Genomic DNA, 137398 nt, shown 5'->3' with positions numbered 1-137398 from the left:
GAGGGAACGGTAAACACACACACCTCCTCACGACTGGAAGAGATGAAGAAAATCACTGTCTCCTTCTGAAAGGCTGCCCTCCCTCCCTCCCTCCCTCCCTCCCTCCCTCCCTCCCTCCCTCCCTCCCTCCCTCCCTCCCTCCCTCCCTCCCTCCCTCCCTCCCTCCCTCCCTCCCTCCCTCCCTCCCTCCCTCCCTCCCTCCCTCCCTCCCTCCCTCCCTCCCTCCCTCCCTCCCTCCCTCCCTCCCTCCCTCCCTCCCTCCCTCCCTCCCTCCCTCTAGAAGAGCCATGTTCCCTACAGGGACAGTAAGATGACCAGGATCCTGCAGGACTCTCTGGGGGGGAACTGCAGGACCACCATGTTCATCTGCTGCTCCCCCTCCTCCTACAACGACGCTGAGACCAAGTCCACGCTGCTGTTCGGACAACGGTAACAGACACAGACACACACGCAGACACACACACACACACAGACACACACACACACACACACACATTCACCTTCTATCTCCCCCCCTCCCCCCTCCCCCCCTCCCCCTCCTCTCCCCTCCACCTCCTCCCCCCTCCTCCTCCCCCTTCTCCTCCCCCTCCTCCTCCTCCCCCTCCTCCTCCCCCCTCCACCTCCCCCCCCCCCTCCTCCTCCCCCTCCTCCTCCCCCTCCTCCTCCTCCTCCCCCCTCCTCCTCCTCCTCCTCCTCCTCCCCCCCCTCCTCCTCCCCCCCCTCCTCCTCCTCCTCCTCCCCCCCCTCCTCCTCCTCTCCCTCTCTCCCCCAGGGCTAAGACCATCAGGAACAGCGCCTCGGTGAACCTGGAGCTGACGGCTGAGCAGTGGAAGGGGAAGTATGAGAAGGAGAAGGAGAGGAACGCAGCTCTGAGAGAGAAGCTGCTCTCCCTGGAGACCAAGCTGACACGCTGCCCACACCGCTCAGGTACACACACACACACACACACACTCACACACAGACACACACACACCCTAACACGCACACATCCTGGTTCATCAGACTAGCAGCCCTGTGGTATCCTCTCCACTCTGGAGACATTACTCACTCTGACAGCCCCCAAGGGACACACACACAAGTAACACCCACACACGTTCCCAGGATCAGGGTCAATATGGATTTTAAAAATGTAACCAGGGAATAAAAATGACATGAACACATAAACAAACTCATGAATCCTTGGAAGTCCATGAAAATATTGATTAATGAAGATGAAGATCATTACCATTCCCTGCATTAAGTAATAAATATTTTTCCGGTCTCCCCCTCCTCATCTTCTCTCCTCCTCTTCCTCTTCCTCTTCCCCCCTCCCTCCTCCTCCTCTTCCTCTTCCTCCTCTCCCCCCCTCCTCCTCTCCCTCTCTCTCTCCCTCTTCCCTGCTCCTTCTCTCCCCCCTCCTCCTCTCCCTCTCTCTCTCCCTCTTCCCTGCTCCTCCTCTCCCCCCTCCTCCTCTCCCTCTCTCTCTCCCTCTTCCCTGCTCCTCCTCCTCTTCCCCCCCCTCCTCCTCCTCTTCCCCCCCCCCTCCTCTTCCTACTCCTCCTCCTCTTCCCCCCCCCTCCTCCTCCTCTTCCTCTTCCTTCTCCTCTTCCTCTTCCCCCTCCTCCTCTCCCCCCTTCTCCTCCTCCTCTTCCCCCCTCCTCCTCTCCCTCCCTCTCTCCCTCTTCCCTGCTCCTCCTCCTCTTCCCCCCCCTCCTCCTCCTCTTCCTCTTCCTTCTCCTCTTCCTCTTCACCCCCTCCTCCTCTCCCCCCCCCCCTTCTCCTCCTCCTCTTCCCCCTCCTCCTCCTCTCCCCCTCCTCCTCTCCCCCTCCTCCTCTCCCCCCCTCCTCCTCTCCCCCCCCTCCTCCTCCTCTCCCCCTCCTCCTCTCCCCCCTCCTCCTCTCCCCCTCCTCCTCTCCCCCCTCCTCCTCTCCCCCCCTCCTCCTCTCCCTCTCTCTCTCCCTCTCCCCCCTCCTCTCCCCCCTCCTCTCCCTCTCTCTCTCCCTCTTCCCCCCCTCCTCCTCTCCCCCCCCTCCTCTCCCCCCTCCTCCTCTCCCCCCTCCTCCTCTTCCCCCCTCCTCCTCCCCCCTCTTCCCCCATCAGAGGAGGAGTCTCCAGAGGAGCAGCAGAGTCCGGCAGCATCGCCCAATAAGGAGACGCCCCTTGACATCTCTAGCCCTGCCCCCACCCCCTGTATCCCCGCCCCCAGAATGCCCAGCCCCGCCCCCAGCCCTTTTAGCCCCGCCCCCAGCCCGTGTAGCCACGCCCCCAGTCCGTGTAGCCCCGCCCCCAGCCTGTGTAGCCCCTCCTCCATCGTGGTGCGTATCTCAGAGGAGGAGAGGCAGAAGTACGAGGAGGAGATACGCAGGCTGTACAAGCAGCTGGACGACAAGGTCTCACACACACACCCTGACACACACACACCCTGACACACACACACCCTGACACACACACACCCTGACACACACACACCCTGACAAACACACACGCACCATGACACACACACTCACACACCCTGACACACACAAATACATACACCACAAACAAGATGTATGGTTACATCACAGTTGTTCACAATTAATCAAGTTGGTTGGTTGGTTTACCCCTCCCCCTTTCTGTATCTGTGTCTGTCTGTGTGTGTGTGTGTATCTGTGTCTGTGTGTGTCTGTGTGTGTCTGTGTGTGTCTGTGTGTGTCTGTGTGTATCTGTGTGTGTCTGTGTGTGTCTGTGTGTATCTGTGTGTGTGTGTGTGTGTGTGTGTGTCTGTGTGTGTCTGTGTGTGTGTCTGTGTGTGTGTGTGTGTGTGTCTGTGTGTGTGTGTGTGTATCTGTGTCTGTGTGTATCTGTGTGTGTGTGTATCTGTGTCTGTGTCTGTGTGTGTCTGTGTGTGTGTGTATCTGTGTCTGTGTGTATCTGTATCTGTGTCTGTGTCTGTGTCTGTGTCTGTGTGTGTGTGTGTCTGTGTCTGTGTCTGTGTGTGTCTGTGTGTGTGTGTTAAGGATGATGAGATCAACCATCAGAGCCAGCTGGTTGAGAAACTGAAGGAGCAGATGTTGGACCAGGAAGAGGTCAGATCTCATCACTCTATACTGGACGCATACATACGTACATGACCAAATAACATAGATTAACTCTTCTATTTACCCTCTTCTTCCTCCCTCCCCCCTCCCTGCCTCCCCCCTCCCTGCCTCCCCCCTCCCCTCCCCTCCCCCCCTCCCCCCTCCCCTCCCCTCCCCCCCTCCCCCCTCCCCTCCCCGCCTCCTCCCCCTCCCCCAGGTGCTGGCGTCGTCCCAGGGTGCGGGGCTGAAGGTGCAGGTGGAGCTGGCTGGTCTGCAGCAGGAGAGTGAGTGTGCCCGGGCGGAGGTGAGGGAGGTGCTGCAGGCTCTGGAGGAGCTGGCTGTCAGTTACGACCAGAAGAGCCAGGAGGCGGAGCAGAAGAGTCAGCAGAACAAGCTGCTGGCCGAGGAACTGGCCAGGAAAATGGTGAGAGACATCCATTCTCTCTCTCTCTCTCTCTCTCTCTCTCTCTCTCTCTCTCTCTCTCTCTCTCTCTCTCTCTCTATTTCCCTCCCTCCCTCCCTTCCTCCCGCCCGCCCGCATTACTCATTGATCAGTAATGATGCTTTTTCCATCATCTCTCTCCCCTGATTACTGGGTCAGAAGTTAATCATCTCCGGTATCTATCAGTGCTTTGATCTGACCTCTTGAGTGGTTGAGTGGTCCCAGCAGTGAACGATCACACAGATGACCTCTGGATATTTACAAACCCCCCCAGGCTCACCTTGTTACTGTGGAGAAGGAGCTGTCTCGTATCCAGGAAGTGAGCGGACAGCAGAGGAAGCGCATCGCCGAGGTGCTGAACAGCCTGATGAAGGACCTGAGCGAGTTCAGCGGCATCGTGGGTAACAAGGACATCATGCTGGTGAGGAGGGGGAGAGGGGGCTGGGGGCGAGGAATGCAAGTGGACAGGGGCATTGTGGGTAACCTCTTTCTCCCCCCACCTCTCATATCTTTCTCTTCCCCCCCCCTCCCCCTCCCCCCTCTCTCTCCCTCTCTCCCCCTCTCCCACTCCTCCCCTCCCCCTCCCCCTTCTCTCTCCCTCTCCCTCCCCCTCCCCCCTCTCTCTCCCTCTCTCTCCCTCTCCCTCCCCCTCTCTCCCCCCCTCCCTCCCTCCTCCCCCCTCTCTCTCCCTCCCCCCTCTCCCTCCCCCCCTCTCCCACTCCTCGCCTCCCCCTTCTCTCTCCCTCTCTCCCCCTCTCCCTCCCCCTCTCTCTCCCTCTCTCTCCCTCTCCCTCCCCCTCTCTCCCCCCTCTCCCTCCCTCCTCCCCCTCTCTCTCCCTTTCCCCCCCTCTCCCACCCCCCTCCCCCTCTCCCTCCCCCCCTCCCCCTCCCCCCCCCTCCTCCCTCTCCCCCTCTCTCTCCCTTTCCCCCCTCTCCCTCCCTCCCTCCTCCCCCCTCTCTCTCCCTTTCCCCCCCTCTCCCTCCCTCCCCCCTCTCTCTCCCTTTCACCCCCTCCCCCTCTCTCTCCCCCTCTCTCCCCCCTCCCTCCCTCCTCCCCCCTCTCTCTCCCTTTCCCCCCTCCTCCCTCTCCCTCCCTCCCCCTCCCCCTCCCCCTCTCCCCCCTCTCCCTCCCCCCTCCCCCTCTCCCTCCCTCCCCCCTCCCCCTCTCCCTCCCCTCTCTCTCCCCCCTCTCTCCCTCTCCCCCTCCCCCTCTCCCTCCCCTCCCCAGCCCGTGGAGGTGTCTGGGGCGGTGGAGGAGGAGTTCAGCGGCGCTCGTCTCTACCTGTCCAGGGTGAAGTCAGAGGTGAAGTCGATGGTGCGGCGCTGCAGACAGCTGGAGAAGCTGCAGCAAGAGTGTCATCGCAAGATGGAGGAGACCGGGAGGGAGCTGTCCTCCTGCCAGCTGCTCATCTCACAGGTCAGACCAGTGTAGACCAGACCAGACCAGTGTAGACCACACCAGACCAGTGTAGACCAGTATAGACCACACCAGACCAGTGTAGACCACACCAGACCAGTGTAGACCACACCAGACCAGTATAGACCACACCAGACCAGTATAGACCAGTATAGACCACACCAGTGTAGACCACACCAGACCAGTATAGCCCGCACCAGACCAGTATAGACCACACCAGACCAGTATAGCCCGCACCAGACCAGTGTAGACCAGTATAGACCACACCAGACCAGTATAGACCACACCAGACCAGTGTAGACCACACCAGACCAGTATAGACCGCACCAGACCAGTGTAGACCAGTATAGACCACACCAGACCAGTATAGACCACACCAGACCAGTGTAGACCACTTCAGACCAGTATAGCCCGCACCAGACCAGTGTAGACCAGTATAGACCACACCAGACCAGTGTAGACCGCACCAGACCAGTATAGACCAGTATAGACCACACCAGACCAGTATAGACCACACCAGACCAGTATAGACCAGACCAGACCAGTGTAGACCAGTATAGACCACACCAGACCAGTATAGACCACACCAGACCAGTGTAGACCAGTATAGACCACACCAGACCAGTGTAGACCACACCAGACCAGTGTAGACCACACCAGACCAGTATAGCCCGCACCAGACCAGTGCAGACCAGTATAGACCACACCAGACCAGTGTAGACCACACCAGACCAGTGTAGACCACACCAGACCAGTATAGACCAGACCAATAGACCACACCACACCAGACCAGTATAGACCACACCAGACCAGTATAGACTACACCAGACCAGACCAGTATAGACCAGAACAGCACAGACCAGTATAGACCACACCAGACCAGTATAGACCAGACCAGACCAGTATAGACCACACCACACCAGACCAGTATAGACTACACCAGACCAGACCAGTATAGACCAGAACAGCACAGACTAGTATAGACCAGACCAGAACAGTATAGACCACACCACACCAGACCAGTATAGACTACACCAGACCAGACCAGTATAGACCAGAACAGCACAGACCAGTATAGACCACACCAGACCAGTATAGACCAGACCAGACCAGTATAGACCACACCACACCAGACCAGTATAGACTACACCAGACCAGACCAGTATAGACCAGAACAGCACAGACTAGTATAGACCAGACCAGAACAGCACAGACCAGTATAGACCAGACCTACCTAACAAGACGAGACACTGGTCACTAACACTGGACACTATGTGTGTGTATGTGTGTGTGTGTGTGTGTGCGTGTGTGTGCAGCATGAAGCAAAGATCCGCTCTCTGACAGAGTACATGCAGAACGTGGACCTGAAGAGGAGACAGCTGGAGGACAGCTACGATGCTGTGACTGAGGAGCTCCTCAGACTGCAGACCCAGGGTACACACACACACACATATACAGATATACACACACGCACATATACACACACACACGCACATATGCACACACACACACATATACACACACTATAGTGAGAAACATTCTAAGTCTTCAACCAATTTTTAAAGTTTGAAACAGCACTGGAACTCAACAAAGTTTGAAGCCAAGTGTTAATTAGAATTGAGTGACAGAGGTCGTCATGGTGACAGAGATTCCAACAAACGTGAGCAAGATCCCGAGATCAGACTGAACTTCTTCTCCAGACATCCCTCTTATAGAAAATAGCCTGCGAAAGTTAAAGTAGTGGTAGGTTTTGGAGGCAATTGTTTGCTGTGTGGGTAACCTAGTGCTTTAGGCATCGGCACCAAAGATTCAGTGAAACGCCTCCTTACCGGGACATAAGCTTTAAATATCAGCCCTCGAAAACCTCCATAACACACACATACACACACATGCATGCATGACATGTGCTCACTGTCTGGTTGGGTTCCAGGTGTTTCCGAGGCGACCAGCGGGAAACAGACAGACACTCTGGACTCTGCAGATGGCAAGGTAACCATGGTGATGATGGGGAACACATTCATAGTAATGAGATTTTACTGTATCACCAGTTACCATAATGGTTTACCTCTGTGTGTGTGGTGTGTTTTGTGTGTGTGTGTGTGTGGGGTGTGTGTGGTATGTGTGTGTGTGTGTTTAGGATCTTCACCACAAGCAGCTGGGTCGGCTACGAGACGAGATCAATGAGAAGCAGAAGATCATAGATGACTTGACTGAGTAAGTCTCTCCTCTCTCTACCTCTACCCCTCTGTCTCTCTATCATCTGTCTCTCTCTACCTCTACCCCTCTGTGTCTCTATCATCTGTCTCTCTCTACCCCTCTGTCTCTCTACCATCTGTCTCTCTCTACCCCTCTGTCTCTCTACCATCTGTCTCTCTCTACCCCTCTGTCTCTCTACCATCTGTCTCTCTCTACCCCTCTGTCTCTCTATCATCTGTCTCTCTCTACCCCTCTGTCTCTCTACCATCTGTCTCTCTCTACCCCTCTGTCTCTCTACCATCTGTCTCTCTCTACCCCTCTGTCTCTCTACCATCTGTCTCTCTCTACCCCTCTGTCTCTCTACCATCTGTCTCTCTCTACCCCTCTGTCTCTCTACCATCTGTCTCTCTCTACCCCTCTGTCTCTCTACCATCTGTCTCTCTCTACCCCTCTGTGTCTCTCTACCATCTGTCTCTCTCTACCCCTCTGTGTCTCTTTACCCTTCTGTGTCTCTCTCTACCTCCCTCTCTCTGTGTGTGTTAGAGCCTGTCTCCTGTGTGTGTTAGAGCCTGTCTCCTGTGTGTTAGAGCCTGTCTCCTGTGTGTTAGAGCCTGTCTCCTGTGTGTGTTAGAGCCTGTCTCCTGTGTGTGTTAGAGCCTGTCTCCTGTGTGTTAGAGCCTGTCTCCTGTGTGTTAGAGCCTGTCTCCTGTGTGTGTTAGAGCCTGTCTCCTGTGTGTGTTAGAGCCTGTCTCCTGTGTGTTAGAGCCTGTCTCCTGTGTGTTAGAGCCTGTCTCTTGTGTGTGTCGGAGCCTGTCTCCTGTGTGTGTCAGAGCCTATCTCCTGTGTGTGTTAGAGCCTGTCTCCTGTGTGTTAGAGCCTGTCTCCTGTGTGTTAGAGCCTGTCTCCTGTGTGTGTTAGAGCCTGTCTCCTGTGTGTGTTAGAGCCTGTCTCCTGTGTGTGTGTGAGAGCCTGTCTCCTGTGTGTGTCGGAGCCTGTCTCCTGTGTGTGTTAGAGCCTGTCTCCTGTGTGTTAGAGCCTGTCTCCTGTGTGTGTTAGAGCCTGTCTCCTGTGTGTGTTAGAGCCTGTCTCCTGTGTGTGTTAGAGCCTGTCTCCTGTGTGTTAGAGCCTGTCTCCTGTGTGTTAGAGCCTGTCTCCTGTGTGTTAGAGCCTGTCTCCTGTGTGTGTTAGAGCCTGTCTCCTGTGTGTTAGAGCCTGTCTCCTGTGTGTTAGAGCCTGTCTCCTGTGTGTGTCAGAGCCTGTCTCCTGTGTGTGTTAGAGCTGGTCTCCTGTGTGTGTGTGAGAGCCTGTCTCCTGTGTGTGTCGGAGCCTGTCTCCTGTGTGTGTTAGAGCCTGTCTCCTGTGTGTGTTAGAGCCTGTCTCCTGTGTGTGTGTTGGAGCCTGTCTCCTGTGTGTGTTAGAGCCTGTCTCCTGTGTGTTAGAGCCTGTCTCCTGTGTGTTAGAGCCTGTCTCCTGTGTGTGTCGGAGCCTGTCTCCTGTGTGTGTTAGAGCCTGTCTCCTGTGTGTGTGTTGGAGCCTGTCTCCTGTGTGTGTTAGAGCCTGTCTCCTGTGTGTGTTAGAGCCTGTCTCCTGTGTTGTTGCAGTCGTAACCAGAAGGTGGCGCTGCAGCTGGATCACCTGAGGACTGAGTGTGAGCGCTTGAGGACCCAGGACCACCTGAAGAGCCTTCAGCTAGAGGAGCTCACGTGCGTACCTGGCCTCTACTGGGTTCTACTGGAGTATACTAGGCTCTACTGGGTTCTACTGGAGTATACTGGGTTCTACTGGAGTATACTAGGCTCTACTGGGTTCTACTGGCCTCTACTGGGTTCTACTGGAGTATACTAGGCTCTACTGGAGTATACTAGGCTCTACTGGGTTCTACTGGCCTCTACTGGGTTCTACTGAAGGAAACTAGGCTCTACTGGGTTCTACTGGAGTATACTGGGTTCTACTGGAGTATACTAGGCTCTACTGGGTTCTACTGGAGTATACTAGGCTCTACTGGGTTCTACTGGCCTCTACTGGGTTCTACTGGAGTATCCTAGGCTCTACTGGGTTCTACTGGCCTCTACTGGGTTCTAATGGAGTATACTAGGCTCTACTGGGTTCTACTGGCCTCTCCTGAGTTCTACTGGCTTCTACTGGGTTCTACTGGCCTCCACTGAGTTCTAATGGAGTATCCTAGGCTCTACCGTCTGTTTCCTGGGTCCTACTGGGTTTAAGTGTCCTAGACTGGAGGTTAGCCCTTGGAGGTTGACCTAACTGTAGTACACACACTAACTCTCTCTCTCTCCCTCCCTCAGATTCCTCCATGAACGTCATGAGCAGTCAAAGCAGGATCTTAAAGGGCTGGAGGAGACTGTGGTGAGGGCTCCACCCTTCTCCATCTACCTCAGCTCCCCTCAGAGACACATCTGCTTGATAACCACTCTCTCCCTCCTCCTCCTCTCCCCCCTGTCACTCTTATAGGCCCGTGAACTCCAGACCCTTCATAACTTGAGAAAGCTTTTTGTTCAAGACCTCACGACTCGGGTCAAAAGAGTGAGTAGGAAATATCTGATACAATCTTACAGAACTAAACCCATTAGTATTAATATTAACTAAACACCAACAATGTACTCTATTCTGTCCTTAATATTCTCTGTCTCTACCTCCGTGTCTGTTTCCCTTTTTTATTCTTTCTGACCTCTCATTCTTTCTCCCCCCTCTCTCTCTCCCCCCCCTCTCTCTCTCCCCCCTCTCTCTCTCTTCTTCCCCCCCCCCTCTCTCCAGAGTTCAGAAGGGGGTGCTGATGACAATGGTGGCTACAGCACTCAGAAGCAGAAGATCTCCTTCCTGGAGAACAACCTGGACCAACTTACAAAGGTTCACAAACAGGTAAGAGGCTGTGTGTGTGTGTGAGTGAATGTGTGTGTGTGTGTGGGGGGGGTTGTGAGTGAGTGTGTGTGTGGAGGGGGGGGGGGTGCACAGCGGTCTGGCATCTGTGGTCTGCCAGCACCATCCATCATGTTTTCACTGCAGACTAAAGTAAAAAGTCCCTTTACAGAAACATACTTTAGGTATCTTTAGGTAGCTATTCCTGCTTCACACACACACACACACAGAGGCAGGAGAGTGTGTGTAGAGCTAACAGCTGCAGTGTGGACCACCATCTGCAGCCTCCCCACTTGCTGCAGTGCAGTGGTACACCACCACCAGCCCAGATACCTGCTTAGAACCAGCCTAGAACCAGCCCAGATACCTGCTTAGAACCAGCCTAGAACCAGCCCAGATACCTGCTTAGAACCAGCCCAGATACCTGCTTAGAACCAGCCTAGAACCAGCCTGGACCTGCTTAGAACCAGACTAAAAGCAGACTAGAGCCATCTCCCCCTAGTTGGTTTGTGACAACACTGGCCTCTCTCCCCCCTGCCTCCCTGTCTCCCCCTAGCTGGTACAGGATAATGCTGACCTCTCTCCCCCTTGCCTCCCTGTCTCCCCCCTGCCTCCTTGTCTCCCCCCTGCCTCCCTGTCTCCCCCTAGCTGGTGCGTGACAACGCTGACCTGCGATGTGAGCTGCCTAAGCTGGAGAAGCGTCTGCGCTCCACGGCGCAGCGTGTGCGAGCCCTGGAGGAGGCCCTGAAGGAGGCCAAGGAGACCTCCATGAAGGAGCGCAGGAGGTACCAGCAGGAGGTGGAGAGGATCAAGGAGGTGATGAGGGCCAGGAACCCCCTCCGCCGGCCGCACGCAGCGCTCATAGGTAACACACACACACACATTAAGACACACACACACACATTAAGACACACACACATTAGGACACACACACATTAGGACACACACACACATTAGGACACACACACATTAGGACACACACACACATTAGGACACACATTCACACAGACTATAACAATGTGTCAGCTGTAGTAGAGTTCCTTCTTTAACTGAAACAGTTTTACTGTCTATCTTCTGCTGACACTTTTTTACTTTCTCTCTCCTCCTCTCTTCTCCTCCTCTCTTCTCCTCCTCTTTTCTCCCCTCCCCTCCCCTCTCTTCTCCTCCTCTTTTCTCCCCTCCCCTCCTCTCTTCTCCTCCTCTCTTCTCCTCCTCTTTTCTCCCCTCCCCTCCCCTCTCTTCTCCCCTCCTCTCCTCTCCCCCTTCCCTCCTCTCCTCCCCTCCAATCCTCTCCTCCTCCCCTCACCTCCTCTCCTCCCCTCATCTCCTCCTCCCCTCCTCTCCTCTCCTCCCCCCCTCCAATCCTCTCCTCTTCCCCTCCTCCCCTCCTCTCCTTTCCCCCAGCTAAGCCAGTGCGTCCAGGCCACTATCCAGTCTGCTCTCCTTCCAACCACCTGTTTCTGCGCAACTCTGATCAACCAATCACATTCAGCCACACCCTGTTCCAGGGCCCCGCCCAACCCGCCGCCCAGCCCGCCGCCCCAGTAGATTCAACCAGTGCACCCAACCCCACCCCGGCTGACTCCACCCAGGGTGACGCCAACCCAGACAGTCACACTCAGAACATGCCCACTCAAAGTAATCTTACTGAATCTAACTCCACCCAGAGTGACACCAACCCAAACAGCCAGAATCAAAACAAGCACACCCAACCAAACCCCAGTATCCAAACCAGGTGAGTGTGAGAGAGGAGTCTACACATTTTTCAAATCAAGAGGTTCAGAGGTCATAGGTTCAGATCCTGCCATGTACTTCACAGTGGATCAAATGTAACTACTAACATTATTCTACAAAGTGTCCATGCTAGTGTCTGTAGTCCTGCTGTGCTGCAGTGTCTGTAGTAACGTGCTGTGTCCAGCAGGGGCACAGAGGGGGCTGTGGAGGAAACCATCAGCTCTGCTGAGAAACTGGACATGGACAACGGTGAGCTAGTCCTCTCCCCTTCCCTCCTTCTCTCATGTCTTCCTCCTCCTCTACTTCTCTCCTCCTCCTCTCCTGTCTTCCTCTCCTCTCCTTCTCTCCTCCTCCTCCTCCCTTCTCTCCTCTCCTTCTCTCCTCCTCCCTTCTCTCCTCTTCTACTCTACACTCTGACACCAATATTGCCGATCTAGAGGTTTAAAAATCACAGCTGTCTGAACCTGTCTGTCCTCTCACCCTACCTCACCTTCCTGTCACCCCCCTCACCCTCACCCTACCTCACCTCCCTCACCCTCCTGTCACTCACCTTCACCCCCCTCACTCTCCTCTCACTCCCTCTCTCTCTCTATCTCTCTCTCTCCACAGGGAACACCATAGACATCAATGACAACAGGTAAGCACTCCCACCCTCCCACCCCCCACCCCCCACCCGACCCCCCCACTCTCAGTCTACACCCACATACCAAACAGGAAGTGACAAGCCTGGACGGTGCAGTTGTAAAACAGCTTGTCCCCGTAGCGCTCTGATTGGTTGTCACTGTTCCATTTCTGTCAGAGGTGCACACTAACCACTTTCTCCTCTCTTTCTCTCGCTCTCTCTCTCTCTTCCCCCCTCTTCTTTTCCCCTTTTCCCTCTCCTCTCTTTCTCTCTCGCTCTCACCTCTTCATCTCTCTCCCCCCCGCTTTTCCTCTCCCCCTGTCTCTCCCTCACCCCCCACCTCTCCTCTCCCCCTGTCTCTCCCTCACCCCCCACCTCTCCTCTCCCCCTGTCTCTCCCTCACCCCCCACCTCTCCTCTCCCCGTCTCTCCCTCACCCCCCACCTCTCCTCTCCCCGTCTCTCCCTCACCCCCCCACCTCTCCTCTCCCTCTATCTCTCCCTCACCCCCCACCTCTCCTCTCCCCCTCTCTCGCTGCTGCTGACCCCACCAACGACAATGATGATGGCGGTTTCCTCCCAGCGTGTCTCTCAGCATGACCTCTGTGACCTCTGCGACCTCCAGACGTGACGCGCAGCTCTGCGACAGTCAGGACCCCGTCCAGCGTTACGTCCAATCAGAGGCCAGGGCCAGCTAATGGCCACCCTCTCCCGGTAGGGCTGGTCACCTTGATGACAGCAGCTGCTCTCTCCTCTGTGGCGAGCTGATCACTGATCCTAGACCAGTCGCTCTCAAAGTGTGGTCAGCAGACCACTGGTGGTCCGCCACTGCCCCCGTAGTGGTCCGCGAAGGACACAAGTAAATTATTGCGACATTTCTAACATACAACTCAGAACGAAGAAAACAGTCAGTAGTAGCCTATTAAAATGGGCTACACACGTTCCACATTCTGACATCGCAGCCTCTGCATGGGTTGTACCAGAGCCTCTCTGGTTGTACCATGTGAGGGAGTTCTCCCCTCCCTAATAGAGTTGGTTGGGTCCATAGCCCGTCTTTTCTAAAACGTTTTCTCAGATAGGCTACCGATTGCTGGGCCGGGCGGCCCAATCGTAACGATACGCGTCAGGGAAGATGGGAGCAGGGCTGGAGTGATGGCATCACTAGACAAGGTTTTACAAATTAAAAAAAGGCTGTTTATTACACATAAAATCTCACATAAATCTCCCAAAACTATTTTGCACACAAATAATGGCCAAACATTCTGTGTGGAAATCCCTATCTGCATCACATCAAACCCATATATCCTAGGTTTGGGCTAGAATATTTACCACGTCTGGCTCCGTGCTTGATTAACACTCGGATCGTTAAGCAGTCTCAAACCATGTATTTTTTTCTTAGTGGAAATTATAATTAGCAGAAGAGCCTACATTATCAGAAAATCATGTTCCGCTAACTAATGTACGGTGCCAGGTCTGGAGGCCTGCTGTTCCGGGGATATAGTCTACTATTTAGTTAGATGGTCGGCAAGTTTTTATTTATTGGCCAAGTGGTCCTTGGTCTGAAAAAGTTTGAGAAACATTGTCCGAGACTAACACAGATCACTGGTGCAGCAGCTCACTGCTGAGGAGGAGGAGGGTGCGCTTTGATGATGATGATGGTGATGATGATGGTGATGATCTCTCTCTCTCTCTCTCCCTACCCCTCTCTCTCTCTCTCTCTCTCTCTCTCTCTCTCTCTCTCTCTCTCTCTCTCTCTCTCTCTCTCTCTCTCTCTCTCTCTCTCTCTCTCTCTCTCTCTCTCTCTCTCTCCAGGTTCCAAAGCCTCGTTTGTAAATCTGCATGCAGCTGATCATTGTTGTCCCCCCTCCTATCACCCCCCTCCCTCCTATCTCCCCCCTCCCTCCTTTCTCCTCCACCCCCATCTCCCCCATCCCTCCCCCCCATACCTCCCTCCCCCCTGATTAAAGGAAGGAGGGAGAAGAGGGTGCAGTACTAGGTTTAACCACTAGGGATAGAGAGGGTGCAGTATTAGGATTAACCACTAGAGGAAGATATACTGCAGTAGTGTTTAACCACTAAAGGCAGATATGCTGCTGTACTGTGTTTAACCACCAGAGGCAGATATGCTGCAGTACTGTGTTTAACCACTAGAGGCAGATATGCTGCAGTACTGTGTTTAACCACTAGAGGCAGATATGCTGCAGTACTGTGTTTAACCACTAGAGGCAGAGATGATGCAGGACTGTGTTTAACCACTAGAGGCAGATATGCTGCAGTACTGTGTTTAACCACTAGAGGCAGATATGCTGCAGTACTGTGTTTAACCACTACAGGCAGATATGCTGCAGTACTGTGTTTAACCACTACAGGCAGATATGCTGCAGTACTGTGTTTAACCACTAGAGGCAGATATGCTGCAGTACTGTGTTTAACCACTACAGGCAGATATGCTGCAGTACTGTGTTTAACCACTAGAGGCAGATATGCTGCAGTACTGTGTTTAACCACTAGAGGCAGAGATGATGCAGGACTGTGTATTAGCAACTAGCACTAGAAGGGGAAGAGTTACCATTTTAATGGCTGAAAAATGTGCCATTTTATTCATTCCAGAGAGTTAAAAAATAAATAATCATAGTCCTTTCTTTCTGGAAAGATAAGGGCAGATTAGTAAAAAATAAAATAATACATTTAGTAATTGTGTAGCAACTATTTTTATACAGTTAGGTTTCATATAATGTATGCGTTTCATCATTTTGGGGTACTATTATTTATTTCATTTATGGCTGTTGATGTTGTTATTATGAATGTACTGATGCATCTGTTTTCAGTTGTAAACACTATGCTAATATGAACAAATACTGGTTTGTTGTTGATTCCATTGCCGAATGCTTATCTGCAGTATAAAACCGTGTAAGAGTAGAACAGTGAGGAGAGTCTGCATGAGTCCTAGTCATAGATGGTGTCTGTCACCTTCTCCTTTCACTAGACAAGATGAAGAATGGATTTATGCTTCAGGGACTTTGACACAGCTACACATGCATACGCACACACACAGACACGCACACACTGTCACTCTCCTTCTCAATTGATCTCCTGATCAACCAGTCAGGATGAGATGGTTTGAGGCTACATGTGTGTGTGTGTGTGTGTTTTAGATATGCTTGTGTGTGTGTGTGTGTGTGTGTAGCAGGCATTTGCTGAATTGATGACCCCTTTAGACAAACCACCCTTTACAGGGAAGTGAGACAGGGTCAGCGCAGAGACTGTTAGAGCAGACAGGTGGAGAGCAGAGAGACAGGTGGAGAGCAGAGAGACAGGTGGAGAGCAGAGAGACAGGTGGAGAGCAGAGAGACAGGTGGAGAGCAGAGAGACAGGTGGAGAGCAGAGAGACAGGTAAAGAGCAGAGAGACAGGTAGAGAGCAGAGAGACAGGTGGCCAGAACAGAGAGACAGGTAGAGAGCAGAGAGACAGGTAAAGAGCAGAGAGACAGGTAGAGAGCAGAGAGACAGGTAGAGAGCAGAGAGACAGGTGGTCAGAACAGAGAGACAGGTAGAGAGCAGAGAGACAGGTAAAGAGCAGAGAGACAGGTAAAGAGCAGAGAGACAGGTAGAGAGCAGAGAGACAGGTGGTCAGAACAGAGAGACAGGTAGAGAGCAGAGAGACAGGTAAAGAGCAGAGAGACAGGTAGAGAGCAGAGAGACTGGTGGTCAGAACAGAGAGACAGGTGGTCAAGAATGAAAAATTATGCACTTTTTAAACTTTTTTTCCAACCCCTTTTTAACTGTTGTTAAATGTGTAAACCTAGAAACCGTCTACTAAAGACTGACCGTAGATCAGCTTGCGTCTGTGTACGTTTTTATAAAGTTATTAACTTGGTTACAGCTCACGCTGCATATCAGAGTCTGTGTTTACAAAGACAGGGAGGATATCCCATCAGCTTCTTCCTTCGTAGAACAGGTTAACTTAACTTCATACTATTCTTCTAACTACTCAATACACTTCAATCTAACCTGGCTTGTTTCACTAGAGTAAATAACTCTCTAAGAGAGCTAGTCAGCTGCATTGCACTTTGGGTAATGGTATAATGTGACATGTTTTGAACTGATGATGTAATAAGTATGTCTGTCTGTCTCCAGTGTGAGTCTAGCTAGTCAGAAATCTGTCCGATAAAAGACCAGAAGAAGGACCAGACTGAAGACTACCCGGCTAGTGGAACGACATTTGTTGAGTTGTTAGTCCGTTTGTTCTGTGTGTTTGTTTACACTGTGTGACGTAATGCATGTGGTTCACGAGCCAGCAGACAGTCTGCCTCTGAGAACATTATCTACTGAAACACTATCTAATAAAACATCATCAAGTAAAGATGATTGTGACATCACTAGCGTTCCCCTTCTCTGACTCGTTTTTTACATTCTTACATTCTAATCAGTTAGCAGGATGGCAAAAGTACACACATCCTTCACTCAAGTAGAAGTATGGATACTCATGTTTAAAACGACTGAGTAAAGTGCTGACTACACATTTTCTCTGAATTTTAAGTAAATAAGTATGGGCTCTGACATATACTTAAGTAAAAAGTAGCCATTACTGCTGGACCTCACAACATATTAAAACGTCAACGCTTTTTCCCAAATATTTTTTCAACCTTTCAAAAAAAAATTGTGAAACCTTTTTTTTTTAAATATGTTTTCTAGTTGCCTTCTGCCTAGCTTACACTAGACCAGAGAGATACTGGAGAGAACAAAGAGAGACAAGAGAGATACTGGAGAGAACAGAGAGAGAGGAGCTAGCAGCTTCATAGGGCCGAGAGCCAAACAGGACAAAGATCAACCTCTGTTCTGAGGTAAGAGAAGGACAGAGTTCACTAGCACACTTCTACCTATGCACACGCGCACACACACACACACACACAGTACTTGACCTGGTGTCTCAGTCACACACTTCCATCCACCCCAGGACAACACAGGGGGAGGAAACAGCTGCTCTTAGTCGAAACAACTGTCTGTTGAACGCCTGTTTAACAACCAAACAGTTGCCTGTTTACATCTTTCTAAGAACCAAACAGCTGCTTGTTTGCTGAAAATTTGCCACCTGTTCGCTGCCTGCCTACAGAACTGGACAACTGTTTCCTGCCTGTTTCCTGAATATTTACCACCTGTTTTCTGCCTGTCTAAAGAACCAGACAACTGCCTGTTTCCTGCCTGTTGTCTGCGTTATTTACAGCCTGTCTGTCTGCTGAGGCAGGGTGAGGAAGACCAGGGCCCAGGGCACAGTGAGTACAACAGTCTGACCACAGAGACTGTCCCACACACAGACACCTCTCGGGGCTCTGGCTGTACAGCTGACCTGCACACCTGACTAGCTACACACTGCTGGAGGGGAAACATTTGGGTACATTACCTACCACTTAACTACATAGCAACACCCACAGTAACAGTATTGTAGGTACGTAGGAATTGCTATGTACTTACATGTAGTCATTTTAGCAAACGCTCTTATCCAGAGCGACCTACAGTAAGTACAGGGTAGTAAGTAGGGTGAAGTGTGTTGCCCAAGGACACAACGTCCTTTGGCACGGCTGGGAATTCGAACTGGCAACCTTCTGATTAATATCCCTTAGCCATCCATCTGACCCCCTACGGACCAGGGTAGGTGAATACATACCCCTATGTATTCAATCGTATTCAGCGTTAGATAGAAGCATAAGCTATAACAAAAGTGTAAGAAGGCACAAAGAGGGGGAGAGATAGAAAGAGAGAGAACAGGAGAAGGAGAGAGAACAGGAGAAGGAGCGAGAGAAAGGGGAAAGAGGGACAGAAGAAAAGAAAGAGTACAGGAGTGAGAGAACAGGAGAGAGATGGAGAGAAAGAGAACAGGAGAAAGAGAGAGAAGGAGAGAAAGTTACTTTTATTTTACTTTTAAAGATTTATTGGGCAGTTAGAACTGCCAGCCAACCAAGCAGTTTTACCACACCAGCCATTTCTTATCAAGACAAAACTATTTCACTTGCAAATTTCACAAAATGTTACTTTCCAATCAAACCAAACCCAAAACAAAAATAATAAAAGAAAGAAAGAAAGAAAGAGAAAGCTAGAAGAGCGAGAGAAGGAGAGAAAGAACCGGAGAAAGAGAGAGAGAACAGGAGAGAGAGAGAGAACAGGAGAAAGAGAGAGAGAACAGGAGAAAGAGAGAACAGGAGAAAGAGAGAACAGGAGAAAGAGAGAGAGAACAGGAGAGAGAGAGAGAACAGGAGAAAGAGAGAACAGGAGAAAGAGAGAACAGGAGAAAGAGAGAGAGAACAGGAGAAAGAGAGAGAGAACAGGAGAAAGAGAGAGAGAACAGGAGAAAGAGAGAGAGAACAGGAGAGAGAGAGAACAGGAGAAAGAGAGAGAGAACAGGAGAAAGAGAGAACAGGAGAAAGAGAGAGAGAACAGGAGAAAGAGAGAACAGGAGAAAGAGAGAGAGAACAGGAGAAAGAGAGAGAACAGGAGAAAGAGACACAGCAAAAGATTAAAAAAAGAAACAAACAGCATTCTGTGTACTTGGATTTGCAATCCTGTTTCTATGGAGTCAGCAGGTGAACAACCCCGGCCAGCTCTCTGTTCCTTCACACCCCTCTTGGACAAAACAACTTGTTTTCCACAACTTGGCTTCCCTCTCATCAGCTGCTGGTCATCACCTATAGATCAGAACATCTAGATCTCATCTCCAGTGCCCCCCCCCCAGACTGGGTCACTAGCGGTCATCCCCCTGGACCGCCTTCTCTATCCAAGTCCACTCTCTATCTGCTCTGCTCTTCACGCTCTACACATCCTACACATCCGTATCTGCTGCTTATCTGTCCTGTCCTGACTTCTGAAGGCGGTTGTATGGAAGATTAGGATGTGTTTACATTGTGTGGCATTACCTACAGTAACCTCAGGTCATTCACCCTAACCCTGTAATAACCTACAGTAACCCGAGGTCTTTCAGTCTAAACCTGTATGAACCTATAGTAACCTCCGGTGATTCACCCTAGCTGGGGGCTGACTAGTTACCCGTCTCCAGGGTAACTACTCACCTCGACACCAGGTGAACATGAGAGCTCATGTTTATTTGCTCTAGCCGACCCTTCTGACCATCCTCTCAGACAGATATCCGTCTGACCTGGATAGGGTCTGGCCAATCACAACCGTTAATCTGACATAGGGGGGGTTTGATACGATGACTGTACAGAAGAGCCCCTTTGAAATGAACAACCAAGAGGACGTGTCGTTGCTCTGATTAAGGTTATAAAGGCCAACAAGGTCATTAAGGTGAACCCTAACATCTACCCTAAGTAAATAACGTTATCCCTAACCCAAACCCTTAACCCTAAGGTTATATTACATTTACGCATTTAGCAGCCGCTTTTATTCAAAGCGACTTCCAAAACAGTTTTACAAAAGTGCATAGGTCACTGATCATAACAATGAGATAGCCCCAAACATTGTGGGTAGCCAAACACGGAGCATACATTGTGAAACCAAATAAGTCCCAAAGGGAAGAACAATAAGAGCATGTAGATAGACAGGTTACAATTAAAGAGCAAGAACCTCAAAAGTGCAAGAATGTACCTGTGGAAAAAGCAAGCAACAATACTATATTTACATTTAGCAGACGCTCTTGTCCAGAGAGACTTACAGTAAGTACAGGGACATTCTCCCCGAGGCAAGTAGGGTGAAGTGCCTTGCCCAAGGACACAATGTCATTTTGCACGGCCGGGAATCGAACCAACAACCTTCTGATTAATAGCCCAACTCCCTAACCGCTCAGCCATCTGACTTAGGGTTAATTAAACTTATACTCCCTCCTTCTTCCTCTCTCCTAGGCTGGTGTGCGTGTGACTGCGGTGCGGACCACACCAACAACCAATCAGTTTTCCTGGCGTCGCCATGGCCACAACGGGCACAGCCAATGGGCTACACCACAGACACAGCAGCCAGAGCCTGCCGTCCAATGAGATCAGCAGCCAAGGTGAGCCAATCAGGAGCCTGTCTGTTGAGTGTGTGAAGTGCATCAATGTTCAGGGGAGTAACCAGAGGTGTGTCTGTGTGTGTGTGTGTGTGTGTGTGTGTGTGTTTGTGTGTGTTTGTGTGTGTGTTTGACCTAAGCAGACGAGACCCCTGCAGATTGCCAAGAGCATCTGAGACAGTTGAGGAAGCATGTGGAGGTACATTACACACACACACACACACACACACACACACACCTCCACTACTGTAATGTCCCTGTCTGAGCACCATACCCCCCCCCCCCCATGCTAGAAGGTGAAGGCGGAGGTTCTGGAGCAGGTGCAGGGTCAGCTGGGTGACCTCCTGGATAAGGTCCTGACTCACTCCATCCAGACCTTCACCCAGAGGGAGCTGCCCAGCGCCTCGGACGGCAAGCCCACAAACAACCACAACAACTCCAGGTAAACAACAACAACAGCAGCTCATAACAGCTCCGCACACAAAGAATGTAACACAAGGATGAGATCAGGATCCCGGGGTTAAATATTCTGGATGGTAAATGACCCCCACAACCCTAAATGACCCCCACAACCCTAAATGACCCCCACAACCCTAAATGACCCCCACAACCCTAACCCTCTCACCTAAAGCGGCAGGCGCAGGCCGAAAGGCCTAGTTTATTTACTCACCGGAAACACGTTTCCTGGGGATCGGCTGGTTTTGCGTCGCAGTGATGTCCTTCATTTTTTGGTAGGGGTGGGCAATACTACAACATTTTTGTAAATACAGGGCCAGTATTGGCCGTCGAGAGGAGCCAGCTGAGGTGGCTCGGGCATCTGATTAGGATGCCTCCTGGACGCCTCCCTGGTGAGGTGTTCCGGGCACGTCCAACTGGGAAGAGGCCCCGGGGAAGACCCAGGACACGCTGGAGGGACTATGTCTCTCGGCTGGCCTGGGAACGCCTCGGGGTCCCCCAGGAAGCGCTGGTGGAAGTGGCCGGGGAGAGGGAAGTCTGGGCCTCCCTGCTTAGATCGCTGCCCCCGCGACCCGATCCCCGGACAAGCGGCAGATGATGGATGGATGGATGGCAGGGCCAGTATTGCCGATACCGATACTTTTTAACTTTGAAAAGCAGCTGATCTACTTTTATGTAGGGGAAAGCAATGCCTCATAATTTATGAAGTCAATGCATCATCAATATGCAAATTTGAATGAAAATAGAAAATTATTATGTAATTATTATAACACTCTTATTTTTTATGTTTAATGTTTGCACCATGCCCACCAAAGTAAATTCCTTGTTTGTGTACACTTACTTGGCGATTAATCACATTTATGATTCTTCTGATTTGCATTTTCATGATCATTGAATGCTTTAATCATGTTTTCCTTAAATGAGTTGAGAAGCTGAGCTTCTCTTTCTCTCTTCCATTATGCAGCCATCAGTTTGCTGCTGACTGAGTCATGTTGGCTACTGCACGTTCAAGCCGGCAACAACTCACAGTATAGCAGGGGAGGTGGGGGAGGGGCAGAGTGAGCTTGAGCGAAGTAAGAGAAGCGGTGTTTGCACAATCACTATGATGTAAAGAGTTGTGTGCTGAATGTAGAGAAGAGAAATTTAAACTTAAGTATCGATCTTTTCACGCGAGTATCGATCAATACTGTTACCAATGTTGGTATCGATACTTTCGATCGATTCGCCCGCCCCTATTTCTTGGTCAACGTCGGTGAAGATACAGAAAAGATCAGCGCGTCTTCTATAGAACGCAAAATACTAGGCCTAAATGTACGTAGTGGTAGCTAGCTGGTTATTAGCTATGTGTAGAAATTGTCACTACAGTTGTGAAACTAATTAAATACCACGAATGCCATACAGTTGACGTTAACGGTGACAGGCTAAATACTTCTGTAGTAGCAAGCTAGCTAGCTAGCTAGCTAGTTACGGGCGGCTGCTTCCGCTTGCCTTTTGCAGCTGTTAGGAAATGAGAGGTGGGGTCGGACCAGAGACAATAGACGATCTGGCCTTTTATCAAACCACGCCCGATTGAAACAACGACGTCCCCACAAGGCGTAAGTTCGAATATGCACGAATCACTTCCGCATATTGCATAAGCTAGGTCAACAACTTCCAGTAACTAGCAGTTAAATTTGCAAAATGCCGGGTTTTACAAGAAGTTTGGGGGATCTTCCCAAAATGACTATAAACTATATACATAGGATTCTATATTGCTACCCCTTCAAGCCAGGGGGAAAAAGGGTTCAAATTGTAAGTTTTGAGCTACATCAGCCAAAAGAGCTATATTAAGGGTCAACATAACCTGTTCTGGTTATTAAAAGTTAACGTTTCTGTACCCAAAGTTCGAGACCTGGCCAATTTTTTACAGCACTGTAGCTGTGTTGGTCTTCTGTCCTACAACATATATCACAAAAAACCTTGTTTGTGTTTTGGGTTGTTCTAAATGTGTGTGTTCTTGACAGATCCCACAAAATGGAGGATGGAAAGGTGTTTGTTGCGAGACAGTCAATTCTAGAGTAAGTGTTTGTATGAGTGGGTGTACATAATTTTTTTTTAGGAGGGGTGCCTCAAACTTTTTATTTAAACAATGTTTCCCTGTGTATGCGTGTGTGACTGTGTGTATGTTGTGTGTACATGTTTACGTGTGTGTGTGTGTATGTGTATCTATGTGTGTGTGTCTCCAGCGAGCTGTTTGAGATCAGCCACATCAGAACCATCTACCACGTGTTCATAGCGGCGATGTTCCTCTTCATCTTCAGCACGCTAGCGGTGGACTACATCGACCAGGGCAGGTGTGTGTGTGTGGTGTGTGTGTGTGTGAGTGTGTGTATGTGATTGTGTATCTGGGCCAGGGCCAGCCCAAGGCATAAACGAACTAAGAGGCTGCTTAGGGCCCCTGTGGCTACCAGAGGGCCCCCAATAGCAAATGAAATTACAGTTTAATGTATCATGTAAAAATACATTCTTTTTTTTTTTATCGGCAAAGATAAGCGACGCTGAGGAGTCCCCAGATCAATGGGGCCAGCCCTGATCTGGGCGATCCTCTAACTTTAGTTTGACAACTTAATCAAACAACCCCCATTGGTCCAAACTGTGCCCCTCTTCCACCCTCCTCCCTCACCCCGTCATCCTTCTCCCTCTTCCTCCCTCTCCCCTCTCCTCCCTCCCCCCCTCTCTCCCCCCGCCCCTCACTCTCCCCCCTCTCCTCTCCCCCCTCTCCCCTCTCTCCCCCCTCTCCCTCTCCCCTCTCCCTCCCCCCCTCTCCCCCCCCGCCCCTCACTCCCCCCGCCCCTCACTCTCCCCCCTCTCCCCCCCGCCCCTCACTCCCCCGCCCCTCACTCTCCCCCCTCTCCCTCCCCCCTCTCTCCCACCTCTCACCCTCCCCTCTCCCTCCCCCCTCTCCCCGCGCCCCCTCCCTCCCCCCCAGGTTGGTGCTGAGCTTCCACCTGCTTTGCTATGCCTTCGGGAAGCTCCCCACAGTGCTGTGGTCCTGGCTGCTGATGTTCAGCTACACCCTGGCTGTCCCCTACCAGGCCCTGGTGCTCTGGGGGTCAGCTTCCACGGCTGCCCCTCCAAGCTGGCCCTGTCCCTGGGCGCGGGCCTGACCCTGGCCGCCCTGCAGGGAGCCGTCCTGGGGGTCTTTCCCATCTACGTGGTCATACACTACCAGCTGCCCCCAGCCTCCAGGTTCATCGTCATACTGGAGCAGGTATGTGTGTGTGTGTGTGGTTGAGTTTAGCTAGCCCAGCTGAGCAGAGGTTGAGATAAGAACGGTCACACCAGCCCACAGATGTCCTCCCTGTCCATGAACAGAATTTACAATTGAACCTCTGACTGAACTGGTTATCTGGGAACCACATGTTTTGGCAGCTCCAAAGAGAGCATGATTCAGCATCACCATGCAGAGTCATGGTGACATGAACCCTGGGACGCCACAGTCAGATGCTCCACACACTGAGCTGATCACTGATTGGGACCCTCGACTCTTCCCTCTCTCAGATCCGATTCCTGATGAAGAGCTACTCCTTCATCAGGGAGAACGTTCCGCTGGTCCTGAGGAACCCGCCCAAAGAGGGTGAGGAACATCTGGCTGGCAGTCTCACTACAGCAGACCCTGTCTAGAGAGAAGGCACGATTCAAGGTGTTGGGGTTTTTAGAATTGAATCTTGTGTCACTACAGTCAGTTCCAACCTGGTACCAACCTGGCTAGCTGGCTGGTTGACTGAGTGAGCGTTGGGCTAGCTGGTTTGTCAGCTGGCTACTTGCTGGCTGGCTGACTGGCAGGTTAACTGGCTGGTTTACTGACTGGTTGTTGTCTTGGTTTTCAGGAGAAGTTATCCGGTTCCCCACGTTTTCCAGCTATCTCTACTTCTTGTTCTGCCCTACGCTGATCTACAGAGAATCCTACCCAAGGTAACCACAGAACCAGGAGAGCTAGTGTAACCCAGCTGAACTGGTTACACACACTCCTCAGTATGAACTCACTTCTTATTACTGCTCTCCCCCTCCTCCTCACCTTCCCGTCCCTCCTCACCTTCCCCTCCCTCCTAACCCCCCCCCCTCCTCCTCACCTTCCCCTCCCTCCTCACCTTCCCCTCCCTCCTAACCCCCCCTCCTAGGAACCCCTATATCAGGTGGAACTATGTTGGTGTGACCTTTGCCAAGGTAAGACTTGACCTGGAGGGTGTGTGGAGTATGTGTGGGTGGAGGGTGTGTGAGTGGAGGGTGGAGGGTCATAGTGTTTACCTGCTATGTAGGGTATGTGCGGTTGTTGCCCTGAGGACAGTATTGATTCCTACAAGGCACGTAGTAAACAATACAGTGTGTGTTTATCAGTGTGGACTCAGAACCACGTGGGGCTTGCTGTTTCACCTCCTCTCTCCAGTCCTCTCCCTCTCTCTTTTTCTCTTTCTTTCTTTCTTTCTTTCTTTCTCTCTTTCTCCCTCCCCTCTACCTCTCTTTCTCTCTCCAGTCCTCTCTCTCCAGTCCTCTCTCAACATCTTATCTTTCCTCTGAAACATGAAGCTCACACAGTAATAAGACTTGATGTCTAGAACAAACACAGTTCTAAAGTCTCTACCTTTACCTACCTTTACCACCCCACCCCCCCACACACACACCCTCTCTCCAGATCCTCGCCTGTCTGTTCTACGGGTACTTCATCCTGGTGCGTCTCTGCATCCCTGTGTTCAGGAATGAGAACAACCAGCCCTTCAGCACCAGAACCCTGGTGCTGATGGTGTTCAACGCTACTCTGCCTGGTCGGTACCACAGCACACCACCTCACATACACACACACTGAAAAACACATACACAACCGCCCCTTCAGCACCAGAACCCTGTGGCACTAACTGTCCCTCCCTCCCTCCCTCCCTCCCTCCCTCCCTCCCTCCCTCCCTCCCTCCCTCCCTCCCTCCCTCCCTCCCTCCCTCCCTCCCTCCCTCCCTCCCTCCCTCCCTCCCTCCCTCCCTCCCTCCCTCCCTCCCTCCCTCCCTCCCTCAGGTATGTTGATTCTGCTCCTGGCCTTCTATGCATTCCTGCACTGCTGGCTCAATGCCTTCGCTGAGATGCTGCGATTTGCTGACAGGATGTTCTACAAGGTACGATGCAACTTCCTGTTCCTGTCAAATACAGTGATGCTTTGATTAGAGACACCCGTTGCTGCCTGGTTAGGGGGGTGGTTCTGAGAGCGACAAGGCCGTCTTTCTGTCTTTGGTGTTTACAGAGACTAAGGTGGCCTGACTAATGTTTCCTCCCCTCTCACTTTCCCTCCTCTTCCCTTCCCTCCTCTCCTCCTCCTCTCCTCTTCCCTCCTCTCCTCCTCCTCTCCCCTTCCCTCCTCTCCTCCCCTCCTTTTTTCTGACTTTCTCCTCTTCCCTCTTCCTCTTTTCTCGTCTCGTCCTCTCCTCTCGTTTCCCCCTCCTCTACTCCTCCTCAGGACTGGTGGAACTCCACATCGTTCGCTAACTACTACCGTACGTGGAACGTGGTGGTGCACGACTGGCTCTACTACTACAGCTACAGAGACTTTCTCTGGGTGGGTATCCCTGATAACAACCCACAACTACCCCCCCAGCCTCACTAACTACCCACAACTACCCCCAGCCTCACTAACTACCCACAACTACCCCCCCAGCCTCACTAACTACCCACAACTACCCCCCCAGCCTCACTAACTACCCACAACTACCCCCCCAGCCTCACTAACTACCCACAACTACCCCTCCAGCCTCACTAACTACCCACAACTACCCCCCCAGCCTCACTAACTACCCACAACTACCCCCCCAGCCTCACTAACTACCCACAACTACCCCCCCAGCCTCACTAACTACCCACAACTACCCCCCCAGCCTCACTAACTACCCACAACTACCCCCCCAGCCTCACTAACTACCCACAACTACCCCCCCAGCCCTCATTTAACTACCCACAACTACTTCTCAGCCCCATTAACCACCCTCCTAGCCCGACAACTACTCCCCATCCCTGATACCTACCCCCAGCCTCAACTACCCCCCACTCCCACTCACACTCACCCCCAGCCCCACTGTGGCCCCTCCCAACAGGGCACCTATGACCTCTGACCCCTGTGCCCCTGGCAGCTGTCGACCAGGAAGTGCCGCACGGCGGCCATGTTGTCTGTGTTCCTGGTGTCGGCTGTGGTGCACGAGTACGCCTTCACCATGGGCTTTGGCTTCTTCTACCCTGTCATGTTTTGCCTGTTCGCTGTTTTCGGAGGTGAGAGGAATGAGGAGAGAGGGGGCTGGAGGGGGGAGGGTACTCGGGGAAGGGGGGGGGGAGTGAGGGGGGTGTTTAGGAATTTGTGAAGTTCTCATCAACAATGTTGTTTTAAAACCCGTTTTACGACTTTGCCCGTCCGTCTCCCTCCCCCGCAGTGCTGTTTCACTTCACCCTGACGGGACAAGCGTAAGAGCCCAGTGTGGAACATCATGATGTGGACCTGCCTCTTCATCGGTCAGGGCCTGCAGGTGTGCCTATACGGCCAGGAGTTCCACGCTCAGGTCCACTGTCCACGCACCGGGGTGAGGAGCTCCAGGGACCAGGCTGCGGGTCTCATCCCCTTCAGTGGATCCCTCTCATTATGCTTCTCTCTCTTCCTCTGAGACACACACACACACGCACATGCATTCTTGCCTGTGCGCAGAAACACTGACAAAGCACACGCACACACTCAAGCACACAAACATTCGATGGAGTCACGCATGCCTGTTCAGAGTCTTTAGAAGGGTGTAAAGACCCAGGATTAGGCCGTGACCCCCGCAGGCCCAGATGTGGGCTCCTGGGATTGGCAGCAGCAGATGGCCTGCGAGCATCTCTCTGCAGATGCCTCGCCTATCGGTGCTGTGGGCAACACACAGGCCTTGTGTGCGCTGCTGTGTCCAACACACACACACACACACACACAGACGCACACTGGTTGAGCACCTAAAAATAGAACACAACATAAAAAGATTATCACATGGGTTGAGGACTCACGAAAAACATGGTCTGTTCAGGAAATGGGATTATGGTGTGAGTGATGTGCTAAGGAGAGGAAGGGGGTGTGGAGCTCTAACACAACGTCATGTCATCTCTCCACACAGGGAGGATTCTGGGAGCTGGTCACACCTCGGTCATGGAACTGCAGCTTCTAGGACATCTGCCACAGAGGGAGGAAGAGAGTGTAGAAGAGAGGAAGAACGGAGAGGGAAGGGCTGTAGGGATGGAGGTGGATGGATGAAATCATGGAGAGATGGGGAGGAAGGATGAAAGGATGGATGGAAAGGATGGATGAAAACATGGAGAGATGGGGAGGAAGGATGAATGGATAGAGGTGGAGGGTAGCTATGGATTGAGACAGAGGAATGAAAAGATTAAAGGATGGGAGCAACACGTCTCAGTAGGGGTGGGCGTTTCCCCCGTGTAAACTTGAACGGTGCACTTGTCCGTCCATTTTACAGATCACGATTGGTCAAAAATCAATCGTTTTCCGGGTACAGCCAATTCGTTGGAGCTATTTTAGCTAACATCGTTGTTTCTTTAGCAAAGAAATGGAAAGGAAATGAAAAGGAGAAAAAGGTGGAGCTGAAAAAGCTATTGATAAAAAACACAACGGGCACTGCAAGCAAATGTTGCACAATGTAGTATAGAATAAATGTTTAGGCCGTCAAAAGACGGAGGAGGAGAGTTTGCAGCCCGAATACTGAGGCTGTACAAGAGGCGCCAGGTGCAAGCAGCTGTATTTTCGACATTTAGAAAATTCAAATATCAATCCAAACCATATTGTTTTAATTTTTGTAAAAACATTATACATTTGGTAGTACTGTATATATAAGCTATACATTTTAAATGAAGTAAAATAAATGGCCAAGAGAAAAAGGCACTCATCTAAATATGCACAACATGTTTTTTGACTTTAAATAATAAATGTGCTATGTGGCTCAAATGCAATTGTCCTGATTTTCTGTTCTGTGTAATAAAGCAGCCACAGGTGACGCAGGGCAAGAGATGGAGGCTGCTGTGGTGACAGGGTCCAGTGGAGAGACTGTCAGGTGCAGCACTGCAACTGTACACAATAGAGTTAGTCTGTTAACAGGGTTATTATATGGAAATGTGTTTGTTGAATTGATTGTCATTATTGAATATAGTTAACTGATTATTGTTCTTTTGCAACATCAAATAGCAGATGCAGAAACGGAGACAAGTATGGAAAAAGAAAGTGAGGGAGAAAGTGAAGGGGGGGGGGGCGGGGGGCGGTCTGTGTTTCAAAGTCACGGGCTGTTTTTCGATCTGAGTCCGACCCTGGACAGTTGTATGTGTAAATGTGTGCTTGTTAACATAATGTGTCAATAAAATTAACAAATTAAAGAAAGTGTTTCTAATATCACAGTTCAGTCGGCCCAACTCCTCAAAACCCCTCAAACATGAACAGCTGTCTCGATAAAATAAACCAACCAATCAGCTCTTAGAGTCAAACGTCTGTTTTATTTAGAGGGGAACAGACTCCATCACCTGCTGTCCTCCTTCAATGTTGCTTCTACTCAGGACTACCTGGCTCAGAAGTGCATTCATCCTGGAGGAAGGAGGTATGGCATAAACAATCCTACAACCAGCATTCATATTTACAGTTATCCTTAAGAGTGTACTGCTGTGTTGGGTGCAGTTCCCACACCTGTCCTGCAGGGTGTGTAGTGCGTTGATCCTGCTCCGGTTGACATCCATCTCCAGCATGCGAGGAAGGCTGCAGGTGTAGCTGGACCTGGGGGGCGCTTTCTGTCCAGCGGGTCCACCTGCCACAGGGTCGGGCTCCGACTTATACTCATGTTCCTATTGGGTCATGAAGGAAGTAGGGAGTCTAGTGTCGAGTGTTTGAACCTAGAAAATGTTTGAGTGTTCTGAGGTGTGATTTTATTTCATTTAGATCCCACTCCTTGGTTCTAGAACCGGCGCATCAGTTCTCGAATGCACACCTTGGTTCTCTGTATTAAGCTGTGTTCACAACAAACGTGAAGAGAATTATTCACGCAAATGATGCGTTCAGTGTGAACACAGCATTAGAGTGAACAAGCGGAGGATTCTCACCTGACACTGTATCTGGCCTCAAAGAATCCGACAGTCTGTGGGCGTGGCCTTTCAGGTAGGGTAAAGGAGCAGTCTGGGGGCGGGGCCGGGCTGCAGGTGTGTCCGGGCCGAAGCGACCAGCGCAGCTTCCTGGGGACCAGAGCCAGGATGGGGCGGGGCAGTGGCGAGCTCTCACAGGGGATGGGCGCGGCCAGGTGAAGGCCGTGCTCCTCCCTCACCTGCTCCAACAACAGTCACAGGTGTCAGACGGGACAACTCAGGCTCTCATGTCACACTGAAATAAAAACATAGTTTGTCTCCACCAACGTCCCATTTCCATTCTCTGCATTTTCCATCCTTGACGCTGTAGGGAGCCCAGGAATAACATGAGAGGGTTCTTTCTGATATGAAAGAGGTTTGTTCTCACCTGGCTGAGCACCTGGAGCAGGTGAGCCAACCAGGTGCTGCGGTCCAGGTCTACCAAGGCCCTGCCTGACAGAGCCCAGCCTGGCCCAGTTCGCCTCGCACACCTCCAGCCCACGCAGGTAAACATACAGTTCTCTGATCGCACCTCCGTCATTCAGGGCCCGCGCCTGCAGCAGTCTCGCATTCAGGGTGTTTCTGTACAGTATAATATAGTACATTACAATAGAGTGGAGTATAAGAGTAGAGTATAATAGAGTACAATAAAGTGGAGTATAATAGAGTAGATTAGAATTCAACAGAATAAAATAGTAGTGACAGACCCACCTGACAGACTGCAGGTTATAGTAGTGACAGACCCACCTGACAGACTGCAGGTTAGAGTAGTGACAGACCCACCTGACAGACTGCAGGTTATAGTAGTGACAGACCCACCTGACAGACTGCAGGTTATAGTAGTGACAGACCCACCTGACAGACTGCAGGTTAGAGTAGTGACAGACCCACCTTACAGACTGCAGGTTATAGTAGTGACAGACCCACCTGACAGACTGCAGGTCGTAGTGACAGACCCACCTGACAGACTGCAGGTTATAGTAGTGACAGACCCACCTGACAGACTGCAGGTTATAGTAGTGACAGACCCACCTGACAGACTGCAGGTTAGAGTAGTGACAGACCCACCTGACAGACTGCAGGTTAGAGTAGTGACAGACCCACCTGACAGACTGCAGGTTATAGTAGTGACAGACCGACCTGACAGACTGCAGGTTATAGTAGTGACAGACCCACCTGACAGACTGCAGGTTAGAGTAGTGACAGACCCACCTGACAGACTGCAGGTTAGAGTAGTGACAGACCCACCTGACAGACTGCAGGTTATAGTAGTGACAGACCCACCTGACAGACTGCAGGTTATAGTAGTGACAGACCCACCTGACAGACTGCAGGTTATAGTAGTGACAGACCCACCTGACAGACTGCAGGTTAGAGTAGTGACAGACCCACCTGACAGACTGCAGGTTATAGTAGTGACAGACCCACCTGACAGACTGCAGGTTATAGTAGTGACAGACCCACCTGACAGACTGCAGGTTAGAGTAGTGACAGACCCACCTGACAGACTGCAGGTTATAGTATTGACAGACCCACCTGACAGACTGCAGGTTATAGTAGTGACAGACCCACCTGACAGACTGCAGGTTATAGTAGTGACAGACCCACCTGACTGACTGCAGGTTAGAGTAGTGACAGACCAACCTGACAGACTGCAGGTTATAGTAGTGACAGACCCACCTGACAGACTGCAGGTTATAGTAGTGACAGACCCACCTGACAGACTGCAGGTTAGAGTAGTGACAGACCCACCTGACAGACTGCAGGTTATAGTAGTGACAGACCCACCTGACAGACTGCAGGTTATAGTAGTGACAGACCCACCTGACAGACTGCAGGTTAGAGTAGTGACAGATCCCACCTGACAGACTGCAGGTTATAGTATTGACAGACCCACCTGACAGACTGCAGGTTATAGTAGTGACAGACCCACCTGACAGACTGCAGGTTATAGTAGTAGTGACAGACCCACCTGACTGACTGCAGGTTAGAGTAGTGACAGACCAACCTGACAGACTGCAGGTTATAGTAGTGACAGACCCACCTGACAGACTGCAGGTTATAGTAGTGGCATACCTACCTGACAGACTGCAGGTTAGAGTAGTGACAGACCCACCTGACAGACTGCAGGTTATAGTATTGACAGACCCACCTGACAGACTGCAGGTTATAGTAGTGACAGACCCACCTGACAGACTGCAGGTTATAGTAGTGACAGACCCACCTGACTGACTGCAGGTTAGAGTAGTGACAGACCAACCTGACAGACTGCAGGTTATAGTAGTGACAGACCCACCTGACAGACTGCAGGTCGTAGTGACAGACCCACCTGACAGACTGCAGGTTAGAGTAGTGACAGACCCACCTGACAGACTGCAGGTTATAATAGTGACAGACCAACCTGACAGACTGCAGGTCGTAGTGACAGACCCACCTGACAGACTGCAGGTCGTAGTGACAGACCCACCTGCTGACTGCAGGTTAGAGTAGTGACAGACCCACCTGACAGACTGCAGGTTATAGTAGTGACAGACCCACCTGACAGACTGCAGGTCCCGATGCCTGATGAACCTGTGCAGGAGACACCCCAGCCTCCCCTCCACCGCGGTGAGGCTCTGCACTATGACATCCTCCACCAGGTCATGGACAGGAAGCGAGATGTTGCCCAGGACGACCGCCCGCTGAAGCAGCTCCAGGTTGGTCCTCTGGGCCTTAACGTCCATGACCAGCTTCCTGCCGTCGCTGCAGCTGTGTTGCGCCCTCCGCTCATTCCTTCCCCCACCGGGATGCCCCGCACGGCCTGCGCCCGCCCCCGCGCCCACCCCCACCTCAGCGCCTGACCTGGTCCCCATGGAGGGAGTCTCTTTCGGGTGCGTCTGCGAGGGTCGATTGGGACCTCCAGGTTCTTCTCTTCCCCCTTCTCCTCCGTACCCTCCGTGCCCTCGTCCGGGGGTGAGGGCAGGGCCTGGGGTGAGGGCGGGGACTGGGGTGAGGGCGGGGGACTGGGGACTGGGGTGAGGGCTGGGCCTGGAGTTTCGTATCTGTCGGTGTCTTGTGCGTCTTCGCTTGTGCCTTCGCTTGTGTCTTCGCTTGTGCCTTCGCGTGCGTCTTCGCTTGCGTCTTCTCGTGGGTCTTCGTGTGCGTCTTTGCAAGGTTCGTTGGTGGTTTGCCGGCGTCCTTGCTTGCATTCTTGCTTGCATTCTTGCTGGCATCCTCGCTGGCATTCTCGTTGGCGTCTCCAAGCGTGACTCCAGAGGCTTCAGGGAACCCGTCCAAAGGGTGTGAAGCTTCTGAACCGGGCGGGTCGTCCGCAAAGGGCTGGTCTGGAGACCTGCTGGGGATCATTCGTTTCTCCATCAGGCCTGGGGGCCTGCCGAGGATCCTTAGTTTCTCCATCAGGCTGTTGAAGGTATCCCTCAGGATCTTCCCCAGGAAGCTGTAATGGTTCCGGACGTCGTCAGTCTTTAAAGGCAGGATGGGTAATGTTGTTGAGACACACTTTTTTGTCATATTTTTTTTATTAACTTCACATCCTCATAGCAATCAGTCTACAGGTTTCATATTAAAATTGTATAACTGATTATCTGTGGGCATCGCAGGACTGTAATAAACACAACCAATCATTTTGTTTGGACCGAACTTAATGATTGGACGGCATTCGAACTGAATGCAATGATTGGACGGGATACTTGTCTGTCTACCTCCCTCCCAGCAGTAATCAGGCAGCACATTCATGTGTTTAGGGGGAGTGGCTCTGAAGGGAGGGGGTGGAATATTTTGGCTTGAATCCTTTCAAACAAAAATCGCTAGGTTTGCAAAACTCACCGTCCAGGCCTTTACCTTCCGCGCCTTCGCATCCAGCTGGGCTCCCTCATCTTCATCCTTGCCTCCCGAGAGAGACGTCGGGAGCTTCTCCAAGATCGTGAACACGGAAGTCTGAAAAGCCCTCAGGAGGTCAGAGCTCATCTTCTCTAACCTCTTCAAGATGTCTTTCGAGATGAGGAGGAAGTCTTCAACCTCCTCTTCCTCCTCCGAGGTCTCGGCTTCGGCTGGCTCCTCAGGTCCCAGGACCACAGCTGGTTCTAACTCTGGAATCACCGTCGTGGGAGAGTCCTTGTGCTCCCTTGCAGTGAACAGCTGCCCCTCCAGCTTGTTAATCTTTGCTGTTTTCTCCTGCAGCTGGGCCTTCATCCTGGACATTTCCTGGGCGGCAGTCCCTGGCCGCTAGAGCCTCGGCCTGGGCCTGGTGGGACCGGGCCTCCCTGGTGCGCTCCTGGAAGGCCTCGTTCAGGTCCTGCATACCTACCTGTCAGGGTGGAATCAGAATTCATATTTAAAGCAACTCAATATCATCATTTTTTATAATATCGCAAGAGGGGGGTATTCATGGTGTTTCAGACATTTCTATCAGTTCAGAGGTCACACCCCTTGACCCCTGACCCCTAACCCCTGACCCTTGCTACCTGGGCGTACTTGAAAGCCATGTTCATGGCTCTGTTGCTGCCCGGATTCTTGCCAATGTCGGCCAGCATAAAGGACAAGTCGCCGACGCACTTGGCGGCCAGGGAGGGGTCGGCCAGGAGTCTGGAGGGGGACGGGGGCTTCAGCTCCTGGATGCGCTTCATGGTGCGGCCGTCCAGTTTCTTCTCTCTCCACCAGTGCCAGACGCCACCCTTAAGCAGAGCTGCAACACAGCAGCACATTTCAGGCTGGATATCTGTCTGCTGTGTGTCTGCCTGTGTGTCTGCCTGTGTGTCTGCCTGTGTGTCTGTCTGCCTGTGTGTCTGTCTGCCTGTGTGTCTGTCTGCCCGTCTGTGTGTCTGCCTGTGTGTATGTCTGCCCGTCTGTGTCTGCCTGTGTGTCCGTCTGCCTGTGTGTCTGTCTGTCTGTCTGCCTGTATGTGTGTCTGCCTGTCTGTCTGCCTGTCTGTCTGTCTGTCTGTCTGTCTGTCTGCCTGTATGTGGGTCTGCCTGTGTGTGTGTCTGTCTGTGTGTTTGTCTGCCTGTATGTGTGTCTGCCTGTGTGTCTGTCTGCCTGTGTGTCTGCCTGTCTGTGTGTCTGCCTGTATGTGTGTCTGCCTGTCTGTCTGCCTGCCTGTGTGTCTGCCTGTGTGTCTGCCTGTCTGTGTGTCTGTCTGCCCGTCTGTGTGTCTGCCTGTCTGTCTGCCTGTCTGTGTGTCTGTCTGCCTGTGTGTCTGCCTGTGTGTCTGTCTGCCTGTGTGTCTGTCTGTCTGTCTGTCTGTGTGTCAGTAGTTACCATAACCACTAGTTACTCTAACCACTAGTTACTCTATCCACCAGTGCAACATCCAGTCTGTCACATCTGCAGAGATGCAGTGGACATAGTCCGGTCAAACCGCATGATTAAGAAGGAGAAAAGTCATCAGAAACCCTTAATATGGGATTTCCGCTGAGCAGGAAAGAAAATCTGTGAAAATCAGTAAATCCCTGATTCTCATCTGTCTCTCGCCTGTGTGTTAGCACCAGCCTCCTCCTTCCTGGTCTTAGAAGAGTTCAGATCGAACAGGCTCCCACAGAGCTTGCGTAAGCGCTGGATGCAGTCGTCCATGTCCGTCATGGAGGAAGCCAGCTTGTTCTCCACTTCCTCTATCCACTCTGGGGTGATTGCTGCTGCTTCACCCTGCTGCCTCGTGCCCTCCAGCATCAGCAGGGACTCCTCTGGGGGGGGGGGGGGGGTGAGGGAGGCAGGGGGGCAGGGAGGGAGGGAGGGAGGTTTGGAAATTATGACGAGTGATGGTCTTGTGACACGTGTGTCGGAATAATCTAATGTTATAGTAGAGTGACTAGGGTTCAATCCCTGCCAATACCCAAGCTCTGAATGCCACATCAGATTAAGGTAATGCAAAACATTTTGTGAGTCATCTTAGCAAACGCAAACATATGTCATCAGAGCATTTGAATATGGAAATAGACAGCAGATGGGATGTTGACTACTGACCAACTGCATGTTAGGGGAGGGGACGGGAGGACAGAAGAGGACAGGAGAGGACAGGAGAGTAGAAGAGAGAAGGAGGAGGACAATAGAGGAGAGGAGGAGGAGAGGAGGAGGAGAGGAGAAGAGAGGAGAGAGAAGGAGGAGAAGAGGAGAAGAGGAGGAGAAGAGGAGAGAAGAGGAGGAGGAAGGAGAGGAGGAGGAGAGATGGAGGAGAGGAGGAGGAAGGAGAGGAGAGGAGGAGAGGAGGAGAGGAGGGGGAGAGATGGACGAGAGGAGGAGGAAGGAGAGGAGAGGAGAAAAGGAGGAGAGGAGAAGAGGAGGAGGAAGGAGAGGAGGAGGAGAGATGGGAGGAGACCCACCAGTTTCAGAGAACCAGTCCAGCAGGAGTGTGAGCTGTTGCTCCCGCAGTGCGGCCCTCTGGAGGACGTCCCTGACGCCTCGGATCTGCTGCCCCCTCCAGAGCCTCTCGTCCAGGTCGCTCCTGGGGGCAGGGCTCCTCCTCCTCCTCCTCAGAGTCATCCTGGCACCCAGCACCCAGGGGGGCCCGGTACACAGACATCTTCCCTGTCGGGTGCACCCTGGAGGGTGGAGCTTCAGACAACCTGAGGGGTGGAGCTTCAGCACCCTGGAGGGTGGAGCTTCAGCACCCTAGGATACTGCAGGCTCTTCTTGGTTCGGGTTCCCTCCTAGCGGAGAAAGTTCTCCTCGAGGTATACGCAATACAGCTCCTTATAAACCATATAGATACACTAGCCTACTGCACCTTTTAAACTATAGGCTAAACATATACACTGTATAATACATGCTACCTAATATCTGTAGTTTGGGTGAGGACTTCATGATTTAATTTAAGGCCCCTCAGTTCTGCATCAAGTTACGAAATGCTATTCAGTAGTGCATAGTTATCAGTTTGGGTCTGCGCCTGAGATAATTATGACATACACTGTTGCTAACACAAGAAATCTACATCCATAATAGGTCAAACATGCCGCTTTCAGACACGAGTATGACGTATGTGTTCAACGCTGCTCTCTATGGGCGGAGCGCCTGTGACTTCAGACCGAACTATGGCAGATTGCCTGCTGTACTAGTCCTTTTAGCCTGGGATCAGTTTAGCATCTACAGCGACAAATGCAGCTAGTGGGACGAATGCTCAAATCTTGTGATTGTGCCGTCAAATTATACACATCAACACGTTAACATGAACATAACCTCACCTAGAGAAGGTCGGTTCAGGAAGGTTTCGTGACCTTGCTGAGTATATTGTGAACGCAAATGAGCGCGGGGCTGTTTTGCGCGCTTTGACGTCATAAAGCACTGGATATGACTCGTTTCCTGTTTAATCGTTTCCACCTTAAATCCGCACCCTAAAAAACATACAGGGATGATCTCACTTGAACCGCAAAGCTAACATGTTTACACTATTTTGAAAATAGTTTAGCAATTAGGTCTGGACTTTGATATTATCAGCTTTAGTTTAGATAAAAGACAAAGGACAGTGGTTTGATTTTGTATATTTGGTTTGTTCTGATTTGCCATGAAGTACACGGACCAGTTGGACATGGGTCTTTGTAAATCGGGAGCGGTTTATTGTTTTTGTTTTGAACGGCAGCAATGCCAAAGCACCATAACAACAGAACAAATACATGAACGAGACATAAATGTGTGTGCATGTCAAGGGTTGCATATTCCCTCCCCCCAGAAATTACAAAGACGCAATCATATCAAATCAGTAAACAATTCATATAAGAAACAGTACCAGAACACCTTTCAAACACCACAGAAGACAGACATCAGTTCTGCATTCTCAACAGTGCAACAAAATGGTAGTGGGACACCGGAAAAAAAAAAGCGACAACATGAAAAAACAAATTAAATAGCTGGGTTTGCCTCAATGCTCCACAGGAGAACAGGGAAGTATTAAATAAAAGCTCCAGGCAGGCTGGGTGTGGGGGAGGGGGGCTCAGTGCTGCAGTGAGCTGGCATTACCACAGGGATTACCCAGCCTGCACTGCTGCCAGACCCTGCCCCGGGGTCATGTGGAGCACGCTCAGAGAAAAACCAGCTGGCCCAGGAATGTAAGGAGCTGGAGGAGAGACCAGCTGGAGGAGAGACCAGGGGAGAGAGTATGGGAAGGGCTCAGATACATGAAGAGCAAAGTGCTACATGGAGGGGTGGGCAGGGGAGGAGGGGAGGGGTGTGGGGAGGGTCAGGGGAGATGAAGGGTGTGGGGAGGGTCAGGGGAGATGGGGAGGGGTGTGCAGGGGAGGAGGTGAGGGTGTGGGGAGGGTCAGGGGAGATGAAGGGTGTGGGGAGGGTCAGGGGAGATGGGGAGGGGTGTGCAGGGGAGGAGGGGAGGGGTGTGGGGAGGGGTGTGGGGAGGGTCAGGGGAGATGGGGAGGGGTGTGGGGAGGGTCAGGGGAGATGGGGAGGGGTGTGGGGAGGATACAGCTGGCTCCCTGAAACTCTTCTGCAGGAAAGAGAGATCCCTGTTCTCACACAACCTCTCAAGTGTACTTTGGAGGTGTGTGTGTGTGTGTGTGCGTGGCAGCAGAGGCAATTGTCAGTGCAGGAGGGCTGTTCGTAAACATGCGTTGCATTTAAATCATCAGAACATGACTTTGTGACACGGATCTGCGGCACCCATAACCAGCTAACACGCTCTGCAGGAAGCAGAACACCACCTGCCAGCTGGGAGGTGACTGGGAAACAAACATTCTTCACCTCCTTCTAGATCCTACTCATGTGGAGGACAACTTCACATCCATAACAGTGGATAATACAAACACCTGTCACATAGGTAGGAGAATATATATCCAAAATATACAGTATATACATGTACTGTAATTATATAGTTGGGGTTGGGGAGAGAGAACAGTTTGGTACCATGGTGTCTGAGAGTTGTGTTTGTGTGACCTGGACAGTTGTGGACAGGTGTGGACAGGGGTGGGTTCAGGTGTTGGTCCAGGTGTGGACAGGTGTTTCCAGGTGTTGGTCAAGGTGTGGACAGGTGGGTTCAGGTGTTGGTCCAGGTGTGGACAGGTGTTTCCAGGTGTTGGTCCAGGTGTGGACAGGTGTTTCCAGGTGTTGGTCAAGGTGTGGACAGGTGGGTTCAGGTGTTGGTCAAGGTGTGGACAGGGGGTGTTCAGGTGCAGCAGAACCAGAGCAGTTCCCCACAGGTCAGCTCATCCAGTATCTGACACCTCACAGCTTCCACCATGACTTCCTGTTTCACGCCACACCCTGGCGCCTGATTGGGGCCTGAGGCATGCTGGGAGACGGGACTTTCTCTTACTTCGGGGAGCGTTGCCTGGCCAACCGTTTCATGAAGCAGCACGTTACCGTGGCGATGATGAGTATGCCCACAAACAGGGCAGAGGACACGCCGACGACCAGGGGGATGAGGAGGAGGTCAGCCGCTGGAGAGGGGAGGGGGGACGGGGGAGGGGGGAGGGAGATGGAGAGAGAATTAAACGGTGTGATCTCCACATGAGCACAGCGATGTTGCTCCTGTACATATCTGACATTTCAGTAAGGCTGCAAGCTTAGAGCCAGAGAGACAGAAAGAGACAAACAAAAATGGAGAGACAGATAAAGAGACAGAGATTCAGAGAGAGAGAGAGAGAGAGAGACAGAGAGACATAGATCCAGAGAGAGAGAGAGAGAGAGACAGAGAGACATAGATCCAGAGAGAGAAAGATTGATCCAAAGAGATCCAGAGAGAGAGAGAGAGAGATCCAGAAGCAGTGCTCACCCCGGGCGTACAGGTACACCCTGACGCTGGAGGAGCGGGCCTTGGCCCCGGTGTTGTACTCACCCTCCGTGGGGGTCCTGCCCCCAAACCTCCGCCTGGCACCGGTACCGGCCCTGGTCCTCCGGCTCCGCCGCGTGGATCCTCAGCCGGTAGCATCCCGCCGCCATGCGCTCCACGCTCGCCTCGCTGCCGTTACCGTAGGAGTCGCGCCAGGCCGTCGTAGCTCAGCGCGGCGAGGAGCGTTCCCGCCTCCTCCTCGTCCCCGGCTGATGATGTCACGGGCTCCTGCAACGGCGCCCGCAGCCAGCTCACCTCCACCTGGGCGGGGCCGGTGGTTACCACGGAGACGTTGCACAGCAGCGTGACGGTGCTGCCTCGCTTCAGCAGCGGCCCCCGGGCTAGCTCCGCCCCCGCCGACACCAGCACCTCTGTGGAGCGCACGCACACAGACACACACCAGCAGAATAGATTTACTAGTCCCATCATCAACGTACCCCGACTGCTTCACTTCCTGAATGCACTATGCACACGTGTGTCGATAAAAGAGTCTGCTCAATGAACAACATGTCAGATGTGACAGGCTTGTGTTCGGGTCGAGGTCAGGGTCGTACCTTTGGTCTTGAGGTTGACGGTCACGCCCTCTGACCTCCGGGTGATGGCGGGGCGTCCCGCCTGGCCGCCGGCGAACACGCTAACGGAGCACACGTACACCCCCGAGTCGCCCGGCCGGGCGGAGAACAGGCGGGCAGCGCGTACCTCCCCTCGCCTTCCTGCTCCATGGAGCCCCCTCCCCCTCGGCCCTCCTCCCCCCAGCTCACCACCCCGTCGGGGCCGCTGCGGGCCACCTCCACCTCCCCTGGACCCCCCTGACCCCCGCTTCATCCACTGCACCAGGAGGGCTGAACGGCCCCCTGCTGGCAGCCCCCCCACCTCGCAGGTCAGGGTGAGGGGAGACCCGGTCTGGAGGGTCACCTCTCCTCTGGGGCTGGAGGTCACCTCCAGAGACTTGGCTGGAGAGGAGAGGATAGGGGAGGGGAGGGGACACAGAAAAAATGGTTTTTATTAGAGACTGCACACATTTTGTTTTAACTAGTCAGCTTTCAGCTCCAAAGCCCTAAATGTCATTTTCTTGTGAAGAAAGACAAAATCACACGGGTTGGTCTACTTCTCATGTTAGACAACACTTACGTTATTCGTTTATTATCACACACAGACACTCTTATATCCAGCAGAGACAGACCCAGAGTCACCAGACTGCTCTTCTGAGAAGTCTGCTCAGATAACACCCCACTCCAAGCAGAGCAGCAGGGACCACAATCACTCTTTATCTCCTCCATGAGAACAACAGCAAGCACCAACATCTGCCACAGCGCTGTACCTATGACAACATCTCTTGCAGCAACACTGTGCCTGGCTCTGGGAGCTGAGCCTGGTATCCACAGATCGTTCCTTGACTCTGAGATACAGACAGGAGTCTTGAGTCTTGAATCTTGCTTACATTTACATTTAGTCATTTAGCAAACGCTCTTATCCAGAGCGACTTACAGTAACTACAGGGACATTCCCCCGAGGCAAGTAGGATGAAGTGCCTTGCCCAAGGACACAACGTCATCAGCACAGCCTGGAATAGAACCGGCAACCTTCTGATTACTAGCCCGACTCCCTAACCGCTCAGCCATCTGACTGCTTGAGATGAAATAAACGTGTTCCCTAGTGACTCTGTAGAGACACCTTGCAACCGAGGAAAAGACACTGTCGCCATAACAACCTTGACTCGAGCAGGGACCAGAACCTGACTCTGTGAGGTTGACCCTGTGACCTGTGGCATGACCCCACGACCCCGGGGGTGGAGACTGACCTAGGGGCGGGACTGACCCAGGGGTGGGACTGACCTAGGGGCAGCACGGTGAGGTTCCCTATGTCCAGCGTCCTCTGTGCGATCTTCTCCCAGCGTCCCACAGGGTCCAGGATCCACTGCGCAGCCTCGCAGTAGAACGTCCCAGAATCCTCCGGGGCCACAGCCTTCATCTTCATCACGTAGGCGTGGCGGCCGGCCTCCACGCCCCTCTTCTCCAGCGAGATCTCTCCGGCCTCGTAGCGCTTGCTGTAGGACAAGGCTTCCCCCGGCCTCACCACTAGCTCCTTATCCACAGCCATCACCTCCCTCACGCCGGCCCCCGGCCCCCCCGCGGCCCCCGCCCCGCCCCGTACGCCAAACGTGACGGACACATGAGTGTGCTGATCCGATTGGACGCCGGCCGAGCAGGTGAGCTGTAGCTCCGCCCCCTCCGGGACGGGCTGGCCAGTCAGGGAGCGGGAGTAGCTGATCTGGAGAGTGTCTGGGATCACTGCAGGACACAGAGAGAGAGACAGGTCAGAGAGAGAGACAGGTCAGAGAGTAAGACAGGTCAGAGAGAGAGACAAGTCAGAGAGTAAGACAGGTCAGAGAGAGAGACATGGTCAGAGAGTAAGACAGGTCAGAGAGAGACATGGTCAGAGAGTAAGACAGGTCAGAGAGAGAGACAGGTCAGAGAGTAAGACAGGTCAGAGAGAGACAGGTCAGAGAGTAAGACAGGTCAGAGAGATAGACAAGTCTCACACTACGTTCTCATGTCATGTCAATGCAGTTCTTATGTACGAGCAGGGTTCACATTTTCAGAGGACGTTTCCAAACCCCTGACCAGCAGCCTATCAGTATGTGGTACACAACACTGTGCTGCAGCATGGCACCCTGGCCAGCCAAGTCTGTTAAGTGTCCCTGCAGTGAGAATCAGGCGGGAGAGATGAAAGCAGGACAGTTTAACACCCAGAGCCCTCAGCGTCCAGCTCTGAGCAGGATGAAGAGGATTTACTGGGTTTGCAGCATCACCACAGCAGGAATAAACTGCTTCTGCAGCATACAGGGTTAGACTGGCAGCATGGTTACATCTGAGGCCCCAACACTACACAGACAGCTACTGATACCAGTGAGGGAGAGAAAGAGAGAGAGAGAGAGAGAGAGAGAGAGAGGGGGAGAGAGAGGGGGAGGGAGAGAGAGAGAGAGAGAGAGAGAGAGATGAGAGAGAAAGAGATGGAGAAAGTGAGAGCTGGAGAGAAAGAGAGAGAGAGAGAGAGAGAGAGAGAGAGAGAGAGAGAGAGAGAGAGAGAGGGGAGGGAGAGAGAGAGAGAGAGAGAGAGAGAGAGAGAGAGAGATGAGAGAGAAAGAGATGGAGAAAGTGAGAGCTGGAGAGAAGAGAGAGAGAGAGAGAGAGAGAGAGAGAGAGAGAGAGAGAGAGAGAGAGAGAGAGAGAGAGAGAGAGAGAGAGAGAAAGAAAAAAAACACCCACAGTAGCAGGCTACTAATCAGCAGGGGCGTTTCTACACGGGGGCCTACAGGGGCCAGTGCCCCTGTAAAAATGTCCCTGGCCCCCCTTGTGCCCCTCCTGAGCTGAAAAAAAAAAAAAAAAAAGTTTTAATTTAACTTTATTTTAATTTTTTTTACACGTTTTTCTTCTTCTAGTACTCATCATGAACCGAGGAAGGGACATTGCAGCCTTTTTAATAAAAAAAGTTCATAAAAAAGTTTGAGAAACATATCAAGGTATTGAGAGAGTTGAGGAGCTGGAAGAGGGAGAGCCGGAGCATTTTGTATAATTTTAATGTAAAGCAAAATTAAAGTATTTAATGTTTAAATATCATTTGTTTCCGTTTTTAATGTGCCCCTCTGATTAAACACTGGCCCCCCTTGCCCCCCCCCCCCCAGTAAAATTAGTCTAGAACCGCCACTGCTAATCAGGAAGTCCTCTCTTACCTTTGACAGTGACGGAGGCGCTGTAGTTGCCCAGGTACTTGACGTCAGTGCTGGGGGTGTAACACTCGTACCTGCCCTGGTCCTCCGGCCTCAAGCGCTGAACCACCAGCCTGGCCCTGTTCCCCGCGTCCCTCTCCACCTTCACCTCCCCCGCCCGCACCCGGCCCTGGAAAGGGGCGTAGGGGAAGCCCTGGTCCCGGGTGGACACCACGCCCATCTGCCTCCCGGCCGCATCCTCGCGATACAGGAACCACTCAAAGTCCTGGGTCCTGGGTCCCTCGTAGCCCGAGACGGAGCAGGGAAGGGAGAGGGGAAACCCGGCCACGCGGTACAGGGGGCCGGGGGGCAGGGAGACCTCCCGACACCCTGCTGACTGGAGCACTGGGGGAGGGGGGAGAGGAAGGGGGGAGAGAGGGGAGGAGAGGAGGGGGGGAGAGAGGGGGGGAGAGGAGGGGGGAGAGGAGGGGGGGAGAGGGGGAGAGGAGGGGGGAGAGAGGGGGGGAGAGGAGGGGGGAGAGGAGGGGGAGAGAATGAGAGTGATGGTTTGAGGGGGGGGAGAGACAGAGGTCTATCATGTTCTGAACATATAGGTCGATACTGAGCCTGCTCTACACAGGATCCATATCCTGCTGCATCATGGATCTGTACCCTGCTGCCTGGCGCGCACACACACAGTGTGTTCTGAGCCAAGTGTTTAAGTGTGTGTCTGTGTGTGTGTGTGTGTCATGTAAAAGCTGACCACTTCCTCATAGTAATACATGGTTTAGTTATTTGAAGGCCAGAGAGACAATAGGTATTTCAACATTGATACACATATTTAGCCTCCAGCTGTGGAAAGTGATACTTCTCTTTCCAAGATTAGGACTGGTATCGCGGCACAGAAGCACAAAAACTTCGCTAACGTCAAGTTCCTTAAAATAAGGATGCTGGTCGGTATGGACAAGACACCGGTTACACAATCGACGCCCCGCCCGTGTGTGAGGTCGAGTCTTACAACACATCTTCATCGGTTCCCAACGACCAGAAATACCTGAAATGTACGTTTGACACTCCCTGTGCGAGGAGTAAAAATAATGGGCGCTCACAGCCCTTCTATTGTTGAAGACACAGGAGCGGTTATGAGGCTTAAGCGGATCAGGCAGTAATTAACATGGTGCCTAGACTGATACCTAGCCTACGGGCCATGCAACAGGGTGAGACGATATATATATACGGTCAGCGTAGCGGCCTACAATGTCATTAACAAAGCCAACAAGTTATCTATGGAGTCAATTACATTTTCCATCGGAGCCAAGTCGGGCAGATAGATGTGTATGACCCCAAACATTCTACTGCTTTTAAAATTAAGATCCGTATATGTTATTATATGCACCTTCCTGCCACAGTAAATTCCGTAGAAAACGTACATGGCAATAAAAACCTATTTTGATTCTGATGAATTTCCTCTTGTGGGACAATAAAGTTAACCTTAACTTTAGACAAGACGAAGACATTTATGCTGGTTCCATGTAAAAGTTCAAAATGTAAAACGATGTAAAAACACTTCTCAACACGAGTTATATTTGACCCATGTGCCGCAGAACAGAATTAAGCGAAGACTCCGAGCCAGATACATGAAGTGAGCCTGAACGCCAGACTGGATTAGGCTTCTCTATACTGCCCGGCGAGGTAACCAGGACACTTACTACACAGCAGACAGACAGCCGCGGGTAGCCACGAAACCTTCATCTCTACCCTCATCATCGTCGTCATCGTCGTTCCGGTGACCATATGGATTATCGCCTCAGATTTATCGGTTTGTTGGTGCCGTTCCGTCGCTGTACATCATTCAACGGTGGCAAGTTATGATCTGAAAAACATCCACATGGCTTTATCATGTGTGCATACTTGGTATTAGCCTATACGTAGCCTATCGAATGGTAAAATAGCTCAAATGTTAAGGATCACTTATTAGCCGGTATTGAGCTGAGACTGTTATGACAACAATATAGCAGGCTACGGCAGCTAGCGATGCAAACACTGACGTTGTATTGCATTTGTTCATGCTATATCACATCCCCAATACAATTTTCTTGCTTACATTTTTGCGCATGAGACCCTTTCCTGTTAATCGATCCAATCCAGCGTTTTGCTTTTAATGAAAATACATATCTTTATTTCTTGTCCTCTCCGTGCACGTCACTTGGCAGACACGCTGTACAGCGGGTTCGGGGATTCAGACGTTGGCATCACGGGTGCGGAGGGGGTCGGTCGTCGGTACACACGAAGGAGGAGTCTGGATGCGAAAAAGACACACATGATCCACCATTGGTCAATAAACTATGCGTTGGGTTTTAAACCAATAAGGCTTGAATGCGCTGCAAAGCTGGCTATGCTAACGAAATGTAGGGCAGACAGCCAGCGCGGCTCTCGCGTTTAACATTCTGTGACAGATCGGCGGAATCAGGATCTTCATAAGAAAACGCCATTGTTTAAGCGTGAGAAAAAGTTAGATGAATGACCCGGAGTTTTAACGGACCTGGTTAACTTGTGTATGGTGCCCCACAGTCTCGGTTTAGGCGCAGGGAAGCGAGCTCGCCCGTATTTGTTTAATCTTGGCATCTTTTGAGTCACACGAGACTGCTTGACGTTTAACTCTATGCAACGCTGTGATGACTGAGTTGGGACTAGTTGAACCATGACTTTAGTGAGGGATTTGTTATTATTTTTTTGGAAGGAAAATAATTTTGAAAACTATTTTGTCTAAGACAATTAATTTAAAACGGGAGATTGCTTCATACAAATACATTCAAAGTTATCCGTTCACTGTCCTTGAAAGAGCACCAGATTTATGTTAATGCTGTGCAACCTTGAAGAACAGACTATTGCTCTGTGGTGTAGTTCAACAGTCGCGGAAAGATAATGTTGTTTAGCTAGTCCTGTTTGCTATGGGCGGAGCAGTGAGTTGTGTGTACAATAGCATCATTGAGAGTGCGTTAGCTGTGTGACAGTCAAGATAAGAAAACGATGAGAACAAAGATAAGAATCGGACTCTGCTGGAACTACCCGTTTATATATTTGGAGATATTGTGTGAGTGTGTGTTGGGGTCAGAGGTGGGAAGTAAGGAAGTACAAATACTTTGTCACTGTCCTTTATTCTTGTATCAGTACCTTATTTCACTATTTATTTTTATGACAACTTATTACTTCGACATTTTAAAGCCAGGCTTGTTACTTTATTTTTATCTGTAATTGGTGGCGTGATCAATAGCCTATAATTTCTTTTGCGCGCCTTTTTTCGATTCCTGTCCGTCACGCACAATAAACGTAAGATAGTCTACGAAGCTACCAGGTTTTGAAAGGTTGAAACAATATGTTCGAAAGGTAGGCTACTTGATGTGGACTACTCCTCTGTAGGCCTATTCTGCTCTAGTCTTTCCTCTCCTCCTCTCCTTTCACTTCACATGTGAAAAACAAAAAGGTTTTGAAAGGTTGAAAATCATTTTCAAAAAAAGGTTTCGATTTGGGGGGGGGGGGGGGTTGATTTTTTGGGAAAAAAAAGTTTACCCCACCACCACTATTTAGCATCATTGATGAGTACTTGATGAAGACTCTAGTGTAATCTATTGTACTCTATTTTAAGCTTCTCTGTTCTCCACTCCTCCTCCGCTCCTCCTCCGCTCCTCCTCCGCTCCTCCACTCCTCCGCTCTCCTCCTCTCCTTTCACTGTGTATGTTTTTTTTTTTACAATACAAAAAGGTTTGCATCATTCATGAGCATTTAATAAGGACTCTACTATACGATATTGTACTCTGCTCTGCTTTGCTCTTTTTTAGGCTCCCCTCTCCTCTACTTTTCACTATGTGTGACTATGTATTAATATGGTACTAAGGTCCAACAGGTAGTAGTAATGGATACTTTTTACTTCAGTATATGTTACAGCCCTTCCCTTTGGCACTCATTTTTTGGTTGTTCACAATGTGTGCTTCTTGTTTTGGCTACCTGCAATGCTTTGGGGCTATATCTTGTTGTTATTATCAGTGACCTATGCACTTTGTAAAGCTCTCTCTTGGAAGTCGCTTTGGATAAAAGCGTCTGCTAAATGAATAAACTTGTCCACATAACGTGACCACTAGATGGCGCCAGTACCCACTGAAAGATGAAGCTCCTGTCGCACATAATGTCATTTTTGGTGTGGCGAGGTTTGTACAAACCAGGCCTCTCTGTCTTATGTTTCTCCCATCCCTCCTTCCCCTAGTCTATCTATCCATAAGGCCTTTAATGTAATTAACACTTATTCCAAGCTATCAAGCCTGGTCACTACATCTCTTCTGGGTAAGAAAAAAAAACTCTAGCATTCTATATTCTCAGTTCTAGGATTCAACACTCTAAACTTTACATTATATATTGTACACACCGCATTCTATGTTACACACTCTACATTCCATATTCTACTGTCTACATCTAAATGAAAGGGCAGGCTAGAAGGCTAGTTTGGTGTTGTGGGGTCTGGTTCTGACCCACTCAGTCTGTCTAGACCTGGAGACTAAACACCCTCAGAGGTCTCTAATCTGCTCCAACTGGCCCTCCTCCATGCTGGGGCTGAGGCTGGGGAATGAGGCTGAGGCTAGGGCTGGGGAATGAGGCTGGGGCTGAGGCTGGGGAATGAGGCTGGGGCTGAGGCTGGGGAATGAGGCTGAGGGCTGAGGCTGGGGAATGAGGCTGGGGCTGAGGCTGGGGAATGAGGCTGGGGCTGAGGGCTGGGGGCTGAGGCTGGGGGCTGAGGCTGGGGGTGTTGTTGACTTCTCAGTCCACTTCTCCTCTCCTCCCCAGCTCCCCTTTCCTCCCCTCCTCTGTTCTCCTCTTTTCTCCCCTCCCTTCCCTTCCCCTCTTCTCCCTTCCCCTCCCTTCCTCTGCCCTCCTCTCCCATCCCCTCTCTCCTCTAGTTGACTCAGATCCTAATGGAGGAGGATAGGATGTAAACCTCAGGGGCAGAAGTCAACCCATCCTGCTGTCAGCGTCAGACCAGCCAGACGTGCTGAGATCTGTGTTCCCTCGCTGCTCACTCCATCAGTGAGCCCTCCAGAGGCTCTCGTCCAACACAGCGACCAAACCAGAACTCTCTCTCCTTCCTCCTCCCGGAGAAGAGAAGAGAGGAGGAGAAGAGCAGAGGAAATGAGGTGGAAAGGAAAGGAAAATAGGTAGGAGAGGAAGTGTGCTAGTCTGGGGTGAATTAGACACAAGTGGACACGAGGCTTCCTGACTGCCCTTCCCTCTTGATCACTACAACCCCCCCCCCTCTGCCCTCAGTTTTGAACTCTATACCCCCCCTCGCTCCCAGAATGAAAACACACACAGATATTTACAATTGTGTGATAGTTAGTACCCAGAGATATGTAACTCTAAAGGCACGAAATGTTGTCTGTGTGTTTGTGTGTGTGTGTCTGTGGTGCGATTATCTGGAGAACCCGACAATGAAGTTGAAAATGGACGGGTGTATTGTTCAGGACCCGAGGAAGTGCAAAATTGTTTGGATGAGCAGTTTGCGAGAAACAAACATAAGTTCATATTCACCTTTGCAACCATGTTGAGCTGTAATAAGCGATGGGCCATATATATAAACAAATGACAGGAAAGTTTTCTTCTGTGTGCATGTATTTGTGTTTGTAAACCATTGTGTGTGTGTGTGTCTGTGTGTACAAAGTGAGGGAAGTATATGTATCATCTATGTGGTGATGGCAGTTGTAGGGGGTGGGGGAGGGACTGGGTTGTGGGGGGTGGGGAGGCAGGGTTGGGTTTGGGGGTGAGGAGGGGGGAGGTAAGAGGGGGGAACACAGAGACAGACGCCAGGCTGGGTTTGGAACAGATCCTGGTGAAGGACTGTGGCGGGCGGAGGGGGGAAAGGGGGGAGACAGGCCTGGCCGTGTTCTCTGAGCGTGCTGGAGGGATGCCGGGCTGGGGGGGGGGAGCGAGGGGGGAGGAGGGGGGGCTCATTAAGCAGGGCGAGATTGGAGTCCCAGTGGCTTGCCTGCTTCAACCACACTGAGGCTTTGATGAGGGCTGAATCCCCTAGCTCAATCAGTCCCACATGAGCCCAACTGAGAGGGGGGAGGGGGGAGGGGGAGACTGAGAAGTGGTGGGGTAGAAGGAGGAAGTAGGGGAGGGAAGTGGATGGGCAGGAGACTGACTACACACACTTTAGCTACACAGAAAGAGTTAGGGAGACAGTGAGGGAGAGAGAGAGAGAGAGAGAGAGAAAGAGGGAGGGAGAGAGAGAGAAAGAGGGAGGGAGAGAGAGAGAGGGACAGAGAGGAAAGGAATGGAGGGAAGTTTAGAGCCTGCAGGACAAGGAAATAAATCAATAAATAGTGGATGAAAGAATTTTAAAAAAAGAAATAGTGGTGGAGGAGGAAGTGGAGGAGGAGGAGCAGGAGGAAGAGGAGGAGGAAGAAGAAGAGGAGGAGGTGGAGCAGGAGGAGGAAGAGGAGGAGGAACAGGAGGAGGAAGGGGAGGAGGAAGAGGTGGAGGTGTAGCAGCAGGCGGAGGAGGTGAAGCAGGAGGAGGAGGAGGAGGTGGTGGAGGAGAAGGAGGTGGAGGTGGAGGATGCAGGAAGAGGACCCATCCTGGAGTGACTCAGACTAACCCATCCATGTTTAGATGACAGGGGAGACCTCACCTCTCTGGAAATAAACTCCACAGTACTAACAGTCTGGAAGATTCTAAATGTTTGAGTGGTGCTAACAGAACTATCAACACAACTATCAACACAACTATCTCTGGCTACACATGTATTTCCATATCCTAAAGATGTGTGTGTGTGCGCGTTTGTATGTGTGTGTGTGTGCATGCCTGCGTGTGTGTGTCTGATCGTGTGACTGGCGTGTGGCATGGCGTCATGACGAATGTGGCATCCATTAGTGGTTCTCCTGAAGCTGCAAGCGCTCACTGCGAGCCCCCTGACTCACACACTCACACACACACACACACACACACACACACACACACACACTGGCACAATGACTGCAGCGCTACCACATTATCATTAGTCCATTACCCTCTACCCCCACCAACAACACACACACCCTGAATGTTACGCTTCTACAGGAAACTATTCATTGCTCTGCTCGTTAAGGCCTTAATTCGTTAATTAGTGTTTACCCAAATGTAAACATGTTAGACTGACAGCTGCCTGTTTAAGAGACACGGCACTCTGCTCCTTCCTCTGGTGAAGCACCATGACACCCCCTTAATAGTGTTACTGACATGTTATGACACCACCTTAATAGTGTTACTGACATGTTATGACACCACCTTAATAGTGTTACTGACATGTTATGACACCACCTTAATAGTGTTACTGACATGTTATGACATCACCTTAATAGTGTTACTGACATGTTATCATTACACTGTACTGTGTAATACTGTGTTTGAAAAGTATCATTATGACGTTTGACTGGACTAATGCTGCCTACCTGCTGAAGGTACACTGGTATGTAATAATACTCACAGAAAGAGAGAGAGAGAGAGACAGAGAGGAGAGAGAGAGGAGACATAGAGAGAGAGAGAGACAGAGAGGAGAGAGAGAGGAGACATAGAGAGAGAGAGAGAAAAAAAGAGGAGGAGAGAGCGATGGATGAAGTTTGTTCAGGTCAGGTTTCCAGATTCACAATGTTTGTTATTTTCTGTTTACACGACTGATGACTGATGATTTTCTGCGTCAAGTAGATATGGTGAAGAGCTGAGGAGGAGAGGAGGAGGGGATGATGGCTGGAAGGGAAAGATAAGGTGAAAGAGAAAGAGAGGGAGGGAGAGAGAGAAAGGGAGGGAGGAGAGAGAGAGAGAGTCCCACATCGATATCTCAATGTGGGACTTCAGTAAATGACACAAAATACACAAAGTCACCACACGGAGAACAGCAGCCACTATGACAGAGAAGAGGGGGAGAAGAGTTTGTTTAGAGGATAAACACACGCGCAGTGCTGGCCTTTACATAAACACTATGGAGGGTTTAACAACAGAGACATAAACACAGAGAGCGAGAGAGGAGGAGAAGAGGAGGAAAAAGCAGGAGAGAGGAGAAGAGAGAAGGAGAGAGAGAAGAAGGGAGGAGGGAAGGAGAGCTCAATGCTCAATAGAGGGGATGGACAGAGTCTCCGTAAACGTTGAAGTGCTGACTACACTTTTTCACTCAAGTTAAAGTCAAGAACTGTGCTCTGACATATACTTAGGTAAAAAGTAGCCATTACTACCTGTTGGACCTCACATCATATTAATACATGAATACAAAAAGACACTATAGACACGCAACGCATTCGCCAGGAATTCTTTTTGACACCGACAATTTTGAACATCTCCCTCATATAAGGCCACGGTTGATCAAGAATGTCTCTATTCTCAGTCATGTCGACATCGCTAACTCCTTCTGTCTCTCCCATAACGTACCCTTTTTTCTCCCGAAAAAAATCAACCTTTAGAAACTTTTTTGTACACAAACATAACACAAAAAGGTTTCGAGTTTTTTAGAATTTTTTTTCTTTTTCTTGTTGCCCTTTGCCTTGCTCCGTCGTAGCTTCGTAGACTAGCTTTCATTTGTTGTGAATTAAAAAAGGCGCGCAATGACGCAATGAAGTAATAATATTGATCATGCCACCAGAAACTCAAATAATGAGCCTGGTTTGAAAATATAAGAAGTAGAAAGTACAGATGTAGGTGAAAGTAAAAAGTTGTCAGAAAAATAAATAGGGAAGTGTAGTACTGATAACAGAAAAAGTTGCTTAAGTACAATAACAAAGTATTTGTACTTCATTACTTTCCATCTCTGGCTCTTGTGTACTTGTGTGTGTGATTGTGTGTGTGTGTGTGCCTGTGTGTGTGTGTCTGTGTGTGTGTGCCTGTGTGTGTGTAGCCACAGGCCCTTCTTCCCCTCCTTCACCACAACAAAGACCCATTAAAACCCCACTGGCTTGCCAGCTGAGTTTCTATGACCAAACACACTACGAGAGGAGATGAGAGGAGAAGAGGGGAGAAGAGGGGAGGGGAGGGGAGGGGAGGGGAGGGGAGGGGAGAGGAGAGGAGAGGAGAGGAGAGGAGAGGAGAGGAGAGGAGAGGAGAGGAGAGGAGGGGAGGGGAGGGGAGGGGGGGGAGGGGAGGGAGGGGAGGGGGGATCCATCCATGTTACTATGACTGATCTATAACCCCTCCATTTCTCCTCAGGGTAGTGCGGCAGCAGTAGAAGCAGTAGAGGCAGGGCAAGGCAGAAGAAGCAGGTTGAGGGAGCAGCAGGTGGCACTAAAGGGAGTAGAGGCAGGGCAAGGCAGCAGCAGAGGGCAGCAGAGGCAATAGAGGCAGGGTGAGGGAGAAATAGAGGCGGGGCGAGGGAGCAGTAGAGGCAGGGCGAAGGAGCAGCAGAGGGCAGCAGAGGCAGGGTGGCGAGGCAGCAGCGTGGGCTGGTCGCGGTGTCTCTGGTCAGGCAGGCTGGAGCCGGGAGGCCGGGCGGGCGGGGCCCCCTCAAAAGCCATCTCCTCGGGGCCACACCCACCCGGCCATTCCACTGGCCTCTCCCCTGGAGCCCACAGACGCTTATAGAGCACGCTCAGACCACACGCTGCGGCTTCAGGGAGGGGGGAGGGAAAGGGGAGAAGGGGAAGGAGAGGGGGAGGGAGAGGGGGAGAGAGAGGGGGAGAGAGAGGGGGAGAGAGAGGGGGAGAGAGGGGGAGAGAGAGGGGAGGAAGAGGGGAGAGGGGGAAAGAGAGGGGAAGAGGGGGCTAGAGAGGGGGAGGGAAAGAGAGAGGGGGAGGGAGAGGGGAAGAGGGGGCGAGGGAGGGAGAGGGGAGAGAGAGGGGGAGAGAGAGGGGGAGAGAGAGGGGAAGAGGGGGCGAGGGAGGGAGAGGGGAGAGGGGGAGAGAGAGAGGGGAAGAGGGGGGTCTCTTTATTATTTAGGTTCAAACTGAAGGGCCCAGGGAGGTCTCACCCCAGCCCTAACCCAGGAAAGAGCTCTCTCTCGTGGGTGGCTGCCACAACAGAGGGGGGCCCTGCTCCGGAGCTCCAGCCCTGCACTGATGCACAGGGATGATATACTGTTCGTTTAGCGGACACTCCCCAGCAAAGAGACAAAGCGAGGAGATGGGGGGGATTTGAACCTGCGTTCTCTAGATCCACTGAGCTATACCCCTTCCTGATGAGCGAAGGAAGAGAGGTGAGTCAAGGCCCAGTCACGTCTCCATGGAAACAGCGAACAGCACGATGTGGTCTTGTTGAAGGTTTACCTCCGAGTCTGGCTCCAAGTAATAACTTACAATGAAAGAACTTTTGACTCTTAAGTCAGAAAGAAAAAAAGATTAAAAACAAAACAGCAGTGGTTGTATAGTTGTGATTTTGCCCTTTCATTGCAGGTACTCAAAGGCATCCCCCAGCAGCCCCCCCCTCCCCTCACACACCTCCCTACACCCCCCCCCCCCCCCCCCGCCAGCAGGGTGTGGGCGAGAGGTGCTGGGTGGTCTTCAGGAGAGAGGGTTCCTGCTTCCTCTCTCACACATGGTGCGGCCGGCCTCTTTTGTTTTGTTTTAGGGGGTTTCAGTCATAAAGATCTCTTTAGGTACAGATCGCTTATTTTACCTTATAATGTCAGTCTATTTCTGACTGCTGTAGCTTGCTTGTTCCTGCCCTCAACCTTCTACTCGTTTCCAACAGTCCCTCTCTCTTTCCCTCTCAGTCCCTCTCTCTTTCCCTCTCAGTCCCTCTCTCTTTCCCTCTCAGTCCCTCTCTCTTTCCCTCTCAGTCCCTCTCTCTTTCCCTCTTTTTTCCTCTTCCTTCTCTACTACCCTCTCTCCTTCCCTCTCTCCCTTCTTTCCTTCTCTCCTTCCCTCTCTCCTTCCTTCTCTCCTATCCTTCTCTCTTCTCTCCTTTTCTGTCTCCTTCTCTCTCCTCTTTTTTATGTTCCTCAGACAGCTAGATAGAGGTTCTGTCACATCACACATTACACCTCCTGTGTTTGTGTGTATGTATATGTCTCTGTGTGTGTGTGTGTGTGTCTGTGAGGGTGTGTTTATGTGTCTGTGTGTTTGTGTTAATTTTGCTAGCCGCCACAGAAATCTCCTCTGCAGAAGTCATACACACAAACACTCACACACACACAATCACTCATCCAGCAGTACATCTGATACTGTTGGTCTCCTGTCAAACAGAGAGATGAACTCTCTGTCTGGACCTGCCTGAAGAGATGCTACCCCCCACCAGCCAATAGGCTTGCACCCCCCCATCCTCCAACCAATTAGCCCCCACAAATAAACCCAGGTCCCAGACCACATCGTTATGCCTGGTCACACACACGCGTACACAACCCCTGGTCACACACACACGTACACAACCTCTGGTCACACACACACGCGTACACAACCTTTGGTCAGACACACACACATAGACAGAGAGAGAGACAGAGAGAGAGAGAGCGAGGGGAGGGAGGGATACAAACAGACAGCGAGAGAGAGCGAGAGAGAGAGAGAGAGAGAGAGAGAGAGAGAGAGAGAGAGAGAGAGAGAGAGAGAGAGAGAGAGAGAGAGAGAGAGATTGGATTGTTTTATGGATTTACTACATTTCGCTTCATTTGCAGATGATCACCCATGTTCTCTGTAGACAAACCTTCATACATGAAGCTTAGGAACAGAGAGCTATCTAACCCTAACCCTATCTATATGGCTATCCAGGGGAATACTGGAGCTCATGGAAGCAGTTAGTTTCACTGGCTGTTGAAACAGACCATGAAGCTGTCTGTCCTCGCTGGAACATACTCCCTCCTGTTATCTTCCTAAACCATCAAACATGAATACAATCTGTGAGACCGTCCAGAAGGCCAAACAACAACAACTCTGCAGGCTGTTTATCTCCTGTAACTATACAACACACACACACACAGATAAACATGCACATACACACAGACACACGTGTGCCATTTGAGTCTGTGTGTCTGTGTGTGTGTGTGTCTGTGTGTGTGTGTGTCTGTGTGTGTGTTTGTGTGTGTGTGTGTCTGTGTGTGTGTTTGTTTGTGTGTGTGTGTGTGTCTGTGTGTGTGTGTGTGTGTGTGTGTGTCTGTGTGTCTATGTGTGTGTGTGTGTGTGTGTGATGCCAGCTCAGGGGTTGTCAGGAGACAGACGAGGAGGCTGTCTATTCAAGCATGGAGGACGCGGTTTCCAAGGCGACCACGATGACTGGCACACATGGAAGAGATCATACATGTAGAGGAGCTGACCAGATACCAAATAAAGAAAACCTCAATCTAGCCCCCAACCCCTCCGATTCAACCCCACCCTGCCTACCAACTCCCTCACCCCGCCACACCACCTTTCACCCACACCCACCCCACCCACACACACCCCACACACACCCCACATGCATTGGCAGGGGTCCCATCAGGGTGAAATGTGCCCCCACCCAGACCTCAGAGGCAAGGGGGGGGGCTGGGGAGATTACCCACAAGTCCCTGGTGCAGAGCAGCTTGTGTCGCTACCCACAATGCCCTTGGGCTGGACCCTCTTGGTCACATGGTTGTGACGGGTTAGGAAGGCTCCATTTGGTCTACGACTTCATAAAAAGGTTTTTTTGAGGGTTGCCAGGTAACTCTAGCTTTTTGGAAAATTCTAGAAACAGTCTCTTGTAACTCTGAGGTCTGGCCTGTTTTGTGTGTGTGTGTGCGTGTGTGTGCATGTGTATGTGGTTTGGTGTGAGTGTAATGGAGGAAGAGATCCTGCACCACACGTACACACCACACACACATACCACACATACACACACTACACACATACGAATAGAAAATCTCTTCATCATCTCTTTATCAGGAGAGAAATCATGGGTCTGTCTTTCACTTCATAATGTCATATACCATGTTATACGCTTTCTCTCTTTCCCTCTCTCTCCCTATCTCTCTCTCTCTCTCTCCCTCCCTCTCCCTCTTTATGTCCCGTTACACTGATAACAAGCTGAAAGAGAATATTGCATAATAGTTTTTCGGGTCTTCTCTCTCCCTCTCACTTTTTTTAATTATTTATCTTTCTCCCTCTCCCTCTCTCTCTCTCTCTCTCCCTCTCTCTCTTTCTCCTCTCTCTCTCTCTCTCTCTCTCTCTCTCTCTGTCTTTCTCCCTCTCTCTCTCTCTCTCTCTCTCTCTCTGTCTCTCTCTCTCTCCCTCTCTCCCTCTCTTTCCCTTTCTCTCCCTCTCTCCTTGTCTACACTTCTCTCCCTCTCTCCCTCTCTCCCTCTCTCCATCTGTCTCCCTGTCTTCATCTCTCCCTCTCTCTCCCTCCATCTCTCTCTCTCATTTTCCGTTGACATCTCTCAGATTTTTTGACCACACAGACTGGAAAAATAACACCAAGTCACGCTGCAAGCCCTCACTCCCCTCTCCCCTCCCCCTCTCTCCCCCTCCTTCACACTCCCCGCTCTCTCCCCCTGTCCCTCCTCTTGATCCTCCTCCATGTTCTCTTCCCCTGCATCCCTTGCTCCCCTTATTACTGTAGTACAGGGTTAGTACAAGGTTAGTCCGGGGTTAATCCAAGGATAGGATTTGGGTTACGTAATGCAGGGTTATGACAGAACCTTCTATTCAAGACCTCATTTTCAGAACCTCATGTTTGGAACCTCATGGCTGGAACCTCATGTTTGGAACCTCATGGCTGGCACCTCATGTTTGGAACCTCATGGCTGGAACCTCATGGCTGGAACCTCATGTTTGGAACCTCATGGCTGGAACCTCATGTCTGGAACCTCATGGCTGGAACCTCATGTTTGGAACCTCATGGCTGGAACCTCATGGCTGGAACCTCATGTTTGGAACCTCATGGCTGGAACCTCATGGCTGGAACCTCATGGCTGGAACCTCATGTTTGGAACCTCATGTTTGGAACCTCATGTTTGGAACCCAGAAGCAGAATTAGACCAGGGCTTCTTATGAGGAGCCTGTTGGGCCCTCACAGTCTCTAATTATAGATTCCTCTTCACATTTAACCTCTGACGTGCGTTTGAACAGCACTGTAAATGGGAACATGCCAAAGATTACAATTTTAACCCCAAAAAAGAGAAGAAATTGGCATATAAAGTGAGGAAAGTAACCCTTCCTCCTCCTCTGTCATTTCACTCTGCCGTCAAACGCGCCACATTAATGATCTCTGAGCCAAACAGGAAGCACTTCAGTAACAAGTGCCCAATAAGAAGCCATGTGTCTAATGAGAGGAGAGTGGCACACCGCACTCTCCATGGAAACATATAGACAGCTATACATCACACTACGACACCCCAGAGAAAGATATATTTACATTTACATTTAGTCATATAGCAGACGCTCTTATCCAGAGCGACTTACAGTAAGTACAGGGACATTCTCCCCGAGGCAAGTAGGGTGAAGTGTCTTGTCCATGGACACAATGCATGAACCAACAAGCTTTTAAATAATAGCCCAACTCCCTCGCTCAGCCATCTGACCCCGCCCACATATGTGTTTGTACAGATATAGGATGCCTGATGAATGGATGTTGTTGGATAGATAGAGCATGTGTGATGTGTGATGTGTCTTTGTGCAGCTGTAGGTCATGTGCGACGGAAGCACGTGTTTGTGCAGGTATAGGATGCGTGGTGCATGTCTGTGTTCTTACATCTGTGAGTCTCAGGTTGGCTGCACTACTGGATTACTGGGTGCTTTATTGTGTGTGTGTGTGTGTGTGTGTGTGTGTGTGTGTGTGTGTGTGTGTGTGTGTGTGTGGGTGTGTGTGTGGGTGTGCATGTGACATACAGGCCAGTTTGTGTAGACAGTGTGGATTCACCCGACCTTGTTCTGGCTGGAACACACAGAGCTGAAGGTCAACTGGAGCACCAGCTAAATATAGCTGTGTTCATGTGAGGCCCAGTCTCAGCACAGCTCAGCCCAGACCAGGCCTGTAATTGTGGAGAAAATAAGGGCTGAAATTATATGTTTATTTTTGACAACAATTTTAATCTTCTTCTGTCGTTTGGAGACAGAGACAGAGGCGCCCTCAGAGTCTCAGAGCGTGGATGCTGAAACATTGTTCAATCTAACTGATCTCAAAAGATTTTGATTGGATTTTGATTTTTTGCTCAGGTTTAGAATGGACTTCTGCAATGTGCAGAACATGATCTGAGTTACAGTTGAAATTATACTGTGTTGGATTGAAACGACTTGTTTGTTTGAGAAACAAATCAGCTTTCTACTCGAGAGTTGGTTTTCTCAGGCATGGTTGCTGTCGTCACATTTTAAGTTTATTTTCAGATAGTGAAGATATTCTCTGGTTGTATATCAGTAAGGATACAGTACACACACACTAAAATAAAATTAAGATTAATCTGAAAATACAGTTAAACAGTGTGCCCTTGAAATTCATAAATCCAATCAGAGAATCGATGTTTTCTGAAGGACATAATAATTTTATGTTCATGTCGTATGATCCTGCTCCTGTTCACGTTTTGGTTCTCAGCTCTTGCAAATGTATTGAAATGGTTACATAGGTAGATACGGTATAGATGGTTATCATCATGGAAATTCATAATTTAAATTGTATTTGTTTAATCTATCTAATAAAATGTATTAGATAGAGTAAGTTATTATATCCTTCTAAATTTGATGCAAAATGAATGTATAAATAGGCTATATCTCCAGTTTCTGGAACCTTTCAAAGTGTTCAGTGGATACTCGTTATTACAAAATGGCAACCATAAAATAAATTACATGATACGAAATGAAAATTGTTGTCAATGAAAATGTGAAATTCAGATCGTTTAACAATAAACAATCAATAAACGACAGCTGTTTATTGTGTCAAGAACGCATATCGTGAATGAAATGCGTAAAATCCATCTGTTCAATGTTTAGGCACGTGTTGAATAGGCTACAACGTTTTCTGTCCTTCTATCATTAAGTCTTTATTTTATAATCTGCCAATGAACTAACATAGGAAACATCCTGCTGTTTTTAACCCTCAACAATTCGTTTACGGTCGTGGTCGAAATGCATTTTATTTGATGTGATAATCTTTTATTTTTTATAGCATGGCTGGATCTTTATTGTTTGTCTCTAGTTCAGTCTTTTTTAACAATCAACTAATGTCTACAAAAGCAGTAAACTGCATTTTAGAGTATTGAAAACAGAGTTAGGGTTTGAAGCCGAACAATAAAATCTCAAATGAAAACCGCAGACTCGCAAGACTCTTAAGTCTTGATTCATATGTGGCCTACGCGTCCTATGTCTGGATTTGGGGAGGAAATGGACGGCAGTAGATATGATGATAAAATTAAATCACCATCATTATCACCATCAACGCGCATTAGCATTACAATACAATCTGTTGTGGTTTTAAAAAGGTATAAAAAGGGCTCTCAAATTAACAGTGAAACTTTTTGCAGTAGTTGTAGCAGACCTGTTAGTGATCCCAAAGGGAAATTGCGGACGCATTACTAACAGTGGTCTGAACCAGTGCGCGAGATCCACAAAAACGTGTTTGTCGACGTTGTAAGAAGCTGTGTATCGGGGAAGAACGGCCTATACCTGCTGTCTCCTATCTATCATTTCAGATTACCATCGAGGTGAACGGAGATGTAAGGATGTTAATTCAGAGGTGGTGTCCTTCACTCCTCCAATGTCCTCCCTCCCTCTCTCCCTCTCTCTCTCTTTCTCTCTCTCTCTTCTCTTCTCTCTCTCTCTCTCTCTCTCTCTCTCTCTTTCTCTCTCTTCCTCTCTCTCCCTCTCTCTCTCTCTCTTTATTGCATCGGATCTTCAAAGACTTGTACCCTGTAATTAAGGGGCGGGCGCTGAGTCTCTCCTAAGAAGTCTCGGTGCTCCTACCGATTTTCTTCCAAACTGTCCCGGGACCGAGCGCAACGACTTTCCAACTTCCCTCTCTGCTCTTGGGATATTGTTTCTCAGGGATGGCCGCATCTATTCTGGAGGTATGTTCATGTTTCGGAAACGATGTATTAGTTCTTGCCCGTCGCTAGTAGACTAGACTAACTGTTGTGAACATGCTGCTTTAATGGACAGGTATTTTAAGGAAATTCTCCTATGGGCGGAATTGACAACGGACTTTGTATCTGATCAAGTACTACAGCATAGTTGTTCTCCTAGAATACAGTCATGCACTATGTGCATATTGCTGATCTGAAAAAGGCTATTGCAACAAGCTGTCAGATAACGACCCGCACCAACAAGGATGACTTTCTGGATGTTGTTAGTTTGACAGATTACTTAACCGCAATGTGACATGGTGCTTTGCCACACGAGTTCGGGCTCTTTATCTGCACGGTCCTAGGTAACCGAATCTGATTAGCCTGATCAAACTAATGATAAAACGCGGAGGCTCACAACTCGCAAGCGATTCGAGCACTATAGCATAGTATGCGCTTCAGACATAGTGAACTTTTAATTCTGACAGTGTCTCCTTACAAAGCCAGAGAGGCAAGGACATTTTAAATTCTGAACAAATCAAGCCAACATCAAACCCAGAACCCTAATGGTTTCCAATTAGAAGATTCAGATCGTAAAGATAGGCTGATTCCGCCGCTTGAGTAGAAGCTCGAGGCTATATGCTTCGTCTGATCATCTGGCCTGGAGGCGGGAGAGGGTTGAAGCCGTTCCACACAGGCGCATTACAGCGGCTTTATTGCCCTCAGATTGAGCGCAATTAACCTGGAAACGGGAGCTAAAGAAACCGGATACGCCCAAGTTAAACCGCAAGGGGGGCGGGGAGTGGTGCTGGTGGTGGGGGGGATGAGACTCTCAGCCCCCGCGCGCCTCCGGGTGCCGGTGATTAGGTCGAGTGATCTGTAACCTGTGAGAGATGGCCAACGCCGATATTAGACTTTATTTTAAAAATTAACCACATATTATCAAACATGTTCATGCTGATGTCTTAGCATTTTCACTGGAAGTGGAATTACCAGATGATGGCCAAACATTCCTACTGGATTATGCTGTAATCTCTGTGGGTTTATGAAGAGATTATCAGATTGACTCTGAAAAGGGACACATTAATATGCAGTTTTTCATGGTGGTAATCCTTATTGAAGTCTATCTGCTGCTGCCAGAGGACCGGTGATTTGGGTTCGATCTCTACACATCCAGCCCCCACCCCGGAGCCGTGGGCAGGAGGGCCCAGAGAGGGGGCAGTGAAGGGACCCAAAACCAGCGTCTTAGTTTCAGCCAGGTCCAACCACAGACGTAAATCATAGCACTGGAATATTTTAATATCTGACGTAGGGCGAATTTTAAATAGTTGAGTTTTTTTGTTACAGATTTCTGAACCTTAGGAGCCTCATGAAGTTAGAGTCCAGGAGGGAAAATGTGAGCACACGTCCTCTAGTGTAGGGCCTGGCCTCTGGTACTGGCCTCTGGTACTGGCCTCTAATGTAAGACAGTACTGGCCTCTAATGTAAGACAGTACTGGCCTCTAATGTAAGACAGTACTGGCCTCTAATGTAAGACAGTACTGGCCTCTAATGTAAGACAGTACTGGCCTCTAATGTAGGGTCAGACTAGCCTGTAGTGTGGGGCAATACTGTCTGTGTTGGTTGGGGTAGGTATTGTCCAAATAAGGTTAGGTGTAGGTAGGAGTAGGTGTTGGTAGGGTTAGGTGGTGTTACAGTCGGGTATTAGGTGGTGGTACAGTAGGGTAGGGTTAGGGTGGTGGTTGAGAGAGGTGTTGGGAGAGAGAGGTGTTGGCATGGTTAGGTGGTGGTGGGGTGAGGTGGTGGTGGGGTGAGGTGGTGGGGTGAGGTGGTGGGGTTAGGTGGTGGTGGGGTGAGGTGGTGGTGGGGTGAGGTGGTGGGGTTAGGTGGTGGTGGGGTTAGGTGGTGGTGGGGTTAGGTGGTGGGGAGAGGTGGTGGTGGGGTGAGGTGGTGGTGGGGTGAGGTGGTGGTGGGGTGAGGTGGTGGGGTGAGGTGGTGGTGGGGTTAGGTGGTGGTGGGGTTAGGTGGTGGTGGGGTGAGGTGGTGGGGTGAGGTGGTGGTGGGGTGAGGTGGTGGTGGGGTGAGGTGGTGGGGTTAGGTGGTGGTGGGGTTAGGTGGTGGTGGGGTGAGGTGGTGGTGGGGTGAGGTGGTGGGGTGAGGTGGTGGGGTGAGGTGGTGGTGGGGTTAGGTGGTGGTGGGGTGAGGTGGTGGGGTTAGGTGGTGGTGGGGTGAGGTGGTGGTGGGGTGAGGTGGTGGTGGGGTGAGGTGGTGGGGTGAGGTGGTGGTGGGGTGAGGTGGTGGTGGGGTGAGGTGGTGGGGTGAGGTGGTGGGGTGAGGTGGTGGTGGGGTTAGGTGGTGGGGTGAGGTGGTGGTGGGGTGAGGTGGTGGTGGGGTGAGGTGGTGGTGGGGTGAGGTGGTGGGGTGAGGTGGTGGGGTGAGGTGGTGGTGGGGTTAGGTGGTGGTGGGGTGAGGTGGTGGGGTTAGGTGGTGGTGGGGTTAGGTGGTGGTCGGATGAGGTAGTGCTAGGATTAGGTTTTGGCAGGCCAGAGGGAACTCAGTCAGTCCTGCTCTGACTATAACATCTTGAACTAACAGTGTCCTGAGGTGTCCTCCTGTCTGTCTGTCTGTCTGTCTGTCTGTCTGTCTGTCTGTCTGTCTGTCTGTCTGTCTGTCTGTCTGTCTGTCTGTCTGTCTGTGCCTGTCTGTCTGTCTGTCTGTCTGTCTGTCTGTCTGTCTGTCTGTCTGTGCCTGTCTGTCTGTCTGTCTGTCTGTCTGTCTGTCTGTCTGAGGGGCCGGTTGACTGCCTGTCTGTCTGAAGGGCAGGTTGACTGTCTGTCTGTCTGTCTGAGGGGCAGGTTGACTGTTTGTCTGTCTGATGGGCCAGTTGACTGCCTGTCTGTCTGAAGGGCAGGTTGACTGCCTGTCTGTCTGAAGGGCAGGTTGACTGTCTATCTGTTTGTCTGAGGGGCAGGTTGACTGTTTGTCTGTCTGATGGGCCAGTTGACTGCCTGTCTGTCTGAAGGGCAGGTTGATTGACTACACCGGTGTATGTAGGATGAGAGACAGGACAATGGAGAGACAGTTATGGAGAGAGACAATGCTCCATTGTTCCAGGGGATATAATCCAAACGACCTCAGATGCCATGGAGACCACCAAACATGCCTGGCAAGAATTCTCTCACAACTGACGCGAGAGATTATCTTCAGATAATGTATATCCTCTGTATCGTATTCCAAGTAATCACAAATAGAGAGGTTTGAAGGAATCTGAGTACGTATAGCAGTTATTCAGCCAAAGCGGTGGCAGAAATTTACAGTTCAACAAGAATGCCAACAAAGCCAAACACTGGAAAGATTTCCTCTGTTGGTAGAATGTTTCCATGCGTAAACAGCGGTTAAGTTCTCGCCATGCAGAAGGGGAGGCCATAGGGCTGTGTGAGCGTTGACACCAAGGTGTTCCTCTCTCACCTCCTGCTCTGCCCTCTCTCCTCTTCTCTAATTTCTACTGTCCTCTCTCTTGTCCTCTCTCCTGTCCTCTCCTGTCCTCTCTCATGTCCTCTCCTGTCTCTCCTTCTCGCCTCCTGGTCCTGGTGGGGACAGGAACATAACTCTGATAACTATGCTTTGTTTGTGCTATTGGTCGTCTTAGTAGAGACTTTTGGCCTAATCGTCGCGGAGACTAGATGTATGAACCTGTTGTCTTGATCTCTTCTCCCCTCCTTGCTCCTCTCTTCACCTGCTATCCCCTCCTCACACCTCTCCTCCTTGCTCCTCTCTTCACCTGCTATCCCCTCCTCACACCTCTCCTCCTTGCTCCTCTCTTCACCTGCTATCCCCTCCTCACACCTCTCCTCCTTGCTCCTCTCTTCACCTGCTATCCCCTCCTCACACCTCTCCTCCTTGCTCCTCTCTTCACCTGCTATCCCCTCCTCACACCTCTCCTCCTTCTCTCCTCTCATCATCTCTCCTCTCCACCCTCCACTCTGTTACATGTCACAGATATCCAATTAAGCTGTTAAGTATTAACCAGTCCCCCCTCCCCCCTCTCCATGGTAACCCCCCCTCCCCCCTCTCCATGGTAACCCCCCCCCCTCCCCCCTCTCCGTGGTAACCCCACCCCCCCCCCCCTCCCAGGAAGAAGCACGCTACGGCTCCAGCCCCCTGGCCATGCTCACTGCAACCTGCAACAAGTTCGGCAGCAACGGCAGCCCGGTAAGAGACTCCGCCACTCCCGGTAAGCCGGTCAGCTCGGCCCCCGGAAAGAAGCCCTACGCCATGACCTCCGACCTTCAGGCCCCTAAGAGTGGGAGGGGCGGCGACGGTCTCACAGACTCCTCCTACACGGCATCCTTCGGGGGTGGCGGCGGCCTCCTCACCCCCTCCGGGAGTCCCCCTCTCTCGGCCGGAGGCTACGCCCCAGAGTACAACCCCTTCTCCCACTCCTTCCAGACCGGGGGCTCCCAGGACCCCTCCCTGCTGGTCTCCAAGCCCCACGCCACGGCCGACTGCCTGACCAGCGTGTACACCTCCCTGGACATGACTCACCCTTACGGCTCCTGGTACAAGGCCGGCATCCACCCAGGCATCACTGCCGCCCCCGCCAACCCCACCTCCTCCTGGTGGGACGTCCACCCCAACTCCAACTGGCTGAGCCCCGGCCAGGCCCAGTCGGACGGCCTCCAGGCCTCCCTCCAGCCCGTGGCCCCCCAGGGCTCCCTCAGCCCCCAGCTGCCGAGCTACACCTCCGACTTCACCCCCCTGAACCCGGCCCCCTACCCCTCGGTGGGGCTAGGCTCCTCCTCCCACCTGCTCCAGCCCTCCCAGCACATGCTGCAACAGGACATCTACAAGCCCAAGCCGGGGGCCGGTGGGGGGGGCCTCCTGGAGGGGTCCATGGGGCTGAAGCCCGTGCGGGGGGCCGGGGGCTACGGGGGAGGGGGGGCTCCCACCAGATCCTCCTGCGACTGCCCCAACTGCCAGGAGCTGGAACGGATGGGGGCGTCGGCCGCCTCGCTGCGGAAGAAGCCGGTCCACAGTTGTCACATCCCGGGCTGCGGGAAGGTGTATGGCAAGGCCTCGCACCTGAAGGCTCACCTGCGCTGGCACACGGGCGAGAGGCCCTTCGTCTGCAACTGGCTGTTCTGCGGGAAGCGCTTCACCCGCTCCGACGAGTTGGAGAGGCACGTGCGCACGCATACGCGCGAGAAGAAGTTCACATGCCTGCTGTGCAACAAGCGCTTCACGCGCAGCGACCACCTCAGTAAGCACCAGAAGACCCACGCGGACGCACCGCTGCAGGGGAAGACGGGATTGGTGGGAGGGGAGGGGGAGGCGGACCCTCGAGGGGAGGAGCCTACTGACGGTTCCTCTGCTGGAACAACCGGCGCTGTCCCTGACCCCTCCACCAATGGGGAGGAGGGAGGGAAGACTGGCTCAACCAACGGGGTGGAGAGCAGCAGTGGCCTGCTGGAGATCTAGGCTGTTGATTGTTGTTTTCAGCCAGTTTTTTGCTGGAATGCGATGTTCCGGGTAAAAGAAATAGTAAACAAACAAACAGTACGAGGGCTTGTTTACTAAGGATAGATTTTCATTTGTTTGCAATCAGTGCCAGGATATCATGTTGGTTATGAAGTATACAGTCTGTGGACCACGCACGTGTTACCACATGCAAGCACACATACTCATAAACACACACACACACACACACTATTTTTCTTATTTTTCTGTGAGACAAACCACTAGTGAAACTGAATCTGCAGAGGAAAGCAGCAGGACAAGTTGGGACTAGTGCTATGTACTGCAGAATCATTCAAACACAATGTCAGTTATTGTTATAACAACATTATTATTTGGTAGCAAAATGGGTCCTTTTGATACTGCATGAGTTTGGTTGCCCAGAGTGGATATGAAGACACTGTGGGTTTAGTGTCTCAACGTGGTCTGTGTGGTTTCTCTAGTGTCTTGTATTTAATTTCATATTACAAATAATCTAATTTATGTCTTAAATTATAAGCATTAAATATGTCATTTGTCATGCTGACAATGTTATGCTGAATTAATGGCAAGATTAAGTCTGAAAGGACCATGGAAGTTAGTAAATTAAGACGTTTTTCATTAATTTATTGATTATTAAGTCGGTGCTATAGTGTTTGAAGATTTATTTATAGATCTTAAAGTAACTTTTACCAGAAATAACTTTTGTTATTAACATCTTTTATTTCTTTTATTTGATTTTTTCTGTTGTCCCACTTGTCACACCAGTGGAAACCGTTTCTGGTATCCTATCTTGAGTGTACATATTTTGCTTCGCCAGAGAAAATGTCTTCAGGTGTATTATTTTTCTACTTCTGTATTTGTTTCGTCTTTTAAGTTTGTTATTTTGAAATATATCAAATGCCTTAATAACACTATGACTGAGCAAGGTTTGAAATAAATCTCCTTCCTGTATGATTTGGTGCCACGTTCAAAGACGTTTGAAGATCAAGATGGCTGCCACTGTGGGAACTTGTGTACATAGTAAAAGCATGAGTTTGAGACTGGCGTGTGTGTATCATGGTGTGGAATCATGCCAAGGAGGGGCAATTGGTGCTTGAGAAAAAAACATTAAATTTACTTGCAATTGCACATTGGTGTTTTTTTTTCCTTCTTCAAAAAATCCCACTACACTTAAAGACTAAATAATCAATTTAAATTATGATCAGTCTCTCTCTTTAACTCTCCTTTCATCCCACCTCGCATTTTCACCTCTCTCTCTCTCTCTCTCTCTCTCTCTCTCTCTCTCTCTGTCTCTCTCTCTCTCTCTCTCTCTCTCTCTCTCTCTGTCTCTCTCTCTCTCTCTGGTTCCCCCTTCCTCTCTTTCTACTCGTCTGTCCACCCTCCTACTTCAACTCTCTTCCTCTCTCCTTCCTCTCTCCCAGCTACCCCCTCTCTCTCTCTCTCTCTACCCCACCCCGCACTCCCCTCACCCACCCCCTCCTCTCTCCCTCTCTCTCTGTGTTCCTGTCCACCTCCCTCACTCCTAAACAACCGACCGAATACCTTCATTATCTTCTGCGGCCCAAACAAAGCCTTCTTCTGCAGAGCTCCTGGCCCGACACAATGACCCTCTTTCACAAACCACTGTAGTTACACTCCGCACAATTACCCCAGTCTCCTGCCCCACAGGGGCAATTACTGCCAGTGATGCTTTAAGTGATGAGAGCAGGTGGTGGTGGTGGGGGGTAAGTGATTGAGTTGTTTATTTAGGGAGGTGGTTGAACAAAGGATCCTAATTAAACAGAGCAGAAGACGAAAGGCCCTGCGAATACAGAGCGGAGTGTCAGGGGTCAGGGGTCAGGGGTCAGGCTTCTCATCCAGCAGGTCAGGTCATCTCTACAGAGCTGATGGAAACGGCTGCTCTGTTGTACAGTCCTGCTCCTGGACAGGTATCCTAATGGAGCTACGCTCTCCAACCCCAGTTGGAGCTAACCTCGGATCAACCGGTTAATTCCTGAGTATTATAACCTGTTCACTGAGCAGACACTATACTGTAATCCAAAGCGAGGTAAGGAGGGCTCTTTCCCTGTTCCTAGGCTACACTTGAACCACCGTTTCAGGGCCCTTCATAGTAGCCTGGCTGCCAGCCCAACTTCTCCCCGCCCACAAAAAAATTTGGTCGGGAAGTTGGGTCTGGAGGGTCTCGTATTGGGAAACAACTACAGAAAACCAGAATCTGGGCGTACCAATGAAATTGCCAGGGCGGGCTTTATACGATGATGGACAGATGATCAACAGTAACTTAATCACCCACGTCACAAAAGAGCGCTTAAGTTGAATTCGTTTTGAACAAACAACATATTACGTTGCTCTGATTGGTTGTAGGTCTATCCAATTGAGCGAAGAGGCATTTGTTTTCCAGGCTCGTTTGAAACACGCCCCGTAGTCAAAGCCCAACGGAGAGTTCTCAGACTCATATTCTGATTAGAATTATAAGTATGCCAACGTCAGGCTACCGTCATAGGGTAAAAGGGAATGAAATCTGATTTTGGACTTTGTTTTGTTATCAATCATTATCTTGCGACGGATAAGAAGTCGCATACAAGTTACAAATTACGTTTGAGTCTCCACACAAATGACTTACATAAACATAAATTCAGTTGTTGTCTTCATTTACGTGTTATTTTTGAGGTTCAGGTCGCACTATAGCGAAGACAAAATGTTGCTAATAGTAGGCTTCTAGTTCTACTAGCCAGTTCGTTTTGTTGAAACAAGTAGCCAAAGTTGAAACAAGTTAGCAAACTATTAAAAACAATGATCATTGTTACTTGCACCTAACCAGAACTAAAATGGTCTACTTTACATTAATTAATATCTTATTCAAACTAAAGGAATCGTAGGCTACATAGTTTATTGACAGGCTTTGGTCTGGATATGTGCACTGATAGGACGCCATGACTGACTAGCTTGCTGGCTGACTTACTGGCTGTTTGAATGACTGGCTGACTTACGGTCTGACTGGCTACCTGACTAACTTACTGGTTAGCAAACTGATTGACTGGCTGGTTAACTGACTGGCTGACTGACTCTGACTAATCCTCCATATACTCTCCCCTATGCTGTCTGTTTCCAATTGAGGCTGTCTAATGAGCTGTGGTTGAGGTGATTTTGTGTCGTATGTCTGGGCGTCCCTGTCATCAGGGGCTGACATGTTTATGGTGGTCTGAGGAGGGTGCTTGGTCCAGTCCACAGCATGAAAGCCCTGGGGGGGGGGGGCAGTGGGGGGGTGGGGGTGTGGCTGGCAGGCGTGTGGGCCTGGGGGTGTTGTGTGTGTGTGTGTGTGGGGGGGGGGGGGGGTCAGTGGCTTCCAGCATGTTCCGCTGTCGTTCCCCCCACAGCAGTGGTGGTGCTGGTAACCTTACGCTATTTATACTTTTTATTTTGTAGGCCAGGAAGAATTAAGAGTTTCTTCAAGTGAAGCCATAAAAAGATAAATATATTCTGTGACAGAAAGAAAAAAAAACTCTGGTCAAAACTGTTCCATGTGTTTCCACACCCCCCCCCCCCCTTCCCCCAACCCCAGAACAGGACTACAGCAGGAGGATGTTAGTTTATGTACCATCACATTTATACTCGTTGGCAAACGTTTATTCAGAGTCCTAAACTGAGTGGCAAATTCAAAGTATGCCACAACAGTCTGTTAAACCTTCAACTGTTCTTCGACTATATGATTTATAAACCTTCATGGAGTAATTACCTGTCCCTCTCTGCTGTCTTCCTAGAATCGTCAACAATGGCGTCAGAAATAAGTGTTTTTATGCTAATGCGCCTGTCCTTCCTGCTCTAATCTGCTGCTGGGTGAGAACTGAAGGAAACAATACTGGGCAGAGACAAAGTCAGGATGCTCTGAGCTGCTCCACCCTGGAGGAGGGGGAGGAGGGGGGAGGGGGGAGGACAAAGACACAGGTGTCTGCAGGTGTGCCTGGCCCGTAGCCCGAGGTGCAGGGAGAGAGCGGTGAGCGGCCAGAGAGGGGGAGAATGCATGCATGTCCAGGGGCTCTGTCCCCAAAGCGGTTAAAAACAAGATAAGGACTAAGACAGGGGTGTGTGTGTGTGTGTGTGGGTGTGTGTCTGTGTGGGGGGGGGGGGGGGGGGCAAGGGACCACATGACTATGGGGTCAGAGGGTTAGGTTTAATGAGGAGTATTTGAAAGCATTTGAGAGGAATCGAGGTGTGTTTGGTTCGAGGGACACATCCGTTGGTTTCGTCAAAGTCAAGTATTTGCCAGTATTTTCAAATAGTTTTTCAAATAGTAATTGAGCCCGGTGTGGTGTGTTGATGTGGGTGTAGTTAAACTCCACCCTCAAGAAGCAGCTCCACCAGGCGCACCACTAAACGAAGCCATTTTGTTTATAGGGAATGTGGGAGGACTGTGGGAGAATCTGTGCTCCTTTAAAAACATAATATGCTTCCCATTTAATGGTCCCCGGATGACAAATTGCTTCCAGGGTAAAACAAAGTTAAGAAAATTACACGTGTGACACTTTAAAAAAGACATAATTGGGTCCCGGACGCTCATATTTTATAATTAAATTACACACTAACGCATACAGGAGTCAGACACTGGTGTGTGTGCACTCTCCTCCTAATGTGAAAATGAAGCTGGATGAATGCTTAGTGCTTAGTTATACTGGATCCCTCTCTCTCTCTCTAGGGGCCCTGTGGTTGTCCAGGAAAGATGTCCCTCTCTCTCTCTCTAGGGGAAGAAAGATCATCGTCCAGGAAAGATGCTGGCTGTAGTGCGTCTCAGATGTGGAAGAGCAGGGCAGAGAGACAGAACGAGCGTTGGGGTTTGGTTGAGTTTCATATCAGCCTCGTTGGAAAGTCTTGTTCATTGACAAGGAGAAACGCAGATACTCACAGACTCCAGTATAGGCAAAATACTTCTTGGAGATGGTTGGAAAAACACTTAAAGAATTGGTGCCCATTACCGCCTAATGCCCTTACAAATACACAGAGAACTCATAAATGGTTCTTTCCTTTTGAAAACGCTTACTATGGATGATGGTATTCTGACTGACGAGCAGACCAAACCATCCTCTTGGCTTTTTTCATCTCAGGCCACTAAATACTTCCTTGGAACAGGAAGGGATTTGAGGGAGCTGGGAAAGGGGGGCCGAGGCAGGGGGCTGGGGGGCTGGGGGGCTGGGGAGGCAAGAGAGGGGCGCAGAGTGCGACAGGGAAACAGTGAATCCTGGTCCATTAAGTAGGAGAACACAATGACTGTAATCTCATATCAACAACTCATCTCAGCAATAGATGGAAAGAGAAAGACTGCAGGTTTGGAAGGCGGGAGAAAGAAAGAGAGAGAGAGAGAGAGAGAGAGAGAGAGAGTGGGAGGAAAAGAGGGGGGGAGAGGGAGGGAGAGAGAGAGAGATAGAGAGAGAGAGAAAGTGGGAGGAAAGAGGGGGAGAGGGAGGGAGAGAGAGAGAGAGAGAGAGAGAGAGAGAGAGAGAGAGAGAGAGACAGAGAGAGAGAGAGAGAGAGAGAGAGAGAGAGAGAGAGAGAGAGAGGTGTGGGTTGGCAGCAGAGCGGGTGCTGGCAGGGTCCTGGTGGTTCAGGCGTCCAGTGAGAGGCGCCAGTGTGTCCGGTGGGGGCCCTGACCATGAGCTGCCTCACTCCCCTGGAGCCATGGCCACAACCCCCCCACACACACTTCTCACACACACACACTCACCACACACACACACCGCACACACACACCACACTCTACTCGTACACACACACGCACATATATACAGTCCTCCCACACCACGTACACACACACACCACGTACACACACACACAAACAGCCCCCCACTCACACAGACACACGCACAGTCCACACACAGATACACACCACAGGCAAACACACACCACGTACACACACATAACACGAACACACACACACACCATCCCCCCAAACCCACTAGCTGGCTGTGCCTCTCTGAAACTGCTGCTGCATGTTTATTTAATATCCTGAAGAAATTGAAATATCTTTGTGGGTTAACAGGCACACACACACACACACACTACCACCAAATATAAATAAATAAAATAGAATAATAATATTCTCTTGATGTCACGCCAAAGGCAGACTGAAAACCCTGTTGTGTTTTAGCGCGGTGTGGCTAAGAGAGGGAGGGGCCTGGGGCTCGTCACAGCTGGGGGTCGTCATGGTGACAGACGCTCAAACTGAACTCTGGAATCTCCTCGATTTAACTGAAGTGAATTTTAAGTCAGTTGACTTAAAATGTCTCTCCTGGGCACTCTGGGAAGACGAGAGCTGTGTCTGAATGTACGTTAGAAATTTCGATTTCAAGTGGGATTGAAGGTGGATAAAGTTTGTTTTAGACTTTTGGTGTGTTTAGGTGGACGTATACAAATGTGTGCATTATAATCTCAACTACAATACAAGGAATGCAAGTTTGCAGGTAGAAATGTTGCTGGATACTGTGTTGTATGAATGGGAGGCAGAATAAATATAACATAGTGTGCATCTGCAAGCAGTGTCCTGAGTATGAGTGCGTGTTGTATACATGCGAGTCTTATCCTGAGTGTGTGTGTCTATAATGACCCGAGGATCATTACAGAGCAATTCTCTCAGACAGAAATCCCTTAAACAGCCTGGGGTTTGGACTCTCCGCTCTCCTCTCAGTCTCCTCTCTCCCCGAGAGCCACCAACCGCTGCCGCCGCCAAAAATAACACCGGAGCGCCATTCAAACCCGCGCCTCGCCACGACCGACCCTGCCGCGGGAGACGGATCAAAACACACACAAAAAAGGAAACACATCACGTGGAGAAGGAAGAGACGGGGAAAAAATACTGACCATATATCGTAACTCTACGAGTGAGTCACTTCAAGATAAACTGATGACTTTGGCGAAAGCACAACCACACATACCTATACTCCCCAGGCCAAGTGTGTGCGTGTGTGTGTGTGTGTGTGCGTGTGTGTGTGTTGGTTGGGGGGGGGGGGGTATGGGTATGTGCGTATGTGTGGTGCTTGTGCGTGAGTGAGCATGTGTTATAGTTAGCATCGGATCAAATGAAATGCCCCAGGCTTTATTTATTTATTTCAGGTCACAATCCACATTGACCATAACTCCAAATGAGAACCCCAAACGTCATAACGCCATATGAAAGGAGGCGAATACTTTTTTTTCAAACACTGCAAGTGATGAAAGGATGCATAATGTGCAGGAAAGGGGTCTGCCCTGAGAGAGGCTGGTGAAGTATGAAGGCTCATGAAGTACAGTATGTAAATACTCATCCAACCATCCCATAATACAGTATGTAAATACTCATCCAACCATCCCATAATACAGTATGTAAATACTCATCCAACCATCCCATAATACAGTATGCAAATACTCATCCAACCATCCCATAATACAGTATGTAAATACTCATCCAACCATCCCATAATACAGTATGCAAATACTCATCCAACCATCCATGTAAATACTCATCCAACCATCCCATAATACAGTATGCAAATACTCATCCAACCATCCCATAGTACAGTATGCAAATACTCATCCAACCATCCCAGAATACAGTATGTAAATACTCATGCAAGCACCGCCCGTTTTGACCGTCACTTGAAAAGCAGGTGCGCGGGAAATGCTTTGGAAAATGAATGAATGAATGAAAGACAAAAAGACAAAAAAACAAATATGGGATGGAGACCCACATCTCGTCACAGGGTGATCTCGCGCTGTTGCATAGCTAAACCACCTTGCAGTGACGGTGGAGTGGAATGGGTTCAAATCGACATGAGACACTCATTACAGACAGCATCCGCGAGCCCCTGAGGCCCTCGTGGACTGACAGAGTCCTGACAGGGGAGACTTTCGCTCTGCAACAGAAATACCATTAACAATAAAACTTAGTAAATTACCTGGCGCCCTCTAGAGGTAAAACCGAGAGTTACATAGTTTCAGAGGAGCGTCTTCGCTACCTTCTCTGCGGGTGATTGGGTGATCATGTCCTGGTTTGTGCTATGTTCATTGAAGATGTAATATTGACTGACAATCATTGAGTAATATAATCCAATATAGGTGACCTAATAACCAAAGTCTCAATCGTGCCTAAGCGATGTTGGATCCTTCGTCTAACTCACCAGGCTACAAGGGAATCGGAGCGCGCTGCATTACAAAACGAGTACCCCCTGAAACGGACCAATGATCAGTCGAAAACGAGCAAGGTTCACAGTGCGTCATCACCTCTCCAAACAACCGCATGTTCGCTCGTTGGGACGGTGAGATAGCACTGTCTTCTCATGTCGCTGCCTCATCTTACGCGGAAAACATCGGCTGATGAAAGCAAGCCTCTCTTTTGGTGGGGCGGACTGGCAATCCGGAACCGATTGGGTCTATCTTCGTCTGTAGGGGATGACCGACGAGATAGCACCAGGCAGCTGCAAGAGTAACGCTGGGAGCTCCAGGTAAGCATGTGTTAGCAGTCTCGCTAGCTACCTAACCGATCTGTTCTCAACTGTGAGTATGATTTGCCAAAAATAGCATATTATGAGCATTGAACTGTCACTATACTGTTATTTTATTGTGTATATACCAACCTGGTATAGTTTACTAAGGACTCCTTGGCTGTCACAACATCTACAGTGTTAAACATAGGGTTAGCTGCCGTTAGCTTTGAAACTAGCTACTCGAGACTAGTAGTCTATTATGCATACAGACCGGGCCTGTTTGTAAACACTAGATAACGTTAGCTAACAATTTAATCCCAAATCGACATAAACGTACAGGTGGACGTCGGTGTATCCGAATGTCATTTGAATGCCGATCGTCTCTTCTCCTCTCGCTCCCGTGCCAGTATTGAGCAAATGCTGACTGTGAACCCCGGCAAGACGCCCATCAGTCTTCTGCAGGAGTATGGAACGAGGATAGGCAAGACTCCAGTGTACGATCTGCTTAAGGCAGAGGGTCAGGCGCACCAACCCAACTTCACGTTCCGCGTGTCCGTGGGAGACATCAGTTGCACCGGTCAAGGCCCGAGTAAGAAGGCCGCGAAGCACAAGGCAGCCGAGGCTGCCCTGAAGATGCTGAAAGCAGGCGCCGGCAGTTCTATTGTCGTTTGTGGAGGAGGAGAAGCGTTCGTTGCGGTGGAGGCGGCAATTGACGGAGAGAGGTGAGCAGAGATTGTTTCTGCTCTGTACAGTACATTGACGTTTCAACCATTTAGTAGGCGCTTTTCTCCAAAGCGACACACACAAATAGTGCTCACAGAAAATGAAGCAGAAGGTTAAGGATCAGAAGTGATAGTTCCCACCTTAGGCTGTTTCAGTGGTCAGAGTCCACAAACCAGCTTTATTTACCAGACACAGTTACGTTACGTGATAGTAATGTGTTTGACGATCCTAATCAGTGTTGTGTGCCAGCTACATGGTCTCAGATTGTTCAGTGCTCGTAGACTGTCTGTCCTGTATGTGTAGCCCACCATTAGAGATGAAGACATCCAGCAGCTCTTCCCAACAGTCTGAGTGCAACCCTGTGGGAGCTCTCCAGGTGAGTCTCCCCCTCCTGTCTCCCCCCTCCTGTCTCCCCCCTCCTGTCTCCCCTCTCCTGTCTCCCCCGTCCTGTCTCCCCTCTCCTGTCTCCCCTCTCCTGTCTCCCCCGTCCTGTCTCCCCTCTCCTGTCTCCCCTCTCCTGTCTCCCCTCTCCTGTCTCCCCTCTCCTGTCTCCCCCGTCCTGTCTCCCCCCTCCTGTCTCCCCTCTCCTGTCTCCCCTCTCCTGTCTCCCCTCTCCTGTCTCCCCTCTCCTGTCTCCCCTCTCCTGTCTCCCCCGTCCTGTCTCCCCCTCCTGTCTCCCCTCTCCTGTCTCCCCTCTCCTGTCTCCCCCGTCCTGTCTCCCCCTCCTGTCTCCCCTCTCCTGTCTCCCCTCTCCTGTCTCCCCTCTCCTGTCTCCCCTCTCCTGTCTCCCCTCTCCTGTCTCCCCCTCCTGTCTCCCCTCTCCTGTCTCCCCTCTCCTGTCTCCCCTCTCCTGTCTCCCCTCTCCTGTCTCCCCCGTCCTGTCTCCCCCTCCTGTCTCCCCTCTCCTGTCTCCCCCGTCCTGTCTCCCCCTCCTGTCTCCCCTCTCCTGTCTCCCCCGTCCTGTCTCCCCCTCCTGTCTCCCCTCTCCTGTCTCCCCTCTCCTGTCTCCCCCTCCTGTCTCCCCTCTCCTGTCTCCCCTCTCCTGTCTCCCCTCTCCTGTCTCCCCCGTCCTGTGTCCCCCTCCTGTCTCCCCTCTCCTGTCTCCCCTCTCCTGTCTCCCCCGTCCTGTCTCCCCCTCCTGTCTCCCCTCTCCTGTCTCCCCTCTCCTGTCTCCCCTCTCCTGTCTCCCCTCTCCTGTCTCCCCTCTCCTGTCTCCCCTCTCCTGTCTCCCCCGTCCTGTCTCCCCCGTCCTGTCTCCCCCTCCTGTCTCCCCCTCCTGTCTCCCCTCTCCTGTCTCCCCTCTCCTGTCTCCCCTCTCCTGTCTCCCCTCTCCTGTCTCCCCTCTCCTGTCTCCCCTCTCCTGTCTCCCCCTCCTGTCTCCCCTCTCCTGTCTCCCCTCTCCTGTCTCCCCTCTCCTGTCTCCCCCGTCCTGTCTCCCCCTCCTGTCTCCCCTCTCCTGTCTCCCCCGTCCTGTCTCCCCCTCCTGTCTCCCCTCTCCTGTCTCCCCTCTCCTGTCTCCCCCTCCTGTCTCCCCTCTCCTGTCTCCCCTCTCCTGTCTCCCCTCTCCTGTCTCCCCTCTCCTGTCTCCCCCGTCCTGTGTCCCCCTCCTGTCTCCCCTCTCCTGTCTCCCCTCTCCTGTCTCCCCTCTCCTGTCTCCCCTCTCCTGTCTCCCCCGTCCTGTCTCCCCCTCCTGTCTCCCCTCCTCTGTCTCCCCTCTCCTGTCTCCCCTCTCCTGTCTCCCCTCTCCTGTCTCCCCTCTCCTGTCTCCCCTCTCCTGTCTCCCCTCTCCTGTCTCCCCTCTCCTGTCTCCCCCGTCCTGTCTCCCCCGTCCTGTCTCCCCCTCCTGTCTCCCCCTCCTGTCTCCCCTCTCCTGTCTCCCCTCTCCTGTCTCCCCTCTCCTGTCTCCCCTCTCCTGTCTCCCCTCTCCTGTCTCCCCTCTCCTGTCTCCCCTCTCCTGTCTCCCCCTCCTGTCTCCCCTCTCCTGTCTCCCCTCTCCTGTCTCCCCTCTCCTGTCTCCCCCGTCCTGTCTCCCCCTCCTGTCTCCCCTCTCCTGTCTCCCCCGTCCTGTCTCCCCCTCCTGTCTCCCCTCTCCTGTCTCCCCTCTCCTGTCTCCCCCTCCTGTCTCCCCTCTCCTGTCTCCCCTCTCCTGTCTCCCCTCTCCTGTCTCCCCTCTCCTGTCTCCCCCGTCCTGTGTCCCCCTCCTGTCTCCCCTCTCCTGTCTCCCCTCTCCTGTCTCCCCTCTCCTGTCTCCCCCGTCCTGTCTCCCCCTCCTGTCTCCCCCTCCTGTCTCCCCTCCTCTGTCTCCCCTCTCCTGTCTCCCCTCTCCTGTCTCCCCTCTCCTGTCTCCCCTCTCCTGTCTCCCCTCTCCTGTCTCCCCTCTCCTGTCTCCCCCGTCCTGTCTCCCCCGTCCTGTCTCCCCCGTCCTGTCTCCCCCTCCTGTCTCCCCCTCCTGTCTCCCCTCTCCTGTCTCCCCTCTCCTGTCTCCCCTCTCCTGTCTCCCCTCTCCTGTCTCCCCCGTCCTGTCTCCCCCTCCTGTCTCCCCCGTCCTGTCTCCCCCTCCTGTCTCCCCTCTCCTGTCTCCCCTCTCCTGTCTCCCCTCTCCTGTCTCCCCTCTCCTGTCTCCCCCTCCTGTCTCCCCCCTCCTGTCTCCCCTCTCCTGTCTCCCCTCTCCTGTCTCCCCTCTCCTGTCTCCCCCTTCTCACTCAGTCTCGCCCCTCTCCCCCTGCCTAATCACACACACACACACGCACACACATGCACACACACACACCTAGGTTACAACCACACACATTGTCTGCGGTGTTGGGGATGCCTGGAAATTGAGCAATATAATGATGATGATAATGGGGGAGATTTGAACCTGCAACCTCTAAATCTGTAGTCAAATGTTCTGTCACTGAGCTATACCCACATGGCATAATGTGTACTGTACATGGTGTGTATTATGGATGGTGTGCATACATGTTGTGTATTATCCATGGTGTGTATTATGGATGGTGTGCATACATGTTGTGTATTATCCATGGTGTGTATTATGGATGGTGTGCATACATGTTGTGTATTATCCATGGTGTGTGTCATGAACCTGCGTGGTCCCCAGGAGCTGGTGGTGCAGAAGGGCTGGCGCCTACCGGATTACACCGTCACCCAGGAGTCTGGACCTGCTCACCGCAAGGAGTTCACCATGACCTGCCGCGTCGAGAGGTTCATAGAAATAGGTGCTGTGTTCTCCACGAGGATTCGTAAAAATGCTTTTTACTGTACCACTACCTTTTTGAGTTGATTTGACTGTTTGCATTTGTATTTTATGGTGTCTTTTTTTGTGCTTTTGTTCGACACCTCGGTCAGCCTTGCTGTGTTAGAGTGCTTTATAAATACAATTTACTCTCTTATTTTATTCTACTCTACACTGTTTTCCTTAACTCTACTGAACTCCATACTGACGTGGTTTCCTGTTCCACAGGAAGTGGCACTTCTAAGAAGCTGGCCAAGCGGAACGCGGCTGCTAAGATGCTGTCCCGTATCCATGACGTCCCCGTCGACCTGAGGAGCAGCCATGAGGCTGAGGCTGAGGAGGACACCTTCACCATGGTAACACCTTCACTATGGCAACATCGTCACCATGGTAGCACATTCACCATGGTAACACATGGGGGGGGGGGGCACACACCTTCACCATGGTAACACTCGGGGGCTAGGTCCTGGGGGGCTAGAGAACTCTGCACAGGCCTAATGACAAATATCCAGTAAAACCACCAAGTGGTGAAATATTGTTCTGTTGAAAACACTAGTAGTTTTGCTGCACGGTTCTATACACCAAGTGGTGAAAAATGGCGACTCTGTAGTTTAATCTCTATAACGTTTGGGGAATTTGTTTTATCTCCTCTGCGCAGCACATGGGCAGCCGGGTGGAGTCGGGGAAGTGTAAAGGTCTGGGCTGCACCTGGGACTCCCTGCGTAACTCTGCTGGGGAGAAGATCCTGCATCTACGGAGCCACCCCCTGGGCATGCCCAGCTCCAACTTCTGCTCTCTGCTCAGCGACCTCTCAGAGGAGCAGCGATTCGACGTCTGCTACCTGGACATAGGTGAGGGTTCCCTTTCTGTCTCTCTCTCTCTCTCTCTCTCTCTCTCTCTCTCTCTCTCTCTCTCTGTCTCTCTCTCTGTCTCTCTCTCTCTCTCTCTGTCTCTCTCTCTGTCTGTCTCTCTCTCTCTCGCGATTTATCTGATTGGTTGTCTTGTCTCCCTCTCTCCCCCACTTCCAGAGGAGCGCAGTCTCAGTGGGCTGTGCCAGTGTCTGGTGGAGCTGTCCACTCAGCCAATCACAGTGTGCCACGGCTTCGCCCCCAGCCAGGACGCCGCGCGCTCCAGCGCAGCCCACAATGCACTTCAGTACCTCAAGATCATGGCCGGAGGGAAGTGATGTCATCCTCCCCAACGCCTGCAAATCTGGCGGAATTGATCGCGTGAGCGGACGGATGTGACCGTAGCCACGGAAACGACCCCTGCGGACCGCTTTAACCCCAAATGAGTAATGAACTGCCCCAGAGGGGAGGAGAGACTTTCCCCTCGGCCAATCAGGAGACCTGATATTTATCTCTTCCTCTTTGTGCCTCTAGATGTCCTCTGGAAGATCCCCTTACCTGCCCCCTATCTGCCCCCCCAGATCTCCTTACCTGCCCCCTATCTGCCTCCCCAAATCCATACCTGCCCCCTATCTGCCTCCCCAGTTCCATACCTGCCCCCTATCTGCCTCCCCAGATCCATACCTGCCCCCTATCTGCCTCCCCAGATCCATACCTGCCCCTAAACCCCAAAGAGACAAGGACTCTGTTCACCCAGGCCTTTAGCCCAGCCCAGACCCAGGCCTTTAGCCCAGCCCAGACCCAGGCCTTTAGCCCAGCCCAGACCCAGGCCTTTAGCCCAGCCCAGACCCAGGCCTTTAGCCCAGGCGTTTATTGGATTCCAAAATGCCTCCTGCTTGCCTTCAGATTATGTGCCACCATGTCCACCTGTAGCAGGAAAAAAATGAATTGATCCGTCAAATATGTAATTATTGGACTTGCGGAAAAATGATTCCCGAAACGAGTTTGACACTCAACAGTATCTAGACTGATTTCTTATTCGAGAAGATTTGAACTTCTGTTGCCCTGATGACTCTGGTGAAGGTAAATACTAAGAATCTACCCCAAACTACCACCTCTGCCCTTACTGCCAGACCTGTGCTCATTGCCTTGTCAAATAGATTAACTTAACTGAAGTTAAGAATAGTAACTAGTGGTTTGTCTGTTTTGGACACAGTGAGTCACCTCCAGGATTTCCTGCATGCCTCTTTAAACCTGAGCAGCGATTCTCCAGGGCTTGGTGGTGCTTGGTATACTAGCAGCATGCCCACTACTTTGTACTTGACACCACTGGCATTAACTGAGTGGCTATTTTGTAAATTGAGCAATGGTTATGTGTGTATGTGTTTGCTATAACCCCGTTTGAAACTGTGTTTTGGTCCGACACATCCCAGTGTTAGGATCGCTTAGAGATGTATGTCAATGTAGTCTCTGGCATGTTGTTCACAGTAGTAGAAAGCAGGTTTTTTTTTTTTGTGGACAAACTTGATTCTGAAAGGTTTCCAACTGGTTTCTCATCAAGAAAATAACACCTACACTTGACATTCCTCTCATCGTCGTCGTCCGTCCCCCCCCCTTTCAGTTCTGAATAGATCATGTTGTTGCTGTGTCTACCTTTAAGCCAGTAGATGTCACTGTGCTTGTTCATCCTGCCTCAGTGGAACACTTTGTCACAAGGCTCAACCTAACTCTATGGGCTCAACCCTCTCAGAACTCAGATTCTCAGATTTAGCATCTTAATCTGGATTACAGTTTTATATTTTCTCTCAGCATCGGTTAAATCCACACAACTGTACCTTTTGTCCCTATCTTCACTCCTCCGTTTTGGTTTTTTAATAAATGGCTGTGGATTGTCTTACCTCCCCGGTAACCAGGCACTCTCCTGCCTAGTCCGGACAGGTTGCCGAGGGCCCACAGGTGTAGTTGCGGGGAAGGTAACCTTGGCAACCGCCCTGACCCACACTGCCTTGTTTTATCTACCTCTGGAAGGGTCACGTTGTTGGTAAAAATAAAATCCTTGTCCGACACATTCATCCCACATATTTTTTTCGGAAAGCAGATGCCAATAATTAAGCTCTTCCACTGAAATGCTAAATTGGTCTGTTTTTATTAAATATTTGTTGGCGAGTTCACTTGTCACCTGGAAAAAATATTTCTTCTAGCATCTAGGATAGTCCTGCTAGCAGCTAGCAAGGACAGTCCTGTTAGCAAGGATAGTCTGCTATAGCCGCTTGCTAGCATAGGCCTGCTAGCCACTGGCTAGGATAGTCCTGCTAGCTGGTGCAATGCTCCCCTAATATGAAGACTGATTGATCTGAAACGTGGCCTGCAAGAGTGCCAAGGCTTATGATCTGTTTTATTAACACCATTTTGAATAAAATATTTTTCAAATACATTTGAAACAGATTCACTCGTTGCTTGATAGCTCCAGTGATGTTTCTCACACAAATCCACACTTTTCATCTTAATTCAATAAATACTGTTCTTACTTCCACATACAGCAGGCATCTCACTACATTCATTTGTAATATCACACATTTAAAGGGCTTATATCACACTAAATACAGTAGATGAGTGGTGCCCAGCTGCACGAGAGGAGCAGGAGGGAGGGTCGACCCCGGAGGTCAGCTGTCTGCAGGGCTGATGTCCTCCTCTGCATAGCCGCTGCTGTCTGACTGGAGACTGTCCCCACGACCCACCAGACCTGTGAGAGACGCACACACTTAGGGTCACTCCTGCACAGTGCAACGCACACACATACAGGCACTCCTGTCTAAAGATGTGATACAGTTGTCTTACAGCCTGACTTGTACGGACAGTCAGAGATCCCGGAAATAACCCCTGATGATATCATGTATTTAGGTAGCAGACATGTTCACCCAACGCAAAAGAGGGTAGATTTGAATCTGCAACTTCTTGAACTACATTAAAATCCTTTACCCCTATGCTAAACCAATCTCTGATAGGGTGATGAGTCAGAGCTTATTCTGTTTAGCATCCTTCCTCAGTCAAGGAACGGTCTGTATTTACCGGACGAAGTAACCACATCTCAGCTACCAGGCACGGTGAGACCATATCTCAACTATAACAGTGCTTTGAACAGCAAACACCAACGTCAACACCACCACGTGGAACAAGAGGCACAAGACAGAAAAACGCTGACATCTTTCTCAGGACCACCTCGAGCATTTACGGTTAAATGGTCGACATTCTGAAGAACGTGTGAGGAAATGTGTGAGATGGTTTGGCTGCTAACGGCGGGTGGGTAAGAGCAAAGAACGCACCCTTTAGTTCACACATACTCAGCAACACTAACAGTCTGTTTGGACCAGCGTGGAGTTCTCACCCACAGCCCTCCGCGCAGCCTGGGGGCGTATATAAAGCAAACTCTGTGGCTGGTCATTTAGAAACTGTAGCTATAGGGTGTAGGAATAATATTTGAATTTTAAATTTGACTAATTTAACAGATGCTTTGATATAAAGTCACGTGCAAACAATGCATAAAGTGCAGCAGAAAGTCCATTATTCTAACCCTTTGTTTGTGGTCATAGTCAAGGCATGGTTTGTATTTACCAGGCACAGGGCAGAATTACCACGTCAGCTACCAGGCAGGGAGCAACAACAATAATAATATCTCAACTACAGTATTTAGTACCACACTAAATGTTGACCTCGTGAAGATCATTCCGAATCGACAGGTAAAATATGTTTGACTCACCTTTGAGTTGGAGCCCCGAGGATCCGAGTAAACCCATCATCTTAGGACTGTCCTGTTCATGCTCGTCCTCGCCAGCAATGACAACCTGGTTCAACATCACAGCCTCTCAGATACATATATTTACACACAACACGACACAAAAAAGTTTCAAGGTTATTTCTTTTGAACCTATCAACTTTTTGGAAAAAATATTTGATGAACCTTTCAAAACTTTTTGGGTGTAAATATTTTCAAACCTTTCAAAGGTATAATATTTTATATTATATATGTTTAAATCTTTCGATTTTTTTTCCCAAAACCTTTTTTTCACACACAGGTGAAAGGAGAGGAGAACAGAGAATTATAAAACAGAGTAGATTAAAGCAGAGCATAGCACAGTAGGTACAGTAGAGTCCTCATTAAGTACTCATCAATGATGCCGTTTTTGGGGGGGGATTTCCGAAAATATTTGTTCAACTTTTCGAGAAAAAAATATTCACACAGAGGTGAACAGCAAGTAGAGATGAGAATAGAGAAGCCTGAAACAGTAAAATAAAAAAAAATAAAAAAGCAGAGTATTGTACAGTCCTCATTAAGTACTGATCAATGGTGCAAACGTTTTGGGGGATAAATATTTTATCAACCTTTCACAACTTTTGTTTTCAAAATGTTTAATTTTCAAAAACATTTTTTTTCAACCTTTTGCAATATTTTTGGAAACTTTATAAAAAACGGTGTTGTTAGTGTTGGGAGTCACCTGGCTTAATGTTACAATGAGGACGTTCGACTTCATGCGTCGCCTGCAGCCGCCTGCAGCCCGGCTGACTTGAAGCAGCCAATGGCATTCTCAGCTTCAAGGCAGCCAGCTGCAGCCAACTGCCGGCGCTGCATGAAGTCGAACACACCTATTGTTGCATTTCCTGAAGCTACGCCATCACCATGGTAATGTGGTTAGACAACCCACCTCCTCCAGCTCAAAAGAGTTGGTCTGCTGTAGGGTGCTGGAGGGTAACAGAGGCCCTGTAATCAGCAACTCTCTGGTTTCCCGACCATCTGAAATACAGACTTCCTCCAGACTTCCTGGTGAGGAACAGGAAGTGACATTGTCGCCTTCCCAGCCAGTCACGGTGATGCAGCAAGAAGGCGTGACCCCAAAGTCTCTCTGAGGGGATGGGGTTATCAGAGGGGTGGGGAGTGTAATAGGCGCGGGGATCACCAGAGGGGTACAGCTTATCTGAGGGGCGGGGCAGTAGAAGGGTGCCATGTTAACGTGCTCTGCTATCGGAAGGCGGGTGAAGTCCTGAGTAACCATGGCAACCGGCATCAACCCAGTGGGGTAAGTATGTTCTTGTGAGTCACAAACTGACTGTTCCTGGTATGACCTGGAAGGGATGCTGGGAGAACCCTCTGAACCCCGGTCCTCTACCCCTGAACCCTGGTTCTCTACCCTCCCCCGTGAACCAAGGTCCTCTACCCTCCCCCCTGAACCCTGGTCCTCTACCACTGAACCCTGGTCCTCTACCCCTGAACCCTGGTACTCTACCCACCCCCCTGACACCTGGCCCTCCGCCCCTGAACCCTGGGCCTCTACCCCTAAACCCTGGGCCTCTACCCCTGAACCCTGGTACTCTATCCTCCCCCCTGAACCCTGGTCCTCTACCACTGAACCCTGGTCCTCTAACCCTGAACCCTGGTCCTCTACCCTCCCCCCTGAACCCTGGTCCTCTACCCCTGAACCCTGGTCCTCTACCCTCCCCCCTGAACCCTGGTCCTCTACCGCTGAACCCTGGTCTTCTACCCTCCTCCCTGAACCCTGGTCCTCTACCCCTGAACCCTGGTTTTCTACCCCTGAACCCTGGTTCTCTACCCCTGAACCCAGGTCCTCTACCCCTGAACCATGGTCCTCTACCGCTGAACCCTGGTCCTCTACCCTCCCCCCTGAACCCAGGTCCTCTACCCCTACACCCTGGTCCTCTACCCCTGAACCCTGGTCCTCTACCGCTGAACCCTGGTCCTCTACCCTCCCCCCTGAACCCAGGTACTCTACCCCTGAACTCTGGTCCTCTACCCTCCCCCTGAACCCAGGTCCTCTGCCCCTGAACCCTGGTCCTCTACCCCTGAACCCTGGTCCTCTACCGCTGAACCCTGGACCTCTACCCCTGAACTCTGATCCTCTACCCACCCCCCGAACCCTGGTCCTCTACCCCTGAGCCCAGGTCCTCTACCCCTAAACCCTGGTCCTCTACCCCTGAACCCTGGTCCTCTACCGCTGAACCCTGGTCTTCTACCCTCCCCCCTGAACCCTGGTCCTCTACCGCTGAACCCTGGTCCTCTACCCCTGAACCCTGGTCCTCTACCGCTGAACCCTGGTCTTCTACCCTCCCCCTGAACTCAGGTCCTCTACCCTCCCCCCTGAACTCTGGTCCTCTACCCTCCCCCTGAACCCTGGTCCTCTAACCTCCCCCCTGACCCCAGGTCCTCTACCCTCCCTCCTGAACTCAGGTCCTCTACCCTCCCCCTGAACCCTGGTCCTCTATCCTGGCCCGCTCGCTGGCATTCTCCATCAGCAGGTCCACCAGGTCAGGCAGGCTGGCCCTCTTCCTGGGTGAGGATTGCGGGGTCTCGTTCTCCGAGCCCCGGGATGACCCCGTGTAGAGGCACATCCTGGACACGGTGTCCTTCAGGCGGTCCACGGGGGAGCGCGGCTCGCTGCGCACGCTGCTCAGGAACCTCGCCGTCGTCCTGTCAGCCGACGGCGAGGAGAGGCTGAGGTCCGGAGGCGCTAGTTTCTGGACCGGCGTGCGGGAGACGTGGGAGTAGAGCGAGGAGAAGGCGTTTGCCATGGCGGTCAGGACCTCCACCTGCCGGAAGCGACCTGCGGGGGAACAAACAGGTGATCGGGGACGGACAACCAGTGTGTGCATACTGGCTAGGGACAGGTGTGTGTGTGCGTACTGGCCAGGGACAGGTGTGTGTGTGCGTACTGGCCAGGGACAGGTGTGTGTGTGCGTACTGGCCAGGGACAGGTGTGTGTGTGCGTACTGGCCAGGGACAGGTGTGTGTGTGCGTACTGGCCAGGGACAGGTGTGTGTGTGTGCGTACTGGCCAGGGACAGGTGTGGGTCCTCCTGGCGGAGCCGCAGCAGCTGTGCCTGCAGGAAGAGCCGGAAGCTGATGCCGCTGAGCCGGGAGGGGAATCTGAGGAAGCGGGGGGGGATTCGAGCCGAGGGCTGGGCCACCTCGCTGCCGAAGCCCAGCTGGTACAGGGTGTCCTCCGCATCCTCCGAACACAGCTGCAGGACCTCCGACACACTGGAGAGAGAGAGAGAGAGAGAGAGAGGGGGAGGGAGGGAGGGAGGGAGGGAGGGAGGGAGGGAGGGAGGGAGGGAGGGAGGGAGGGAGGGAGGGAGGGAGGGAGGGAGGGAGGGAGGGAGGGAGGGAGGGAGGGAGGGAGGGAGGGAGAGCCAGAAAAAGAGGGTGAGAAAGAAGAAAAAACAGAAGACAGTAAGGGAAAGAGAGGAAAAGAGGGTAAGAGAGAGAGGAAGGTATGGTTTTCCATTAAAAAATCCTTAGTCACACTTATGAATCCTTTGTTCTGCAAACCCACGGACCAGGTGTGACCCCTGACCTGGAAGCAGTGCGACTGGTGGAGGAAGAGAGGCCACTGGAAGCCATGCTGTGGCCCAAGGTGAGCTGGGGCAGACGGAGTTTCTCACCAGGGGTACTGAGGACACAACATCAACCATGAAGACACAACATCAACCATGAGGATACAACATCAACCATGAAGACACAACATCAACCACGAGGACACAACATCAACCATGAGGAGACAACATCAACCATGAGGACACAACATCAACCACGAGGACACAACATCAACCATGTGGACACAACATCAACCATGAAGACACAACATCAACCACGAGGACACAACATCAACCATGAGGAGACAACATCAACCATGAGGAGACAACATCAACCATGAGGAGACAACATCAACCATGAGGAGACAACATCAACCATGAGGAGACAACATCAACCATGAGGAGACAACATCAACCATGAAGGGTTATGGTCACTGGCTGGCCGTGCAACCTGTGTTGGTATGGTGCTAGGGTTAGGGTCAGGTTTGGGGTCAGGGTTGGTGTAAAGGTGTGTCAGGGTGGGTCATGGTTGGGGTCAGGGTGGGTCAGGGTCAGGGTGGGTCATGGTTAGGGTCAGGGTGGGTCATGGTTAGGGTCAGGGTGGGTCAGGGTCAGGGTCAGGGTGGGTCAGGGTTGGGATACTAGCCTGGTGGAGGGTTAGGGTCAGGGTGGGTCATGGTTAGGGTCAGGGTTGGGGTCAGGGTGGGTCAGGGTTGGGGTACTAGCCTGGTGGAGGGTTAGGGTCAGGGTGGGTCATGGTTAGGGTCAGGGTGGGTCAGGGTTGGGGTCAGGGTGGGTTAGGGTCAGGGTGGGTCAGGGTTGGGATACTAGCCTGGTGGAGGGTTCGGGTCAGGGTGGGTCATGGTTAGGGTCAGGGTGGGTCAGGGTTGGGGTCAGGGTGGGTTAGGGTCAGGGTGGGTCAGGGTTGGGATACTAGCCTGGTGGAGGGTTAGGGTCAGGGTGGGTCATGGTTAGGGTCAGGGTGGGTCAGGGTTGGGGTCAGGGTGGGTTAGGGTCAGGGTGGGTCAGGGTTGGGGTACTAGCCTGGTGGAGGGTTCGGGTCAGGGTGGGTCATGGTTAGGGTCAGGGTGGGTCAGGGTTGGGGTCAGGGTGGGTCAGGGTGGGTCAGGTTTAGGGTCAGGGTAGGTCAGTGTTGGGGTACTAGCCTGGTGGAGGGTTCTTTATGACGGCTCTTGGGAGGAGGAAGCAGTAGAGGACAGCTCCTGCAGACGCCAGAGGAGATATCAGAGACACCAGAGAGAGTGAACAGATGGGAGATATCACAGAGAGATGGGAGAGACAGATATATAGACCAGATAGAGACCAGACAATGAGATAGGGCTGGGCGATATATAAAAAAAATATAATATCTCGATATCGTCAAAAATATATTCGATATATATCTTGATATGTTCGCATTTGCATTTAAATAATAAAAAACATGATTTTCTTTTGCCTTCATTAAAAAACAACAAAACAATTTAGATACAACAGCTATTGTTACAAAGTACAAAATGTGTAGTGCAAATTTAAGCAGTTACCATAACATGGTACTTGCAACTTGACAAAATGGACCTCACATGGAACAATTCATGCAGAGGTCCTTATGTGACAGGACAAAAAGAGAGCAAAAGAGAGTGCCTGTGAAAGTGCAATTTTCAGTTCACAAACTGAACATTTGGCTAATATTCGATATATTGCCTAGCCCTACAATGAGACCAGACTTTTCTAATCCTGTCTCTGTTATTTTGTTTCTCACCCCACTCCCAGACCTTCATCTTCAACACTGAACACAGGAGCTGTGAACAAGCAAAGAACCACACTGTGACACCAAGTATAACAAACAAAATGTGTAAAATGTGTGTGTGTGTGCTGGATGAGTGTGTGTGTGTTGCATGAGTGTGTGTGTGTTGCATGAGTGTGTATAAAGATCCCAGAGGAGGAGGGGTTAGACAGCTGTAATCTTGGCAGATATCTACATGTTGGTACAATGTGTTCTGTGCCTTTGTTGAAAAGAGGCACACTCCATTCACACACACACACACACACACCTACACATTCCCACAAAGCGGCCATTGTGTTTAACACAGCCTCACCTGAACACAGCCTCACCTCTACTCACCCTCATCCCTCTCCTCACCCTCATCCCTCTACTCACCCTCATCCCTCACCCTCCCTCTCCTCTCCCTCCTCCCTCTCCTCACCCTCCTTCTCCTCACCCTCATCCCTCCTTCTCCTCACCCTCATCCCTCCCTCTCCTCACACTCATCCCTCTCTCTCCTCACCCTCATCCCTCTTTCTCCTCACCCTCATCCCTCCCTCTCCTCACCCTCATCCCTCCTTCTCCTCACCCTCATCCCTCCCTCTCCTCACCCTCATCCCTCCCTCTCCTCACCCTCATCCCTCCCTCTCCTCACCCTCATCCTTCTCCTCACCCTCATCCCTCCCTCTCCTCACCCTCCTTCTCCTCACCCTCATCCCTCTCCTCACCCTCATCCCTCTCCTCACCCTCATCCCTCTCCTCACCCTCATCCCTCCCTCTCCTCACCCTCCTTCTCCTCACCCTCATCCCTCCCTCTCCTCACCCTCATCCCTCTCCTCACCCTCAGCCCCCAGGCTCAGGTCATCTTCGAAGCTGCAGCTCCTCAGTCCCGACTCTGCAGGAGAGACTCGAACTTTACTGACCCAGCATCAACAACAACGTCAACACTGCCAGTTAGAAAGCTGCATATGGATCAGATGTTGTGTTTTACCTCCAGGCAAGTGGCCTGGACCATCAGCTCCCAGCTGCTGCCTGTGACACAAACACATTTTTGAACTTTATTCAACCAGGAAGGACTGGATGACATTTTAAATATATTTTTACAGAGTTTCCTCTTGGCCAGCCCAGTATAGGCAGTAGCAGGTCATCACACCATTACAGACAATTGCAGGAATACAAAAAATTAACAGTAGTATAATGATTACCGTAAGTGTTGTTATATAGCTACATGGTAGTTTATGAAACCTTAATGTAAAATATTGCTACGTAGTTCCATGGTCTTTTAATCTTACACCACATTCAACACACATTCCCGGCTCTAGCGTAACAACTAGTCACATAGCCGTGTGTGCGCACCGCAAGACAGCTACACAGCCAGGCCAACTGCTCCTAGCGAGTGTGTTTGAGGCCTGAAGGAACAAACTGCACTTGTCTTCTATTTCTTTCAGCTGACAGGAAGTCCCTGAGAAGCCTTGTTTCCACTCAGTACTCAACCTGTGTCTCTTCACTTTCCATAGAATGACACACCAACCGGTGCCCGACTACCGTTAGAAGGCATTCTAGAACCTTCCGGACACATAAAAAGAGTATTTTCTCGACGTTGGTTAGGAGGGGGCGCACACTCACCCGCAGTGGAGCAGCCAGCTCTCGATGGAGCAACATTCTGAGGGAACACGACATACTACGTCAACAAATGTCACACTTTACTTTTTTCGTCTATCGTGTTTCATGAAGACATGGTGGTTTCCTTTAGCTTTTTTCCCGACCGTAGACCGTTGAGCATGCACCCGCCCCCAGGTGAGATATAAATATAGGCCTACCAGAGTTCTAGTGGTTATGCTGTAGCTGCTGCAATACTGAGGCTACGCAGGGAGACACTGCAATGCTACTAATATGAACATACAGATGTGGAGCTATAAAAAAAACATGTTAAGTTTGGATTAAATAAATATTGTACCCTTGTGATCGATACCATCCAATACAATCATAAAGCTGCACATTTTGAAGGCAAAGAAGATTTTGTTAATTACATCCTGGTTTGACATTGAAATTAATGTGTTATATGTGTTGTAGGGAAGATGAAGAAATTTCATATTTAGTTAGGACTATCTATACATCCTGATGTTGGTAGCCGTTGTGCTACAACACAAACAATATAAACTAGGATTAGAGAGCCGTCAGGATTGGGCGATATAAACTAGGATGTATAGTACTGACCATCAACGGAGTGCCGCTGCTCTGCGGAGAAGGAGGGAGGAGGAGGAGGGGAGGAGGAGGAGGGGGTTGCGAGGGTGCCTGGGGATCGTTCTCGAGGGTCTGCCACTGTCGGCTGGTCTGGACCCACGCTTGCCGCCTGAGCGACGGGGACGGGCTCTCCATTTCAACTTATGACACCAAAAGTGGATGCCTGGGGAGGACAGGACACCGCGCTCACGAGACGCACGCGAAACAACTGTTGCTTTTCATCAACTCTCCGTGGTCTGAGCTAGCAAGGCTGTACTGGTTACATAAACCCCCCACGCAAGGCTGGAATATTACGAGAATCAGGTCCACAAGGAAGTAAATGCTTATTAAAATCGTGACTATACAGCCTTTAATAATGGCTGAGATTGATACATCGTATTCATATGTTTAGGGCTATGTAAAATGCTCTATGGGTGTCGTAGAAGTGATGATGACCTACGAGGCTAAAACATGCATCAGAGGCGGTAAATCATGAGAGATGCCACAACACCATCCGCAGCTAAAACCGGGAGGACAAACGGCACAAGCTTTCACATTCGTAGCTCTTCATTAAAAAATGACACGGATGTTTTTACAAGTCATGTTATCTTACCTTCAAAAGGCGCAGGGTCCGTTAAATACTGTTATCGTTTCCTGTTCTTTATATCGCTTGAACAAACTACAAGTAGCTTTATATTGTTCAGACAGAAATAACTTCATAACATTCATCATGGACTTAACTTATTAGAGAATGCCGGTCAACGCACTGCCTATGACTGTCGGCTAACTGCGTGTAACCGATGGTAGACTTGAGGATGTACTAAAAAGACAGCAGAGAGGAAAGTGAGGCACATTGCGACACATCCTGCAGATTAATCAAACTATACTGTCACGACCTGTCACGCTGCTCGTAAGCTATCTGCGGCGTCCGCAGGTGAGTCTGCGTACAAAGTAGGTACTCAGAACATGTTCGACATAAAATATTTCGGAACTATCAGAAGAAAAAAAATTGGGTCGACAGAACAGACATTTATCTTGTAAGATGCCTTTGTCAATATATTTCCTTATTCCTCGACCATGTTTTAAAAAGTTGCTTCATAATGTGATATTCATAGGATAAACATTGGTTAGAGATCCTTATCCTTGGTGAAGTATTTATTCACAAAAAACATCGGTTTGGGTCCTTTGTGCCACGAAGTGAAATCAAGAGAAATCATCGCTCATCAATCCACCCTGCGGATGCCAATAATCAAATCAATTAAACCGCAACATTTATTTTGAAATTTCCAGAGCTAGTGACTCCTGAGGTGTTAAAACTTCAAGAAACTCTCGCGCCTGTCAGTGTTACGGTGGGTGTGTGTAACCGTAGCCATGGGCAGCGGCCCAGGGCGGTGCCTCCACTCTCCTTCCCGAAGAACCTCCTGTTTACACGGACACATGTGCTCGACTGACACCCCAACTGTTAAAATACACGACCCACCCACTGAATAATCTCCTCCCTGCTCCACTCAAGTCAGTGCGTATAGGTCGGTCTCACCAACTTCTCCTGTCTTGGGTTTTACCGGCCTACCCACTTACATCAGGGAGTGGCCACGAAATACCAAGTTCCACCCCGCAAGCAGGCTGCCTACCCTACTTATTATGGAGTATCCTCCAGTTAGGCTACACGGGACAGACTTTGACTTTTTTTATCAAACAACATTGTGGACTGTTTCAGACACAGTTTTACGTTAATGGCGCCTTTTTAGCCTCCCTTCACTCACACTTTTGTCAAACGTCAATTAGGGTCAACGTTAGAGCATAACTTTGCAGACCCCACCCTTGCGCTAGCCACTGGTAATATCCCATTGGTTTGATCGTGTGCCTTGACAATTGTAATCTCACTCATTGGGCTGAATAACGTGTCGGTCAAATGTGCTACTTAAAATAGTTCACTTGATTTAAATAACAGATTCCATGTCGTATGTTTTTCTTAAGCACAATCATGCAAGCTCCGTGTCCCGGCAAATTATGAGAGCTAATTCAAACTAACCAGTGCTTAGACGTAATGCGCTCGGGGACGATTTCCTTTCTGATTGGATAATGTGATTGGGTCTCCCTGTTTTGTATTCTGTGGTAGTCCGATTACTTCCAATGATATAAACAAATTATTTTCTTTACATGTTGTAGCATATTATAATTCCTAGTCTTTCTTTGTTCCAGTTGTGTGCCAGTATTGACAACAGACACACGTGGCGTACAGCACATATCTCATAGACTGCTGTATTGGCATAATCATTTAAGTGAACAAAACATACATTATGGAGGAGCCTAGTATTATACCTATTACGGGAAGTTTCTGCCATTTGTAATATGCGTAAGCATCGATAATTGTAATCACTACTATTTAATTCTCTGTCTGAATGTGTCTCCATCATTTTGAATAATTACGCGACAATGCCAGACCCGTACTCACGTCATGCCAAACTTACAGTACTACACGGGTTTTCAAAACTGACGTACCCCTTCCTTCGACTTCGTAGTAGAGCTATCAAGTTCGATTGAAGTTGTGAAAAGTTGATGTCAAGCTAAAAGGAGCTCGAGAAACTCCGCCCGTCAAGAAATTATGAGTGGTAAGTGAACTTTATTCTTCCAAAACGAGGGTGCGGTTTTACTTTTGACAGTTAGCAATTGGTTTAAGGTATATGCGACGGTTGTGAAGCTGACGTGGGAAAATAAAAAATTCCCACGTCGCCAACTGTTGAGCTACCTAGCAAGCTAATGACGTTAGCTAGCTAGCAAGATAATTCAAATAATGATTTCAGCAAGCAAGTCATTTTATTGTAGGTAGATCTTAAATAGTCGTACTCAGTGATGATGAATCAACATGCAGCCAGGGCATTTTGGAATAAAGAAAGGGCCTTCATTTGGCTGGTAGTGGTACTGGCCCGGGAACTTAGTTAGCACTAGCTAGCTAGCTACGCATTAGCTAACCAAACCTGACCAACAGTCATTCCCGTAATTACTCTTCTTGTCAAATGAAACGTAGGGAGTAAAACTATCAACTAGTTGGTATCGAAATGTTGTCCAGGGTAAAACTGGCTGGGTTACTGGCAAGGTTGGCTAGTTAGTCACTTTTTAAGCTGTTGGTATAGTGACACAGGCGACTTCAACCAAATAGAAAGTAGGCTACGTATCTTTCTAACACTTATTTTTTCTCAGACCAACAGCAAGATGAAATGGCCGCGATGGTGGAAAGCAATGGAGGCTTCAATCAAAAGCGAAACACAAATACACAAGTATGACTTTGATTACATAGAAACGAAGTTTTTTGTGTGTGTGTGTGTTTGTAATATGTGCTTGGGTAAATCGCTGTTTGAACCGATACGGTCAACATCTGCGAACATATGGTCACTCGCTCGAGAAATGCTGGAAGTTCTCAATCGGTATGAAACAGATTTTTAGTGTTGTTATGCTTTTTTCTTGCGCACATGTCACCGGGGTGGGGAAAAGGCAGTAGTAAAGGTGAATGCGCCCACTCTGGGTGTTCCTGTCAACCCCTAGCTCGTCCACCGCTCTTTGAACGGCCCATTTGGCTGTCCTCCGAGGGGGTGGCCACGGCGGAGTGAGGGAGTTTATAGGGCAGAATCAAGTGTGGGAGGGAGATGGGTGGGTTGGGGGAGGGGAAGGAAGCCCGCCGCTGCTCTCGAAAAATGTGGTCCCACCCATTCGACTCTGCCCCCCCCCCCCTCACCCCCTCACTCCTAGAAACATTCAGGAGTTCAATGTTTGGAACATATCTGGGTATTTTTTACCCATATAAATGCCATAAATAACAGAATTATGCATAACATAACCATGATTCAGCTTTTTTTAAATATTGTTTTAATTTTTTTATCCAGAGATCACACAGCCTTTTTTTTTTGCAGCATATACAAAGGACAGTGGGCTTTTCAGCAGTGTCTTTTACGTTTCACATACTTGACATGCTATCACGAATGTTGTACAATGTCACACAAACACGGAAACAGGAAGTTTGAGGTGTATTTGTTTCGTGTGTCAGGACTCCCAGCAGCCCTCCCCCCTCGCCCTGCTGGCCGCCACCTGTAGCCGCATCGACACGCCCAACGAGAACGACTCCGGCTCGGACCAGAACCAGAACCAGCATCTGGACCTCAGCCAGGTCCAGCTCACCTCCACCCCCAACGGCTGGCAGATCATCCCCGTCAGCGTGCAATCCTCCACGGGCTCCGCTGGCGACTCCTCAGGGGGGCTGGCGGGGGACGGGGGCAAGAACAGGCCGGGGCTCGCCTCCACTGGGGCTGTAGGAGGTGGGCAGGGCCAGCAGTATGTGGTGACTCAGGCGCCCAGCCTCCAGGGCCAACAGGTCCTTACCACCCTGTCCGGAGTCATGCCCAACATCCAGTACCAGGTCATCCCCCAGTTCCAGACGGTTGATGGGCAGCAGCTACAGTTCGCCCAGCCCCAGCAGGACTCTTCGGTGGGGGCCGGACAGTTCCAACTGGTCTCCTCGCCAAACGGGGGCCAGCAGCTCATCGCCACCACCGGCCGCGCCGGCGCCGCGGGCAACATCCTCACCATGCCCAGTCTCATACAGCAGGCCATCCCACTGCAGAACCTGGGCCTGGGGAACAACGTGATCCAGAACCAGACGCAGTTCCTGGCCAACATGCCCGTGTCCCTGAATGGCAACATCACCCTGCTGCCCGTCAGCGCAGGGGGGTCTGTGGGGGAGGGGGGGACGGCTCAGCCCAGCAGCTCATGCAGACGCAGGCCGGGTACTTCTCGGGCTCCACGACAACCACCACGCAGGCAGCCAGCTATGGAGTCATGGCAACGCAGAACGGGAGCTACCAGACATCAGGGGTGCCCATCCTGCCCGACAACAGAGACGGCCACCAACAACAACAACAGCCCCAGCAGATCCTGATCCAGCCCCAGCAACTCATCCAGGGGGGCGCTTCTCTCCAGACTATCCAGACAGGGGCTCTCTCAGCTGGGGGGCAGGTCTTCGCGACCCCCACCCTCACCCAGGATGGCCTCCAGAATCTCCAGATCCAGACCATCCCCAACACGGGCCCGATCCTGCTGCGTACAGTGGGGCCGAACGGCCAGGTGAGCTGGCAGACCCTGCAGCTCCAGAGCCCGGCCGGGGCCCAGATAACTCTGGCTCCGGTCCAGAGCCAGGGAGCCTTAGGGACCGTCCAGATCCCAGGCCTGCAGACGATCAACCTGAACGCGCTGGCCAACTCAGGGCTCCAGATGCATCAGCTGCAGGGGGTTCCCATCACTATCGCCAACCCCTCAGGTGAGTGGGGGGGGGGGGGGACCGGGGGGTTAATGCACCGTGGGTCTGGTCTGTGTTCAGCTTCTGTTTTCCTGAAATATATCCATAGCTTAGTTTACTTCCTGTTGGTGTTTGGTAAACTGGTCGGACCGGTTTAGCCCTCATCCTGGGAATGGTGGGTGTGAAAAAGAGAAAAAACAAAAGAACAGAGTGAAAAGAGTTCTGTTGCTGGGTAGAGTAGGATCAGATACACCAGTACTGTGAAACCCTACAGTCAAATCAAATGTCTGGCTGTGTGTGTGTGTGTCTGTTTGGCTGTGTGTGTGTCTGTTTGGCTGTGTGTGTGTGTCTGTTTGGCTGTGTGTGTGTGTGTGTGTTTGGCTGTGTGTGTGTGTGTTTGGCTGGCTGTGTGTGTGTGTGTTTGGCTGTGTGTGTTGGTCTTAGCAGGGGCGGAGGTTTGTTTTCAAATGTGGGTGGGACAGCTTTTTAATGACTGGGGATGCGGACGTTAAATATGATTCTCCTAAGAACAAGTGGGTTGGACAGATTTGTAGTTTTTCCAAAAATGGGTGGGGCATGCTTTACACATTACATTTACATTTAGCAGAAGCTCTTATCCAGAGCGACTTACAGTAAGTACAGGGACATTCCCCCCGAGGCAAGTAGGGTAAAGTGCCTTGCCCAAGGACACAACGTCATTTGGCATGGCAGGGAATCGATCCGGCGACCTTCTGATTACTAGCCTGACTCCCTCACCGCTCAGCCATCTGACTCCGACTGACTTTTCATGTGTATAATGACACCTACAGCCCTGGCTTACAGTGTGATGATGTGTTAGTGTGGGCTGGGCTGGGATGTGTTAGTGTGGGCTGGGATGTGTTAGTGTGGGCTGGGCTGGGATGTGTGTGTGAAGCAGTGAGGGGTGTAACGTGACCCCACCCTCCCCTGTGCTGTTATCTGGCATGCATGCCTCCTCTGGTCTCTTGTGTCTCTGGTCTCCTCTTAGGCCTCTCCTCTGGTCTCTCATCTCTGGTCTCTCCTCTGGTCTCTCATCTCTGGTCTCTCCTCTGGTCCCTCCTCTGGTCTCTCGTCTCTGGTCCCTCCTCTGGTCTCCTCTCTGGTCCCTCCTCTGGTCTCTCGTCTCTGGTCTCTCGTCTCTGGTCTCTCCTCTGGTCCCTCCTCTGGTCCCTCCTCTGGTCCCTCCTCTGGTCTCCTCTCTGGTCCCTCCTCTGGTCTCTCGTCTCTGGTCTCTCCTCTGGTCTCCTCTCTGGTCCCTCCTCTGGTCCCTCCTCTGGTCTCCTCTCTGGTCCCTCCTCTGGTCCCTCCTCTGGTCTCTGGTCTCTCCTCTGGTCCCTCCTCTGGTCCCTCCTCTGGTCCCTCTTCTGGTCTCCTCTCTGGTCTCCTCTCTGGTCCCTCCTCTGGTCTCCTTTCTGGTCCCTCCTCTGGTCTCCTCTCTGGTCCCTCCTCTGGAGAGGGGAGGGTGTTGAGACAGGGCCATACAAATAAAGTTTGATTTGATTCAACCCCCACGCACGCAAATGTAGCTTCAACATGTCCTAAAATCATCCTTGGAGGATGTCAGTCAGTATTTTAAATAGATCAGATGGGATCCAACAAGTATGGCGCGGCCTCGTGGTGTCATGACAACTGGTTCGTTGTTGCTGTTTATGGTGTGGGGTTGTCATGGCAATTGTAGTTAATATGTATTGTTCGGACATAGCAGGTTCCGTCAGCTTTGTGTGTGTGTGTGTGTGAGAAACTCACCAACACGTCAGATGTTGTTAGTCTGACTGTTAGTGTTTCTCAGCATTACGTGAGTCATGGAGAACATGTTCACTTTCACAGGAATGACGTAGAAATCATGTCCTCTTCTCACCCAGCAGACCCTTTGAGGGATTTGAACCTGAGAGCTCTGCCTTGGCAGGCAGATCCTCTACCCATCCCTGTGTTGTCCACAGGAAGCGGGCATTGTTAAGTCAGACGTAACCGCCGAAGAAGACAGCTGAGGTGGTCTGTTTCGTCTCTCCCCAGGTGAGCAGGGGCTGCAGACGGGTGGAGACAGCCTGGATGACAGCACGGCGTTGGACGAGGGGGAGACGAGCCCCGTGCCCCAGAACAGACGCACCCGCAGGGAGGCCTGCACCTGCCCCTTCTGCAAGGACGGGGAGGCACGGTACGTACACAGGGCTGGGGGGCTGAGGGTGAGGGCCACGGAACGTACACAGGGCGGGGGATGGGGGGCTAGGGGGGGATGGGGGGCTAGGTCTGGGGGGGAGGATCAGAACTGTGCTGCTGTGCTGTGCTATCACCTAGCAGTGCTGGTTTCAGTGGATGTTGCCTGTAGTATCAGTTATTCTTCCACAACACGGCGTACATGATGGTGACTGAAGCTCCCGTTCTTCCAGTTGGCAGGGTGGAGGAATGTTCTCTGCATGTAGGAACCTGTCATGTTGTTTTTCCACAGTTTTACTTCATCAACTGTTATAGATGCAGCTTTTATTTACTATTCATGGTTAGTATTTCAGTGGTCAGAGCCAAATGGTGTGTATTAACCAGCAGAGTGCAAAGTAGCCACATCTCAGTTATGAGCACAGTGCAACAAAACAGATGCACACTGCAGTGATACTTCTATTGACCTACTGAATTTTGACTTCCTGACCTTTTGTCTAAACTTTGGCCTCCTGACCTGCTGTTGTGACCTCTGACCTCCCCCACAGCAGTGACCTGACCTTTGACCTCCCCCACAGCAGTGACCTGACCTCTGACCTCCCCCACCGCAGTGACCTGACCTCTGACCTCCCCCACCGCAGTGACCTGACCTCTGACCTCCCCCACCGCAGTGACCTGACCTCCCTCACCGTAGTGACCTGACCTCCCCCACAGCAGTGACCTGACCTCTGACCTCCCCAACAGCAGTGACCTGACCTCCCCCACAGCAGTGACCTGACCTCTGACCTCCCCCACCGCAGTGACCTGACCTCCCCCACCGCAGTGACCTGACCTCTGACCTCCCCCACAGCAGTGACCTGACCTCTGACCTCCCCCACCGCAGTGACCTGACCTCCCCCACCGCAGTGACCTGACCTCTGACCTCCCCCACCGCAGTGACCTGACCTCTGACCTCCCCCACAGCAGTGACCCAAGTAAGAAGAAGCAGCACATCTGCCACATCCCCGGCTGCAACAAGATCTACGGGAAGACGTCCCACCTGCGCGCCCACCTGCGCTGGCACACCGGGGAGAGGCCCTTCGTCTGCAGCTGGACCTTCTGTGCCAAACGCTTCACCCGCTCTGACGAGCTGCAGAGACACAAGAGGACACACACAGGTCAGACACACACACACACACACACAGGCCAGACACACACACACACACACACAGGTCAGACACACACACACACACACACAGGTCAGACACACACACACACACACAGGTCAGACACACACACACACACAGGCCAGACACACACACACACACAGGTCAGACACACACACACACACACACAGGTCAGACACACACACACACACACACACACACACAGGTCAGACACACACACACACACACACACACAGGTCAGACACACACACACACACAGGCCAGACACACACACACACAGGTCAGACACACACACACACACAGGTCAGACACACACACACACAGGCCAGACACACACACACACACACACACAGGTCAGACACACACACACACAGGTCAGACACACACACACACATAGGTCAGACACACACACACACACACACAGGCCAGACACACACACACACACTCAGGTCAGACACACACACACACACAGGTCAGACACACACACACATACACACACACAGGTCACACACACACACACAGGTCAGACACACACAGGTCACACACACAGGTCACACACACAGGTCAGACACACACACACACACAGGTCAGACACACACACACACAGGTCACACACACAGGTCACACACATAGACCCCCCCCCCCCCCGCAGTGTGTCAGAGGACTGTAACCTTGTCTCCTTCTCTCCTCGCAGGAGAGAAGAAGTTTGTGTGCCCGGACTGTCCCAAGAGGTTCATGCGCAGCGACCACCTGTCCAAGCACATCAAGACTCACCTGAACAAGAAGGCCGCTGCCGCCTCTGGCCCCGCCCCTGCCGACAGCTCCGCCCCAGCCCCCCTGGCCGACACCCCCAGCGAGCCCCACACCCTGGTCACCATGGAGACGCTGACGGCGGAGAGCATAGCGCGGCTAGCAGGAAGTGGTATCAACGTGATGCAGATGGGAGACCTGCACCAGATCAACAGCAACGGCTACTGAGGGAGAAGAGGGTCCATGCTGCCACTAGCAACCCAGGGGAGGGCTGGCTGGCTGGCTGCCTGGTTAGTTGGCTGGCTGGCTGCCTGGTTAGTTGGCTGGCTGGCTAGCTGGTTGGTTGGTTGACTGGCTGCCTGGTTAGCTGCCTGGCTGGTTGACAGGCTAGCTGGTTGGTTGGCTGGCTAGCTGGTTAGTTGGCTGGCTGGCTAGCTGGTTGGCTGGCTGGTTGACAGGCTAGCTGGTTGGTTGGTTGGCTGGCTAGCTGGTTGACAAGCTGTCAGGCTGGCTGAACTTCTGTCTTACCTGAGGGGGGGTTGCAGCCTGGACTGGGGGGGTATTATTATTATGAGAACTCAGCCAGGGCGGGCCCCCCTCTCACCCCCCCACCAGACCCAGCAGGACATCGAAGGACTATCGATGGAGAAGGAGGGGAGGGGTTGTGATTAGCATGAACTTGTGGAAGGGAATGGCACTACAGTGAAGTGTTGGACTTCACACACACACACACACACACACACACACACACACACCCAAGGGCTCAGTCTATCTGGTGTTGTGGAGGTGCTTGTTACAGCCTCCACCCAAGCCATGTGTACCAGCTAGCCCCCTCCCCGCCCCTCGCCCCCCATGCCAGCTTCCTCTCAGGTGTCTGCTATATTCCAGGTGTATTCTGGGTAATCTACAGGTGTATTATAGAAATGCTACAGGTATAATCTAGGTATGCTGCAGGTAAACCACAGGTGTGTTCCAGACAAGGGCTCCTCTAACCCTAACCCACAGGCCCAGTTTGGCCTGTCCGGTCTGGTCCACACTTCAGTCCAAGGAGCCGTCTCCAGCAGGAATCAAACCACACTGCCACCCAGAAACCTCCTTCCCTTTACATCATTCGTGAGATAGATACACTTCGAAGCCATCGTGATTTCATATCATATAGCAGCAGCAGCAACAACAACAACAAAAAGTTTTATAGATTGCTTTTTTTTTTTGGTATGTGTATATATTTTTTCTAAACCTGTAAAGCTACATAAATTCTTACCATAGGAAGGATCGACTCGTATGGTTGTGAGAGATCGCCTTTCAATGAGTTTCTCCTACGCAATCAATCTTAAACTTATATTGCTATTATCACTTTTATATAAATGTAGATTTTGTTGGTAAGTTCTTGGCAAGTGTTCTGTCAAGAGGACTCGTATGTATCCAGTCCAGTCTTCCCAGTACTCATTTATCTGTGGTTTATTAGTTGGCTACCTTTTATTTTGTATTTTTATTTTTTTTAGATTATCCACAACTACTTCAACACTGTGGAAATGTCTCAGCAAATGAAGTGAAACTCTTAACTCTTCATAGCCAGATGCAAAAAAACTTTCAGCTTTTAACCAAAAGTTCAGTTTCCATAAGACATCCAGGGGTTGTGAGTGGGGCGTTTGTGTGGAACGTTCTTGTGCCTAGGAGGTTAGCCAGCAACATCAACACCACTATCATGGATGTATCAGATAAACCTGTCAAGCTAAATTAATGAAACCTTTAAGATAGCTTTGTAATCCAATTCTTCTTCTCACATGTATTCTTGGCAGACTGGGTTTAAGTGGTTGCACAACAAATAACTTATTTTGCTTCCTGGTGTCCTAAAACAAAAAATTTTCACTGTAGAAAATATCCACCAAGTTGAAAGCTTGGGGCTAGTTTGGGGCGAGAGGAGAAAAGAAGAGTAAGTTGTCCTACAGTATTTGGTTAATTTCTATCACTTAAAGTAATTGTCATCGGAACAATAAGTGCCCTTAACTCATCATGTTTTATTTTATATGCGAATGTTGGTTTTGTATTTGTGAATCTCATTTCTACAAAAAGCCAGCTGCTGGATTAAAATGATGAACATCATAACATGAGTTGTGTCTGCTTGGCTGTGGACACAGACTACACACACAAGCTACACACAAGCGCACACCGTGGGGCCAGACAGCTGAACACGCACAAGCATGAACACACCACCTGTCTAGTACCATCACCCTCCTGTCTAGTACCATCACCCTCCTGTCTAGTACCATCACCCTCCTGTCTAGTACCATCACCCTCCTGTCTAGTACCATCACCCTGCTGTCTAGTACCATCACCCTGCTGTCTAGTACCATCACCCTCCTGTCTAGTACCATCACCCTCCTGTCTAGTACCATCACCCTGCTGTCTAGTACCATCACCCTCCTGTCTAGTACCATCACCCTCCTGTCTAGTACCATCACCCTCCTGTCTAGTACCATCACCCTGCTGTCTAGTACCATCACCCTCCTGTCTAGTACCATCACCCTCCTGTCTAGTACCATCACCCTCCTGTCTAGTACCATCACCCTCCTGTCCAGTACCACCACCCTGCTGTCTAGTACCATCACCCTCCTGTCTAGTACCATCACCCTGCTGTCTAGTACCATCACCCTCCTGTCTAGTACCATCACCCTCCTGTCTAGTACCATCACCCTGCTGTCTAGTACCATCACCCTCCTGTCTAGTACCATCACCCTGCTGTCTAGTACCATCACCCTCCTGTCTAGTACCATCACCCTGCTGTCTAGTACCATCACCCTCCTGTCTAGTACCATCACCCTGCTGTCTAGTACCATCACCCTCCTGTCTAGTACCATCACCCTCCTGTCTAGTACCATCACCCTCCTGTCTAGTACCACCACCCTGCTGTCTAGTACCATCACCCTCCTGTCTAGTACCATCACCCTCCTGTCTAGTACCATCACCCTGCTGTCTAGTACCATCACCCTGCTGTCTAGTACCATCACCCTCCTGTCTAGTACCATCACCCTGCTGTCTAGTACCATCACCCTCCTGTCTAGTACCATCACCCTCCTGTCTAGTACCATCACCCTGCTGTCTAGTACCATCACCCTCCTGTCTAGTACCATCACCCTGCTGTCTAGTACCATCACCCTCCTGTCTAGTACCATCACCCTGCTGTCTAGTACCATCACTGCTGTCTAGTACCATCACCCTCCTGTCTAGTACCATCACTGCTGTCTAGTACCATCACCCTCCTGTCTAGTACCATCACCCTCCTGTCTAGTACCATCACCCTGCTGTCTAGTACCATCACTGCTGTCTAGTACCATCACTCTGCTGTCTAGTACCATCACCCTCCTGTCTAGTACCATCACCCTCCTGTCTAGTACCATCACCCTGCTGTCTAGTACCATCACCCTCCTGTCTAGTACCATCACCCTGCTGTCTAGTACCATCACTCTGCTGTCTAGTACCATCACCCTCCTGTCTAGTACCATCACCCTGCTGTCTAGTACCATCACCCTCCTGTCTAGTACCATCACTGCTGTCTAGTACCATCACCCTCCTGTCTAGTACCATCACCCTCCTGTCTAGTACCATCACCCTGCTGTCTAGTACCATCACCCTGCTGTCTAGTACCATCACCCTCCTGTCTAGTACCATCACCCTCCTGTCTAGTACCATCACCCTGCTGTCTAGTACCATCACCCTCCTGTCTAGTACCATCACCCTGCTGTCTAGTACCATCACCCTCCTGTCTAGTACCATCACCCTCCTGTCTAGTACCATCACTGCTGTCTAGTACCATCACTCTGCTGTCTAGTACCATCACCCTGCTGTCTAGTACCATCACCCTCCTGTCTAGTACCATCACCCTCCTGTCTAGTACCATCACCCTGCTGTCTAGTACCATCACCCTCCTGTCTAGTACCATCACCCTGCTGTCTAGTACCATCACCCTCCTGTCTAGTACCATCACCCTCCTGTCTAGTACCATCACCCTGCTGTCTAGTACCATCACCCTCCTGTCTAGTACCATCACCCTGCTGTCTAGTACCATCACCCTCCTGTCTAGTACCATCACCCTGCTGTGTAGTACCACCACCCTGCTGTCTAGTACCATCACCCTCCTGTCTAGTACCATCACCCTCCTGTCTAGTACCATCACCCTGCTGTCTAGTACCACCACCCTGCTGTCTAGTACCATCACCCTGCTGTCTAGTACCATCACCCTCCTGTCTAGTACCATCACCCTCCTGTCTAGTACCATCACCCTCCTGTCTAGTACCATCACCCTCCTGTCTAGTACCATCACCCTGCTGTCTAGTACCATCACCCTCCTGTCTAGTACCATCACCCTGCTGTCTAGTACCATCACCCTCCTGTCTAGTACCATCACCCTGCTGTCTAGTACCATCACTGCTGTCTAGTACCATCACCCTCCTGTCTAGTACCATCACTGCTGTCTAGTACCATCACCCTCCTGTCTAGTACCATCACCCTCCTGTCTAGTACCATCACCCTCCTGTCTAGTACCATCACCCTCCTGTCTAGTACCATCACCCTCCTGTCTAGTACCATCACCCTCCTGTCTAGTACCATCAGTTCTCTCTTCCTGTTGTGTTCTGTTCATCAGATATTATGAAGTTAGTCAAAGTACTTTGACCAAACAGTTTCAAAGATGAACTATCTGTAGTGAAATAGTTTTATTAATTACACAGCAAGTAATACAATAACAATTGTCAATACAAACTTAACAACCAAAGAAACAGAAATCGAACAAAACATTCAATTAGCCTGCCTTTTCATGACAGAACATGCCTCTAAAACCAACCCCAGTGGCTGTTCAGCAACTATGATCAACAGCCCCCTCTACTGGCGACCCCAGTTTACATCATCCGGTAGTTTCCAGGTCGTCATCTGTGCCGTGTTGATCACACACCCTCTTCCTCCACAGTCTTCAGCTTGTCACGAAGACTACAGGAGAACAAGGAGGAGGACTGTTATTTAATAACTCACAACCATTGTTTCAGAAGGAGCAGCTGAAGACAAAATAACTTCCATATGGTAAATTGTAACATTTCATATTTTATTTAACCACACACACATGAAATGTTCTACTAAAGACCTGTGTGTTTGATTGCCCTCAGACAGGCGTCAACCCTGCAGGGCCTACCAGACAGCTGGATAATGTCCTGATAACCAGTCTGGCTCCAGGAGCATGGAGCTGACCTGCTGAGGTAGGACTGACCTGCTGAGGTAGGAGTGGACGTCAGAGAAGCCGTGGTACTGGGCCAGGGGGAGCAGGATGCCGGTAGGACAGCGTCCGTCTCTAAGACGACAGAAGCTGCAGTTACAGATCCCTCGACACGGAGGGCAGGTCCACATCTGCACAGATACCACACCTTCATTAGCCTACACAGATACCACACCTTCATTAGCCTAATTAGCCTACACAGATACCACACCTTCATTAGCCTACACAGATACCACACCTTCATTAGCCTGCACAGATACCACACCTTCATTAGCCTGCACAGATACCACACCTTCATTAGCCTACACAGATACCACACCTTCATTAGCCTACACAGATACCACACCTTCATTAGCCTACGCAGATACCACACCTTCATTAGCCTACGCAGATACCACACCTTCATTAGCCTACACAGATCCCACACCTTCATTAGCCTACACAGATACCACACCTTCATTAGCCTACACAGATACCACACCTTCATTAGCCTACACAGATCCCACACCTTCATTAGCCTACACAGATACCACACCTTCATTAGCCTGCACAGATACCACACCTTCATTAGCCTACACAGATACCACACCTTCATTAGCCTACACAGATACCACACCCTCATCTGTCTTGACTGCCACAGTGTACCTCGACATACCTGAGGACAAGCTGTGAAACAGTTAAAGAACGTTGTGGTTCCATTGTTGTTCCTTCATGTTACAGCGTTATCAAGCACATGTTGAAAGGCTGCTCCTTAACCTTGAGAGAGACTTCCGAAGGGTGTGCGTGAGTGAAAGTGTGCGAGTATGTGAATGTGTGTGAGAGAGTGTGTGTGTGTCACCGTAACAGTGAAGGTTGTGTTGGTGATCTGGGATGTGACTGGAGAGCAGCTGTGGACAGGGCACTCTGTCTGGTAAGACCCACAGCACAGGGTACAACAGATCCTCGGATACACACAGGGAACGGAGGTGTCTCAAAGTGTGTGTGTGTGTGTGTGTGTGTATAGCCAATTGAAACAGAAAATGTGGCCAACATGTTTAAAAAAAAAAAAAAAATAAAAAAAAAAAGATTATATAATTTCACGTTACGAGAGAAAGAGTAAACACACATACACAAGAGACAGCGATGCCCCCCTGGCCGACGTTCCCCAGGCGTAACCCTGGCAGGGTTCTCACCGGGTCCAGCAGAGCCGTTTTGACGTTTTCCCCGTAGCGGTTCCTCAGGCAGGGGCCGCAGAACTGACCCTGGAGCCCTCGACACGCCTCACTGCGGCAGCTCGTCTTGGTGTCCACCGTCTTCTGACGACACTGGTGACACGTCGTGCCCTGCGGGGGGGGGGGCAGTATTAGTAGTACTAGTATTAGTCTTAGTTGTACAAGTAGTAGTACTAGTATTAGTAGTTCATTTAGCGGGTGCTTTTAACCAGTGTGAGGGGATTTGAACCTGTGATCTTTACATCAGCAGACAACGTCTCTGAGCTTGACCTATCCCCACTCTGAACTGCCCAGCAGCTCCTGAGGTACCCAGAAAGCGTGGAGGTGTGCAGAGTGTCCACATACCGTGGAGCTGCTGTAAACCTTCTCCGTCAAACTGTCGGCCACCAGCTCCAGCTCCTCCTCCGTCACCTCCTCCACCGGCCGCCCCACGTGGGCCTTGCCCTGGTACGGCCGCGGGTTGCCACGGCGACGAGATGCTCCCCGGACCTGGGCGCAGGAAGTGGGCGTGAGGTATTCCAGGAAACCCTCCACACACACACACACACACACACACACACACACACACACACACACCTCCAGCAGCTCGTCCTCCAAGCTGAGCTCCAGCTCTGGAGGGGCAACAGAGTCGTCGCCCGGCCCCATGGAGCGGGTCCTCCTCCTGGACGTCCTCTCAGGGTTTCTCCTGGAGCCTCCTCCAGCCTGGCCCGACCAGGGGGGCCGCTACACAGGGAGGGAGACAGGGAGGGAGACAGGGAGGGAGACAGGGAGGGAGACAGGGAGGGAGGGAGACAGGGAGGGAGGGAGACAGGGAGGGAGGGAGACAGGGAGGGAGACAGACAGACAGAGAGACAGGGTGAGAGAGAGAGACAGGGAGGGAGACAGGGTGAGAGAGACAGACAGGGTGAGAGAGAGAGACAGACAGAGACAGACAGACAGACAGGGAGACAGACAGAGACAGGGAGACAGGGTGAGAGAGACAGACAGGGTGAGAGAGAGAGACAGAGACAGACAGGGAGACAGACAGACAGACAGACAGAGACAGGGAGACAGGGTGAGAGAGACAGACAGGGTGAGAGAGAGAGACAGACAGAGACAGACAGACAGGGAGGGAGGGAGGGAGGGAGACAGACAGACAGAGACAGGGAGACAGGGTGAGAGAGAGAGACAGACAGAGACAGACAGACAGACAGACAGGGAGACAGACACAGACAGGGTGAGAGAGACAGACAGACAGAGACAGACAGACAGACAGAGAGAGACAGAGAGACAGACAGACAGGGTGAGAGACAGAGACAGACAGATACAGGGAGGGAGAGACAGGCAGACAGAGAGGGAGAGAGAGACAGATGGATGAATAGACAGATGGATTGATAGTGTAATAGAAAATTACTATTCTTTAAGATGTCTAAAAAATTATTTGGCCTAGAACAATTATTGCTGAGGTTTTAACTTCTGTAAAACTAGCATAACCTTTTGGCCTAAGACAGTATTGCTTAAGTTTCCGTTTGCTGACAAATGTCTAAAAAATTTGACTTTTTAACCCTGGTTGTATTGCCCATACTCCAGGGATTTTTACTGACAAGTTTTCCTCTCTTGTCTCAAGCTATGTTTTTAAAATTGAGCATCTGTATTCAGTTCGGAAACCTATTTCCCTTTTTACTTTCTGTTTATTGAAGAATTCCTCTTTTGATGGATGTGAACTATTGAACTAATGATGTAACTGTCTGGAATTACTGTATAAGAGTGTTCAGATCATGACACCTTTAGACAGCCCTTCTACTCCAGACATCATTTATGATCCGGATCATGATACTGCTCCTCCTTGATTTCAAGAATAAACAGAAAGACATTCTTCTGACCTCGATCATAGAAATTCCACCACAATAGACAGATTGATAGATAGACAGATGGATGGATAGACATGACTCAGTGGCCCAGTCCTGCTCTGAACAGAAACAGACTCACAGAAGTCTTCTCTTTGAGCCGCTTGGCTCCCTGTTTCTTCAGCAGCCGTTCCCCTCCAGGCATCTGCTGCAGGTCAGCCATCAGCCTGGCCAACTGACACACACACATTAGACAACCTATCATCGATCCATAGCCCTCTAATGAAGGGCAGCCATGTTTAGGTGTGGTAGATCAGGGGTCAGGGCTCACGGCTGGTTCTATTCACCATAGCTTTGTTGGCTTTGATGTTCTGAGCCCGCTTGTCAAGGAACGACTTGGGTTCCTCCACCTCAGAATCAGACCCAGAACCAAAAGCTGCAGTCATCACCAACTTCACGTCCTCCATTTCCTCCTTAACTTGACACTCTTTCTTTTCCTCCTTAACGTTCCTCTCTTTCTTCTCTTCAACTTTCCTCTCCTCCTCCTCCTCACTGGAGAGGAGAGCGCCTTGTTGGGAGCGCAGGCTGACCCTCAGTTGAAAGCGAGGAGGGACAGGTGTCCTGGTCACAGAGACGCCATCGCCACTGTCGGACGTCTGATGCACGAGCTACATTATACAGACACACGAATAGTGCATTTAGAACATGGATCAGAAGGGCAAATTCAAGGAACTGTCTGTATTTACCACATCTCTGCCACCAGGCAATAACAACACACGGGTCAGGTAAAGGAAGAGTTCACTCAAATCAACTAAAGTTAATAATCCTTGTCAAATCAAATACATCGTCTGTAATGGCCTTGGGTATTCAACAGATAAACGTCGAACCGTTAATATAGCTTCAGAGTTAATGTTTGTGATCAGCTTGCTTATGGAATATAGTTACAGAACTGACAAACTCAGGCCAGTCCGATATTGCCTATAAACAAGGTCGCACCTTGATGTCCAAAAGATCACTTATCTCACTGTCGGAGAATCCATGAAACGTCTGATCGTTTTCTGACTCTTCATCAAAGATGTCAGCAACACGTCTGGCGAGTGAGTTCATACCCAGAGCACCGATCTGCGGGGGATGATGACAACACAACAGAGACATATTTTAGGCTGATACGACCATGATCACGCTGAGGTCTATGATAATCTCACGCCAAAGTTTTTTGAGAGCCCTGTGAACACGTTTGATTAATCTCGTTACGCATATGAACTGGTTTGATTCTTCTCGTTACGCGAATGAACATGTTATTCAGAAATAACGCTAATATTGGTCAAGTAAAGTATGAGTGTCGTTACATTCTCCATCTTCAGTCAGTCAGTCACAGCCGTGGGTGCAACCTGGGATTCAAAAACGGTTGTTTGTTAAGTCCCGCCTATTTAACCCTAAATGTCCAATTATCTGATAAGCAGGTCGAAGAAGACAATCACGTGAAGAGCACGTGAAAAAGTTTGGCCTGTCATCAACAGGGGTCGGTAACATTTTCCAACGTCAATCAACAACTTTCCCCCCCATTTTTCACAAGCTCATTGGGAGCCAGAACATATGACAAGATTGATGAGTGGTTATATTATAACTCATCATATATTGCCATCCATCGTTTTAAAATAATAATCAACAAACAAAAAACAAACAAAAAAATTATAGTTCTCCATCTAAGCTTTTTTCAGTTTATTTAAGCTGTAGCCTCGAGGTTTGTAACTTCGTTTTTGGCATCTGCCTTCTTTTTGGCATCTCCAAGTGAGTATTTAAAATACGTATCTTTAAGGTTGGATTTTTATTATGGAAGAACTTCAGTTTAAACATACCCGTTATCCCACCTACCTGGCTGCAAAAGCTATATTCTTCGTTAAAATGTCTGCATTTATTGTTGCTGCTGTGCACATTCCTTGATTTCAATTAATGCAACTAACGAACGGTCCAAATAAATTCCCCAAATTCCTTCAGCATGTCGTTTCTAAAGAGAACGTGCGTCCTTGGTGTCCTTGTGTTTTATCAGGTCCCGTTGATGAGGGAGTGTGGGCGCGCAGGTGCGGAGGGGAGGGAGGAACTGTGTGTTCCACCGCTACGACTGTCCCAGGCTGGCAGCTCACTGCACACACACTCTCATAACCATGCAACTGACTTCTGGAGTCCTGGGTGAGTGTCATTTTCTTTCTTTTTCTTTCTGACGGCTGCAGTGTTTTATTGATTGGCACAATAAAGGTGTGTTGATATGGGTTTGACTTTGGAATAATCCGTGTGATGTTCAAGATAAGAAAGAGGTATGAGAAGAGTGTAGGTCGTATCCTGGCGTCATGCGACGTTCACACGCGCAGATAACTTGACGTTCACTTGACTGCTTTTCAAAAATGTTTATAAAACATTTTGATACATCAAAACTTTTCTAGTGTTTTTGCTGCACTGTACTATATGATATTGTCGATATTATAACAGGTACACTGTGTCTGGTAGCTGAGGTTTAGTCACACAATGTGTCTGTTCAACACACTGCTCCTTGACTCTGACTACCGAAATACACTTCAAACCACGCACTTCTGATCCTTGTAATCTACTGAATGAATACAATGTTTGTTGTTTAAAAAAAGTATTTAAAACAAGTGTTTCTCACTAGGGTAAAGGTATGGGTAACATTATGTTCACAATAGATTATTTATCTAAGAGCATATGTGTATGGTGTTTATATACCTGCATACATAGCGTATCAGTTTGGCTACATTAGGCATGTACATGTCTATGTGACTCATGTCTATGTGATCGTTTGTCATTGTGTTTCTGTCTGTGTATGTCCCTTGGTGTGTGTGTCTATCCCTGCATGCGTGTCCCTGCCTCGGTCTGTGTTTGTGTCCCTTGGTGTGTGTGCGTGCCTATGTGTGTGTGTGTGTCTGTTCCTGTGTGTGTCCCTGCGTGTGTGTGTCCCTTTGTGTGTGTGTGTGCGTGCCTATGTGTGTGTGTGTGTCTGTTCCTGTGTGTGTGTCTGTTCCTGTGTGTGTCTGTTCCTGTGTGTGTGTCTGTTCCTGTGTGTGTCCCTGCGCGCGTGTGTGTGTAGGCTGCCTGTGTGTGTCCGTGTGCTGGCTGCTGGAGGCTCAGGGCCGGAGGTGTGTGTTTGAAGTGTCTGACCCTCAGAACCTGCTGATGAAGGAGCGCGGCAACGTGAGCGGCTCCGAGCAGCTCTGCGCCGACACAGACTGCTGCGTGGCCTACCTGAAGCTGCAGGGAGGACACCATGTCCAGGACTACCTCGGTGAGGAGGGGGAGGGTACAGACCTGAGGTACAGACATGTAGAGGAGGGGGAGGGGGAGGGTACAGACCTGAGGTACAGACATGTAGAGGAGGGGGATGGGGAGGGTACAGACCTGAGGTACAGACCTGTAGAGGAGGGGGAGGGGGAGGGTACAGACCTGATGTACAGACATGTAGAGGAGGGGGAGGGGGAGGGGGAGGGTACAGACATGTAGAGGAGGGGGAGGGGGAGGGTACAGACATGAGGGGGAGGGGGAGGGTACAGACCTGAGGTACAGACATGTAGAGGAGGGGGAGGGGGAGGGTACAGACATGTAGAGGAGGGGGAGGGGGAGGGTACAGACATGAGGGGGAGGGTACAGACCTGAGGTACAGACATGTAGAGGAGGGGGAGGGGGAGGGTACAGACATGTAGAGGAGGGGGAGGGGGAGGGTACAGACATGTAGAGGAGGGGGAGGGTACAGACATGGGACACAGAGTCGCTTTGAATTCAAGTATGTCCTAACGTCCTAATGTCAAATCTGAATTTCTTTATGTGCGTGTGTGTGTTTGTGTCCATGGATGTGTGTGTGTCTCAGGCTGCAGTCTCATGGACCTGCCTTGTCCCCTCCCCACCTGCTCCATAACCGGACAGCACGATGAGCTGGTCAGATGTGTGTGCAGCTCAGACCTCTGCAACGCCTTCGACAACATCACCTGGAGCCTTGAGCAGGAGACAGCGAGTCCCCTCTGCCCCGGCAGCCTAGTAGGTATGGAAGGTAGAAACCTGACCTGGTGCTTTGTCCTGCATCCACTCCCTTTCTCCCTCCTGTTCTGAAGTTCCCTCCCTCCTCACACTCCCCCCTCTCTCTTCTTTCCACTCCCCATCCCTCTCTCTATACCCATCCCCTACCCCTGAGCTATACCCATCCCCATGCTCTACCCCTGAGCTATACCCATCCCCATGCTCTACCCCTGAGCTTTACCCATCTCCATGCTCTACCACTGAGATACACCCATCCCCATGCTCTACCACTGAGCTATACCCATCTCCATGCTCTACCACTGAGATACACCCATCCCCATGCTCTACCACTGAGCTATACCCATCCCCATGCTCTACCACTGAGCTATACCCATCCCCATGTTCTACCACTGAGCTATACCCATCCCCATGCTCTACCACTGAGCTATACCCATCTCCATGCTCTACCACTGAGCTATACCCATCCCCATGCTCTACCACTGAGCTATACCCATCCCCATGTTCTACCACTGAGCTATACCCATCCCCATGCTCTACCACTGAGCTATACCCATCCCCATGTTCTACCACTGAGCTATACCCATCCCCATGATCTACCACTGAGCTATACCCATCCCCATGTTCTACCCCTGAGCTATACCCATCCCCATGCTCTACCACTGAGCTATATCCATCCCCATGCTCTACCACTGAGCTATACCCATCCCCATGCTCTACCACTGAGCTATACCCATCCCCATGCTCTACCACTGAGATACACCCATCCCCATGTTCTACCACTGAGCTATACCCATCCCCATGCTCTACCACTGAGCTATACCCATCCCCATGTTCTACCACTGAGCTATACCCATCCCCATGCTCTACCACTGAGCTATACCCATCCCCATGCTCTACCACTGAGCTATACCCATCCCCATGCTGTACCACTGAGATACACCCATCCCCATGTTCTACCACTGAGCTATACCCATCCCCATGCTCTACCCCTGAGCTTTACCCATCTCCATGCTCTACCACTGAGCTAAACCCATCTCCATGCTCTACCACTAAGCTATACCCATCCCCATGCTCTACCACTGAGCTATACCCATCCCCATGTTCTACCCCTGAGCTATACCCATCTCCATGCTCTACCACTGAGCTATACCCATCCCCATGCTCTACCACTGAGCTATACCCATCCCCATGCTCTACCACTGAGCTGGATTCCGATGTTGACCCTGTGTGTGTGTGTGTGTGTGTGTGTGTGTGTGTGTGTGCGCGCAGGTAGTGGAATGGTGGCTGTCAGCATTCTGCTGGGTATAGGATGCTTGTGTTTCTTAGTCACGCTCTTCACAGCTGTCAAGTGGAGACGCTGCAAAGGTAAATGATACTGTACTGGAGACGTTATTGTTGCCTTGCAGTTGAGACGCTGCTATTTGCTGTTCCCCATTCCTGGAAGCTAAGAGGCAGCTGTGTGTTCCCCAACCCTGTCTTCCTGTCCCTCAACACTCCCCAACCCTGTCTTCCTGTCCCTCAACACTCCCCAACCCTGTCTTCCTGTCCCTCAACACTCCCCAACCCTGTCTCCCTGTCCCTCAACACTCCTCAACCCTGTCTTCCTGTCCCTCAACACTCCCCAACCCTGTCTCCCTGTCCCTCAACACTCCCCAACCCTGTCTCCCTGTCCCTCAACACTCCTCAACCCTGTCTTCCTGTCCCTCAACACTCCCCAACCCTGTCTTCCTGTCCCTCAACACTCCTCAACCCTGTCTTCCTGTCCCTCAACACTCCCCAACCCTGTCTCCCTGTCCCTCAACACTCCTCAACCCTGTCTTCCTGTCCCTCAACACTCCCCAACCCTGTCTTCCTGTCCCTCAACACTCCTCAACCCTGTCTTCCTGTCCCACAACACTCCCCAACCCTGTCTTCCTGTCCCTTCAACACTCTTCAACCCTGTCTTCCTGTCCCTTCAACACTCCTCAACCCTGTCTTCCTGTCCCACAACACTCCTCAACCCTCTCTTCTTATTTCTGTTCGGAGATAACATTTGACCTTCCTTTTAATACGACCAGTTGTATTCTTCTTCATTCTTTTCCTCCTCCTCCGCCCTCCGTCAGTCTATCTCCCCTGATATGGACTGGCCTTGGCTTTCATCTCAAACATCTCACTCCCTTTTGTCCAGCTTCTCCTCACTCTCCACTCCCCCCTCCTACTCATGTGAGAACTTTCAAAGAACAACATTCAGAAGAGTCTGTAAGGCCCCCTGCTCGGACTCTCACGCCTAGTCTGCACATCAGCTGTGATAAACTGATGTCTCTGTATTCAACTCCCAGATACCCTGCTTCCCTCTCAGCACGGTCACAAGCCAACCAGCCCTAGTCTGGACCTCACCAACATGGTGGAAAGACCTGATCTAGACCTCACCAGCATGGAGTTACATGAGGTAAGCTCTGGTCTGGACCTCACCAAAATTGATTAATTGATAAAGTTATTATTCAGATGGTCTGTCATGTATCATGTTGCAGGTGATTGGAACGGGGCACTTTGCAACAGTGTGGCGTGGTTTCCAGAAGGGGGAGATGTTGGCAGTGAAGGTGTATCTTGCGGGAAACGAACACAGCTTTACCACAGAGCGAGAGGTATACAAGTTGCCCCTCCTGGTGCATGCTGGGATAGCGGACTTCCTGGGCGCCGGGAGGCTGGAGGGCAGAGAGATGGTGCTGGTGCTGGAGCTGGCGGCGTATGTGAGTCACATGACCTTGATGTTCTCTGAGTCACACCAGGCTTGTATACATAGATGCCACATTGGCCTTTGAATCAAACTCTGCCGCCATGTTGGAGAGGTCAAGACTGGCCTGTAAACAAACACAAGTGAATGGGGGCAATGCGATGTGTTTTTTCTGGATAAAAAGCAGAACGTTTCTCAACCAACTTTCGTTGGAGTCGTTACTTATATTCGAGAGTTTTATAGTTGAGTACACTTTTTTCTATTTTCTTCCGTTTCTAAGAATCTCGATAGTTAGGCTGTAATTGCTGTTCCAGGGTTCACTCCATCTCTTCCTGACCAAGAACTCCTGTGATTGGCCGTCTTCCCTCCGCCTGGCTCGGACTCTGGCAGATGGGCTGGCCTTCCTGCACTCTGAATTCTCTAGACACGGTACGGTCATATCCCCCTCTGATCTCCATAGACATGGTACGGTCATATCCCAATCTTATGACCCTTTGTCGATAAACCCGACGTGTGTGTGTGTTCCAGGCCTGTATAAACCCGCTGTGTGTGTGTGTGTGTGTTCCAGGCCTGTATAAACCCGCTGTGGCCCATAGAGACTTGAGTAGCAGGAACGTTCTGGTGAGATCAGACAGGACCTGCGCCATCTCTGACTTCAGCTGCTCCTCCATCCTGTACACCGCCCAGGGGGGCCCAGGAACCAGGCAGGGGAGCCCAGGAACCAGGCAGGGGAGCCCAGGAACCAGGCAGGGGGCCCCACGGGCAGGGCAGGGCAACAGTGGAACCCTAACCCAGGTGAGACTCACCTTTCAGAAAAAATCTTTTTTCACCAATATTTTTTGAAAATCTTTTTTCACCAATATTTTTTGAAAATCTTTTTTCACCAATATTTTTTGAAAATCTTTTTCACACATCTTTTTTCTAAAACCTTTTTTCGAAAATATTTTTTTAAGAATATTTCTTTACAAATATTTGTTACAGATATATATATATATATATATATATTAAAAAAAAGAATTCTACACATTTTTTTCTAATTTTTTTTTCTTCTAAAAGTAAAATAAATAAATAATGTATTTGAAAAAAAAAAACATTTGGAAAATACATTTTTTCAAATATATTTGTTTGAAAATATTTTTTCAACAATATTAGTTTGAAAATATGTTTTCAACAATATTTGTTTGAAAATATTTTTTTCAACCTTTAAAAAAAAATATCCACACGTCAAGTGAAGTGAAAGGAGAGGGGAGAGGAGAACAGAGAAGCCTAGAGCAGAGTACAGCAGAGTACAATAAAGTATCCTCATCTTTCCTTTCAAAGCTTTTTTTTCCACTCGTGAAGTGAAAGGACAGGAAAGGAGATAGTAGGAAAGGGGAGAGGAGAACAGAGATAATATGATGCTACTATGTGTCTGTTCTGTGTGTGTGTGCTGTGTTTAACACCAGAGGTATCTGTGCTGTGATTAACAGAGGTATCTGTGCTGTGATTAACAGAGGTATCTGTGCTGTGCTCTGGTGTCTCCCTGGGCAGGGCAGCCTGGTAGGCACTCTGATCTACATGTCTCCTGAGGTGCTGGAAGGCAGCGTGAACCTTCGGAACAGCAAGTGGATGATTCAGGGAGACGTGTATGCTCTGGGCCTGCTGCTCTGGGAGATCTGGACTCGCTGCTCTACCTTCTACACTGGTAGCTGCTCTCTCTCTCTGCTCTACCTTCTACACTGGTAGCTGCTCTCTCTGCTCTACCCACTATACTGGTAGCTGCTCTCTCTCTGCTCTACTCTCCAGACTGGTAGCTGCTCTCTCTGCTCTACCCACTATACTGGTAGCTGCTCTCTCTCTCTGCTCTACTTTCTACACTGGTAGCTGCTCTCTCTCTGCTCTACTCTCTACACTGGTAGCTTCTCTCTCTCTGCTCTACTCTCTACACTGGTAGCTGCTCTCTCTCAGCTCTACCTTCTACACTGGTAGCTGCTCTCTCTCTGCTCTACTCTCTAGACTGGTAGCTGCTCTCTCTCTCTGCTCTACTCTCTACACTGGTAGCTGCTCTCTCTCTGCTCTACTCTCTAGACTGGTAGCTGCTCTCTCTCTGCTCTACTCTCTACACTGGTAGCTGCTCTCTCTCTCTCTGCTCTACTCTCTAGACTGGTAGCTGCTCTCTCTCTGCTCTACTCTCTACACTGGTAGCTGCTCTCTCTGCTCTACTCTCTACACTGGTAGCTGCTCTATCTCTCTGCTCTACTCTACACTGATAGCTGCTCTCTCTGCTCTACTCTCTACACTGGTAGCTGCTCTCTCTGCTCTACCTTCTACACTGGTAGCTGCTCTCTCTCTCTGCTCTACTCTCTACACTGGTAGCTGCTCTCTCTCTCTGTTCTACTCTACACTGGTAGCTGCTCTCTCTGCTCTACCTTCTACACTGGTAGCTGCTCTCTCTCTCTGCTCTACTCCCTACACTGGTAGGCTGCTCTCTCTGCTCTACTCTCTACCTTCTACACTGGTAGCTGCTCTCTCTGCTCTACTCTCTACACTGGTAGCTGCTCTCTCTGCTCTACTCTCTACACTGGTAGCTGCTCTCTCTGCTCTACTTTCTACACTGGTAGCTGCTCTCTCTCTGCTCTACTCTCTACACTGGTAGGCTGCTCTCTCTCTGCTCTACTCTCTACACTGATAGCTGCTCTCTCTGCTCTACCCTCTACACTGGTAGCTGCTCTCTCTCTCTGCTCTACTCTCTACATAGGTAGGCTTTTGTCTCTTGCTGGCTTGTATGTTAGAGGGGTGAGATTCCAGTCAGCCTTTGTCATTGAGTGTTTGACTGTGGGCTGCTTGTTTTATCCCCCTAGGCAGCGTTGTGCCGGAGCATGCCCTGCCCTATGAGACCGAGCTGGGGGTCTGTCCCTCGCTGGAGCTCCTCTGCCTGCATGTGGCTGAGAGGAGACAGAGACCTGCGATACCCAACCAGTGGGAGCAGGCCTTCCAGGTACCCTGGCTTCACAGCGTGGTGCTATACTCAGCTTCACTGCATGGTGCTGTACTCAGCTTTACTGCATGGTGCTATACTCAGCTTCACTGCATGGTGCCATACTCAGCTTCACTGCGTGGTACTATACTCAACTTCACTGCATGGTGCTATACTCAGCTTCACTGCATGGTGCTATACTCAGCTTCAATGCATGGTGCCATACTCAGCTTCACTGCGTGGTACTATACTCAACTTCACTGCATGGTGCTATACTCAGCTTCACTGCGTGGTGCTATACTCAGCTTCACTGCATGGTGCTATACTCAGCTTCACTGCATGGTGCTATACTCAGCTTCACTGCATGGTGCTATACTCAGCTTCACTGCATGGTGCTATACTCAGCTTCACTGCGTGGTACTATACTCAACTTCACAGCGTGGTGCTATACTCAGCTTCACTGCGTGGTGCTATACTCAACTTCACTGCATGGTGCTATACTCAGCTTCACTGCATGGTGCTATACTCAGCTTCACTGCGTGGTGCTATACTCAGCTTCACTGCATGGTGCTATACTCAGCTTCACTGTATGGTGCTATACTCAGATTCACTGCGTGGTGCTATACTCAACTTCACTGCGTGGTGCTATACTCAGCTTCACTGCATGGTGCTATACTCAGCTTCACTGCGTGGTGCTATACTCAGCTTCACTGCATGGTGCTATACTCAGCTTCACTGCATGGTGCTATACTCAGCTTCACTGCGTGGTGCTATACTCAGCTTCACTGCATGGTGCTATACTCAGCTTCACTGCGTGGTGCTATACTCAGCTTCACTGCATGGTGCTATACTCAGCTTCACTGCGTGGTGCTATACTCAGCTTCACTGTATGGTGCTATACTCAGCTTCACTGCATGGTTCTATACTCAGCTTCACCGCGTGGTGCTATACTCAGCTTCACTGCATGGTGCTATACTCAGCTTCACTGCATGGTTCTATACTCAGCTTCACCGCGTGGTGCTATACTCAGCTTCACTGCATGGTGCTATACTCAGCTTCACTGCATGGTTCTATACTCAGCTTCACCGCGTGGTGCTATACTCATGCACACACTGGGGGCAGGCCTTCCAGGTACCCTGGCTTCACTGCGTGCCGCTGCATTCAGCCTCGCTGCGTATTTAACCCAAAAAAACTTTAATCTGATTAATCTTTTTTTGAATTTTGATCTGTTTCAGGTGTTTACACTTGAGGAGATTGTGACAGACTGCTGGGATCACGACGCAGATGCCAGACTAACGTCTCAGTGTGTCCTGGACAGGCTCCTCGCCCTCCAAGCCTGACACGGCTCCTCACGTCTACTCAAGGAGTTCCTCTTCTACAGGGGCGTTGCCAGGGACTCTGGGCCCCCTGGCTCATTTGTACTCTGGGCCCCAAAATCAAAACCATACATTAAAGAATGGGGTTCTGCTGGGCCCCCTGTCTGACCAGGGCCCCCCCCTCCCCCCACCCTGTCTAACCAGGCCACACCCCCCCCCCCCCACCCTGTCTGACCAGGGCCCCTAGAATCATCCTCATCTCCATTCCTCTCCCCTCCCCCCACCCTTACGGCTCCTCTGCTTCAGCTCAAGCTTGGTCTAGTCCCTTGAATTGTTCACTTTGACACTGATCCATTTATGCATGCTAATTAGTTAGAGTTTTTGTTTTTTTGTAAATGTTATTTTGCCGTTGGTTCATCTACATATTTTTAACTTTTGCTATTAAGCACTACATTTTTGTGACTTTTTTTATTAAGATATTTTTACTTTCTATATTTTTCATTTTGACGTCATGCATAATGAAGACTATATCTAGGAAAACTGGTACATTGACCAAGCAGTACATTTGCTGAGTACACTTTTTTATTTAACATGACATGTCACAAAAATCCACATCAAGTAAATCAGAAATGTATAGGACAGTGCAGTGTCTGCAATAAATGTATATTTGAGTTGTGACTCCTACTATATACAGAGATGGTAAATAACAAAGAACAAATCTTTGTTACGGTACTTCAGCAGATTTTTATTTTATCAGTACTTTACTTCACTGTGTATTTTTCTGAAAACTTTTTACTTTCACTCTTTATTTTTTTTACACAAATATCTGTACTTTCAACCTCTAACATTTTCAAGCCAGGCTCGTTTATTTTAGTTTTTAGTTGAGTTTTAATCTGTATTTAGTCACAAAATAAACTAAGCTACTATGGAGCGAGTCAGAAAGCAACAAGATTTTTTTTCCCAAAAGGTTTTTCAAGAAAAGTTTGCATCATTGATGAGTAGCCTACTTGATGAGGACTCTATTATACTCTATAGTACTCTGCTCTGCTTTACTCTACTCTGTTTTAGGCTTCTCTATTCTCTCTTCATCTCATCCCCTTTCACTGAGAAAAGTTTTCAAATGGTTGATAAAAAAAAAAAAAAAAAAGTTTCGAAAAGGCTTTGAAAGGTTGAAAAAAATAATCTAAAAAAGGTTCTAAAGAAATGTTTGCATCATTGATGAGTACTTGATGCGGACTCAACTGTACTGTACTCTGCTCTGCTTTCCTTCTCTCCTCTTCCTTTCACAAAAAAGGTACGTTATTGATGAGACAAGGAGTTAACGATGTCGACAAGACTGAAAATAGATAGACATTGCTGATCACCCATGGCCATGTGTTTGAAATTGACGGTCCAAAAATATTCTTGGTGAAGTGTCTATAGTGTCTTTTTGTACTAATGAATTAAAATTATGTGAGGTCCAGTTACCATCGTGACACTGACACAGGTAAGCCGAGTAGTAATGTCAGAGCCCACACTTCATTACTTTAACTTAAGTGAAAAAGTGCAGTCAGTACTCCAACTTTTACCAGTCTTTTTAAACACGAGTATCTGTACTTCTACTTGAGTGAAGGATGTGTGTACTTTTGCCATCTCTGACTATATATTGCATTAACAACAAGATCTCTTCTAGTTTTATGTCACTTTGAATATCTCGCACAGCAGCACGCGTTGAGAGCAGTTTGGCTGTTGTTGCGCATAGATGAATGCAGATAACCTGAATCTTCTGTTAAGTGGAAGAATTTGGATTTTATCGATAGGCGGGGCTTGTTTACATTACGCAGTTAGCATCCGGAAGAGAAACAGTCCCGATCAGAATTCATACAAACTTCCCTAGAAAGACGCGAAGTCATAGTCAAGACTTCATAACGCAGGTATGGTCGAGCGATAAATTGAAGAATAGAGTTTGCTCTAAAAATACTTCGTGTTGCTGTCGCCGGATTGTTTATGTAATTGTTTAAGTCTATGTAAGCTTAGATAGTTATGGAAATAACGCGTTGTGGGTGGGGTGGACAACGCAGGTGTATTCCTATAACCCACTAAATGTTTCGTGCTGTCTTTGCATTTCTAGTCAAGATCTGTTTGTAAACATTGATAGATAGTTAATTGACTAATCCGAGTAACAACTATGTATGACAGTTTTCTTCTTTCTTTCTCTACAGGATATCATCTGACAGTGCGTCAGTTTCAGATAGACATAATGTGGCCAAATCAAGGTACTGCATGCCACTATGAATAATACAATATTAGTGTAATTAATATGACAATTTATTAATATAAGTGTAATTACGTTGTATTTGAAGATTTACTGTCAGGCAAACTGTGTTATTTCATCAAGGCCCGTATGCTCCAGGCTCCAACCCAGCCTTCCCCCCTGGCCAAGGCCCATATGCTCCCGGCTCCAACCCAGCCTTCCCCCCTGGCCAAGGCCCATATGCTCCAGGCTCCAACCCAGCCTACCCTCCAGGCATGAACCCCCACATGCCCCCACCCATGGCTCCAGGGACCATGCCCTACGGAGCCCCCGGAGGCCAGCCGTACCCCACTGGCCCTGGGTGTTACCCTGGAGTTCCTCCTGGGGGGGTCCATCCTGGTGCATACCCTGGGGGGGTCCACCCTGGACCTTACCCTGGGGGGGTCCACCCTGGACCTTACCCCGGGGGTGTCCACCCTGGCTCACACCATCACCACGGACCGGGGGGGGTGGCTGGGATGGGCATGGGACTCGCCGGTCACAAAGGTCACAAAAAGATGAAGAAGATGAAGAAAGCTAAGAAAGCTCACAAGAAGCACGGCCACCATGGGAAGGTGAGTGGGAGGGTCCGGGAGCCCACGCACAGGGAGGGGCGGCGGACTTTGAGAACAGTGGATGATAACATTCCTTCTATTATCATGCTACTCAAACTGGGTTAACACCCCCAAGTCACATGACGGATGAGTTTGCATTCAGTATGTGTTGTGTAGTAATTCTCCTTCGTCTTAACACAGCTCTAGATTCTAGAGTTCTAAATGTGTTCTGGAGTGGAATTTACTCTAGGTTCTACGACAGTAACTCTGGGTTCAAGAACTGTAACTATGGGTTCTAGAACAGTAAGACTAGGTTCTAGAACAGTAAGACTAGGTTCTAGAACAGTAACTCTGGGTAACACAACAGTAAGACTAGGTTCTAGAACAGTAACTCTAGGTTCTAGAACAGTAACTCTGGGTAACACAACAGTAAGACTAGGTTCTAGAACAGTACCTCTAGGTTCTAGAACAGTAACTCTGTATAACACAACAGTAACTCTAGGTTCTAGAACAGTAACTCTAGGTTCTAGAACAGTAACTCTGGGTAACACAACAGTAACTCTAGGTTCTAGAACAGTAACTCTGGGTTCTAGAACAGTAACTCTGGGTAACACAACAGTAACTCTAGGTTCTAGAACAGTAACTCTGGGTTCTAGAACAGTAACTCTGGGTAACACAACAGTAACTCTAGGTTCTAGAACAGTAACTCTAGGTTCTAGAACAGTAACTCTGAGTTCTCTCCCCTGCAGTCTTCCAGCAGCAGCAGCAGCAGCAGCAGCTCAGACTGACCTCTGAAGCGTTCAGAAACCTGCCGTGTTATGAAAATAAACCAAATACAACCACCCATGGTTTAACAACAAACATAACAGTGTATAATAACGGTATATTTTTTATCTTGATTCAAAGTATTTGTGCGTCCTGTAAATAATTTTTAACGGGCCATGTACAAAAATCAAGCATATCATGAGCTTTCATTCTATGTAATAAACCTGTAATTGATTAAAAGCAATATTTTAATGAAATTAATACTTTTATTTTGTGTTTGTGCATCTCAAAATGAAGGTTCATAAGATGTTCAAGCATGTGGTGAATTTGTGAAGTTTGACAGTATGGTGCCCTCTGCTGGTGGTCAAATGCATCTCGCAAAGATCCCAGCATGACAGGCTGTGTTCTCTCTGCAGGGGAGGCAGGGGTGAGGCGGGATGTTAGGGTGTTTGTACACTCACCCAACATCCTGACATCCCAACATTCTAATGTAGGAAGTTGTGTTTACAATGTTGGCAGGAAAAGTCCAGTGCCAAGGCAAGTGCCCTCTGACCAACACGACAGCTTTGTAAGCACATTAATAACTGGTACAGCTCACTATTTAGCTACTGAAAATGCCATGAGGTCAAAAACTTGGCAACATTTCATGCATAACCAGCTAGCTAGCTAGCTAGCCATACCGACATTCTGATCGCAATACAATTTTTTTAAAAACATAACTGCAGTTAAAGAACTGTGATTCAATTTCACAAGTCAAATCATAAAGTCTGTTTCCTATCACGTTTTAAAGGAATTGATCCATGAAATTTGAGTGAGTAAATTATTCTGCAACCTATTTTAAGACATTCTTGTTTTAATGAGGTGAAGAGGAAGAGGTGTGGAAAGGAGGAGGGGGGTGGAGAGGTAAAGAAAAGGATGGGGTGGGGGAGAGTCACAGGACACATGGAGGGTGGAGACATGGAGGGTGGAGACATGGAGGGTGGAGAGACAGGTGATCTAGCCAGGTGACCAGCACAGGTGACCAGCACAGGTGACCAGCATTACTTTGTTAGATTCCGCTGTGGAGCAGAAAAAAGTGCTTCTAGAAAACACAGCACAACGTCAGGGATCAGAGGAGCTCAGTTTTAACAGTGGTTCGAGGCAGGCGAACGTATTTACCAGGCACAGAGCAACAACAACAACTTCAAAATAACTACATCTCAGATACCAGGCACGGTATAACAATAATAGTATCACTGACATGGAACATCTCCATGTGCAGACAGAACCCAATGCTCTCATTTCTAGCTTTCTGGGCAGGGGAGACGGGGACAAGAGAAGAGGGGAGCTATGGAAGAGGGAAGAGGAGGGAAAGGAAGAAAAGAGGGAAGTGAGGGAGGAAAAAGGGAGGGAGGGGGAGGCTGTTACAGGGAGACATTGAGCCTGATGACTACATCCTTACATAACCTTCCACTGAGATCTGGATCACTATTCAGACACACCAATCAATAACCTATCAAGACATTACATAGTGTTTTTCTGGTTTATAATGGGAGGGGTCTAGTTAGTACCAGCCCCCCAGCCTAGAACCAGCTAGTCCATGACCTCGAAGCTAGCACAAGCTAGTACACCCCTTTATAACCTGTTACACCAGCCCCCTACTACCAGCCCCTATCCTAGGCAAATCTAATCAAATTTGATTTGAATAGCCCTTTTTACAAGCAATGTCACAGCAGGGTATGTGCCCATGGAACTACACCTAAACTAACCTAGTCCATCCCCCTATCCTAGTCCCACCTAGTCCATCCCCCTATCCTAGTCCATCCCCCTATCCTAGTCCCACCTAGTCCAGCCCCCTAATACTAGCTAGTGCAGCCTATTCTATCAACCCACTGGTAGATGACTGGAAGGGAATCCTTCTGTGTTTGAATGTATTGGTACACTTCCGTCCTGATTCATTTGAACTGTTATTAATGAAGACCAGGACAATGCTGTGTTAGAAACTTCCATGACAATCCACAACAAAGCGTCTTCCGCAACCCTACAGCGGGCCCCCCTGCCCCCCTTCCCGGCCGCACATCTGTACTCTACTCCCTGACACATTTCACTGATTAACTCGCAGATGCCGCACCACGCAGTGCTCTTTTATTCCAGGACATTTAACATCCGGGCATCGAAACATGAGCAGCAAAGACGTGGAATGTCACTTTTTTTTCCTCCTCCAGCGCTGTAATGATATAGAGCAAAGAGCACCGCGATTGGTGGATGCAGGGAAGGAGAAATGTAAAAGCATCGACGGGAGACGTAAAACATATGCGGCTTCAATGACAACGACAAAGACCTCGACCGTCGGGCGCTTACGGTTCAAAAATACGTATTTCCCCACGATCAGCGGTAAGCATTAACGCTAGAATAGTGCGTCGCGGCCAAGTAGAGGTTCACATCAATGCTAAGCGCAAGGAGTACACAATGGTGCTGGCAATATGTGGCTCTCAGACAAACGTAGCTAGCACGGCACGCCTTGGTTGACAGCTGCGGGACCAATGGAAATTCTCATCGACCCAGCTGCGCTACAGAACAGCCAATGAAAAATAGAATGTTTCGGGTCCAATTAATGTTAGGGTGTTGTAGCAGGCGGCCAGCGCTAAACTTCACCAAATAATAGCTGTTTGTATTTTGGCTACTGCAGTAGCCATTTTAGGTAAGTAGGGCTTTTAACTTTTATATTTTTGATCGGTGTTGTGAAGCGCGGTTCCGCGTGTCTGTGCGTCGGTTGACCAGGCTGAAACTCAGGCATCCCTGCTGAATGAACTCCCCAGCTCGTGCCTTTATCAGGATTAAGAAAATGCACGGAGTTTTTTTTTTTCTCCCTGTCTCCCACCCCCTCTAATTTTTTATGCATTTTTCTAAACTGTCATGGCGTTTTTGTGTCCTTGGAAATAAATCCAGTGGTAAAGCGCAGTGTCTGGCCGGTGATGGTGATACCGGTGAGCGTTGTCCGGGCAGGTGAGGTCTATTGCGAGGTGGCGGCTACGTCCCTGAGAAGGAGTTTAGGGGGTGTTCACACGTGTAAGGACTGGAATATATAACATCGATGCAGTGACATTAGAGTTAGCAGCCTGGCTAGCTCCATAGATCGCTATATGAAATAGGACACCTCGGCGCCTATGTTCCTGTTATTTTAAGAGCTGTTTGGTGAAGATCGCGCTCTGAAACACGGGAGAACTTTCCATTAGGAGCCAACTTGTGGCAAATCTATCCTGTACTTAGCGATTGTACTGGTCTCTCTCGCCGTGAGGCACGATCCCTCATATGGCTAGCTAGCTAGCTTCGTGCTAGGTTGCCCTAAGAAGTCAAATATATTTTTTAAGGAAATTCGATGTCAACCTCTGAGTCTGCACACCTTCATAGAGACAATCCAGGTGCAACATCCGCGCTCCTCTCTTCGGCGCGAGACAAAGAGCCTGGTCCGGTGGCGCGCTCTCAGGTAACCTGGCCCACGGACACACCTAGGACATACCTACTTTGCTGGGAAATTCTTTCAGAAAACTCTTTCAACAACAACAACAAAAAATATGTAATAATCACCTACGTTATACTTAGCCTATATGGTAACCCTAACCCAACTATAGTGACACCTAAGTCAAAGGTTAGTAAAGCAAACTAATTAGTCTTGTTGGCTACTTCAGCACGTCATACCGCTGCGTTTCTCATCCAGATTTATCCAGGTGTGTATTGCAGCTGGAACCAACTGCTGCCCAGGGAGTGACTCACATGTAGGCATGCTACTCAAAACACACCCTGCCTCTCTCTTCCCCTGCCTCTCTCTCCATTGCCTCTCTCTGCATCCCTGCCTCTTACTCCCCCTGTCTCTCTCTGCCTCCGGTCTCTCTCTCCCCCTGACCCCACCCCCTCCCCTGGATGTGCCATACACAATGGTGGTACAGGTGTCAGATGGCTGAGCGGTGAGGGAGTAGGGCTAGTAATTAGAAGGTTGCCGGATCGATTCCCCACCATGCCAAATTACGTTGTGTCCTTGGGCAAGGCACTTCACCCTACTTGCCTCGGGGGGAATGTCCCTGTACTTACTGTAAGTCGCTCTGGAGCGTCTGCTAAATGACTAAAATGTAAATGTAGGTGTAGGACATGTTTACACCTGCCCCATAGCAGAATTGAGACGGGATGAGTTTCCGATTCCGTTCTTCAGGTGAATGCATGGGCTGGGTCCAAGGGTCTTAATCCTAATCCCTCGCAACAGAGTTTAAATCCAGGTTTGAATTGAGTTCAGTCCAAATTACGGCATCAGATTTAGACGTGTGCATTACTGAGACTAGCAGAGGTGGGGTAGTATATCTAAATTGCATCTCTTTTACATATCAGAATCAGAATTGTGTTTAATTGACAAGTAAGTGGTCACAAACAAGGAATTGACTTTGGTGGGCAGGTGCATACAGTGAGCATTAAAACATAATGAACAAAAGAAAATGTAGAAAATGTACAACAAAATAAAATAAACTACTGGCAGAGCTATACAATACAAAATAAAATACAATAATAATAAAAATCACAAAATACGGGTTTAATGGAGAATCTGTATTGACAGGGAGATAAGTTTAATCTAAATTAGGGTCTGGGGTCCAGAGTGACACGGTGATTTCATCAGATTAGATCATCCGGACTGAGTCAGTGGCCTACACAGCTTTAACCATCACGGGAAATTCTTTCGTATATTCATATCATTTTACGAAATTTAGAATATTTGTTTTTAACAAATGGTCTGTTGTGTTTTGTCTTCTAGATGCTGATAAGAAATAGAGCGACATGAAAATACACAAGAAGGACAAGCAGGTAGGTTTTATTTTTGGCTTGTATAACACACACACAAACACACGCTCGCACATGCCTACATATATACATGCACACACACACACACACACACACACACACACGCGTCAGCACAAATGCGCACACATGAACACAAACACTCTAACACGCAAACATGTCAACATAAACATGCACACACACACACACACACAGAAAAGACAACAACTAAAAGTAAACAGTCAGAGGAACCGTGAGATTCAGTGCAACGTGCTCATGCCCCCAGGCCTGTCACCATACTGTTAGCCTGAATATCCATCGCGATGACTCCACTCTGCCTCCACTCTGCCTCTAACGGAGCCCTGAAGTGAGTCACACCTGGAGGGCTGGGCGGGCAGCTGCAAATGCTAGCCTTACAGGCTACTGTATAAAGGACATGCTAACAGCCTTACAGGCTACTGTATAGAGGACATGCTAACAGCCTTACAGGCTACTGTATAGAGGACATGCTAACAGCCTTACAGGCTACTGTATAAAGGACATGCTAACAGCCTTACAGGCTACTGTATAAAGGACATGCTAACAGCCTTACAGGCTACTGTATAGAGGACATGCTAACAGCCTTACAGGCTACTGTATAGAGGACATGCTAACAGCCTTACAGGCTACTGTATAGAGGACATGCCAGCATTCAGAGTCAACTTGCTAGCCTTGCATGCTACTATAAAGTGGACATGCTAGCCTTACAGGCTACTGTACAGTGGACATGGTAGCCTCACATGCAACCACCCTAAAAGACTGAGATAATTTAACCTGAGACCTAACAATTCATCCATGTCAGCATGTTAGCATCTAACCGGAAGTGCTAAAAATAATAGCGTATAAACTGAGGGCGTCTATAGACAGTTTCCTGAGCAGTCGAATTATGTCAGAAACGTGAACTACCTCAGTAATAGTCGTGCAATTGTACTTAAGCTATGTAATTAATTAATGTAGTTAATTAAATTGTAGATGCATAGAAAACTGTTGTGATATTTATTTTCCTTAAAAGAGGTTTATTTTTTATGTAAAAAAACACCTTTCAATATTTGATGCCTGTAGGTTGATTAGCTTTTTTTATTCCATTATTGTAATAAGGATGGAGAACAGTAGGAAGCACAGTGGCAGAACAGTAGGAAGAACATACTCTGATGAAATTGGTTCATGTGAACATGAGAGAACCACAATGTTTGTTTAAAGAAAGGGGTGATTATGATTGGTAGTCATTGAAAGTCGTGATAAAGTTATGGAATCTCACATTGGTCCTTGAGTGTTATTCCAGAGGAAAACAACAGAAGACAAGACTCAAGTTTCAGCATCGACAACAAAGTTTGGTTAGTTAATAATTCTACTGGGATCTACAGTGTGTTTCACTCCCTCTGAGGGAATTTCTCAGTAATATTTACAGCTCAGACAACAGCGGCCCCCTCTGTCGCTCGCTGACACACCTCCCTCCCTCCCTCCTTCCCTATCCAGCCTCCATCCCTCCTTCCCTATCCAGCCTCCATCCCTCCTTCCCTCCCTCCTTCCCTATCCAGCCTCCATCCCTCCTTCCCTATCCAGCCTCCATCCCTCCTTCCCTATCCAGCCTCCCTCCCTCCCTCCCTCCCTCCCTCCCTCCCTCCCTCCCTCCCTCCCTCCCTCCCTCCCTCCCTCCCTCCCTCCCTCCCTCCCTCCCTCCCTCCCTCCCTCCCTCCCTCCCTCCCTCCCTCCCTCCCTCCCTCCCTCCCTCCCTCCCTCCCTCCCTCCCTCCCTCCCTCCCTCCCTCCCTCCCTCCCTCCCTCCCTCCCTCCCTCCCTCCCTCCCTCCCTCCCTCCCTCCCTCCCTCCCTCCCTAGAAGTAAAACCTTCCATACACATTAACCTAGCCTACCATTGAGAGCTGTTGTAAACATTAGCCTAGCTTGGCATTGAGAGCTCCCATACACGTTAGCTTAGCCTAGCCTTAAGAGCTACCGTAAACATTATCCTAGCTTGGCATTGAAAGTTCCCATACACGTTAGCCTACCTACTACAGAGATTCTGGTGATGAGTTAGCTGGCGTGGAAGCAGCATTGACGTGATTGCAGCAAAGTGTTAGCATTGGTGAACAAGGCAGACACTGATATTGATTCATAGGGAATGTGATTGCAGGCAAGTCTCTACGTGGTTGACTGAACTGGCCCAACACTGCAGTCTGCGGCGGTGTGTGTCTGTGTGTGTGTGTGTAATTAGTCATGAAAGCACTCATGCAGGTGTGTGTGTACCGGTGCTTTGGCTGCAGGTGTGTGCTCGCTCATTTGCTTTTGGGTTATGTTGAGTCCTAGACTCGTCGCTGATGTGGGACGGAGGGTAGTTTCTCTCCTGGCTACAGCGTCACCTCTGCTTTGCTTCCTGTATCAAACCTAGCAGGTGTTTCAGAAGCAAATGCTGTATTTATTTGAATGTATTTATTTATTTTCCGACTAATATTTCAAGGACAGGTGAAAATCAACATTGATACACATGCTAACAAAATGACCATGAAGTCTCATTTTAATGTGTTGATTGTTGAATGTGAGGCCAATTAGTGTGATCTCTTTTGGGTTAAACTCCTCGTATCCCACACCATCCTACCAAGGCGCTGTGTGCTCTAGTTTCCACTGAGCAGGTGATGCAGATCTAGTCTAAACAGGAACATTGAACTTTCAATGTCAAAGCTTTCATTAAGAGAGCTCAAATCTGCTTGGGTGTGTGTATGTGTGTACATAATGTTTGTGTGTCTATGTTAGGTCTGTGTGTGTGCTATTACGGTGCCTGTGTGTGTACTTTGTGTGTGTTAAGTCTGTCTGTGTTATGTCTATATCTGCATGTGTGTGTGTGTCATATTAGTGTGTGTTATTACTTTGGCTGTGCATATAAAGGTCTCTCTACTTATTCACAGTGTTATGTCTGTGTTATGTCTGTGTCAGTATGTTTATTATATGTGTTGCATGTGTGTATTATGTGGGTTATGTCTGAGTGATGGCCCATAGGATACAGAAATGTCCCTCCTTAATGCTCTTTCAGTTGGAGAGCTGTGTAAGAAGTTACCAGTTGTGTAGGAGGGTACCAGGTGTGTAGAGAGGTACCAGGTGTGTATGAGGGTACCAGGTGTAGAGAGGTACCAGGTGTGTATTAGGGTACCAGGTGTGTAGAGAGGTACCAGGTGTGTAGAGAGGTACCAGGTGTGTATGAGGGTAACACGGTGTGTAGAGAGGTACCAGGTTTGTAGAGAGGTACCAGGTGTGTAGAGAGGTACCAGGTGTGTATGAGGGTACCAGGTGTGTATGAGGGTACCAGGTGTGTAGAGAGGTACCAGGTGTGTAGAGAGGTACCAGGTGTATATGAGGGTACCAGGTGTGTAGAGAGGTACCAGGTGTGTAGAGAGGTACCAGGTGTGTATGAGGGTACCAGGTGTGTAAAGGGGTACCAGTTGTGTAGAGAGGTACCAGGTGTGTATGACGGTACCAGGTGTGTAGAGAGGTACCAGGTGTGTATGAGGGTACCAGGTGTGTATGAGGGTACCAGGTGTGTTGAGAGGTACCAGGTGTGTATGAGGGTACCAGGTGTGTAGAGAGGTACCAGGTGTGTATGAGGGTACCAGGTGTGTAGAGAGGTACCAGGTGTGTAGCCCTACAGCCTTTGTCAGGTCGGAACAGAGTAGTCTAGCGCCCGGCAATGAAAGGGTTACCATGGAGACTGCATGTGTACGTTTGCAGCTCCCCGCAGCTTGGTACAGAGCCTGTTTCCGTGGCGACGGCCCTGATTCCAACTGGCATGGTGTGTGTGTGTGTGTGTGATTCATTGACATGATCCTCATACCTGTGTGAGGCTGTGGATCCATGCATTAGCCACGCTGTGCTATCTGCAGCTAGGCTAGTGAGTTAGCCTTCATCTAGCTAGGCTTCTCTCTCGCTCTCTCTCTCTGTCTCTCACTCACACACTCACCCCTCTGTGGTTGACCTTTCCAGTATGAGCTGGTAGAGGTCACGCAGAGGTTATGTCGGGGTCATGCAGTGGTGGTGAACAGCAGTCAGATGTGAAGCAGAACAGGAGACCCTGGTCTGAAGAGAAGGAGGTCACCTGATTCCCACAAACCCTCACTATCTTTCAGAGTACAGCAACTGTTGTTGTTGATGATGATGATGATAAGTTTGTCTAAATGTAACCCTTTCTCCTCTCTTCCTTCCTCTTCTCTCCTCTCTTCCCTCCCTTTCTCTTCTCTCCTCTTCTCTTCTCTCTTCCCTTCTCTCCCCTCCTCTCCTTTCTTCTCTCTCTCCTCTCCTCTCCTCTCTTCCCTCCTCTCCTCTCCTCTCCCCCCTCTCATCTCCTCCCTTCTCCTCTCCTCTCCTCTCCTCTCCTCTCAGATGCCCAGTGGTCAGATCCTAAAGCACACTCCAGCCCCAGCAGCCTCCACTGCCCCCGACCACGCACAGACTCCATTACCCAGAAGCACCCTGGGCTCCAAGGACCAGCTCCGCCTCCTGGCCGGGACCACTAATCACTGCATGGCCCACGCTAAGCATGCTGGGATGGGTGAGGAAGGGGCCAGCCGGGGGGTCCCGTGCCCTCCTTCCTCCCCCTGAGCGAGGAGGATGATGGGGGGGGAGGGGCGCGGGTGAAGAAGAAACGGAAGAAAAAAAACAAGCAGGAGAAGAGGGCAGAGAGGGAGAGCAAACCAAAGAAGAAGAGGGAGCCGAGAGAAGGGAAGGAGGTGCTTCCCAGGAAGAGCAAGGAGGCCCGGGGGGGCAGAGACCAGAGGGAGGTGAAGGAGGCCCGGGGGGGCAGAGACCAGAGGGAGGTGAAGGAGCGGAGGGAGGTGAAGGAGCGGAGGGAGGTGAAGGAGGTGAAGAGAGCCGCGGAGGTCAAGCCCCCGGGGCCGGCCAAGAGGGGCAGGAAACCGAAGGTCAAAGTGCTTCCTCCAGTCCCGCCCCCTGTCCCCAGCCCAGTTCCAGCCCCGCCCCTCATCCTGGTCCCCGTACCCACCCCCCCCACCCCCAAACCAAGGGGGCGCAAGCCCAGGTGAGGGGGGGGGTCGGGAAGCCACAGAGGGCAGGACGTGGGGGGAGGAGGAGAGAAAAGGAAGAGAGAGAGAGGCATGTCTGTTCTATGTGATCTGCTGTATCTGTCCTCTTAACAGTGTTCTGTGCGTGTGGGTATGTGTGTGTATGCGTGTGTGTGTGTACGTGTGTGTGTTCCAGAGAGCAAGGCGCGGTGCCGGTGGAGAAGAAGAAGAAAGGGAAGAGGAAAAGGGAGGTTGTGCCGGCGAGAGAGCGTGAGGCGGAGGTGGAGAGGGAGGGGGGGGAGAGTGAGGAGGAGGCTGGGGGGGGAGCTGGGGTCCTTGGGGGTGAGGAGAGCACAGACCCCCTGGACAACACGGTGAGGCTCCTGCTCAGAGCCAAAGTCAAACTGAACACATGAATTTCAGCCCCACGCCTTCAGCTTTTTTTTTTTTTTTTTACTCAACACGTACCTTCTCTCTTTCCTCCATCATTCCTCGTTCTCTCCTCCTTGTATCCCTCCTCTCTTCCCTCCTTCCTCTCCTCTCCTCCCTCCACCCTTCCTCTCCTCCCTCCTGCCTGGTAGAAGCGTCGTTCTGGCCGGCAGGTGAAGAGGAGGAAGTACAACGAGGATGTGGACTTCAAGGTGGTGGATGATGATGGAGAGACCATCGCTGTCCTGGGAGCAGGACGCATCCCTGCCCTCAACGCCGCTACCCTGGCATGGCAGGCAGAGGTACCCTCTCCTTCTCCGCTCTCTCTCTCCCCCTCTCTCCTCTCTTCTCTCCACTCTGTAGTAGAGTTCTGAGTCAGTAATGCCCTCTCTCCTCTCCACTCTGTAGTAGAGTTCTGAGTCACTAATGCCCTCTCTCCTCTCCACTCTGTAGTAGAGTTCGGAGTCAGTAATGCCCTCTCTCCTCTCTCCTCTCCACTCTGTAGTAGAGTTCTGAGTCACTAATGCCCTCTCTTCTCTCCTCTCCTCTCCTCTCCACTCTGTAGTAGAGTTCTGAGTCAGTAATGCCCTCTCTCCTCTCCACTCTGTAGTAGAGTTCGGAGTCAGTAATGCCCTCTCTCCTCTCCACTCTGTAGTAGAGTTCGGAGTCAGTAATGCCCTCTCTCCTCTCCTCTCTGTAGTAGAGTTCTGAGTCACTAATGCCCTCTCTCCTCTCCTCTCCACTCTGTAGTAGAGTTCTGAGTCAGTAATGCCCTCTCTCCTTCCAGGAACCACCTGAGGATGAAGCCAACATCATTGAGAAAATCCTGTCTGTTCGAACAGTCAAGAAAGAGGTACACACACACAAGCTGAACACACACACACACACACTCCAAAAACACATGCGGTCTGGATTTGATATTAAATGCTTGCCTCTTTCCCCCCTTTCTCTCTGTCTCTCTCTCTCATCTCTCTCTCTCTCTGTCTCTCTCTCTCATCTCTCTCTCTCTCTCTCATCTCTCTCTCTCTCTCTCTCTCATCTCTCTCCCTCTCTCTCATCTCACTCTCTCCCCCCCCCTCTCTCTCTCTCTCTCTCTCTCTCTCTCTCTCTCCCCTTTCGCTCTCTCTCTCCCCCCTCTCTCTCTCTCTCTCTCTCTCTCTCCTTCGCTCTCTCTCTCTCTCCCCCCCTCTCTCTCTCCCTCTCTCTCTCTCTCTCTCTCTCTCTCTCTCTCTCTCTCTCTCTCTCTCTCTCTCTCTCTCTCTCTCTCCAGGGTCTGAGCCCATCAGAGGAAGAGGCAGAGGAGTTTTTCGTCAAGTACAGGAACTTGTAAGTCTGACCGGAGCCTAAACACACATCTCATCTGGGTTAAATACTAGTAGACAAAATAAAATTAATTTGAACTTACTTTGTGCAGTCCTTCTTTAAGTAGGCTTCACAGATGCCCACAGATCAGCACCTGTAATCAACCTAAACCCTCAAAGAATAGAAAAGAAAACCTATGATGATGACCTAAACCTAAAAACCTCGTTCTTGTTGACTCTTGTTGTTGACTCTTGCTGTTGTTGACTCTTGTTGTTGACTCTTGTTGTTGTTGTGTGAGCAGCTCCTACCTGCACTGTAAGTGGGCCAGTCTGGAGGAGCTGGAGAAGGACCCCCGGATCCACCAGAAGATCAAACGTTTCAGAGCCAAACAGGCTCAGATGAAGCACATCTTCACCGAGGTCTGATTCCTTTTCCACCTGCTCTCTGCACCTCCTCTCTGCTCCTCCCCTCGGCACCTTCTTTCCTCTCATATTAACACAGGGATCTCTTTCCAAACAGTACAGCTTCCAGAATTAAAAGGTCTCTTTTCTCTCTGCTCTCCTTCCCCCCCCCTCCCTCTCCTCCTCTTCTTCCCCTTCCCTCTCCTCCTCTCCTTCCCCCTCCCTCCCTCTCCTCCCCCTCTCTCTCTCATATCCTCCCCCCTCCCTTTCCTCCCTCTCCTTCCCCCTTCCTTCCCTCTCTTCCCCCCTCCCTCCCTCCCTCCCTCCCTCCCTCCCTCCCTCCCTCCCTCCCTCCCTCCCTCCCTCCCTCCCTCCCTCCCTCCCTCTCCTCCCACCTTCCTCCCTCCCTCTCCTCCTCTCCTCCCCCCTCCCTCTCCTCCCCCCTCCCTCTCTCGCCTCCTCTCCTCCCCCTCCCTCTCTTCCTCTCCTCCCCCTCCCTCTCCTCCTCTCCTCCTCTCCTCCCCCCTCCCTCTCCTCCTCTCCTCCCCCTCCCTCTCCTCCTCTCCTCCCCCTCCCTCTCCTCCTCTCCTCCTCTCCTCCTCTCCTCTTCTCCCCCCTCCCTCTCCTCCTCTCCTCCTCTCCTCTTCTCCCCCTCCCTCTCCTCCTCTCCTCCCCCCTCCCTCTCCTCCTCTCCTCCCCCCTCCCTCTCCTCCTCTCCTCCCCCCTCCCTCTCCTCCTCTCCCCAGCCTGATGAGGACATGTTTAACCCAGATTACCTTGAGGTGGACAGAGTTCTTGAGGTGGCCGTCACCACCGATGCAGACACTGGAGAGGTGAGGACACATGCACACTCTCACACACACACACACACACACACCAAGGCTGCTGGTATGATCTACAATTGAGCCATTTCTATCGGTCTGCTCCTTTACAATGCATTGCTGTGTGTGTGTGTGTGTGTGTGTGTGCCTGTGTGTGTGCCTGTGCCTGTGTGTGTGCCTGTGTGTGTGCCTGTGTGTGTGTGCCTGTGCCTGTGCCTGTGTGTGTGTGTGTGTGCAGGAGGTTACCCACTACCTGGTGAAGTGGTGTTCACTGTCCTATGAGGAGGCCACCTGGGAGCTTCAGGAGGACGTGGACCCTGGGAAGATCCTGGAGTTTGAGGAAATCCAGAAACTACCCGACCTCAAACATGTGGTGAGCCTGACCTCTGACCCCTTGACCTCTGACCCCTAGCTCCGCGACCCTGTGACCCCCAGGGTTCTATCCCTCTGAGCCCCCAAGGTCCAAGACCTCTGACCCCTTGCCCTCTGACCCCAAGCCCTGTGACCTTTAACCCTTGACCCTAACCCTGGCTCTCTGTGTGTATCCAGGAGAGGCCTCCCCCAGAGAAGTGGCAGAAGCTGGACAACTCGAGAGATTATCGCAACGGTAACCAGCTGAGAGAGTACCAGCTGGAGGGGATGAACTGGCTGCTCTTCAACTGGTACAACAGGTAAGCTAGCAGGCTAACTGATAGGCTAGCTGGTAGATCAGGCTCTAACAGGTAAGCTAGCAGGCTAACTGATATGCTAACTGGCTAATTGCTAGATCAGGCTCTAGCAGTTAAGATAGCAGGCTATCTGGTGCAACAGGTGTGATAGCTCACTACCTGATGACGGTACTGTACACTTTGCCCTCCCCCACCTCAGGAAGAACTGCATCCTGGCAGATGAGATGGGTCTGGGGAAGACCATCCAGTCCATCACCTTCCTGTACGAGATCTTCTCCATGGGGCTCCGGGGCCCCTTCCTCATCATCGCCCCCCTGTCCACCATCACCAACTGGGAGAGGGAGTTCCGCACATGGACGCCCATCAACGTGATTGTGTACCACGGCTCCCAGATCAGCCGGCAGATGATCCTGCAGTACGAGATGTACCACAAAGACCCGCAGGTATGGAGTGTGTATGTGCGTGTGTTGAAGTCATTGCATGTTGGTGTGTGTTGTAGTGTGTGTTGGAGTGTGTGTGTCGCAGCAAGAGTGCGCGTGTTGGTAAAAACCCTGCCGTTTTGCCAGGGCAATCCCATCGGCGGCGTGCTGAAGTTCCACGGAGTGATCACCACGTTTGAGATGATCATGGCCGACTGCCCGGAGCTGAGGAAGACCCACTGGTGCTGTGTGGTCATCGACGAGGCCCACAGGCTCAAGAACAGGAACTGCAAACTGCTGGAGGGGCTCAAGATGATGAACCTGGTGAGATGCTGTGGGGGGGCTGGGTGGGTGGGTGGTTTACTAACTGGGAGGCTGGTTGGGTGGCTGACTGGCTAGCTAGCTGGTTTACTGACTGGCTGGCTAGTTTACTGGCTGGCTAGTTTACTGGCTGGCTGGTTAACTGGCTGGCTGTTTTACTGGCTGTTTTACTGCCTGGCTGGTTGAGTGACTGGCTGGCTGGTTTACTGACTGCCTGGATGTCTAGATTCCTGCATGTCCTGTTCCAGGCCTTTCTGACTGGTCCATTTCTCCACGTTCTCCTGCAGGAACACAAGGTTCTCTTGACAGGAACGCCCCTGCAGAACTCTGTAGAGGAACTCTTCAGCCTGTTGAACTTCCTGGAGCCTCTGCAGTTCCCCTCGGAGACCAGCTTCCTGGACGAGTTTGGAGACCTGAAGACTGAGGAGCAGGTAGCTCCTTACCTCCTACATCCTAGA

General features: G+C 50.4%; 14 protein-coding genes and 1 long non-coding RNA gene across 25 annotated transcripts in view; 9 read left to right on the top strand and 6 right to left on the bottom strand.

The window, feature by feature from the left end:
• kif5ab (kinesin family member 5A, b) overlaps positions 1-13087 on the top strand; it is a 30430-nt gene extending 17343 nt beyond the window's left edge. Inside the window, exons 9-28 of the mRNA XM_084705389.1 lie at positions 1-9; positions 281-429; positions 773-1006; positions 2217-2370; positions 2977-3045; positions 3254-3460; positions 3753-3899; positions 4707-4895; positions 6212-6329; positions 6826-6917; positions 7033-7109; positions 8693-8794; positions 9395-9455; positions 9561-9632; positions 9864-9968; positions 10614-10830; positions 11370-11469; positions 11599-11700; positions 11887-11948; positions 12945-13087. The exon at positions 1-9 is cut by the window's left edge and continues 96 nt beyond it. Coding sequence (XP_084561515.1) covers positions 1-9; positions 281-429; positions 773-1006; positions 2217-2370; positions 2977-3045; positions 3254-3460; positions 3753-3899; positions 4707-4895; positions 6212-6329; positions 6826-6917; positions 7033-7109; positions 8693-8794; positions 9395-9455; positions 9561-9632; positions 9864-9968; positions 10614-10830; positions 11370-11469; positions 11599-11700; positions 11887-11948; positions 12945-13087 — 2409 coding nt within the window. The remainder of the gene's footprint in view (positions 10-280; positions 430-772; positions 1007-2216; positions 2371-2976; positions 3046-3253; positions 3461-3752; positions 3900-4706; positions 4896-6211; positions 6330-6825; positions 6918-7032; positions 7110-8692; positions 8795-9394; positions 9456-9560; positions 9633-9863; positions 9969-10613; positions 10831-11369; positions 11470-11598; positions 11701-11886; positions 11949-12944) is intronic.
• Positions 13088-17223: 4136 nt separating this feature from the next.
• soat2 (sterol O-acyltransferase 2) lies at positions 17224-29183 on the top strand. Its single transcript, XM_084705954.1, is given in 18 exon segments — positions 17224-17591; positions 20169-20314; positions 20455-20510; positions 20605-20753; positions 22771-22824; positions 22993-23100; positions 23736-23860; positions 23863-24017; positions 24308-24383; positions 24637-24721; positions 24928-24973; positions 25440-25569; positions 25811-25908; positions 26247-26345; positions 26914-27049; positions 27208-27227; positions 27229-27354; positions 27916-29183. Coding segments are annotated over 17 exon segments (1596 nt in total). The 5' UTR covers positions 17224-17591; positions 20169-20232; the 3' UTR covers positions 27967-29183.
• A 93-nt stretch (positions 29184-29276) lies between these two features.
• On the bottom strand, positions 29277-34096 carry LOC146272313 (uncharacterized). Its single transcript, XM_084705951.1, has 6 exons — positions 33737-34096; positions 32450-33373; positions 30300-30493; positions 29894-30111; positions 29484-29638; positions 29277-29384 (listed from the first exon to the last, which is right to left on the bottom strand). Exons 1-2 carry the CDS (start codon positions 33875-33877, stop codon positions 32741-32743), a joined length of 774 nt encoding a protein of 257 aa, XP_084562077.1. The 5' UTR covers positions 33878-34096; the 3' UTR covers positions 29277-29384; positions 29484-29638; positions 29894-30111; positions 30300-30493; positions 32450-32740.
• On the bottom strand, positions 34065-37117 carry LOC146272312 (protein FAM186B-like). Of its 4 annotated transcripts, none has more exons than XM_084705945.1 (5): positions 37084-37117; positions 36226-36570; positions 35395-35589; positions 34375-34595; positions 34065-34217 (listed from the first exon to the last, which is right to left on the bottom strand). In XM_084705945.1, the coding sequence occupies exons 2-5, from the start codon at positions 36383-36385 to the stop codon at positions 34065-34067; spliced, it is 729 nt and encodes a 242-aa protein (XP_084562071.1). In that variant the 5' UTR covers positions 36386-36570; positions 37084-37117. The 4 variants fall into 4 exon arrangements, with proteins under 4 accessions (XP_084562071.1, XP_084562070.1, XP_084562072.1 ...); XM_084705944.1 differs by having other exon boundaries at positions 36226-36567; XM_084705947.1 differs by having other exon boundaries at positions 34104-34217; positions 34385-34595; positions 36226-36567.
• A 1129-nt stretch (positions 37118-38246) lies between these two features.
• On the bottom strand, positions 38247-46004 carry igsf8 (immunoglobulin superfamily, member 8). Its single transcript, XM_084705929.1, is given in 12 exon segments — positions 38247-39285; positions 39621-39684; positions 39686-39826; positions 39828-40048; positions 40232-40364; positions 40367-40487; positions 40489-40630; positions 41513-41968; positions 43411-43791; positions 45096-45259; positions 45491-45685; positions 45929-46004. Coding segments are annotated over 10 exon segments (1872 nt in total). The 5' UTR covers positions 45181-45259; positions 45491-45685; positions 45929-46004; the 3' UTR covers positions 38247-39157.
• On the top strand, positions 41845-43297 carry LOC146272311 (uncharacterized). The gene is made up of 2 exons (XR_014766679.1): positions 41845-41886; positions 43120-43297. It is a non-coding gene; the product is annotated as an uncharacterized LOC146272311 (long non-coding RNA).
• A 14279-nt stretch (positions 46005-60283) lies between the features above and the next one.
• Positions 60284-66940, top strand: sp7 (Sp7 transcription factor). 2 transcript variants are annotated; one of them, XM_084705934.1, is made up of 2 exons: positions 60284-60364; positions 64463-66940. In XM_084705934.1, the coding sequence occupies exons 1-2, from the start codon at positions 60314-60316 to the stop codon at positions 65804-65806; spliced, it is 1395 nt and encodes a 464-aa protein (XP_084562060.1). In that variant the 5' UTR covers positions 60284-60313; the 3' UTR covers positions 65807-66940. The 2 variants fall into 2 exon arrangements, with proteins under 2 accessions (XP_084562060.1, XP_084562059.1); XM_084705933.1 differs by having other exon boundaries at positions 60314-60334.
• A 7102-nt stretch (positions 66941-74042) lies between these two features.
• Positions 74043-81514, top strand: tarbp2 (TAR (HIV) RNA binding protein 2). Its single transcript, XM_084705941.1, has 7 exons — positions 74043-74292; positions 74682-74996; positions 75301-75373; positions 78098-78215; positions 78461-78588; positions 78891-79083; positions 79261-81514. The coding sequence occupies exons 1-7, from the start codon at positions 74240-74242 to the stop codon at positions 79416-79418; spliced, it is 1038 nt and encodes a 345-aa protein (XP_084562067.1). The 5' UTR covers positions 74043-74239; the 3' UTR covers positions 79419-81514.
• On the bottom strand, positions 81458-84282 carry LOC146272307 (uncharacterized). The gene is made up of 3 exons (XM_084705948.1): positions 83781-84282; positions 82838-82922; positions 81458-81823 (listed from the first exon to the last, which is right to left on the bottom strand). The coding sequence occupies exons 1-3, from the start codon at positions 84138-84140 to the stop codon at positions 81744-81746; spliced, it is 525 nt and encodes a 174-aa protein (XP_084562074.1). The 5' UTR covers positions 84141-84282; the 3' UTR covers positions 81458-81743.
• Positions 84283-85323: 1041 nt separating this feature from the next.
• tespa1 (thymocyte expressed, positive selection associated 1) lies at positions 85324-90604 on the bottom strand (the record flags this gene model as incomplete). Its single annotated transcript, XM_084705367.1, has 9 exons — positions 85324-85691; positions 85919-86127; positions 86444-86539; positions 87629-87685; positions 88222-88261; positions 89066-89119; positions 89216-89256; positions 89851-89887; positions 90442-90604. Coding segments are annotated over 9 exons (1065 nt in total), but the record flags the coding sequence as incomplete, so codon positions are not given.
• Positions 90605-92914: 2310 nt separating this feature from the next.
• On the top strand, positions 92915-101925 carry sp1 (sp1 transcription factor). The gene is given in 7 exon segments (XM_084705928.1): positions 92915-93059; positions 93649-93725; positions 94490-95171; positions 95174-95755; positions 97766-97907; positions 98867-99060; positions 99764-101925. Coding segments are annotated over 7 exon segments (1968 nt in total). The 5' UTR covers positions 92915-93052; the 3' UTR covers positions 100048-101925.
• A 2591-nt stretch (positions 101926-104516) lies between these two features.
• LOC146272304 (cell division cycle-associated protein 7-like) lies at positions 104517-110127 on the bottom strand. Of its 5 annotated transcripts, none has more exons than XM_084705938.1 (9): positions 109995-110127; positions 109116-109241; positions 108467-108787; positions 108262-108354; positions 106870-107016; positions 106639-106782; positions 106255-106404; positions 105077-105213; positions 104517-104802 (listed from the first exon to the last, which is right to left on the bottom strand). In XM_084705938.1, the coding sequence occupies exons 2-9, from the start codon at positions 109224-109226 to the stop codon at positions 104760-104762; spliced, it is 1146 nt and encodes a 381-aa protein (XP_084562064.1). In that variant the 5' UTR covers positions 109227-109241; positions 109995-110127; the 3' UTR covers positions 104517-104759. The 5 variants fall into 5 exon arrangements, with proteins under 5 accessions (XP_084562064.1, XP_084562063.1, XP_084562066.1 ...); XM_084705937.1 differs by lacking the exon at positions 109995-110127 and adding an exon at positions 109469-109608 and having other exon boundaries at positions 105058-105213; XM_084705940.1 differs by lacking the exon at positions 109995-110127 and adding an exon at positions 109469-109608 and having other exon boundaries at positions 105058-105157.
• A 38-nt stretch (positions 110128-110165) lies between these two features.
• LOC146272303 (bone morphogenetic protein receptor type-2-like) lies at positions 110166-119327 on the top strand. 2 transcript variants are annotated; one of them, XM_084705931.1, is made up of 11 exons: positions 110167-110309; positions 111220-111414; positions 111994-112164; positions 113430-113525; positions 114479-114588; positions 114671-114889; positions 115188-115302; positions 115442-115668; positions 116404-116557; positions 117714-117850; positions 119065-119327. In XM_084705931.1, the coding sequence occupies exons 1-11, from the start codon at positions 110285-110287 to the stop codon at positions 119167-119169; spliced, it is 1554 nt and encodes a 517-aa protein (XP_084562057.1). In that variant the 5' UTR covers positions 110167-110284; the 3' UTR covers positions 119170-119327. The 2 variants fall into 2 exon arrangements, with proteins under 2 accessions (XP_084562058.1, XP_084562057.1); XM_084705932.1 differs by lacking the exon at positions 113430-113525 and having other exon boundaries at positions 110166-110309.
• Positions 119328-120952: 1625 nt separating this feature from the next.
• On the top strand, positions 120953-122993 carry prr13 (proline rich 13). Of its 2 annotated transcripts, none has more exons than XM_084705950.1 (4): positions 120953-121058; positions 121347-121400; positions 121538-121992; positions 122721-122993. In XM_084705950.1, exons 2-4 carry the CDS (start codon positions 121385-121387, stop codon positions 122757-122759), a joined length of 510 nt encoding a protein of 169 aa, XP_084562076.1. In that variant the 5' UTR covers positions 120953-121058; positions 121347-121384; the 3' UTR covers positions 122760-122993. The 2 variants fall into 2 exon arrangements, with proteins under 2 accessions (XP_084562076.1, XP_084562075.1); XM_084705949.1 differs by having other exon boundaries at positions 120954-121058; positions 121523-121992.
• A 2343-nt stretch (positions 122994-125336) lies between these two features.
• The window catches only part of chd6 (chromodomain helicase DNA binding protein 6), a 30679-nt gene continuing 18617 nt past the window's right edge, over positions 125337-137398 (top strand). Inside the window, 15 exon segments of the mRNA XM_084705348.1 lie at positions 125337-125721; positions 127514-127563; positions 131942-132154; positions 132157-132596; positions 132776-132953; positions 133161-133310; positions 133796-133861; positions 134279-134334; positions 134612-134729; positions 135458-135544; positions 135771-135905; positions 136082-136203; positions 136400-136643; positions 136767-136943; positions 137228-137371. Coding sequence (XP_084561474.1) covers positions 127537-127563; positions 131942-132154; positions 132157-132596; positions 132776-132953; positions 133161-133310; positions 133796-133861; positions 134279-134334; positions 134612-134729; positions 135458-135544; positions 135771-135905; positions 136082-136203; positions 136400-136643; positions 136767-136943; positions 137228-137371 — 2157 coding nt within the window. The 5' untranslated portion in view covers positions 125337-125721; positions 127514-127536.

Source organism: Hypomesus nipponensis, chromosome 9 (assembly GCF_054491055.1).
Source record: "Hypomesus nipponensis isolate SF chromosome 9, ASM5449105v1, whole genome shotgun sequence".
Lineage (NCBI taxonomy): Eukaryota > Metazoa > Chordata > Actinopteri > Osmeriformes > Osmeridae > Hypomesus > Hypomesus nipponensis.
Note: the sequence above shows the minus strand (reverse complement) of the source record. Positions and strands in the feature narration are given on the sequence as shown.

Coding starts and splice junctions, on each gene's coding strand:
- LOC146272313 (XM_084705951.1), bottom strand. CDS start 33,877: ATGAGCTCTGACCTCCTGAGGGCTTTTCAGACTTCCGTGTTCACGATC. Junction 33,374..33,736: donor GGAAGGTAAAGGCCTGGACG/GTGAGTTTTGCA, acceptor CTGCCTTTAAAG/ACTGACGACGTCCGGAACCA.
- LOC146272312 (XM_084705945.1), bottom strand. CDS start 36,385: ATGACTCTGAGGAGGAGGAGGAGGAGCCCTGCCCCCAGGAGCGACCTG. Junction 34,596..35,394: donor GACCAGGAAGGAGGAGGCTG/GTGCTAACACAC, acceptor GCTGTGTTGCAG/CTCTGCTTAAGGGTGGCGTC. Junction 34,218..34,374: donor TGGCTTTCAAGTACGCCCAG/GTAGCAAGGGTC, acceptor CCACCCTGACAG/GTAGGTATGCAGGACCTGAA.
- sp7 (XM_084705934.1), top strand. CDS start 60,314: ATGGCCGCATCTATTCTGGAGGTATGTTCATGTTTCGGAAACGATGTA. Junction 60,365..64,462: donor GTTTCGGAAACGATGTATTA/GTTCTTGCCCGT, acceptor CCCCCCTCCCAG/GAAGAAGCACGCTACGGCTC.
- tarbp2 (XM_084705941.1), top strand. CDS start 74,240: ATGACCGACGAGATAGCACCAGGCAGCTGCAAGAGTAACGCTGGGAGC. Junction 74,293..74,681: donor AGTAACGCTGGGAGCTCCAG/GTAAGCATGTGT, acceptor CTCCCGTGCCAG/TATTGAGCAAATGCTGACTG. Junction 75,374..78,097: donor ACCCTGTGGGAGCTCTCCAG/GTGAGTCTCCCC, acceptor CGTGGTCCCCAG/GAGCTGGTGGTGCAGAAGGG.
- LOC146272307 (XM_084705948.1), bottom strand. CDS start 84,140: ATGCCGGTTGCCATGGTTACTCAGGACTTCACCCGCCTTCCGATAGCA. Junction 82,923..83,780: donor ACTCTTTTGAGCTGGAGGAG/GTGGGTTGTCTA, acceptor ATGTTGAACCAG/GTTGTCATTGCTGGCGAGGA. Junction 81,824..82,837: donor CTCGGGGCTCCAACTCAAAG/GTGAGTCAAACA, acceptor CGTCTCTCACAG/GTCTGGTGGGTCGTGGGGAC.
- LOC146272304 (XM_084705936.1), bottom strand. Junction 108,788..109,115: donor GTGATCTTTTGGACATCAAG/GTGCGACCTTGT, acceptor TGTATAATGTAG/CTCGTGCATCAGACGTCCGA. Junction 107,017..108,261: donor GGCTCAAAGAGAAGACTTCT/GTGAGTCTGTTT, acceptor CTCCCTGTGTAG/CGGCCCCCCTGGTCGGGCCA.
- LOC146272303 (XM_084705931.1), top strand. CDS start 110,285: ATGCAACTGACTTCTGGAGTCCTGG. Junction 111,415..111,993: donor CCATGTCCAGGACTACCTCG/GTGAGGAGGGGG, acceptor TGTGTGTCTCAG/GCTGCAGTCTCATGGACCTG. Junction 117,851..119,064: donor AGTGGGAGCAGGCCTTCCAG/GTACCCTGGCTT, acceptor GATCTGTTTCAG/GTGTTTACACTTGAGGAGAT.
- prr13 (XM_084705949.1), top strand. Junction 121,993..122,720: donor AGCACGGCCACCATGGGAAG/GTGAGTGGGAGG, acceptor TCTCCCCTGCAG/TCTTCCAGCAGCAGCAGCAG.